Raw genomic sequence first — 101,547 nt, forward strand, 5'->3', positions numbered from 1 at the left:
CATATACTCATAAACACTCCCCTTCAAGTCGAAGTTTATAATTTCAGCTTGTAATGAAAAAGATTTTTGGTCTTCAATCTTCATTGGTTCACAAAAATTTTCATAGATGTTAAATCTTCTTCATATGTTCTCCCTCCTTTCTTAAATATTTTGGTCACATAAAAATTACAACAACATGTAGAACAAAATACCTATTTCTTGTACTTCTTTTTCTACTTCTCCCCCTTAAGCTGGGGATAAAAATACTTTCACCGGAAGGAGGTGACTAGGCAACACTCATACTTCCAAAGTGACCTTTTTTTTTAAACTAGGGAAAACAATAAAGGTATAACTTAATAAATTTGACCAAGTATAGCTTTTTTGGGATGACAACAATTTTTCAGAGTTGTCTATGTAGAAGATACACAACCAAGTAACCAAAACACAAAACTTGAAAGCAACATAGAAGCAAAATTTTGCATACCTTGAATGAGCACATCATGTAGTGATTAAATCCGACCCAAACTCTCTGATTAGAAGAGAAATTTAGCTAAAAAACTCGGATTTTAGGAGAAAAAGAAACTCAATTCACGTCAATACATGGAGAGATAATAGGAGAAAAATAGGAAAAAAGAGAGATTTTTTCCAGAACCAACCTTTGGTGCTTCGGATATTGATATCTCCAAAAATATAACTCATAGCTATAAATGGTTTATTGGTAAATAAACTAGACTCAAGGAACTTAAAATTGATGCCTAATTTCATATAAAAATCTTCGTTCTTGAATTTTTTATGACCTCTTGATTTTCTTCGTTCTATAACTTAAACATTACCAACTCCAATGTGAATATCTCCTTAAATACATATCAGATTGACATGAAATATTTTCTTTGTGAAACTTCTATACCATTCATGCAAGTATAAATTTTATCATAAAATATACTTCTTTTGAGAGAAATAATGTGATAGATTTTGGACTCTTTACTCTGGTAGAACTGAGTACTCTTTCATCTTTGGCTTGCATGACCATTGATTCTTCTGAGATCGATACCTCCTTCTAGAAAACTCAAATTGAGAATTGGTTGGGTAGGTAAAAAATAAAACTTACATATATTTTTTTAATTTATAATTCTCCATATAAATTCTCATTTTTAATGGTATAAAATGCCTCAAAAGTTGAAGTTTTCTCCTGTTACTCAAACCTCTCTCGCAATCTGACCTTTGCTGATCAAATATCAATTTCTCTTTGTAGAAAACTCTGATTTCACTTTTTTTATTGCGTTGGAAAGTAGACTCAAAGAGATTTCCGTCAATATATAATTTACAATATGAAAAGTTCAGTATGGAGGTTTGAATGCCAAGAAAACATTGGGTACTAGGGCAAAAAAGAAGGAAAAAATATATAATATGAACCTAAACTACTAGAGATGATAGGTAAGAAAAAGATCACATTATCTTTGTGGGTTGACCGAGTCAACTCTTAGAATCTGCTATGATATCATGTTAAATTTCTATAAAAGAGAAAAACTTCACTAACTTGATGTAGTTTGAGTACATAAGCCTCTATTTATAATAGAGGAAACAAGTAAAATCCAATAACTATTAAACTGCCCTTATCCCAGTTAAACACTAAAAGATAAATCCTAGAACAATTGAACAAATGAATATAAATAAAACACTAATATAACTAAAATACCTTAAATTGAGACACTTCTACAAGATTTTCTCCATGAGACTCTTCTTAGACACCACTATATTAATTCTTGCTCTATGAGACTTCTTACTATGAGAGTCATATAAGGCTCTTCCATATTTGCTCTTCAACACCAAGGAGCAATCCTCCATATACTTTGTTCTCTATTAGGAGTTTCTAATTCTTAAACCAGGAGTCCCTCTTGATAAAGACTCCTACTCTCACATAAGTCACTTTCTTCAACTAGGAGTTTCTATTTTGTTTCTTAAGCACAATAAATATTATAATGGCGTTATTGTGATTATAAAAATTATGTGCTAGCATATCAAAATCACAAACTTGTCGAACTTATTTGCCTTTCACTTAATCATGATGTTTTTTTTTGTCATTTTGAATCCTCTCCATGAGACTAGTTTAAGGAGAATGTAGATGGAATTATTGTTTGATATGAACCACGTCAACATGTGACGAAACCCAATACCAAATCTGGAAATCAATCCCAAGACCTTTCAAGTTTGATGGAAACCGCGACCCGTTGCTTAGCAAAGCAAAGACCTTGGTATGGTGAAGACACCACAAATGGATATAGAAACTCTGTTTGATAAGTCGGTTTGAACGCCACAAGGAACCCTTGATAAGCTAAAAAAAGTGAATAATTCACAATATGAATAAACATAAAAAACCTATTGTATAATCTCGAAGTCAGATTTAAATAGCCGAAATTACAATGGAATGTTTGAATTTTAAACTTCATAAAATTCCTAACAACACACCTAAAACTCCTAGGAAAGATTCCTAAAATTCCTATCAGATAAGATAACTCAAAGTAAGCTAGAAGTCTAACATAACTCAAACTCTAACTCCTTATTGTGAGAATGTGACCTTTAGGATAAGATGTCAACTCGTGGCTATCCTTGTGGGTCCCACTAGATATTCTAACCAGCTCGTGATTCTCTGTAGGAGTCCTTCTTGATCTTCCAAACAACTTGTGTGAGTCCCACTTAATCTTCCAACTTATGAGATAGGAAAGATAAATATCTTGACGTGATTCTCTACTGGACAACACACCCTCATCAGCTTGGAAACCCTCTTGCACGTGTATCCCGAAATGGACATGCAAGTTGGCCATGCAATGGCTCATTGGACGTGTATCACTGATTGGCTCTCTTCCGAATAAACTTTGATGAGTAAAACCAACCTTTGTTCACACTCAGTAGTGAATCTTTGAATCTTTTAGCTCGAGCCCTCCTCACCAAACCAACTAGAACTTGAATTGGTTTGTGAGTATTCCATGCAGCCTCAATGTCCTCATCATTTCCCCCTCTTGAGAAGGATTTGTCCTCTAATCCTCACCTGGTAAGTCATGTTTGTAGGCATTGTCCTTGATTTGTTCCAGCACTTGAAAAGAACCATCTCCTCGGGATAGCAACTTTGAACGTCTTTGTGCTGAAAATCTTTCTTTCCTCATCTGTAACCATACCCAATCATCGGCCTCAAAAACTAGCTTGTGTCATCCCTTGTTAGCTTGCTTGATGTATTGTTCGGTTCTCCTCTCTATGTTGAGTCATGCCTTCTCATGGAGTTGCTTCACAAAGTCTGCCTCCTTGTTCATGAGTACAATCATCAACCATTTTGAAATCAATGCTTGCTTAACCTCACTTGTTTTTACATAGAAATTTCTTTGTTTTCTCTATTTGATCGTGTGTCTCTCTTTCCCCTCACTCTCACTATGCACGACCTCACTTTTTTTTCACTCTCATTTTTTTGCTCTCTCAAGTTCTTTTGATCTCTCGATTTCTTTTGTTCACTCAATTGTTGCAATCTCACTTGATCCTCATAGTTGTTTTGGTGTCATCGAAACTAGAGTAATTGCCTGTTGATTGCGTGTGGATGAATACATGATGGTGAAACCATCATTCTACACACGTCGGTCAAATTTCCACGGTCTTCCCAAGAGGAGATGTCCAACTTGCATTGGTACCACATCGCATAATACCTCATCTTCATATTTACCGATTTGAAATGGTACAACAACCTACTTCGTAACCCATACTTCACCACTATTATTCAACCATTGCAGCTTGTATGGACGAGGATGCTTAAGTGTTGTGAGTTTAGCTTTTCAACCATGGAAGTACTAGCAACATTAGTGCAACTACCGCCATTGATAATAACACTACATACCTTGTCTTTCACGTGGCAGCGAGTAGGGGTGGCTTTGAACCGAGCCGGTTCACGAGTCGGCTCGGTATCGGCTTGGTTCGATTCATCATTTATCGAGCTCGAGCACCGAAATCGGCTCGTTTACCTTAACGAGCCGAGCTCGATCGAAGCTAGGTTCGATTCGTCGGCTCGCGAGCCGGCTCGAAACGAGTCGGATTGGTATGAATCGGCAAGATCGCGAGCGAGCGGGGGAGCGGGAGCGGGAGCGAAAGCGAGCGTGAGGGGGGGGGAAAATTTTCCTCCCCCCTCGTCACCGCCGACCCCTCCCATCGGTTTTTGTCGCCGCCTCTACCGCCGTCGTAGCTATTCGCCAGCGTCTATACCGCCGTCGCAGCTGCTTGCCGGCCGCCTCTGTGGCCGTCCGTTCGATTTCTTCCTCTCCTCGCCGTCGCCTCTGTTTCAATCGCCGCCGCTTCCGTCACCTCCCCGGTGCCGTAACCCCCTTCCCTCCGCATCGTCTCGACGGAAAACCAGAATAGGGGAGAAATAATCGCCCCCTTCCTCGCGAGAAGATGATCTCGCACGTGCGATTTCACACGTGCGAGATCATAAAATAAAATAAAAAAAACTTTTTCTTCTGGAAAAAATTAAAAATAAATTTTATAAAAATAATTTTCTATAAACTATTAGTGTCTCATATTTTTTTAAATATTTTTTAATTGATTTTTTTATTAAAAATCATATAATTTTCTAAGTAAGATTTTTCGTACCAAGATGGGGTAGAAAACTGTATAGAAAATTTTTGAATAAGTATTTAACAGTTGATGTTGTAATACTTTTAGCATGAAACAATTTTCATTGCAATTTTGTGTTTGAAATTTTATTTAATTAAAAATTTATCAATAAGTATAATAATATATTAGATTGATTATTAATTTTTATTTATTTCCCTAGAAGAGACAATAAAAGGTCCATTTAACTTTCCTAAGAAAATTTTAAAATATTTCCTATAATTTTTTAATAAGTCACTAATAGTAATAAGATTTTATTTAAAGGTTTTTTTGGGAATATGTATCATAGGAAAAATATTTTTAGTTTTTCCTAGAATATAAATTTTTATAATTACAAAACAAGCTGGACAACAATTGGAGTAAAAATATTAATATTGGTGCATTTTAATCCATTATTGAAATTCAATCCTGAACCTCCCCTATCATTATATTTTTTAAAAATGTATGCATAATTTTATATATAATTTATTCAAAGCCACCCCTACGTGCGAGATCATAAACAAGGAAAAAAAAAACTCTTTATCCCTTCCTCATGGCTCTTAAATAAATTGAAAAGATATTTCAGTAGAAATACGTTTCTAGAGACTATTAGTGGTTTTTTCAATAAATGTTGAAAAGACATTTTTAATAGAAATATAGGGACCATTAGTGCCTTGTGTTTTTTCAAAATATTTTTCTAATTATAAATTCTTTTTAAAAAATCATATAATTTTCTAAGTAAGATTTTCTTGCCAAGATGGGTTAAAAAACCATATAGAAAAATTTTGAATAAGTATTTGACAGTTGATGATATAATACTTTGAGCATGAGGCAATTTTCATAGCAATTTTGTGTCTGACATTTGATGTGATTAAAAATTTATCGATAAGTATAATAATATATTAGATTAATTATTAATTTTTATTTATTTCCTTAGAAAAGGCAATAAGAGGTCCATTTAACTTTCCTTAGAAAAATTTAAAATATTTCTTGTAATTTTCTAGTAAGTCTGTAAAAGTAATAGGATTTTATTTAAAGGATTTATAGTTTTTATTTGGGTGATTGTAAATTGATAGTGATATTTTATTTAATTTTGTTGTGTTTGATTATTGTATGGAGTTTATTTATAATGTTATGCAGTGTATGGAGTGTTTAGATTATTTTATGGAGTGTATAAACAATTTCATGAAGTGTTTATGGAATGTATAGACAATTTTATGGAGTGTTTATGCAGGTATTATGTATATTGATTATGCCCAATTTTAAGTAGAGGTCGTGCCGAATTTTATACAAGTATTATATATATAGATTATACTAAATTTTAAGTAGAGGTCGTGCCGAATTTTATACAAGTATTATATATAAAAATTATACTAAATTTTAAGTAGACATATTATATATATAAGTTATGCCCAATTTTATGTAGAGGTCATACCCAATTTTATGTAAAATGTATGCATAATTTTATATACATTTTATTCGAATATATTTTTTGAAAAGTTTTAAATGTATGTTGAGGCTCGAGCTCGACTCGAAGCTCGGCTCGAACTCGTTGGGCTCGAGCTCGATAACAATTTTAGGCTCGAGACGAGGCTTGGCTCGAAGCTCGGATCAAAATATTTAAATCAAGCTTGACTCGAACATAAGCAGGTTCGGGCTCGACTCGGCTCGATGCCACCCCTAGCAGCGAGTGTGAAAGATAGTCTCCCATTGTATTTCTTCTTCCTCTTCTTTAGCTTGCAATCTTAATACTCGTCGTGCGACTAGTCCATGAATCTCACCATGATCTGCACTGAACTCCTCATCTCCTATGGGGGCGTCCTCTAATGGTGGCATGTCATCTAGATCAACTTCGTCTTCGGAATCAATTTCACCATTTTATCAGGTCACCATAACTCGCTTGTTTGGACATTGGCTAGCTATGTGTCATCTCCCCTGACATTTTAAACATTTAATCTCACTAAAATGAGTCGAAATAGGGGCTGATTTACTTTGAGAAGTCGTGGTAGTGGTGTCTGTTTTGGGCTCGAACGATTTTCTTCTTTCTTTGGGTAGTTTGACCTCCAAGGTGCTGCACTTGAATTTTGTGGGATTGGTCTTGGCCATGTACCACCCCTCTTGAGTTGCCTCTCAACTTTGATGGCCGTGCACCCAATCCTCCAATTCCACGTAATGGCGTATCTCAATTGTGTTAGCAATCTCTCGGTTTAAACCATTCAAAAATTTGGCCATTGTCGCCTCCCGATCCTCCTCCACATTGGCTCTAATCATAGCCATCTCCATCTCCATCTCTTTATAATACTCATCAACGCTCTGGTTACCTTGAGGGGAGACCTTGCAACTTGAGGTATAAATCCCGATAGTAGTGACTTGGTACAGATCGTCGTCTCATCATTCTCTTCATCTCATCCCAATTTTCTATAGGATGTTCTCCTTTCAGCCTCCTATTGATGCACAATTGATCCCTCCACACAATAGCATAATCAGTAAATTTGATTGCTGCGAGTTTTACCTTCTTTAATTTGGAGTAGATGTGACAATTGAAAACCAACTCCATTCACTATTTCTAGGGATCATAAACATAGTGGACTCGAACACTAATATAAAAAAAGGATAGAAATCAATACTCAATCAAGAATGAAGAATTAAAATCAAGATTCAACCAAGAGTAACAAAAGGCAACAATCTGGCCAAAAAACTTTTTTTTTTGTTGGCTGAATTGAAAACCTAAACCTAAAACACACGACTTTGAAAATGAAGAAAAATAAACAGGAAAAGGATAGGAAAACCTGATGAACCAAAAATTTGATACCAACTGATACGGACCACGTCAACACGTGACGAAACCCGATACCAAATCTGGAAATCAACCACAAAACCTTTCAAGTTTGATGGAAACCGCGACCTATTGCTAAGCAAAACAAGAACCTTGGTATGGTGAAGATGCCACAAACGGGTATGGAAAATCCATTTGATAAGTTGGTTTGAACGCCACGAGGAGCTGATAAGTTCGGAAATGTGAATAGCTCACAATATGAATAAACATAAAAAAACCTATTGCATAATCTCGAAGTCAACCTTTAATAGCCAAAATTACAATGGAATGTTTGAATTTTAAACTTCCTAAAATTCCTAACAACACACTTAAAAATCCTAGGAAAGATTCCTAAAAATCCTATCATGATAAGATAACTCTACGTAAACTAGAAGTCTAACATAACTCAAACTCTAACTCCTTCTTATGAGGACGTGACCTTTAGGATAAGATGTTAGCTAGTGGCTATCCTTGTGGGTCCCACTAGATCTTCTAACCAACTCATGGTTCTCTTTAGGAGTCTTTCTTGATCCTCCAACCAACTTGTGTGAGTCCCACTTAATCTTCCAACTCATGAGATAAGAAAGATAAATATCTTGACGTGATTCTTTGCTGGACAACACGCCCTCATTAGCTTGGAAACCCTCTTGCACGTGTATCCCAGAATTTACATGCAAGTTGGCCATACAGTGACTCAATGGACGTGTATGGCTGATTGGCTCTCTTCCGGATCAACTTTGATGAGTAAAACCAGCCTTTGTTCACCCTCAGTAGTGAGTTTTTGAATCTTTTAGCTCAAGCCCTCGTCACTGGACCAACTGGAACTTGAATTGGTTCGTGAGTATTCCGTGCAACTTCGATGTCCTCATCATTCTTTTTATTAGTTGCATTGTTCCTTTCAGATCTTGTAAAATGTCTTTTTTGAGTTGAAAGGTGATCGAGTTATATATGGAGCAAAACAATAGGTTTGCTTCCAATGCCTCAACGGTGTGCAAAATTTGTAGTATAATCATATATGATCATAAGGGTTACTGCTTTGTGAGACTTGTTCTATGAAAGGCATGTTAGACTCTTTCATACTTATTCTTTAACACTCCCTCTCAAGGTGGAGTTTGTAATTTCAGTTTGTAAAAAAAAAAAAAAATTCTGGTCTTTTGCTGAAAAAATTCTTCATTGATGCAAAATTTTTGCATTTTGTTCTCCCCCTTTCTTAAATATTTTGGTCACATAAAATCACCACAACATGTGGAATAGAATACCTCTTTCTTGTACTTCTTCTACTTCTACTTCTCCCTCTCAAGCTGGGGACGAAAAAGATAGAGACCCAACTTGGAAAAAAACATAATAGGGAAAATAAAATCACTCCTAGTTGTACCACAAAGCTTTTCCATACACCAGTCAAAACGATCATAACCTAGAACACACTCCACTCAATTTCAAAAGCGAAAAAACAACCCAATTTTACGGCACAATAAAGAGACTACTTACTTTTTAAGGATAGCTCAAACTCAAATCACCTCTTGGGTGAAGAATAAAAGACTTGATCTAAGCTAGATGTTGGACGCACTCCTATACTTTTTAGGTAGTGAGTCTAAACAATGTTCTAAAGTGATAAAAAATGATAAATTAAAGAAGTACTAGAGGAAAGCAACTTTAACCAGAAGGAGGTAACTATGCAATACATACTTCAAAGAGAGTCTCTAAACAAAATAATAAGAACATGTTTATCAAATCAATAATGATTGTGACCATTTTTTGTAAAAAATAGGGGAGATAGAACTGTAACCATATCAAACAACTTGGACCAAGTATGACCTCAATAAAATTTCTGGGGGGAGAGCATAATTTTTGGAGATGATGATGCCAAAGACACATAACCAAGTAATAAAAGCAAAAAAAAAAAAAAAAATGAAAACAACATCCAAGTAGGATATCTCATATCTTGAACGAGCATGTTATGAGGCGATTAAGTGTGACCAAAACTCTCTGATTAGAAGAAATTTTTTCATAAAAAACTAGTACTTTGAGAAAAGAAAATGCATGGAGAGGTAACAGGAGAGAAAATAGGAAAATGCGACATTTTTTATATAACTAACTTTTAATACTCTCGATATAGATATCTCCCAAAATATAGCTTAAAATCACAAATAATTTATTGCTCAAGAAATTAGACTCGAAGAGCTTTAATTTGATACCCAATTTGATATAAAAAGCTTCGTTCTTGAATTTATTATGACTACTTGATTTGGTTTATTTGTAGTATGACCCTTGCCAACTCCAATAAAAATATCTCCTTACATATAGATCATATTCACATAAAAGTTACTCTTTTTGAAACTAGACTTTGATATATTTCATTCAAGTATAATAACTATTCATGAAATATACTTCTTTTGAGATAAAGAATCTGATAGATTTCAGACTTTATAATTTGGTCGAACTGGGTACTCTTTTTTTTTTTGGCTAACATAACTATTGACTCTTTTGATGTTGATATCTCCCTCTAAAAAACACAGATTAAGAATTGGTTTGATAGATTAAAAATAAACTTATAGATATTTCTTTTGACATATAATTCTCCATATAATGTCTTGTTCTTGATGGCATAAAATGCTTAAAAAATTGAAACTTTTTCCTATTGCTCGAACCTTTCATGCTGTTTGACTTTTGGTGTTTCAAATGTCAATTTCTCTTCGTAAAAAACTCTAATTGCCAAAATTCTTGGTGTTGAAAAGTAGACTAAAATATCTTTCAATGGAGGTGAAAAAACCAAGGAAACAACAGGTACTGGGATAGGAAAGAAAGACAATGGTAGAATATGAATCTAAACTACTAGAGATGATAAATCAGAAAAAGGCTGTATTATCTTTATGGGTTGACTGAGTCAACTCATAAAACCCACTTTGATATTATGTTGAATTTTTAGAAAATAAAAATCTACACTGACTTGTTGTAATTTGAGTACAATGAGTCTCTAATTATAATAGAGGAAACAAGTAGAATCTAATTACAAATAAACTACCCTTGTCCAGGTTACACTCAAAGTCTAACACTTAAAGATAAGTTCTAATATAATTAAATAACTAATCATAAAATAGTAGATCGAAATAACTAAAATATTTTTTAATCGAAACACTTTTGTGAGACATCTTCTCATGAGACTCTTGTAAGATTCTACCATATGAATTATGGCTCTTTAAGACTTCTTTTTGTGAGAGTTATGTAAGACTCTCCCAACATTAGGGAATACCTTATCTATATGTGGAGATCAAGGAGGAACTCTTGTTAAAGTCTATTAGGTTGATAAGCCTAATGACTCTATGCAAGCACATATTGAGAAAGTGAAACTGATCCTTTAAAAGATAACACTTCTCATGAGAGAGAGGTCATAAAAGAAGATTTGAGAATTTTAGTAAAAAATGTAAGTACCTTCAATTTTTTATGCAATTTGTGACTTAAAATTTATGAAAAGTTAGAATTACTTCCGAGACAACAACTTTTTATTTCTCTTCTTAGTGACGTTCAATTACATTACTATTTATCGTTAGATCCCTATTATTTCCTTTTTTTTCTTGTAAGATAATCAAGAATATTCTATTTTCTTGATTATCTATCAAAAAGAAAAAAAGGTAATAATAGGATCCAACGAAGGATAGAAATGTAATTGATAATTTTCGATTATGTCAAATATGCATATTTGTTTATGAAATATAAGATTGCTTTGCTATTTATCATGCTCAAATATGTATATTCTACACATTTACTGTTACACATAAATTTTATTTTTCTGTGTGCGTTATCTAATTATCCCTTCCTTTTCTATGTTCATGATCTTCGTTAATAGGCAACTGATAAACCCCATGGTCTATTCGTCTACCATTGAGGACCTCATTGGCCGAAGAGGCCCACCAACTGCGCCCTTCAGGGGTGACTGGTTTGGTTTTGGTAAGAACAAGAATGGGCCTTATGTGGACAAGTCCAGAGGTGTGAAGTAGATTGTTTGCTTTTCAACGTGAAACGTGGTGTACTTTTTTCAGCAAAAAAAAAAAAAAAAAAAAAAAAAAAAGCGCAGTAAGAAATAGATAATACTTGTGAGCAGTAGACAGGCTGCCCATGGTGGCCTGGTTCTTCTCTGACGGAATTCTCTACACTGTTTCTATGACCTTTTTGGCGCTCAGTAAATGCAGAGTGTCGTCACAGCTGAAGCGCACACAGAACCGAGTTTCGTTGAATTGAGAAAAAACCTGATCGTTTGTGTTTATCGAAAATTGTAGAAAATCCGTTTTCCGATTTTTATTAATGTCTTGTTGAGGCAGTTGAGTGAAAACATGGAGACATGTCGTGAAGGGGAGAGGGCGAGGCGAAGAAAGGTCGTAGGGTCAGAGACGGTGACAGAAGCGGAGGGAGTCCGAGGGGAGAAGCGGAGAGGTCGAAGCCAGAAGAATTCCCTGGGTCGTCGTCGTCACTTTCGAAAAACAAAACGTAATGAAAGGCACAAGCCATAAATGATTGAAACGTTGATGACGTTGTGGAGCGATGGGACGGTGGAAATCAATCTATTCTGATCTACTCTAGTCTACTGGAAGACGGACAGAGAGAGAGAGAGGAAGAAATCTTGACCATGCAGATTGAGAATTGCAGGGCCCTGCCTCTCCCCTGCATCAGCTATCTATCTCTGTGACTGCTCGAAAGGAGAGAGGTGACGTTATCACTGCGTGGCGCGTGCTTGGAAGCGTGTGATGGGGTTTGGAATTGAATGTCGACTTTTAACTCTTCCTCTGTTTTTAGTTTTTTTCTTTTTTAAAATTCTTATAGCTAAGCTCTGGACACTGGACTCGTCCGGATTCTGGAATCTGGGGAGGACGAGAGATTGAGGGAGAGAAAGATTTTTGGTTTATTTATGAATTTATTGACGCTCCCCTGGAGGCTGCTAAGCTCTCTAGTCTCTAGTACTCAGAAACTGGAATTTCTGCAGCTGTCAAAGCCAGTCTGATACGCGTACAATCATCTACGGGAGTCGCAGAGCTCCATCATTGTCTCAATAATCAGAAAGAGAGAGACGATCCGTGAAGCCAATTTCATGTCTTCTTCCGCCTATCCACCCCCCCCCCCCCCCCCCCCCGCCGTACTAACTCTTCTCTTCGTTCGATATTTCATCTCCTCGACGGAATCCTGCATTCCTCACCAGAACGACACATGGCACACCCGTTTCAGTTTCCATAAATCTAGTTTTTTATTCGTCTCTCTCGATCATCAGGAAAAAAATGAAAAAGGATCGAACAGTTCTACTTTCAACCGTAAAACATTGGAAATTAGTTCCTAGTGGATATAGATGGATATATCCGATCGATTCCTTCCTTACAAAGCACTAAACTCCACTCTTTTTCCCCACATACGACTGATCTTAACCGAGTTTACGCGCCTGGGACGGGAATTAGTGGGCATCAAGCTGCCCCTTCGCTTCATCCACTGGTCACTCGCACAACACAAACGAAAAAGCGTCGCCCGGGAAGCAAACAACAAAGCGACCAACTAGTTTCACGATTCTGTCAATCTCCAGATTTCCTCCACCCAATTATTAATCCAGGAACTGGTACGACTGGTTGCTGCGAGAAGGGAACACAGAGTCCCAAGAGCATCGCGTTGACAACGTTGTTGACTGCTAAATACATGCCATGCCTAATGCCTCCTCCAGTTCCACCCTCACCCCAGTAATGTCCGTCGTCTTCTTCCAAAACTCACCCTTTTGCCGACCAGACAGAGCGACGAATTCACTTTCTACAGAAATCCCAATTGCGACCGGTGATGTCATGAACAGTAACTTCAGCGTGGAACTGATCTTTCCTTCAGCTCAAAAGATTTGCTTCAATGGGCTTGGATAGGATTACTTGAAGACAACAGAAACAGTTACACGACACTGTTGCATTACCGAGTGGGAGGTAAAACGAGGGTTTTTAACCTCAGTTGTTGCCTCTCTGGGGCAGATCTATTTCCTTCATGAGCCCTTGCCTTTTTCAAGAATTGGTAGCCATTTAAGTGATGGAAGCTACTGAAATGGACGACACTGAGATGTCAATTGTTCGTGTAGTCAACCTCTCTCTCTCTCTCTCTCTCTCTCTCTCTCACATACACAGAGAGAGAGTAAAATTGATGGTTTCCCCTCTGTAACTAAGAGTAAATATTGAAGCTTATGGCTAACAAGAAACATATCTGGCCTTTCTATTGAAGATAAAAGCATCAATATGATTCCATGTTTGCACACACAAGAATTGTTTGAACTTAGAAATTGGTTGTGATCCATCAATTCACACTTTTTGAATCTCACTGTTTTTTCAACGAGAGTTCAACACAAAGCCAACTTGCATTTTCTATGGTGGTCTCTTTCAACACTTAAGCTCCTTGCTCATGATGCAAAGGAACTTTCACTAGGGCTTCCCTGTGGACATAATGAAAAGGAAGGGAAGCACCTTCCTCACAGAGCAGGTTTAGGTTTCTTAAAACTTGCCACCTTGCTGCAACCCCTAATGATGACTCCTTTCCACTAGCTAAAAGGAAGAGGAAGATGGATGAACTCCTTCCCTAACTCTAAACCACTCAATGGTCAAACCTAAGACTTAGTCTATGTCGATTTTATATTATTTATTAATCCTATAATCATTAGATTATTCTAATATTTTAATTAATTATATAATAGATGTGTTAAATAAGTATTATGGTCATTGACTTGTTCTTGCAAACAAGTTTCACTTTTAATCATCAAACTGTAAAATGCCCCTTTGGTAGACCCTATCCGATCTAGTTGAACTAGATTAAATTAGAGCCAAGCCCTCCACTAGGTCACAAAAGTATAAGATTAAAATTTAGATTAAAACCTAGTAAACCATGAAATAACTAAATCAACATGATTGATTATGTCACTTGTCACTTGGGGAGAAATTTCTCCCCATGTGACATAACAGGTGAGGGGGACCATCTCTTACTTTGAGCATCAATAGAGAAAGAACTTCTCTTCTCTTCACTACTGCAAACTTTTAGAAGAAAATTTGATTAACTTGTATGAGATAAAGCCTTACACATGTAATTTGAGTGGCTTTTATATGTATTTATTAGAGTATGGAGCCTTGAATGGCATGACTATAATACTTTTATTTTTTTTATGTCTCATTATTACATAGAATAAGCTACCACAACCTTTGTTTTTGGGTATGCAAGTCTTTCTCTTGGAAAACCTCTTTTCTATTCTACGCTTCCTCTTCTTCCTTCTTCATTTGTCAATTCTTCTTCTTCCAAGTTTCTTCTACCTTCATCCTCCATTCATATCTTCTTAGACTAAATCAAAGATGATCAAACCTCTCATGGTATCAGAGCAAGATTACAACCGAGGGAGAATCACATTGAGAGCAAGGAAATGTTTCTTTTTCTTATAATAAGGCATGTTTGTATTCTGGTTTCTCCTTCCTAATTGTTTTCATTTTTGGACTTTTTTGCTCGAGGTGGGCTAATGATTTAAAGTGAAGTGACTTTTAATGGGTTTGAGAGCTCCACAACTTCGTCTAAACTATTCATGGAGAATAGGTTGAGAAGGAAAAATAAATAAAAGAAAAAATTGAAGTTTTATGTGTTGAGTGTAGCTAGAAAGGAGTACTTTTTTTTTTTTTTTTTGCACGAGTGGGTATTATGTATGCATGAGTTATGTGTATGTATCTTCCGTACCTTGGTGTGTTTTATTTTTCATATTTTAGAAGTGTGACGAAATGTTGGTAATTTGGTTGTGGTGCTCCATTCATGGTTTATGGGAGTAGAAGATTAGATGCATGAGATCTAATCTAGTGCAAAAATCTGCCAGAGAGATTTTTCCTCGATCACTAGATTGCTTTCTATTCAAATCCTCATATTTGTGGTTGTCAATAAAGACTGAAAATTGCATCATATTGATGCTAAAAATTCCTTTATCTATAATGATTTTTCTGAGGAGGTATATAGAGCAACTTTTGGGGTTTGTTGCTAAGGGAGAGTAGTATGGTGTGTAGGTTGAATAAAGAAATTTATGACAAAATATCTTGTTCAAAATATCGGGTGGGAGGGGAAGTCTGACTCTTCTTCTCCTAGCTTCTCTTAGAACAGACAAAATATCTCTTATATAATTTCTTTACTTATTTTTAGCACGACATTTTGAATGATGCATTATTACAACTGAAGTATCTCATGTTTTAACATATTTGATATTTTCAGTGTAGATAAGTTTATGTCCATGTGTTGTGTACCTAGCCAATACTACCCAATAGACCGACCTGGTAGGTAGTGAAAAACGAAGTACTTAACCCAGGATCCCATAATCGTTTTTGGCCCACAACACCATGCCTCCATCTTTGCATACTCAAGAACTATTCCGATCTGATATATTGCATGGGGAAGTTCTAGAAATTGGTTTTATCCATCAAGTCACTCCTTTCTAATCTCCCACTTGTTTCAAAATGAGTAGAACACAAAACTTCTTATCTTCTTTTGACTTGCATTTTCCAACGTGCTTCTTGTTAGCCCATGTGTTTTAATGTTGACTTGAGTACAAAATCAACTTTCTTATTCTCTTTTGATGTCCTTTTAGTTTTGTTATTGACTTGTATTTTCCAATATGCTCTTCCCTATCAATGCTTAGGGACTTTCACTAAGGCTTCCTTTGTCACTAGAAGAAAGAAAGAAGGTGGGTGGGTGGCACCCCCTCTCTAACTCTCATTCATAAGAGGGGCTTTGCTCCACCCTCCCCTTTCCCCCTATAGTTAGTTATGCAGGTTGGTATGGAAGACAATGACACTTTCCCCAATAGTTGAAAGGAAGAGGAAGGGGAGCCCTACCTCCCCAACATTATTTTGAGTTAATCAATGAAATCGATTGAATCAAGTTTAATCAAATCCAATCACATTAAAGTATTAGTTTTTTATAACACACTACAAGAAAATTGGTTTACCCTAACAAAGAGTGAATTTTTATTCGTTGGAGGTATTCTATGAGGGAATTTTAAAATTTGTTGTTAGAAAAGAACTCTGCTAGGAAATTTAATTTACGGGCAAAGTGTTACCTCTTTTAGTAAAAATAATATTTCTCACATGAATTTTTCATCCCGCAAAGCTTCTTTTCTAGTCGAATTATGTTTTAAAATGATAAAAAAATTATAAAAAAAAATTGAAATTCGTTAGAAAAGACATTTTTCAATGAATTTGGTTTTTGTTGGATGGGATGTTAACATATTTTTAAGTTAATTTTAAATTTCGTTGGAAAAGGACTCAGTTGTAGTAAATTTCAAAATTCGTTGGTATAGTAAATCAGGGTTTCTTCTTTCATCTTCATCCTCTTTTTTTTGCCATCGTGCCACTACCTTCGTGTCACCGCTCCCACCACCGGTTTGCTATCATCGCGCTACTCTTCCTACACCTATGTGCTCATTTGTAGCCATCACATTGATGAAGAAGATGAAGAAATCCAACTAGACAATGATGATTTGAATAGTTTTCCATGGTTAATGATGTTTATGTGCTACCATGTATGTCTATCTATTTATTTGAAATTTAGTGGTGTTATTGTTTTTTATTGATAACATGGTTGATATCAAGAATGATTATGAAGGTCATTTTAATCTTACCTCATCTGAGGATAGTCTCTCAATCGTGCTAAGTCAACAAAAGTGTATTTCCTCAATTTAGAAACATTCCTAAGTAAATTTTAAAATGTTACAAAACAAAGGCTTCAACATATCATTCATGAGGAGATGGAATGTTTTAAACTTGATTTTCTTATTGAGTTATGATAACATTCATAAAATGTGTGTTGTTCCTCATTGAGTTCAAGATATAAATTAAACCTTTGCACAACCAACAAGACTTATACTAACAAACTAATGGGTTGGTAATGTCTTTCTACTAACTCCAAAATTATTTTTCCAAGTGTCTACATTAGCATAAATTGAACAGGACCAAATCCAATTGCTATAGTTTATGGTACACCAAACCTAAAAAAAATTCAATTCGGTAAAATTGAGATGAATCGATCGGACCCGTTTGTTTCTAACTCTTATCAGATGTCTAAGATAACAACATTTCGCATGTTTCGCACCAAATGGTTTTTTGAATCATCTATCTTATTTTAAAATCATAAAAAAACATACTAATGCTGAATAATATAAATAAAATAGAATTATAAAATATTATAAAATAATAAAATATCTTTATAATATTAAAAAAAGTATTTTTTTAGGTCGGATATGTATTATATAGAAGTATCCTTGATGGGTCGAGGGGAAGAGAGGATTTACATCACAATTTTGACAAAACGTCTTGATATTATTTACTCAAAATATCGTCCATGTTTTTGACTTTCTGAAGTTTCTCGTGTAGAGCGCCCAATTGATACAGTAAAGAAAAAAAAAGCTGACATGACATTTTTACGAGCATGCAATCTGCTCAGGATCATAATACCCTTTTTATTCTTTTTTATCCGCTTAACGAATTTGGAACCAAGACTTCAAAACGATGTTTCTCTGTATTTCAACTTGATAATGGAATTTTACAAAGCGAGCAGCGAGCATTACAATATTTCGGAAATTTCTTTTTTCTTTAGACCTCATGCAAAATTGGGTTATTTACATGGAAGCACAAGGTCTGTTCGATGATTTGATCTACAGCCGCTTGTTACACCAGGTCAAGGGTGATTAGAAAAAAAAAAAAAAAAAGGGAAAAGAAGGTCAAATGGTTTCTTCACGATCTCTGTTGCGTTCTTCCGACGAGGACGAAATGGGAGTTGTTGAAAATGTCGGTTTCCTTGGCCGTCTTCCATTGGTGGGCGATGTCTCCAGCTATTTTAATGGCGTCCGCGGACGCACCCAGCAGACCCCGCCTTGTGAACCCCACTGTGTACAGCCCGTTCTCCCCTTTCCACCCGTTGGGGAACGGCGTCTTTGGCATCCCTTCTTCCGTGAAGAAATCGCTTCCCTGAAAATACACACACTAGGGTTATGTTCTCGTGAACGTGGAGAAGAAGGACATGTGAAAATACCCGTTCTGAAGAATGATTTAGTTTCAGAGGGAGGGTAATAGTGTTACGTGAACAGAATCTTTAATGGGGAAGATTCATTGATGAATCTTTTTTCCTCTTTTTCTGAATGAAAGGTGACTTTCTCTTTCGGAAAATCCTGCATTAAAAACCCCGACTTTTTAATCGAATGAGAGCAGTGACGTCAAGTCTTGGAGAAAAAGAAAACAGATACGGTGGTGACTGTCGTCTTAAAAATCTACCCACAACTACTCCCCCCCTCCCCGACTCTTTCACTGGAAAAAAACCAGCAAATAAGGAAGGAGAAAAAGCCCAAGTTTTCCCAAAACAGAAACTTCCCCTTTGGAAACGCCCCAGTCAACTGTAAAAACGGGTTCGCCTTTTTCTTTTCTTTCCCGAACGATGTAGGAAAAGAAAAAAAAGTATCACTGTACGCGTCCTCGTGCATATCCCTGAGAATGACGATGAAGCAGCAGAAATAAAAAAAAAACACACACTAGGGAAGGTGACGCTTACCTTGAGCCAAGAAGGAACGTTGCTCTTATACCCCGTCGCCAAGATGATCGAATCGAACTCTTTCTCTTGTCCGTCTACGAATTTGGCTCCTTTCTTTGTGATTTCTCTCACGCCTTCCATCACCTGCAAAGGCGGTAAAACCCAATCAGCCAAACGAGTCCACCACCAGAACTCGTGACGCTCAGCCTACCCTTTTAGCTCCAAACCAGTAAAAGAAAGAAAGGAAAAGCCTTGCTTGTGAACATAAAACCAGACACGAACAAAACAAGTCCCCAACTTGGGTGCAGTTCCATGTGTGCACTAAAAGCCCACTAACCTTGATTTTTCCGGATTTTATTGCCGAAAGAGCTCCAACGTCGAGGACGGGTGTCTTGCCGGTGACGTTTTTGAGCTCGATCGGACCAGTTTTGGGCCGTCGGAGACCCAAACGGTCGGTGTTGCCTAGTGTGAAATTTGCAACCAGTAGAAGAGATTTATCTACCAGTCTCAGAGGCAGCCACTTGAGAAGCGCCATCGCTATTCCGAAGGTGGAGAAGCCAAACATCTCTCTTGGTAGAACGTGCACCTGTATCCATTACAAAGCTTGAGTTAAAAAGACAGCAGGAAAGGTGATATTTCCAAAACTAAAATAACACACGAAGAACCTCTGGTTAGAGTCACCCAGGAAAGAGAAAAGAGTTAGCAGCAGCAGCAGCAGCAGCAAATACTTAATACGGTAAGGGTAGCAAATTAAAGAAACGGAAGCGAAGACAAGTTGTATTCAGAAATAAAGAAAACAAAACAAATATTCCAAACTAGGCCAGAAATTTTTACTATCTGACATCACAAGCACCCAAAGAAAATCCAAAGAAATAATAGAAAAGAGCAGAAAGAAGAATAGGTTAAACAGTCCAGACAAGACTAGCTCCAGCTCCGGCTTCTCGTGTACACAATATTAAATCACAGACTCCAGAAAAAAGATTTTTAAAAACGGATTGAACAGACGGTAGTAACCGAGAGAAGTGTTGCTGCTCGACGATTATAATGTATCAGATAGATGAGAATTCTCGAAACTTACTGTGCTTCTAGCCACCATATAAGGGTTCGCATTGTGGCCGCAAAGGTCCAAACTGACTTCCATCCCCGAATTCCCACATCCAACAACCAGAACCTTCTGCTCTTCAAAATCGGCACCGCTCTTATACACGCTCGTATGGATGACCGGCCCGTGAAACTTCTCAATCCCTGAAATCTCAGGAATGACAGGTTCAGCGTTCTCGCCGGTAGCGACGATCAACCAGCGAGACATGTACTCCACGGCTTGGGTTCTGATCCTCCAGACACCCAGACCCTGATCGAACTCGGCGCTCGAGACCGACTGCCCGAACCTGGGTTTGATGGAAAAATTAGCAGCGTAGGACTCCATGTAAGAGATGAACTGCTGCTTGGACGGGTACTTTGGGAAATCTTCCGGGAAGCTCATCAGCGGCAACTCGCAAAACTGCTTGGGAAGGTGAAGCTTCAAGCGTTGGTAAGTCCGTTGCTGCCAGAGCGAGGCGATACAGTTGGTCTTCTCCAGGAGGAGGGAAGGGACCCCAGTCTGTGCAAGTAGAGCAGCGACGGCGAGGCCGGACGGGCCCGCACCGACGACGATGGGTCCGTGGGACCACTCACGTCTTAGGAGGTGCTCCTCTCTGCAACAACCCATGGACGTCGCGAAGAAGGAGAAGAAGAAAAGCCGGGTGAAGCTATGCAGTGATTCTGCGAAAGAAGAGGAAGCGAACTGGGTAGGGAAGGAGGAGGAGTAATTAGGATATTTATAAAGGGAATAAGGGAGGAGATGGTTGGGAGTAGTGAGGGGTTCGCAATCGTAGTTGGGAATGCGGGGAAGAGGGAAGGGAGGAGGAGGAGAGGGGGGTGGCGTGACTGTTAAGGAAAGGATTCGGTTCTGTTTCTCAAGGCTCTTCTTTCAGCTCCATCTGCAGAGTGAAGGATGTAGACATGGGGGACGGGGGGAGAAATAAATAGAGGCACCCACGGAGTTCAATGACCGCACAAAGTGACGGAAATTACGAGGTTACCCTCAGCGCCCCTGAACCGGATTCACAACACGTCATCATCCTTTGGTTGCATGGTCGGGAGTACAGGTGGCATTGAACCAAGTTGGTTTGCGAGTGACTCGAGCTTAACTCGGTTCCGGTTTGGTTCGATTTGATTTATTTGAGTCTCGTTTGAGTTAATGAGCCGAGCTCGACCGAACCATGATTCGGTTCAAAAATTCGCGAACCGACTCGTTAACTTAACGAGGGTTTGGGATTGAGAGGCAGGAGTCGCGAGCAGGACTTTGATTTTCCTTCGATTTTTTCCTCCCCTCATTTGCTATCACCGAGCCCTCTTGTCCGTTGTTGTGGCCTCTTCCGTTGCCGTCGACAACTACTTGTTGGCCGCTTTCGTAGCAAACTCCCCTACCCTCGCGTTGTCTCAGTAGCCGCTGCCTTCACTGCTCCCCAATGGAATTCCCCAACTAGGCGGTAACCTTCTTGAACGCAGCGGCGGGGATGATGGTGAAGACTTGTTTCATGATGCTATTGATGCGACATTTGACAACCAGGGTGAGTGCCTTGTCCAGAGCTTGCTCCGTCTCATCAATGATCCGGCGCAAGGGTTGCTCATAAAGGTTAGAGCTAGCGCTGACCGCCTGCCTGAGCAACGTCGCCAACTTCTCCGTCTTGGTTTTGCGCTCGACGCACTCCGCCTTAAAATTGGAGACGTCGTCTGCCCCTTTGGACACTTGGTCTGCCGACTAGATGGGCTTCACCAAGATTTGCTTCACGATTTCAGCCATGGCGAAAACCCAAACAAAACAAAAAATCTTGATGATTCCCCTATTCCCACACAAATCAACAAATCACACAAGCAACAATGATCCTCACGACCCTCATATCACAATAATCACATTTATCAAGAAAAGACGCTCAAAAAGAAAGAAATAATTGCAATAAAAAGCAAGCAAGAAGAAAAATAAAGGTATCGATCAAATTTTTTGAGTCCTCACACCCTCTTTTCTTTTCCTTTCTAGGCCGAGAAAGAAGATCTACAACTTCCAATTTTGGGTTTTCTCAACCCTACAACGATGGAAAGCGAATGTTCATTCGCTTGTCTGAGGGGGGGAGGGGGACGACTAGGGAGAAGGAGAGAGGCATAACTGGCAAAGAGGGTTCAATGAGGTGGTATAATTGTGACAATTGGCACTATAAGCACCAATTTTCATATTGATGTTTTTTATTTGTTTTTTCGTAAAGGAAAAGAATTACCCCTTGACTTACTTGCAGTATGGCTCAGTTCTTACTGATATTACATTGATCCCTAACCTTATTTTATCATGTCTATGAACAGTTCATGATTATTTTTAATAATATAAAGATATTGTATATAGTGTTTGCAGGGATGAAGGTAGTTGAAATAGGGTAAAAACTGACCTAAACTATTAAGGTCATAGTGAGTTCGGGTCAGACATGAAGGAGAGAAGTAAGTTTGTCCTTCTAAGCCATTAGAAAAGCGGAAGCATATATGGGTAAAATATATTGTTGAAGCCTCGAGGGCTGAAACCATAAAATCTATAAGATATGTTAGGTGGTTGTTTTAGTGTTTATTAGTTTAAATTGTACTCAATAAATAGTATACTGTACTAAATTATTAAGTTCGAGATCTGAATAGTCTCATTTGATCTGCAGTCACATATGACCTCCCACCGTGGCAAAGATTTGACTGTAGAGTGCGTATAGATAATTTTATATATTATTTATTTAATATATATTTTATACAAAATTTTAAATATAGGTGGAAATTCGAACCCGGCTCGAATAAAATTATTGAGCCGGAGTTCAATAACAATTTTAGGGTCCGACTCGGCTCGGTTCGGCTCCGTGCCACCCGTAGTCGGGAAATCCATACATTCCACAGAGAACTAATGATTTCCTTTTTGAACTTTATTGCTGCAACTCCAACAAACATCTGAGATCTTCGCAAAGATCGCAAAATAGCTGGCTTACGCCTCTCCCAATATTCGCATCATGTAACATGGGAGTACTCCTCCCCCTTCCCGGAGGTCCCTACATGTTGGGTCGTGGTTACCCTAATCGACCTCTCTTCTCTGATGCGCGCATCGTTCGGACGGAGCTTGTCGTTCTCAATCTGGGGATTAATTTTTGGCCGGCTTCAAAAGAGAAGATGCGGGAAATTTTTTCTGGTGTGGTTGCTCTGTGTCTTTCCTTATTTAGGTCGTGAACAGACTTAAGACATTGTGGTTTTTCTTGGGAAACAGATGAAATGATGCAGGGGAGACCAAAAAATGGAGTTTGGAGAAGGAGAGGACAGCTAAAATTAACGAGAGAAGCTATCTAGAGAGGATACTGCGCCTTCATTGTTTCCCATATGATCATTAGGCCCTACCACAAAACCCAAGTTGCGGTCCTTTTGTTCTTTTCTCGGGAGTTCTTTCCTTGTTTCATCATGTCTGCTGGGGTCGTCCAATGAGGCAGCAGCCATGGATGGGCATCTCCCAGTGGCAAGGAGGAAGGGGAGATCGATTCAAAATAAAACCAAACAACATGAGTTGGAATGGAGTACACCGTTTCCCCACCGGGGGAACCCCAATGGTTCCCAATCTGAGGATCATGATGATGGGATGTTTTGGTGGTGGAAGTCCTCAAAGTCTCCATCAAGGCAGACTAGGCAATGGTGCTCCTCTTCTGCTTAGACGGAGGCCCCCGCCCTTGTGATTTTCTGATAAAGCAATGTTCATAAGCATCTTCTCAACTGTTGAGACACTCCAGATTTGGAGGGTCCACCGACTCGATTTTCAGTTTGACTCTTTCTTCCGAGGAAGTGATCACTGATCACTTCCACCGCGTCCGCCCTCATGGGTGGGTTTCTCTCGTCTTCTCAGCCCCTCATTATTCCCTTTTTGTATTATCATCATTAAGCTTCTTCAGTCGAGTTATTTTTTGTCCTGGTTTTTGTGGTAAGAGGTGACAGCACTTCTTCGCTTTTTTAGAACCTACTATTCCGTCTCGATTTCGATATCAATTTCGATCTTTTCTGATTCTTGCTGCTTTTTTTCGTTCTTTCTTTTGATTTAGCAACTCGTTGCGTTATATGTACTATTTGTATTTGTACATATATAGGGAAGTCCGAAAGCAGATACGGCTCTGAAGAGTACTTGTGCTATATCGCTGCCATGTATTTGTCTTCGTCCCGCTCAGTGTCTCGTCGTTCCGAGCAGAGATGAGTTGAAGAAATCGCAAAAGGAATGTTAATATACGCAAAGCATGATGTAACAAGACGTAGAGGCTGGGGATGGGAGGTGAGAGAGAGAGCATGCTTGTGCATATAAGATCAAAGGGCTCTGAGCCGAGGGTCGCAGAGGGGGAGAGGAGGGGAGGAAGAAGGCGAAAGGAGACGTGGGAATGCAAATGCATGCAGATCGGGGTAGAGACAGTAAAAGTACGTAGCGTCGCGACTCGGGGTCGGGGTGGGATGATGCATACATAATAAGCTGGCAGGCTATGGAGGGAGTAAATGCCGATTTGCCGATCTCTGAGACCCTGGCGGAAGGAGGAGGAGATCTTCTCGGAAGTCGGGCCCCGATGGGTTTGTGACAATCGAATCGTTCACGAGATTTATAGAAGAAACCAAAACCCTACTCCTGGCTCAGGGAAAAACCGAAGCAACGAAGGTGGAGAAAAAAACAAGCCCGATAATGACCAGACTGTCCTGTGCCTTCCTTCCCTTTCTCTCCCACCCTTTGAAATGATGCAAGCATGCAACATGGAAGAAATTGCCTCGAAGCAGGCGAGCGTCAGGCATCCCTGCCGACGAAGAAACACTACACGGAGTACGGCCGCAGACGCCACTTCCTTCACCACCGTCTAAATAGTGGATCGACTTCCTAGTTGGGCCTCCCTCTCTTATCTTTCTCTCTCAATTAAGACTCCTGACGTGGGGGCTGAGGTCACGTGCACTGACGCCAACGGCATCTCTTCTCAATCGATCCACTGGCGGTGGCAGACTCAGACGGGCGGAGAGCTCCAAACCCGAACCCCACAAGTACGGATAGCTACTACTCGTCGTCGGAGAAGATGACGACGAATTTTTACAAAAACTCCACTCCCTCCCAAATTGCAAATTGCATGACGTCGGGTTCAGAGCTAAGTCACAGAAAAAGGCCAAAAAACAAGGGCCAATCGTGGAATTTCAATTGCCCCAAGACCACGTGTCTGCCAACCTCGATAAACTTTTGAGGAGAAGGAAGATTAGCTAATCAATCCGAATCCTCCTCTCACTGCTTATTCCTCTCTCTCGTTTTCTAATTTTGGTAATCTTTGGGACGTGGAATTTAAGCTTCAATTCACTCAGCTCTACCTCCTCCTCCTACCATACGTCCTACCTTTTGGGTTTCCATCTCCTCTGTTTTTTTCCTCCTCCAACCGAAACTGAGCTTTTGAGGTTCTAACCCTTTTGACTTCCAGTTTTCACCTTTTCCCCTTCCCATTTGCTTTTGGTTTAAACTAAGAAGATACATAAATGCACTTCTTCAGTCAGACGCCAACGTCATCAGATGCGATGAGAAACCCATGATTGACTGATAAGATACCTTCGGCCTTTTGCTATTTGCTCCCTCGTTTCTTGACCTTTTTTATCTTTCCCCACTGGGTTCTCCATTTCCAAATCTTTCAGTTATTCACTCCGCCGCGGGACGATAAACCAGAAAAAGGTTTTATCGTCTGATTTCGCCTCTGCTTGCCTACCCATAAAATAACAATCTTTCGAACTCCAAAGCGATAGCACAGACGACGCGAAGGGAAGCTTACGTTATTAGGATTTAGGACTGTAGGACGGCAAACGGTGGCAGGCCTACAGCGTTCGACGAGAAGACACCATGGATGGGACCTCGTTTGTCAACGCACCACCCTCTCTGCTTTTTCCTCAGTTGAGACTCTGAGATCTTCGATGGAAATATCTGCTTAATAAACCAACGGCCAAGAAATTGTGGATCTTCAAACGGGACCCACATAATAAGAAGGGTACGTGGGGGGCAAAAAATCTTGGTTAATAATTTCAAAGATGGAAAAGGAATCTTTTTCTTGGGAGGAATAGGGGCCCACCAGGATTCGCCTACCCAAGTAAAGCTTTGATGAGCATGAGACATGGGAGCGGTCGGGAAATCTTGCTCTCAGGCCGGCGGTGGCCACCAATACATCTTTGCCGACTTTGGGTTCAGAATCTAACATTAACAGAAAATTGCTAAGATTGTTGGGGAGACAGATCACAGGGTATCTTGTTTAAACTTAGTAGTAAATCTCCGAACAGGAGATCTATACCAGTATCTAATCGGAAGATTTGGTTGGTGGAATTTTATTGAAAAAGTGCCGCTTCTTCACAAGATCACCGAAGTATCTCTTAGACCGCTGGATTCGGAATATTTTTAACTCTGGAGATGAACCAACTGATGATCTCCACCAATGGAACCCGACAGAAATATCGCTCCCCAGAGTTGGTAATAGTAGGTCTCTCTTTCGTGCCTATCCATGGATTTGGAAAGCTTCACGGGTGCTCTTTGTCCACAGATGTAATCTTGAGAGCATTATTACAGAAACAAGGGGAAAGAGACTCATGTGAGCAAATTTCAGATCACATCAGAAATGTCAACTTCCACTACTGACTCTCCAATGTTGTGTCTGTTAACTCGTAAATTCTTTTTGTCACCTTCTTATCTTATCACATATACATACATTTCTATTTATGTACATAGTATGACAGTTACTCCTAATCCGTATATCGGATTATCTACGAGGCCGTAACTATAAAGGACTTCTTCCTCTGTTTTTACAGAACTGGAAGATTGTTCCAGAGGAAGAAGCCCTCCTCTGGAGGAACTCACACCAACAGTCTCCCTCAAGTTGGTGCGTATATATCTTTGATGCCCAACTTGCTAAATGAGTTGTAGAAGTTCTCACGGCATACTATTTTTGTAAGTATGTTTGCCAACTGGTCTTCAGATTTAACAAATGGAATTCGAATTATCTTTGCCTCAAGGTTTTGCTTGATGAAGTGCTGATCTACTTCCACATGTTTAGTCCGATCATGTTGAACCGGGTTATTGAAATATCAATAACCACCTTATTATCGCAGGATAAGTTCATCTCATAGTCTGGGCCAAAGCCAATTCGGTTAATAATCTCTGAAGCCAAAGAAGCTCACAAAAACCCTTAACTATCCCACAAAACTCAGCTTTAGCACTTGATAACGCTACTACCTTTTGTTTCTTACTTCTCCAAGTAACTAGATTTCCTCCAACAAACTTAAAATAGCCTAAGGTGGATCTTCTATCTAAAATATTTCCTGCCCAGTCAACATCTGTATAACATTCAACCCTCAAGTGATGGTTTCTTGAAAACATAAATCCTTTCCAAAGGGAGGACTTTATGTATCGAAGAATTTGATTCACTACATGCATATGATCTTCACTAGGACAATGCATGAATTAACTTACTACACTTACTGCATAGGTGATATAGGGTCACGTATGGGAGAGATAAATAAGTTTCCCAACCAACCTCTGGTATCTTCCTTTGTCTATTGGCACTTGGTCTAGGTATTCTCCAAGCTTGTGATTTGAAATTATTAGAATATCTGCAGGTTTACACTTCAGTAGTCCAACTTCTGATAATAGATCTAGGATATATTTTTGTTGGGAAAGGAATATGCCTTTCTTGGACCTAGCAACTTCGATACCTAGAAAATATATGAGTCCTCCCAAATTTTTGATATCAAATTTTCTTGCCAATTGCTCTTGAAGTTTTGCTATTTCTTCTAGATCATCTCCTGTAATGATCATATTGTCTACATACACTATCAAAACAGTTACTTTACCTCATCGATGCTTTAAGAATAACGTACGATCTGAGTTATTTTGTTTAAAACCATATTTCCGCATTGCCAAACTCAATCTCCGAAACCACACTCTAGGAGAATGCTTCAAGCCATATAGTGTTCGCTAGAGTTTGCACACCGTTTTTGCTTCAAAATTTGCTATATATCCTGGAGGAACATCCATGCAGATTTCTTCTTCAAGATCTCCATGGAGAAAAACATTTTTAACGCCAAATTGGTGCAGTGGCTAATCAAGATTAGTTGCAAGAGACAACAAAACTCTAACAATATTCAATTTGGCCATCAGTAAGAATGTCTCTTGATAATCCATGTCATATGTTTGTGTGTAGCCTTTTGCTACTAGCCTTGCCTTGTACCGTTCAACTACTCCATCAAATATGTATTTGATAGAGAATACCCATTTACACTCCACTGTTCTTTTACCTTCATGTAAAGGAACAAGACTCCAGGTCTCATTTTTCACTAATGCCTTCATTTCTTCTTTCATGGTTTGAACCCACCGAGGGTTTTTCAGAGCTTCATCAACACTTGTGGGGACATGTTGTGAGGAGAGTTCATTTACAAACTTTTTGAGGGATTCAAACAGTTCTTGTGTAGACACATAATTAGCGATAGGGTATTTTGATTTGTTTCCCTTCACTTCGGGGGAATATCTGTTTGGTGGTTTGTCCCGATTGCGCCTAACAGGAATTCATAGCCAACATGAATAGCCATATCGTTAGAATTTTGAGGTGTGATAAGATTACTTACCTCAATGATATTCTCAGGAGATGGGTCGTTGGATACTGAGGAGAAGAGGGGTACTGTTTCATCATCAATTTCTGAGGACATTTTCTCTGGATCTTGTTCCATTGGTCGCTATATCAGTGTCCTTGAACCAGTCAAATGTCATCCAATTTAGTTCTTCTTCTCGTGTCTCCCTCTGAAGAAAGGAATTGGATGTAGTGGACAAGTAGAAAGATTCAAATTCAAGAAACGTGATATCCATAGTTACATATGTGCACTGAGTAGTTGGATCGTATTAGCGATACCCTTTTTTATGGACTACATATCCCAAAAATAGATACCGAATGACACACGTATCAAGCTTCGAGCGCTGGTTTTTGTGGAGATTAACGAACACAACGCAACCAAAAATTCGAGGGGGGAGCACGAGCACCGAGGGTAATGAAACATAGTTTGATAGGACTTGTAGGGGAGTCTAAAACTCAAGAATTTTTGAAGGCATACGGTTAATGAGGTGGACGACAGTAGTAACAGCATCATGCCAATGATGACTAGGCACTTGGGCCCCAAGTAAAAGAGCCTCAGTTAGTTCAAGAATGTGGCAATTTTTCCTCTTTACAACACCATTCTGTTGAGGAATTTGGGGGCATGAGGTTTCATGAATCAATCCATGGCACGAAATTGATGATTCACATATCCTCCACCATTATCAGATCGAAGAATTCGAATGTTGGCGGACAACTGAGTTTGGATCATCTTATGAAAGGATTGAAAGGTTTGAAAGACGTCATCCTTGTGTTTTAAGAAGTAAAACCAAGTCATTCGTGTGGAATCGTCAACAAATATGACAAACCAACAGACACCAGACCTAACATCTTTTAGGGAAGGGCCCCACACATCAGAGTGAATTAAAGCGATCAGATCATCACTCTTATTCATACTTAACGGATAATTGACTCAATGACTTTTAGCTAGAACGCAAGTCTCACATTTAAAATCCAGAACTGACAAATTCAAAAATAGATCAGGAAACATATGTTTCAAATACCCAAACGAAGGATAACCTAACCGAAGATGCCACATCAAAATCTGTTCCACTTTGAGGTCGCTTGGGTGCCGCATATGATAAACACGGCCTATGCTGAAATCTTCCATGTAATAGAGCCGCCTCCTCTTAGTACCACGCCCAATGATCTCCTTGGTGAGAATATTCTGAATAAGACAAAATGTAGGGTAAATCAGAACAACACAATTCAGCTCGTGGGTAACTTTACTCAATGATAGTAATTTGTGAGAAAGAGAAGGCACAAGTAGTGTATTAGATAATGGTAGGGCTGGTGATAACATCACTGTTCCCGCCCCTGATATCAGAGAGATAATTCCATTAGCATTGGCAATGCTAGTCCGTTGGGGAGGAGAGGTCTGAGAAAAATCCTTCGTATCAAATGTCATATGGTTTGTTGCTCCAGAATCCAGTATCCAAGTACTGCCGTCAGCTTCTCTAATAGATCCAAAGAGAACATTACCTGGAGTAGAATTTGAATTGTTGATTGGAATAAGTGAAAGACGTGGCTCTAATGCAGCCATTGCAGCCTTCCCCGTGCCTTCAGTATTCCCACTTGAATCCCAGTGCTTTCTAGCCTGGAGTTCATGCGACCAATCAGGATACCCGTGTAGCTTGAAGTAGTTCTCACGGATATATTTCACATTTTCATAGTAAGAGCATCTGGTTCCATCGTGATTTGGAGGTAGAACCAGAATTGCTACTGTGCAGAGAGATAGACCGAGAGTGCGAACCATATTTGACGCTTTTAGATGCCAGAACTGCTCTTGAAGGATCATCGGAACAACAAGTTATCATCATGACTTGACAAATAGCCTCTCTGCGGACGTGAGCAAAAGCTTGATCCACTGTTGGAAAAGGTTGTATCTGGAGAACATCACTCTGGATATGATCTAGGCGATCATCGAGACCATCCAAGAATATATTTACCATCTAATCTTGAATCGAGGTATTATACCGTTGTATATCGACTGGGCACTCCATCGGATTTGGTCGACGGAAATCTATTTCACGCTAGAGGCCCTATAGATTACTGTAGAATATTTCAAGAGAACCACCAGACTGTTTGAGACGTGTCACATGTCTTCGGAGATCATACACCTGAGAAGTATCACTGCCATCAAAGTATGTTGTAGCAATGGCATCCCAAATCATCTTGGCTATTGAAAATCAAATGAAGTTGCTGATGAGGGAAGAATCCATGGAGTTAATGAACCATCCTTTGACAATGTCTGTGCGCCATTGTCGAAACATAGGATCCGTTTGAGGAGGTTGAGGGAAATCGCCATTCAAATACCCCAGTTTGTCTTTTCCTGAGTGATACATCTCAACAACCTGGGACCAGAGTGCATAGTTGGTGTCATCCAACTTGATTCCAATCAGTGCAGCAATATCGGTGGTTTGGGTCGGGGCTGAAGCTTTGCTCCAAGCTTCAGTCATTCTCTTGGTCAACTCGTCGAGGGCAGAACAAGACGAATATTCACTAGACTGGAATTCTGTATCGGCCATGGATGAAGACATAAGTCTAGTTTGAGTCGAGTCTTAGTCCGAGTCCAATCCGAGTCATCAGAGTTGACTCAGTTTGGGTTGGGTTCGATCGGATTGTGTCGGGTCGCTGGAAATTAATTTCACCCAAAGTTAGGTAGTAGAATTATTTGGAACCATCGCCGTCCCCGCGACGCTGGTTCCTGAACAGTGCAAGACAGGAGGTCTCAAAGATGGGATGAGGCTTCGGCGAGCCTATCGGATTGTGGTTTCTCGCCCGGCCCGTCGTTTGCCGGAGAAGATTTCAGCCCGTTCGCCTTCTACGGCTGTGGCGTAGGAAGACTTCTCGCCCGATCCATCATTCGCTGGAGAAGATTTTAGCCCACTCTCCTTCCACCAATGCGACGCAAGAAGACAAGGGGTTTGCTCGCCTCCTAGTTACCTGTGTCGTTGCCGAACGGGAATTTTCCTCCCGCAGTCGTCGAACTGGTTAATCTAGTTCTGATACCATGTTAACTCGTAAAATCTTTCTTCACCTTCTTATCTTAAGTCATACACTTACATTTTATTTATATACATATTATTATAGTTACTCCTAACTTGTCTCTCAGATCATCTCCGAGGCCGTAGCTACAGAGGACTTCTTCCTCTGTTTTTACGGATCTGAAAGACCGTACTAGAGGAAGAAGTCCTCTGGAGGAACTCACGCCAACCGTGTCCTCGTACACTTTGAGTTTTGAAAGCGGTGAGGATTGGCTCAAAGCACTCTTCAAGAAACCTGGGCTATTTAAAAAGCAGAATACAAAGTAAATGCATGATCACAGTGAGCAGGACCTAAAATATTTGAAGTGGATAAACGATTTTACTTGTTCTCCGGTTGGAATATAGGAAGTTTGCATGTGAAATAAAACTTTTTGAGTACAAAACTAGATTAAGAATCAAAGCATATCACCTAATAATAATTCCAAAAATAGGGTAAAGATACCGCAAAAGACTTGAAGATCATTAGTGTTTCTCACTCCTTGAAGTCATCCTTGTCATCAACTGGAATTGGACTGTTCCTCCAAAAAACAGCAAGAGCACTCCCACCCAGCTGAGGAAAAGAAAATAGGTGGTTAGGAAAACATCTAAAGGAAGATAAAGACTTTTAAGCAATTAAAGAATGGACTCTTACCGCCATGCATACAACACTGACAGCCGCAGGGACTGCAACCAAAGGATTGGTGAAATGCTTTTGAGCAAGCAAAAACCCGAGTGCGGAACTCTGGGGAAAGCAAATAAAATTGGTAACTGTTTAGTGGTTGATATCTGACTGAAGCTAATAACAACATTGTTTTCCTTATTTTAATGGGTAGCTATTGATAAAACTATTTTCCTTATTTTCATGTGCAGCTTTTGATAGAACTATTTAACCATTCTGTTCATAGCTTATTACATAAACGCTACATTATGTTATGTCAGCTACATGAGCCATTTTAGCTAACTCCTTGCCTAAGGCATCAGAACACTACCAAAGGAAGATCATGTACCTGCATCCCACATTCTATGGAAATGGTGCGGCAAGTGGATTCACCAAAAGTAGCAAACTTTGAAAACCAATAGCCCAGAGCAAATGCAGCAGCATGCAGTAGAGCCACAGGAACTACCAGTTGTGCCCCTTGGGTCTTTAAGACTTCTGAAACTTGCCCAATCTTGGAAACAATGATTAGATAACATCAAAATTTTTGAATGAAACAACTGGATCACCATTTCCTTGGACTAATACATCTAACAAGAATGACTGAAATGTCTAACAACAATGCACAGATACAACATTTCTGCCATACTTACAGGGCTAGCACAAAGAAGGGTTGTCAAGATAACACCAATCAATGGTGTGAGGGTGATAATACGTTCAGTAAATTTTGGAAAATACTCGTGTGACAACACTGCAACAGGAGAATTGAGCTTAGAATTAAATCTTACAACTTAAGGAGTTTTGTGGGAATTCACTGGTAATCTATTGAAATAAATTTACAAAACAACAATCAAATACCTCCAATAACTGTAGGAACCAGTACAACCTGAAAGGTACTGATGGCAAGTCCCTGGGAATAGAATATGCAATTAGTAATCTGGATGGTCAGAAATTGAGAATAACAGCTCTGAATAATGAATCTACAACTTGCTAAAATCAGAGTATTTTAGCATGACCACCGCAATATCCAGAAACACACCGACATAGGTGTTACTAACAATGACTAAAGAACCCTAGCTTTTTTGCTTAATCTTTTAACTCTCTTCCCCTCATTTTCCTTTTTATTTTAACATTCCACAAAATATAAGGTCATTACATTCAATACTAATAATCTTTGAGAAAAATCAAAAATAAAAGAGAGCCCTTGAATGTCTGTGTGTGATTCAAGAGAAACATAAGATCCAACTCCAATAATTGTCACAGAAAACACCCTACATTTCTAGATCTAGATCCACAAGAAGCTATTAGTTGGAGAACCCTCATATGGCGAACTTAACCCAGGAGGTTTGACAGCTTAAGAAGATGAGTGACATCCCTATTCACAATGAACATGCTCTGGCACAACACAGTTTTTCCAGTTCCACCAAGAAATCCACTTAGCTTCGAATAAGGTCAAGGGAGCATGCAACAAACAAAACTTGTCCAGCTATGCCCGTTACAAGGTGGGACCAAACCCACCATGACCACACGAGCTGGCATGATGAGTCATCACATGAGTTGGAAGATTTGGCAATCTCTCTAGCCTAAAGTCCCTTTCTCTCTTTTCTCCTCTCCTCTCTACCCGAGCTCTCTCTCTCTCTCTCTTTACTCTTTTTCTCTTCTCTCTCCCTTCTCTTCTCCCTGTCTCATCTTGCTCAAGGTTTCAAGCATGGGGTCCTAAATTCAATATGGTATCAAAACATCAAATTTAGGATCCCCACGTCAAAAGAATGCTCTAAGAAGTTATGATCAAATCTACTCATAGAAGGCTCTTTGTGAAGCAAAATTGAAGTTTGTGAGATAAGTTTTTCATTCTTGTTATTAAGACTTCATGCTCTTGGTTTTCTGACCTTAGAAGATGGTTCAAAGATGATTTTATTGCTGTCTTCATCTTATGAAATTATTGAGATTTATGCATCTCGGATTAGAAGAAGTTGACCAAGGCAGTTTTGTCGATTTGCAAGTTCTTGGCTGAAAATTGGTTTATGTTGAGATTTTCTACATAAAAAGTTATAATTTCGTGGGAACAAGATTTTCCTGATGAAGAAAAATGTTCTTGAGCTTATTATGAGTGGTTTTTTATCCATTGGATTTCAGAAATCTAATTACTTAGCTTCTATGCTAAGCTTCTCCATTAACGTAGTTGTTTGAAGAACTCTACTCGGTTTTGTGATTTTTTGGAGAATTTTTTTAGAGCCACGAGTTGGCTTATTGTTCTTGAAAAATCAAGAATAGAATATTATGTTTTACATAAAAGGAAGCAAACACAAAATAAGTAAGGAAGTGGTTCTTTTGGAAAGTCTAGTTGGTGCCAATCTATTTGAAGAAAGATTGCTGTTTTTTAGAGATCTCACATTCAATCAATATCTTCTTGATTAGGCCTAATTTGTTTCATTTTCAATCAATCATATCTTGCCTAATGTACGAGGAACTAAATCTAGACTGGTTTATTCCAAGATAATCTTGGAAAGATCAAATTCAGAATTGCCACCTCACCTTACTTGATCTCATTCTTATTGATTGATTTTTGCTATTCTCTACAAGGAAGACTAGAAAATTGATTATAGAAATTTTTGGCCAGCAAGTTTACTGGCCTAAGAGGGTTCCCTCCTTGCTTAAAGGCTTCAAAAGCTTGGGTTCTCCTCCCATCACCCGAGCTAGTCTTGGCTGCACTTGAATCTCCAAGCCACTTAGGCTACTTAAAATTTGAGTACATTATTACCCTTGAATTGCCTCTTATGGCTGAAGAATACATGGGTAGCAAGAATGGTATTCTCAAGATTACTACTATACCCTTGCGGGGGATATCAAATTTCTTGAGCTGGTCAACATTGGTTCGATGGTTTCTTATAACAAGGACCTACTTAGTCACCTCACCAAACTTGGGCTACCCATTGATGAAGAAGATGTGGCTTATGCTAAGTGGTTAAAAATGACACTTTGGTAATTAGTTGGCTCATCAACAACATGGAAGAACCTGTCTCCAACAATGTTGTTCATCTCGACACTGCCAAGCAAATTTGGGAGACATGAGCTAAGTTGTACTCCAGCTCCGACAACTTACACAGGCCATATGATATTCTCCAAAGAATGTTCAACACTAAACAAGGAGAAAATATCCATGAATATTTGGCTCGTTTTAGAGGTCTTCTTCAAGAATGGAAGCTAGCTCAGCCTACCTTCACTGATGTCTCTGTCCAAGACAAGCAGAAGGAAACTGAAAAATAGGTGATTTGGGGAGAAAATATAAGAGAAAATGGATTTCTGGAAGAGAGGCAGCTTTGCTGCCTTGGGATCCATTTTCTCTTATATTTTCTCCCCAAATCACCTATTTTTCATGGTATCAGAGCAATAACGCAAGTCTTGGGCAAGTTTCTTTGGATTTTGTGGATCTTCTCTCCATTTTTGGCAATCTCCTTGAAGATTTTCCCCACATTTCTGGACTGGTAGGGTAAAATTTTCATTTTTTCCCCTTTTCTGCCTATCTTAACCTATTGGCTAATGATTACTGCTTCTATTTGACTGAATGTTGGGATTTAGAAGTGTTTAATGATCCCAATTTGAGGAAATTTCTCAAATCTGCAAGCGTCGTCAACCTAATGCTTGCGGCATTATCCATATAGCCTACGCCATCTTGATTTCTTACAATTAGGTCATTCTTTCATTGATTTATGGTCTCAATTGCTGGAATTGATTACTATTGGTTCTAAATTGAATGAATTGGGTGCTGCATTGCCCTAATTGAATTCGGTGTGGGGCCCACTTGACTACACAAATATTGAAATTTGGGGAAAGTGCTTCCCTTTGGTTAATTGACGCTCCAGTGTATTGAATTGTTGTGTTTGGTGATATTTAATGACTGATTCCAGCACACGGGTTGCTGTCCAAAGGACTGTTGAGAGCTCAGATGTGAAATTCTCTCAGTCTATTCAGATAACTACGATCCGGTTGAATGGATCGAATTATGTAAACTGGTCTAGATCAGTTTTGATGTATTTGAGGGCTAGAAGAATGGTAAAATATATAAATGATGATCCCCCGGTACTTATTACTGAAGATTGGGTGGCAGAAGATAATTTATTAATGACTTGGTTGGTCAATAGTATGGAATCCAGATTTAGTGATCAGATTTTGAGTTGCAATACTGCTAAGGCAATGTGGACTACATTGGCTTCCATTTTGTCTCAAGAAAGTAATTTATCAAGGATCTATGAGTTATATGTGAAGTTCTTTAATATGAAGTGTGGAGGTAGATCAGTGACAAATTATTTCACTGAGATGAGGGGAGTACTACAGGAGATTAGTACATTCCATCCTTTTACTACGAATGTTGAAGACATCCATAAGAAAGAAAATCAGATTCAAGTAGCCCGGTTTTTGGATGGTTTGGGGCATGAGTATGATGCTATTAGAGCCCAATTGTTGGTTAATGAGGATTTGACCATTCTTAAGCAAGTTTTTAACAGAGTTGTTCGAGCTGAAGGTGCAGTTGTAAATAAGAATGAGTAAGGTGGAGCCCTCTCAGAAGCAACTGCTCTTAACCTTCAATCTTCTACTAGTAAGCCCAACGATCAATTTCATGGTGGTAATAATAGAGGTAGAGGTCACTCTTACACAACTCGTGGTCGTGGCCGAAATGATCGGGAGGATCGAAAATGTGTTTATTGTGGTAGGACTAATCATATTTCTGAGAAATGCTGGGACAAATTTGGTAAACCTACCTGGGCCAATTCTATAGTCACAGATAAGGACGCCTCCTCACACACTAGATCGTATGAGAAAATTCAGCAGTTATTACAACGACTAGGTGAACTGACTGCTTCATTTACTGCTTCTCAGACTACTGAGATTCCTCCTTCCTCAGCGAGTGCCACGATGGTTAGTACAGGTATGAATGCACTAAATGTGTCTCATTCCCCCTCTTGGATCATTGATTCAGAAACCTCTTTCCCAACTAATAAACTCAAGATCTTTGTACTCACTAATCCATGTGGGACTATTCCTCAACACTCCCCCTCACGTGTAGACACTCTTGGACCCATTTTAACAAGGTATCAGAGCAGATACTCATATGTGGGCCTACACCTAAAAACTATCTACTTGTAGAGCCACAAAAAAGGGCCTACACCTAAACTATCTACTTTTAGAGCCACAAAAGAGGGCTTACACCTAAACTGCCTAAATTATCTACTTGTAGAGCCACAAAAGAGGGTCTACACAAAAGAGGGCCTCTTCCCTTGACTTGTCTCTTAAAAATAAATTAAATCTTGAGCTGTCAAATATTTTACGGAATGAAACCATGTACTGGAAGCAGAGAGCTAGATTTCGTTGGCTGGTTAAGGGGGATGGAAACACTAAATTTTTCTATTCTATTGCCTCGGCCAGAAGAAGGGTTAACCGCATCACCTCCCTCTGTCAGGGGATCAAGTGGTCATGGATAACCATGGGATGGCTAACATTTTAATGAAGTTTTTCACAGATCTTTACACCGAGGAGCACTACAACCATCCTATTTTGTACCAGCTTGAGTATAACTTCATTTCCTCTTCGGATGTGGACTTCTTAGAGCGGCCATTCAGTACTCAGGATATCGAGGCTGCTACTCTTGGCCTCCCTAAAGATTAAGCCCTTGGTCTTGATGGCTTTAATGGTGAGTTCTATAAAAAATTCTGGGAGGTCATAAAAAATGATGTTTTTGCTTTTGTTCAAATTTTTCATCAAATGGGGATCACTCACAAGGCTGTGGGAGCTTCATTCATTGCCCTTATTCCAAAAAAAGCAAACTCTGCATTACCTCAAGATTTTCATCCAATTAGTCTCACCACGAGTTATTACAAAATCATTGGACGAATTTTGGCCAATCATTTGAGAGTCCTCCTTCCCACGATCATTAGCCCTTGTCAAAGTGCTTTTATACGAGGTCGAAATATCCTTGATTCTGCCATGGCTGCACATGAACTGTTGGATACCTTCAAAAATTCAAAAAAACCCAGGTTTGTCTTGAAACTCGATTTTGAAAAAGCATTTGATCGTGTAAATTGGAAACTTGTTGACCAGTTGTTTCATAAGATGGGATTTTGGAATTTTTGGATGAGGAGTTGCATTTCGAATGTTTCATATTCTGTGTTAGTCAATGGTAAACCTTGTGGATATTTTAATCCAACTAGAGGTATTCGACAAGGGGACCCATTATCTCCGGTCATCTTCACTCTCATTGCTGAACATCTTGCCTCAATGGTCCGTCTTGCCAAAAATTCTGGGTGGCAACAATCTATCTCTGATGACCCATCTCAAGACATTTCTTTGCTGCAATATGCTGATGATACTATTCTCTTTGGGGAAGGTACGTTAGCAGAAATTTCTCATATTAAAGCCCTGTTAAATTTATTTGAAATCTCTTCTGGTCAGAAAGTTAGTGGGTCAAAATCATCAATTGCTGGTTTTAATATTGATCCTTCTGTGTTAAATTCCATGGCCCAATATTTGGGATGTAAAATTGCTTCGCCTCCATGTACTTATATGGGATTGCCTTTATCTCCTTCATTACCCTCTAAAAGCTCTTGGCATCCTATTATTGAGCGTTTGGAAGGTCGTTTGACCACTTGGAGAGGAAGATTCTTATTTAAGGCTGGAAAACTTGTTCTCATTAAGTCTTGTATGCATGGAATACCTTCTTATTTCCTTTCACTTTATCGATGTCCTGCTTCTGTTTGCCAAAGAATTGAACAACACAAAAGAAATTTCCTTTGGGGTGGACCAAATGGTGAAAGGAAATACTCTCTGGTGAAATGGGTTGAGGTTTGTAAAGCAAAATCTCTTGGTGGGCTTGGGATCTGTGATACTGTCACTACAAATTCAGCATTGATACTTAAATGGATGTGGAAATTTAAATTATTTTCTGAATTAATTTGGAGAAAATTGGTGTCAGTAAAAGCAAATAAATTGTTGGGTTGGTGGACTGAGGGTGGGCGATGTAATAAGATGTCTCCAGTATGGAAAAAAATTGTAAAGTTATTACCTGTTTTCAAATCTGTTGTAAAATGTTAGTTGGGCACGGGTTCTGTGACAAGATTCTGGACCGATTGGTGGACTGGTACTCAGAACTTCAACAACAGCCACAACTTGATCTCAAATCTGGCAAGAAATACTGAAGCCTCTATTTCTGACCTACGAACTGATTCAGGAGGGTGGAACCTAAATCTCAGAAGATCACTATCAGACTCTGGGGCCTTAGTGGCTTCTGATCTCATCACGATGTTGTCTTCGGTAAGTCTAAAAAATTCAGCAGATACTCTCATCTGGATGCCCAACTTGAAAGGTAAATTTTTCTACTTCCACAGCTTATACCTTCCTATGCTCCTCCAACCACCCACAAATAAATCATCCATCTGCCATTGCATGGACTCTTCATGCTCCCCCTTGTGCAAATTTTTTTATATGGACTGCCTGCTGGAACAAAGTCCTTACGTCGGACACCTTAATTCGAAGAGGTGCCAATGTCCCTGATCCTCTTTGTCCCTTTTGCCAAACTTCTACAAAGACTATCTCCCACATCCTCCTACATTGCGAGTATGCCTTTTTTGTGTGGACTAGCCTTTTAAACAAAATCGGTTTCCAATTCTGTTCCTCTCATAATCTCCCTTCTACCATCCTTTCAATTACAAATACCAGCCTACCAAAACTCGGAAAAATATTAATATCTTGCTGTGTGGGCCATCTTATTTGAGCATTATGGAAATAAAGGAATAATCGAAAATTCAACCTGAAGTTTATTTCTAGAGAAATATTGGTTGAAAAAATTATTGCTCAAGTTACTTCGTGGATTTTATTGCAAAAGGAATTTCGTGATCATCGAGGGAGAAACTTCCGCGAAAACTAGCACATTGCAGCTAAAATGACCTATCCAGCAAGGCCCCCTGTTATGGTGAGTTGGTCCCCTCCCCCTATTGGCCATTTTAAGTTGAACTTTGATGGTAGCACGTATGGATGTCCGGGCCCTGCTGGTTTTGGTGGAGTTGTTCATGATGAAAATGGGATTTTTCTTTTTTCTTATGCCGGGCCAATTGAAAATTCGGATTCTACAACGGCGGAATTAACTGGATTATTACACGGACTTCGGATTTTCAAAAGTCGTGCAATTGGGCCCCTTTGCATTGAAGGTGACTCAAAAGTGGTTATCAATTGGTGCGCAAATAAAGATCGTCCTCCGTGGCGGCATTGAGATACGTATTACGATATATGTAATTTAATTTCTACTTTAAATTGTAAATGGAATTATATTCTTAGATTTGCTAATCATTTAGCGGATGCCCAGGCTAAACTAGGCGTCTCTCTCCAACACCTTGTTGTGGAAGGAGGCCCTGTTTAGCAAGGTATTGTAATCTCTCTTTTTCTTTTAATACAACTTACACATCTTATTTAAAATAAAAAATAGTCCCACATGGATTAGTAAGTACAAAGATTTTGAGTTTATTAGTTGGGAAAAAGGTTTCCTAAGTTGGCTAGTCATTTTGAGATAGGGCCTTGGACCCAATTTAACAGAAACCTTAGCCACTGCCATTTGCCTAGCAAATATTAAGCCATATCTCGAGGTTGCTAAAAGTCAACTCCTTAGCGCCTCTGCCATTCCCACCTTTGATGATGTATGTGCCACATTACTCCGCATTCCAGACACTTCTTTCCCTTCTCCTACTGAAGTGTCATCTGCTATGTACCCCGGGCATAGGGGAACATCAACCGACCGCGGCTGAGGCCGTGGAAGAAATTATAGAGGACAAGGAAGAGGTGGAAGGAATGGTTTCTTCAGAACAGAAGGCAGGGACCGCACCCATTATCGGAAATATGGCCACACCATAGATCAGTGTTGGAAAATCAATGGTACAACGGAGGACCAGTCTACCCCACCAACAGAACGGAGGACCAGTCTACCCCACCAACAGAAAAGAAAACCCTTACCGATGATGAGTATGACTTATTCTAGAAAATGAAAACTTTGATGGTCTCTCCTCCAAATTCCTCCTCAGCTGTTACTGCCACCACCGCTTTAGGTATGCTCTCTACTACTTCCACCTGTTCATCCTGGATAATTGACTCAGGGGCCTCCGAGCATCTCACAGGTAACAAAAATCTACTCCACTTCTCCTTGTCTCTCGAATAAATTTGTTACCATAGCTGATGGCTCCCAAACTAAAGTTCTCGGGAAAGAATCCACCTCTGTTACACCATCACTTCCACTCACAAATATTCTTTTTGTTCCTACCTTTCCCTTGAATCTTGTATTTGTTAGTCAGCTAACACAATATTTCAATTGCTCAATTACCTTCTCACTCACTTCCTGTGTGTTTTAGGATCTTACAACGAAGCAGGTGATTGGTAGAGGCCATGAACAAGGGGGGCTCTACCATCTGGACGTGCTTCAAATAAATGCCGTCTCAACCAAGGAAACTGAGACAAATCTATGACACAATCAGTTGGGACATCCATCCGCACAATCTCTTCATCTTCTTTTCTTACCTTTAAGGATAGGTCAAGTTTAAATTGTGAAGAGTGTCAACTGAGCAAATACCAGAGGACCACATACTCACCTTGTCCAGAACTTCAAAGTCTTGCTCTTTTTTCGTTGATTCACACAAATGTATGGGGACCCTTGAGCGTCTCAAACATTTCCCAAGTCAAGTACTTTATTACCTTTATTGATGATTTTACTCGTACCACATGGTTATTTCTCTTTAAAGAGCGATCTGAAATACCATCCCTTTTTAAATCCTTTCATGCTATGGTTGTCACTCAATTTAGTTAGAAAATCAAAGTACTTAGGTCTAATAATGCCAAAGAATATACTTCCAAAAATCTTGACTATTTTTGTTAAGAGAATGGCATTATCCATTAAACATCTTGTGCCTACACCCCCAACAAAATGGTGTAGCAGAACGGAAGAACCATCACCTTCTTGAGGTAGCTCGCAACTTATTGTATACAATAAAAGTACCATACTTTTATTGGCCGCATGCCATCCTTACTGCATGCTTTCTTATAAATAGGCTACCCTCTTCTGTTCTCGGTCATAAATCCCCATATTCCTTATTGTATCCACATGGTGATCCTTTTCGCTTACCTTGAAAGTCTTCGGTTGTACATGCTTTGTTCATATTACCTCCCGACAACATAGTAAACTTGATCCAAAATCTGTCAAGTGTATCTTCTTAGGATACTTTCGCATGCAAAAGGATTATATTTGCTACAATCCCACTCTCCAAAGGTTACTTGTGTCCAAGGATGTAATTTTTTTTTAAGACTCTTCATACTACTCTGACAATGCTCTTCTAGGTCTCTCTTTTGTACCAGCCTCTCCTCGACCGGTTGTGCCCCGTACTAAAGAAACTGTTCAACCCCCTAAAGCATTGGCTGACACCACACCTGTGGAGTTTGTGGATCCCATTGAGGTAAGTCCATCATCTCTTGTTCCTTTTGGACCACAATATGGTACTCGACTCATCACTTAAAGAAAAGAACCCAAAACTTGCACTAGGCCCTCCACTTCTCTCTCCATATCCAATTTAGTGTCTCACCATCGTTTATCCTCTTCATGTTGTCAATTTCTTGTGTCTATCTCCTCCATCTTTGTCTCACAGTCCTATCAAGAGGCTCTGAAACATCCAGGGTGGAAGGCAGCAATGGACGAAGAAATGCAGACACTCTATGAGAATCAGACATGGTCTCTAGTTCCTCTTCCATCAGGAAAAAAACCTGTCGACTGTAAGTGGGTCTATATAGTTAAACACATTCCGGATGGGTCAGTTGCTCACCTTAAGGCCCGCCTCGTTGCCAATAGCTATACGCAATGTTATGGGATCGATTATGAGGAAACATTCTCTCCGATGGCCAAAATGAACTCGGTACGCATTTTATTATCTCTTGTTGCTAATTCTTCCTGGCTGGTCTATCAACTTGATGTGAAAAATGTTTTCCTCAATGGGGATATAAAGGAATTAATTTATATGCAACAACCACCTGGATTTGTGGTTGAGGGGGAGTTGGTATGTCGATTGAAGAAATCCATTTATGGTCTGAAACAGTCTCCTCGTGCATGGTTTGATAAATTTAGCCAAGCACTAATACGAGTCGGATTTCACAGATGTTTCGTAGATTACTCCGTGTTTTTTAAAGACACACCTAGAGGGAAAGTGATTCTGGTCGTATATGTTGATGATATTGTCTTAACCGGCAGTGATCTTGAGGGCATTCAGGAACCAAGGAAAATATATATGAAGAATTCAAGACAAAAGATCTTGGACTACTTAAATACTTTCTGGGTATTGCAGTACTACAGTCCAAACATGGGATTATACTATCTCAAAGGAAGTATGTCCTTGATCTACTGAAGGAGACGGGAATGATGGGGTGTAGACCCGCATCATTCAGGAACCAAGGAAAATATATATGAAGAATTCAAGACAAAAGATCTTGGACTACTTAAATACTTTTTGGGTATTGAAGTACTACAGTCCAAACATGGGATTATACTATCTCAAAGGAAGTATGTCCTTGATCTACTGAAGGAGACGGGCATGATGGGGTGAAGAAACCCCTACGAATTCAAATACAAAATTATTCACAGGCACTGGAGAAGATGTAGATATCGGAAAATATTAAAAATTTGTAGGGAAACTCATTTATCTCTATGTAACAAGGTTGGATATATCATAAGTTGTAAGTGTGGTGAATCAATACATACACAAACCACAACTTACTCATTGGCAAACACTAGAAAGAATATTGCAATATTTGAAAGGAGCTCCAGGAAGAGGGTTTCTCTATAAGAACCATGGTCACTACAACATAGAAGGGTTCTCAGATGCAGACTGAGCCGGATCTCCGGATGACAGAAAATCTACTTCGGGATATTGTACATGGTTGGAGGAAACTTGGTTACATGGAGAAGCAAGAAGCAAAATGTAGTTGCAAGGTCCAATGCAAAAGCAGAATACAGGACCATGGCACACAGTTAGTGAGTTTCAATGGATCAGATTGCTTCTCACTGAACTGGGATTCTATAAAGAAGCTCATATGGATCTACATTAAGATAATCAGGCGGCGATACATATCACCTCAAATCCGGTCTTCCATGAGAGAACAAAGCAAAATGAGGTAGACTGCCATTTTATACGAGAGAAATTCCAAGTCGGTGTATTATCTCTCAAACATATATCCTCTCAAGGGCAAGCTGCAGACATTCTCACCAAACCAGTCACTCATAAAATCTTGTCCACCATCTATAGCAAGCTGGGCATTTACGATGTTTTCAGACCCCCAGCTTAAGGGGGAGTGTTACAAGGTGGGACCAAACCCACATGACCACACAAGCTGGAATCCTCATCACATGAGTTGGAAGATTTGGCAATCTTCATTGATTAATGTAATTGATTTATCTTCCCTTGATTGATGTAATTTAGTTAATCATGATTGATGTAATTAGGGATATTAGGGATCCTAATTGATTGAGGAGTTTCCCTAAATATGTAATGAAAATAGTATAAATAGGGGTTTTGGTTGAAGGATTCAATCAAGCTCTCCTCTTCTCAACTCGTGGAAGAATCTCTCTCTAGCCTAAAGTCCCTTTATCTCTTTTCTCTTCTCTCCTCTCTACCCGAGCTCTCTCTCCCTCTCTATTTGCTCTTTTTCTCTTCTCTCTCCCTTCTCTTCTCTCTCCCTCATCTTGCTCAAGGTTTCAAGCATGGGGTCCTAAATTCAACAATGCCCAATGTATTAGGAATTCCTTAACAAAAAGTACATGACAAAGTGTCAACTGTGAAGAACTCAGAGATTCTTACCGCTGCATCAACTGGAACAAGCTGACCCGCAAGCAACTTAGTGAGAAGAGGTGTCATAATAATAGCACCAATAGTTGAACAACTGCATTGAAACACATGCAATGGGGACATACCATTTATTCACAATATAAAAGACTGACAACTAAATCAATGAGCATGTTTATAGGCAACTACTAATAAAATTGGATGCACATAAAGTTGAGATCCTTCAATGAGTGGAAGCATAATTTTGGATAACAACACTTCCAGATGCTAGTGGAGAAGAAGCTAGGCCCTAAATTATAGATTCAAAATTTTTATTAAAGTCAACCTAATGACAGCAAAAATTAAGATTCAGTTACAGCATTTCTGCCTAATGTATGCATCGAATCATAATTGCCCAATTTATGATTAACTTTTATAATGCAGGTCCTTATATTAACAAGTTAATTCCTAATGTGTACCATTTGTTTAGAATAACCAACGGACACTTATTAAATGCTTAAAAAGGAAAACCACTATTATATTGATTAAATGAGAAGTACTTGAATCAAATAGATGCTAAATTTTCAAGTATAAACTCTCCCCCATTTAGTTTAAGTGACCTTCTCAAACTCAAATAAAAGTCAAGAAAAGTTGTGGTTATTAGTTAAGAAAAATGCCACCTTATTTCGGCTTAGTCATATTGAGATGAACTTGGACCCAACTTGACATGGTATTAATGCATGGTCGTTGTTTCTATTGGGCATAGTTCATATTTTGTTTAATTTGTACCCCATTCATGTTGTTACATCTCAGGCCCATTGACCTTTCGGCGTGGATGTGTAGCAAGTCAGGAAGGAGAGCCCGAGAGATTAAAAGAACAAGAAAAACAGAAGAAAGATGCTGCAAAGAAGCTAGCCAAATAGATCTTGCATGACCAAGCAGCCTCCATAAATAATCTCCATTATAGAGGTACCAGTAATGAAAACAAGTGCTATAACACTCATAAACAGGGACTGATTGGACTGAAGCTAATTAACTATGATTTCCTAAATACAGCTTTAACTTAGAAACAACTTGGAATAAAATATTATGATAACTGTATAAAAAATAATAATAGGAAAAAGAAAAGAGAGGGAAAAGAGAGATAGAGACAGCTTTAACTTAGAAACCAACTTGGAATAAAATTGTTGTGGACTCAATAGCAGGCCGAGTCATTCAAAGGCGTCGTGGCTGAGTCATTGAGTTATTTGCTTTTATTTCAATTTATATCTTAATTTATTATTAAGTGTAGCCAGAGTGGCATAACGTAATTTCTTCCTCACGCATTCTTGTATTCGTGAGCCCTACTTAAAGGGGAAAGGAAATGAGAAAAGGAAGTCTATTTTCACCAAAACACAGGATCTGTGTTCTCCTCAATGAACCTAGGGTTTCAAGTTCCCCGCAGAGCTTGATTTTCTTCTTCTTCTTTTCTTTTCTTTGAATCGCCGTGTGAGATCTGGGATCGTAACAACTTGGTATCGGAGCATGAACACAATGAGCGATTCTTCGATCGTAGATGAAATATGTGCCATAATCCAGGATCATTTTATAGCAATGCGCAAAGCAATACGTGATGAGATACGTCAGTATTCCATCGAAAGGTCTGTGCGGTGGGCCGAAATTGAGACTCGTCTTGATAAGGATTCAGAGGGGAAGGTCGCCGATCTGGAAGAAGATGGTGCAGCCTCTGTCTCGACGAATAATTTCAGCCATTCCAAAGTCGTTCAACCTCAAATCTCCGAGCTTGGAAATTCAGAGCCGAAGCCCAGAGTCTGGAAATCCGAAGTCGTAGAGATTAGAAATTTCCGAGCTGAGAAGTTCCATGCTAAATTTCGGCCAGATGCCTCCTTCGTCAACACAGTTGCTGCTGTTCGCCGTCGGAAAAAGGTTAGGTTCTACTTCGTTATGCGGCCTAAAAGTTTTCTACCCAACAACTTCACTTTTCCGCCGTTAGCGGTTTCTTGTGCAAAGAGCTGTTCTGTTCTTGATGGGGAGAAATGCCACGGGCAGGCAGTTACGAATGGCGTTAATGAAGTGATACAGATGAGGAACGCATTGCTCCATCTGTATGCGACTTGTGGCTTGGTCTATTGTGCTAATCTTATATTTGATGAAATGCCTACAAAAGATTTGGTGTCCTGGAATTTTATAATTAGAGGTACATTAAAAAGGGAGATTTGGTATTTGCCCGGAAACTCTTCGATGAAATGCTTGAGAAAAATGACATGTCCGGGAATGTGATGATTTCTGGATATTTAAACGGCAGACACCTAGGCCATGGGTTGAAGCTGTTTAGGGAGATGGGGAAGTTGGGTGCTTTAGATCTTGGAGAATGGGTTAATGGATACATGGAGGACAACGGGTTAAAGAGAAGCCGGCTTTTGACTACATCCTTTGTAGACAATTTTGCCAAATGCGGTTAGATCGATACTGCTAGGCAATTGTTTGATGCAAGGACTACCCGAGATGTTGTTGCATGGTCGGGTTATAACCAATCAAATAGCATTGAACCTAACGCCGTAGTCTAGAGTATTGTGTTAGTTGCATGCCAAATTCACAAAAACATTGAAATTGGGGAAGAATCATGGAGGCAGCTCTCTAGGTTGGACCTGGGGCATAGCAGTGATTATATACTTATGTCAACTATTTATGCATCTGTGGGCAGGTGGGAGGATGCACTGAAGATGAGAAAACAGATAAAGGAAAGAGGAATTAAGAAGACTCCAAGCTGTCGTATGATTGAGGTGGATGAGGTGATTCATGAGTTATTTGTTGAAGATAGTGACCATTCTCTGTCCAAAGACATTTATGATACAATTGAAGAAATGCTTCAGAGGATAAAGTTGGAAGGTTTTGTTCCTAATACATCAGAGGCAAGATTAGATACAGAGGATGAAGAGTACCTTGCAACGAATTTCAGTGTTGCCATGCCGGTGGCCGAGAGTCACTTGCTCAGTTGGAGCAACGAATTCTTCATCCAGGACTGGGACTTCGATTCTGTTTTCCAAAATAATCAGAAACTGTTGGACTCCACAACCATTGCTGCTGAGGTTGCTTGTCGATTTCACAAGGATATGCTGGTGGGTGCTGCTAAGGCCATTGTTCAATCTAAAACTTCAGGCGTGGAGGTTCCCTTCGTTGTTGCTGCTTTGCTCAACATACAATCAATTCTTGAAGAGGGTGAAATGGGGGGACCTGTATGGTGCACATATTTATCTGAGTACCTTGACAGCATGGGAGCACAACAACCAACACAGTTTTTCAACCCAAAAATTTTACTATGATCTTTGGTTCATTAATCGTGTATTGTGAAATCTCCTACTCAATCAGCCATGGAAACTTTAAATTCCAACTGCAAAAAGGATGGTAAGTCCCTTGTAGTGGCTGGATGTGTCTCAAGGAAGTAGAGACTTGAAGGAGCTTGAAGGGATTAGTATAATTGGAGTGCAACAAATAGACTGTGTTGTTGAAGTAATTGAGGAGACACTCAAGGGTCATGCAGTAAGACTCTTGACTAAGAAGACATTGCCAGCACTTGATTTTCCAAAGGTGAGAAAGAACAAATTTATTGAGATTCTTCTAATTAATGTTGGTTGTTTAGGTGGTTGCACTTATTGCAAGACACGGCATGCTCGTGGGCATCTAGGGAGCTACACAGTGGATGGTCTTGTGGACCGTGTGAAAACTGTCATACAGGAAGGTGTAAAGGAGATATGAATAAGCAGTGAGGACACTGGTGCCTATTAATGCGAACAAAGGTTGGTTTTACGCTGTTATATTGTGGGACCCACCATGGAGTCACAAGCTAGTGGGACCCACCATGAAGACATGGACAAGATTTACTCTACTACAATGTGGGACCGACCATGGAGGCACAAGTTGGTGGGACCCACAAGGATGGCCACGAGTTGGCAATCTATCCTAGAAGGGCAGGTAGAAGATCTTGTGGGATCCACAAAGATATCCATGAGTTGGCAACATATCTTGGAAGATTTCGTTTGCATTATATTAGGATTCTATTTACATCAAGTTACCGTAAGTAGTGTTCTTTAATTGAATGTAATTAGGGAAAGGGTTTATTCTATCTAGATTCTACCACGTCCTCCATTATAAATAGAGGACTTGTACATGGATTTGGAAACCTTTGATCATTATTGAAATTGAGAGTTATTCTTCTTGAGTTCTTGAAAGAACTTTTCGAACTTATCAAAGATTTCCTTGTGGTGTTCAATATCGACTTATCAAATGGATCGTCCATCCCCATTTGTGGCGTCTTCACTATACCAAGGTTCTAGCTTTGCTAAGCAACGGGTCGTGGTTTCCATCCAAACTTGAAAGGTCTTGGGGACGATTACCAGATTTGGTATCGGGTTTTGTCACAGGTTGACGTGGTTCGTATCACCTATGGCCGTGACAATGGAGTTCATCTTCCCATTTTGTTAAATGCAATTGTTGCGGAGCTTCCTCAAGATCAAAGTACCATGCTTTGCATTGGAATGACTAATCCTCCTTTTCTTCTTTTGCACTTGAAAGAGGTTACTAGTGTTTTACTACATCCATGTGCTTGTGCAGTCTGGGAGTGATTCAGTTCTGAGTGCAATGAACAGGGAGTACACTGTAAGCAAGTTCAGAACTGTGGTAGACACACTATATCAACTTGTACCTGGGATGCAGATTGCAACTGATATAATTTGTGGTTTTCCTGGTGAAGCAGACAGATTTTGCTCAAACTATCAATCTTATCAAGGAATACAAGTTTCCAGTAGTTCACATTTCACAGTTCTATCCTAGACCAGGAAAACCAGCTGCTAGGATGAAAAAGGTCCCTAGTCCAGAAGTACAGAAGCGGAGTCGTGAATTGACTTCTGTTTCTGAATCTTTCGCTCCTTATCAAGGAATGGAAGGTCAAATTGAGAGAATATGGATTACTGAAATCACTGCAGATGGAATTCATTTGGTGGGCCACACTAAGGGTTATGTTCAGGTTCTTCTAGTTGCTCTTGACAGCATGCTTGGGACTTAAATAGAAGCAAAGATAACATCTGTGGGAAGGTGGTCGGTCTTTGGTGGGGGGATTGGAAGTAACTTATCATCCCAAATAAAAAGTCATATTGACCATGTGAAGCCCCCTGTAAGTGATGGATCTTCTTGTTCAGACACAAACGGCAATGGAACATGCAGTATAGACATGGCGCCTTGCAATTGTGAAGCTTCAAGCTTCTGTGGAGGAGAAAATTCTAATTTTGTATCGCTTGACAAAGTCGATGATGTGTTTACAGAGATCAAACGCTTGAAAGATGGAAGACCTGGTGGAAAATGTTTTATGGAGTCAGTTGGCTCAATGCTATGGTTGAGGACAGGAACCCTGGGAAGACTGAGGAAACATAAAAGAGGATTTCCTCTGGGTGGAACAAATTTTGCTTTTCAGGTGGAACATACTGCCAACGGGGGGAACCAGAGGAGGGTTTTGGATACCGCAAACTCTCTGTCCGTGGTGCTACATTGGAGCGCTTACACCGCTTGTGTCGTCCAGTGGGCTGACACAGATGCCGCAGATGCTACTTGGGAAGATGTGGATACGTTTCGGCAAGCATACCCTACCTTCGAGCTTGAGGACAAACTCTTTCTCCATGGGGGGGAGTAATGTTGTGGACTCTATAGCAAGCCAAGTCATTCAGAGGTGTCGTGGCTGAGTCATTGAGTTATCGAGTTATTGAGTTATTTGATTTTATTTCAATTAATTAATTTATTATTAAGTGTAGCTGCAGTGGCATAACGGTAATTTCTTCCTCATGAACTCTTGTATTCGTGAGCCCTACTTAAAGGGGAAAGGAAATGAGAAAAGGAAGTCTATTTTCACCAAAACACAGGATAGGTGTTCTCTTCAATGAACCTAGGGTTTCAAGTTCCCCACAGAGTTTGATTTTACACAAGATCGGTGTTCTCCTCAACGAACCCAAGGGTGTGCGTTCTCCTCAATGAACCTAGGGTTTCAAGTTCCCCGCAGAGCTTGATTTTTTTCTTCTTCTCTTCTTTCCTTTGAATCATCGTGTGAGATCCGGGATTGTAACAAAAATATTATAATAACTGTATAGAAAATAATAATAGGAAAAAAGAAAAGAGAGGGAAAAGTGAGAAAGAAGAAAGGAGAGGAGCACGAGAGAGATAGAGAAGAGTGTGAGAGTGAAAGCACTCATTAGGGGTGAGAAATCAACCCCTTTCTCTATTATATATTCTCTTTAAAGAAAAAAGAACATCAAATTACAATATTTCCCCTCTACACATAAACTCTCTAAATAGAATTCAGAAGAAAACAAAAGTTGAACCGTAAAACTCAAACATAAAGATCACATTACTACTATCCTATGAGGGACATACAACTATGATAAGTGATCAAAATACCCTTATAGATGTATTTCAATGCTCCCCCTCAAGTTAAAGCATGTATACCAAGAAGCCCCATCTCGTTACAAAAATTCACACATTATCATTTGCCTAAAACTTCAATAAGAAAATCACCAAGCTGATCAGTAGACTTGACCAAGGGAGTAACCACAGCTCTATTCGTTACAACATCATGAACAAAATAGTAATCGACTTCTACATGTTTAGTTCCTAGGTTGCTGGCAGCCTGGTTATAGAGGGATGTCCAAGTCGTAGGTTCATTGAAAAGGTGAAACAACTGCCAAAAGTGTTGAAGGGGATTGTTGTAGAGAACCTTTCAAGGGGTAGAGCTCCTTTTTCTCACGCTAGGAACCAATCATTCACCTTGTCTGGAAGTCCTTAAAGACACATAAGCAGGAAACAAGGTTGTTGAGCATTGAAATGATTTTGTTAGCTGACTAACAAATAACAACTTAATAGGAAACCTAGGTACAAAGAGGATGAAGTCCAAAGACAAGGATGGAGTGGGATTAATTGTCCCCACTCCACTCGCCAAAGATAAGGAACCATCAACAAGTATGACATGCTTGAATGAGAAAGAGTGATTAAGAGACGAAAATAATGTAAACATACCTGACATGTGCGTAGAAGCACCAAAATCAATAACCCACAAAGAAACTGGAATCACATGGAATGCAAACATACCTGAACTTACCATAGTAGCTATGGCAGTGGATACAGTCTGGTTCATGGACAAGAAAGATGCTATTAATTGTGTTATTCGTTGAGCCAAATGTCGAAGCTCATCTAGAGCTCTAAGAACAATGCCCACCATAGTAGTAGAAGATGCTCCACCTTTAGGAACATTTGTGTTGGCCCAGGCACACTTACCAAATTTATCCCAACACTTTTCTAGAAAATTATTTCTACACCCACAAAATGTGTGCACTTTCTTTCATCACAACTATCACTGCAAACTCTTCCATGACCAATGTCTCCCAGCCTCATCCTCTTCCACCCCGACGATGCCCATGGGGTGTCTCTAAATGATTATTAGTTGGCTAAATATTAAGGGCAGCAGCCCTTATTGCCTTATTTTACTCATTGCCTAGTGGAACCAAAACTACTACTGCCCTCATTACTCTATCAAAAGCTTTAGTGAGTGATGGCACATCACCTACAACAAGTATCTGGGCTTAAACCATCAAGAAATTTAGCTATATAAACATGTCCTTTTTGCTTCCGATGTTCAATTCCCTTAGTAGTAAAGGGACGATAAATCTCAATTCTTGTAAAATATTTTGTAATTCATTGAAATAATCAATGACTAATCTATTCCCTCTTTTTAAGCCACAAAACCTAACATACAACTCATAAATCCTAGATAAATTGCTTTCTTGAATCAAACAAATATTCTAGGCATGTCCAAATTTGCTTAGAGGTCCCACAGTTCATAACTTGTTTTCTGAATTTTGACTCCATACTATTAACCATGTCATGACTTGATTATCCTCTGCTTCCCAATCATCAGTCATCTGGTCAAGAAGATTACCCCTCAATTATTTCATCTTCCTCCTATGCTTGAGAAAAATCCGAACAGTCCTTGACCAGCCCAAATAATCTGATCCCTTTGTAGTAATTACAATAGTATCACTTTCAATTACCAGACTCCTTGGCTGGTGTAATAATTTCATCGGAATCAGCCATTGTCTACTACCAAAAGAGACATGTATTCTCATACCAAGCATGCTGAAATACACTAACACACCAACTGACACCAAGAAATCACCATAATACACTGTAAATTTCTGTGCAAATGAAGTGTCCCCACACATGACGGGAAAATCAGGGCACCAGAAGCACAATTGAAGGCACTTACTGAAAATATTCTGTAATGAAAGAATACAAACTAAGGTGAAAGTCATTTCAGGTCAACATCAGCCCTCAAGATGATGATGCAAGCAATTTTGAAGGTCTGGAGGACCTGTGCAGGCACAGGTTCAGGAAAAAACTCCCAAGCAACCCTCTAGAATACAAAATTCATAAAGCTGTTCAATTGACAAGACACCCCATTTACCTTCAGATTATAGCATAAGAAAGAAAAGAAAAATCTGTCCTTTAACTGCAATCAGCAGAAAATCTTGAAATTTGCCTTTCTAGGAGAAGTCATAAAGTTAGAGTAGGGAAAGACGGCTTGGACCTCATAGAAACTGAATCAGAGCTCTAATACCATGTAGAAGATAATAATAGAAAAGAGAAATGAGAGAGAAAAGAAAAGAGAGGTGTACAAGAGAAATAGAGAAGTGTGTGAGAGTGAAAGCACTCATTAAGGGTGAAAAATTGACCTCTTTCTGTATTTTTAAGTGAAAAGAACATCAAATTACAATAATGCCCCTCTGCACATACACCCTTGGAACTCACTAAATACAACTCAGCATAAAATGAAAATTGAACCATGAAACTCCAACATTAAAACCAACTTACTATTATCCTATGAGGGACATACAACCATAGTAAATGACCAAACTACCCCTACACATGTATTTCAACAAGCTAATTTCTAACTCCTATCTTCAGAGAAAAAAGACCACTTCTTTTAAAATGATTAAGACTTTTAACTTGATTATAATTCTTGAACACTGCAATTCCGATATCTCTAACACTCTCACCTCAACCTGGGAATATATATCATAAAGACTGTTAAAATGAGAGACTAAGAAATAGAGAGAGAGAAGAGAGTTGAGAGAAGTGTGTGGTAGTATGCACACACTTCTATTAAGCGTGGAGGTCGGCCTCTCTCTATTAATACTCAAGTGAAAATAAAGTGAAAGATACAGAAGTAGCCCTCTACACTAAAATCCCCATATCTCCCTATAAACACAAGAATAGAATGAAAATTGAAATATAAAGCTCATTTAAACATCTGAGCTTCTGAGCTTACTACTACCCCATAGGGACAATCTGACATATGTAAAATTACCAATAAAAATACCCTTCTTCACATAATTCAACACTTCCCCTCAAGTTGAAGCTATATATCGTAAAGCCCCAAATTCTAACAAAATTTTTTAAACTCACAAGTTGCTCAATAGATCAAACATATGGAGTGACTATAGCTCCAATTGTTGCTGCATCTTTTGATAAAATGACAATCTACCTCAACATGCTTGGTCTTTTATGAAACATTGGATTCTTTGCGATGAATATAGCTGCCTAGTTATCACACCGAAATGGTCATAGGGTCCTTAATGGGAAACCCTAACTCCGACAAGAAAAACCTAATGCACAAAATATAAGAGCCATAACCCCATATTCTACTTTTGTACTTGAGCAAGCAACAATGTTTTGCTTCTTCTGGCTTTTCCAAATAATTAAATTAACTCCACCAAATACATAATACCTAGTACTAGACTTTCGTACATAGTCAACATTTGAAAACCCCTAAATTTGTTGTCGAATTTCTGAAAAAGAGAAATAATTCACTAACTTGTTGTAATCTGAGTATATGAGACTCTATTTATAATAGAGGAAACAAGTAGAATCCAATTACAATTAAACTACCCTTGTCCTAATTACACCCAAAGTTAAAAACTAAAAGATAAGTCCTAGAACAATTAAACAACTAAACACAAATAAAAGACTAACATAACAAAAACACCTTTAATTGAGACTCTTTTGTGAGACCTCATGTAAGACTCCACCATAATAATTCTGGCTTCGTAAGACTTCTTATTGAGAGAGTTATGTGAGATTCTTCCATACCTGCTCTTCAACAACCCCCCCCCCCCCCCCCCCCCCCCCCCCCCCCCCTCAAGGTGGATTTAAAACTTCAGTTTGCAATGAAAAGGATTCTTGGTGATATCAATATCTCCCAAAATATAGCTCAGAAACGGTTTGTTGCTCACGAAACTAGACTCAAAGAGCTTTAATTTGATACCTAAATTGATATAAAAATATTCGTTCTTGAATCTTTTATGACCTCTTGATTCTCTTCGTTCTGTAACTTGACCCTTGCCGACTAGAATGCAAATATCTCCTTAAATATAGATCGGATTGACATTAATTTTTATCCTTCTGAAACTGGACGTCAATACCTTTCATACAAGTATAATTTTTCTTCATAAAATATACTTCTTTTGAGAGAAAGAATTTGATATATTTCGGACTCTTTAATCTGGCCGAACTGAGTGCTCTTTCTTCTTTAGCCAGCATGACTATTGACTCTTTCGAGATCGATATCTCCCTCAAGAAAACTCAGATTGAAAATTGGTTGGATAGGTAAGAAAATAGATTTACATATGTTTTTTTTTATTTATAATTCTCCATATAAAGCCTTGTTCTTGATGGCATAAAACGGCTCAAAAGTTGAAGCTTTCTGCTGCTGCTTGAACCTCTGTTGTAGTCTGACCTTCGTTGCTTCAAATATCGATTCCTCTTTGTAGAAAACTCCGATTGCCAAACTTTTTTTTGCATTGGAAAGTAGGCTCAAAGATCTTTCTGTCAATATATAATTTTCAATATGAAAAGTTCAGTATGGAGGTGCGAACACCAAGAAAACAACGGGTACTGAGACAGGAAAGAAAGAAAAAGGATAGAATACAAACCTAAACTACTAGAGATGATAGATAAAAAAAAAGGATCACATTATCTTTGTGGGGTGATCGAGTTAACTCACAAAACCTGCTTTAATTCACTGACTTGTTGTAATTTGTGTACGTGAAACCTTTATTTATTTATTTATTTTTTTTATAAAGATGTATTGCATTAAAAAACAAAAATTTACAAAGGAAGAAGGAGCAGATCCCTAACAACAAGATGTTGAAGGGAAACTCCCTGCTTGGCAAGCACATCTACTGCCGAATTTGCAGATCTCAGAATGTGAGACCAAATACAAGAAAATAATGAGGTAATCTCTAGAATCTCCTGGAAGATTTCCCAATGCCTCCATGGCGGAAAAGAAGTGCCCTGGCACCAACCAATTACTACCTTGGAGTCCCCTTCAATGTGAATTGGGCCACTACATTTATCTTTGAACACCCGGAGCCCATTGAGAAGACCATATAGCTCTGCAGACGTTGAATCGGAGATATCAAATGGACCCGCATATGAAATACACTGATTGCCAGATGGATCCGAAATCACACCTCCGAAACCTGCGATCCCTGGATTACCAAAAAAAGAGCCATCAAAATTCAATTTTAAGTACCCAACCTCCGGGGGCGCCCACTCCTTCATAACTTGAACCTTGTTCCCCAAATGCATCCTTGCCAGGTTGCTCCAGTTTTCACGAATGGAGGTGCCCTTGAAAGAGCAAAAAGGCTTCTTCGTCAGGAGCCAATTGGAAATTTGACCCGTCACTTTTTCCGCTACCCTTGCCTCAGATTCAAATTTAGCCCTCCTATTACGTTTGTACCAAAGCCCCCATGGCACAAAACTGGCACATGCTGAGAGCATCATTTTACCGAGCTCAGGAAGGGGATAGCTAGAGATTGACTTGCTGAAACATATCAGATCGGCAGATACACATATTTGTAAACCCAACTTGCACAAGACAGAGGTCCACACCTTCCAAGAGAACTGGCACAATAGCAGGGTATGGCTGGTGGATTCTGCTTCAATGTTGCAAAAAGGACATAGTAGATCTATAGCAGGGTGACCCCTTCTTCGAAGCACATCCGCCGTAAGGATCTTATTTTGGCAAGCACTCCACATGAAGAATTTTACCTTTGAAGGGGCACAAAGACGCCAAACAAAGTAGATATCATGCTCGTTCTGCGTTGAGTCCCAACCAGTAATGTGTCGGTAAGCAGATGAAACTGAGAATTTACCACTTTTGTCAGGCCACCAATTAGCTTGTCTGCATTAGAAGGCCTCATCCTGACATGATTCAAAGAATCCAGTAAACAACTTGCTTCCATAGCCTCCGTATCAGAAAGACCCCTTCGGGGGTGGAGGCTCAAACCACCCCCCTCGAAAGCATCTACCACTGTTATCTCCCTTTGAGTGGAAAGAAGGAAGAAACTTCTTCAAGAGTTTCTCAAAGGTTCCTACCATGTCCACCAATCGTCCCAGAATTTAAGAGACCTACCGCTGCCCACAAAGAATCTACAAGCTGGGGAGAAATCCTGAAGAAGCAAATAAAGAGATCTCCATATTGAGGATAGCCCTCTCCGATTTCCCCTAGACATCCACCATGAAGAAGTCCAGCCCAACTTGGTATGAACCATATCCTTCCAAAAGTTTGAGGAATTTGTGTTGAACTTCCATATCCACTTAAGGAGCAAAGCTTTGTTCATTTCTTTTGATTTCCGAATCCCTAGTCCACCTAATCTCTTAGGCAAACATACTTCGTCCCATCTAACCAGGTGATATTTAAAGGAATCACCTCGAACCTCTCCAAAGGAATCTTCTTTTCAATTTATCCATGGTTTTGCAAACCGAAGAAAGGCAACGCATAGTTTGGGATGCCAGCAATACATGACTTGAAGAGGATCAATCTACCTGCTTTACTGCGGAGTCGACCCTTCCAAGTTGCTAACCGAGCTTCAATTTTTTCAACCACTGGATTCCATAAACTTGTGAAATATGCCCATGAAAGAGAGGGAGACCAAGATATTTTGCAAGAAGAGTAGTAGTAGAGCAACCAAATAAACTTGCCATCTCTACAAGATTCTCCTGGTCCACATTAAATCCTATGAGAGAGGTTTTCCCCCAATTAACTTTCTGCCCAGATACTATTTCAAAAAGCCCCAATATTGCCTTTATCCTCCTTGCACTGTGCATATCACCGACTCCAAAAATAATAGTATCGTTCGCGTACTGCAGAATTGGAATATTAAAAGCCTGGTGGGGGCTTGTTGGGGATAGCCATCCAAGATCGACCGCTGAATAGAATAGCGGACAGGAATTTTGCTACTATGTTAAATAGGAGCGGGGAAAGAGGGTCCCCTTATCGAATACCCCTGGTTCCTTGAAAGTATCCACATACCGAACCGTTGAATATGAGGGAATAGAATACTGAACCCACACAATTCCTGCTCCAAAATCGCCATTTTTCTCCAAATCCCATTTTTTCCATTGTCTCATCAAGCAAGATCCAATTGACTCTATCAAAAGCTTTTTCAAGATCAAGCTTTAGGGCGATTCTCGGGTCCTGGTTACGCCTGAAGTGGTCCATAAGCTCATGCGCAGCCATTGTGGAGTCTAAAATTTCTCTCCCCTTAAGGAAAGCGCCTTGACCTCTGTGGATGACGATGGGAAGCACTGCCTTTAAACGATGTGCTAAGATTCTCGCAATGATTTTATATGCACTCATAACAATACTGATGAGGCGAAAATCCTCAGGTTTCTCAACACTTGCTTTCTTTGGAACCAATGTGATAAATGACGCGCCAATACTGCGGTATGTGATGCCATTTTTTAAGAAGCCGTGGATCATAGCACTTATATCTTCAGGTTTATATGCACTCATAACAATACTGATGAGGCGAAAATCCTCAGGTTTCTCAACACTTGCTTTCTTTGGAACCAATGTGATAAATGACGCGCCAATACTGCGGTATGTGATGCCATTTTTTAAGAAGCCGTGGATCATAGCACTTATATCTTCCTTAAGACGAGCCCAAAACTTTTTCAAAAAGTCCCCATTAAAACCATCTAGGCCCGGTGCCCTATCACTTTCCATTCCCAAGACGGCCCGCTCAATTTCGGCCGAGGAAAAAGGAAATTCTATTAGTGCTGCAGCTGCTGAGGAGATGCGAGAAAAGCTAATGTGTGTAAGCTTCGGCCTGCTAGTACAAGTAGAATCCAATTACTCTTATCCCATTTACACCCAAAGGGGGGTTAGTCAACATTGAAGTTGAAGTTGAAGTTAGACTTCAAATTCAAGGCAATAATTTGATTCAACTTCAACTCTTCCTTGGATGTTAGTGTACACGAGTTCAAGTTCACTAGAAAACAGATTCCAGTGTTAGTACCCCAAAATGAAAAATATGATGTAAACAAGAGAATGAGTAGCTTTTTATAATATACTTAAATAGAACATATACCTAAATAGATAATTAACCAAAATGAACATGGTTACTACACTAATAAGTGATTTAATGTAGTATGAAAATATATTAATATACTAATTAATGAAATACTATATTATATTAATTAATGATTACAGTTTATTATAAAATAATATAATAATTACATGTGACTGTAATAAATTATAAAAAAGAAAGTTAAAAATAACAGAAGCGGATATAATAAATAAATAAATAAATTTATTAATAATATAAGATATATTTTAACATTAAAAATCACTAATTTAATACAATAATAAAAAAATATATATTATTTTTCAATAACACAATATATATTTTTACGTATTATTAATTAATAATATATTGCCACAAAATTTAAAACCATTGGTTTAATTAATTATAACAATGAGATAATTAAACCAAAATAATTGATCAAATGTTTACTTTAACAATATTTTAATTATGACTATTAAATCAAACACTTATTTTATTAATAACAAAAGATGGATTTTTTACGTACTATTAATTAATAATATATTTAAAAAAAATTAAAAATGATTAGTTTAATTAATTATAAAATGGGATAATTAAACCAAAATAATTGATCAAATGTTGCTTTAGCAATATTTTATTTACTATGATATATTATAAATAACATATAATAAATAAATAAAATATATTATTTTATTAATAAACTAGGATAGATTATTAATAACATATATATAATTAAAACTTTAAAAACATGCTTGAAAATGAACCGAGTTACTCGTAATAGTCCACAATTTACAGCATAAAAGCATACGTTTATACCCTAAGCCTAACCATAAACCCTAACGCTAAAACCCGAAATTAAACCCTAAACCCTAAATCCCTTAAACCATAAAAATTATATGATATACCCTAAATCCTCTAAACCCCAACCCTAAAACCCAAAATTATACTGAAATTGAACAATCAATACAAATAAACCACACATAAATTAAATAAAACAATATCAAACAGTAAATTAAACTAAAAAAAATTAGGGTTAGGTTTATTAAGTAAAATTTGGGGGAAATCGAAGCCAAATGGGGGAAATTGAAGAAAATCAAAGAAGAATGGGAGAAATCGAAGCCGAAAATGGGGGAAATAGGTAGAAGTAAGGGCAATCGAACCCTAAATGGGGGAAATTGAGGGAAATCGAAGAAGAATGGGAGAAATTGAAGCCGAAAATGGGGGAAATAGGTAGAAGTTAGGGCAATCAAACCCTAAATGGGGAAATTGGAAGAAGTTTGAGACAAGAGAAGCGAGAGAGGGGGAAACAGAGGGCGAGAGGCGTCTTGGCGAGAGGTGAGAGAGAGGGCCGAAAGCCAAGGGGCGTAGGACAGCAGAGAGAGCCGAGAGCCGAGAGATTGTTCCAAGACGTAGAGAGACCACCGGAGGTGAGAGGGAACCTCAAGATGCGGAGACGGGCGAGAGGGCCGAGAGACATAGAGAGGAAGAGAGGGAAGAGATACGAAGACGGCGAAGGGAGAAGCCCAAGGGAGTGTGAAGACGAGAGGAAGAAGAGCGGGAGAAAAAAAAATCGGGAGAGGAAGGCCGAGAGGGAGAAGAGAGCGCAAATGAGAAAAAAAAATTCGTCGGGGGAAAGAATGACGCGTCCCAAGCGACACTTCAAGTGGATGATTCGCAAAATTGGGCTAAATCACGATTCCACGATTTTAGCCTGAGACGATTACCTGCATTTTTTAGAAAATGTTGGTGCTCATTCACCACTAACGGCCTAATCAAATGAACTACATAATACGCGTGAACTTCATTTTTTACTAACCCGCCCAAAGTTAAACACTAAAAGATAATTCCTAGAACAATTAAACAACTGGACACAAATAGAAGACTAACATAACTAAAACACCTTTAACTGAGAATCTTTTGTGAGACTCCTGTAAGACTCCACCATAATAATTCTGGTTTTGTAAGACTTCTTGTTGTAAGAGTCATGTGAGACTCTGCCATACCTGCTTTTCAACATCTGTAAATGACCAAGTGGCTCATATAGTAAGCCTTTTTAGGTCGCTCCTTTTAAATATTTCAATATTATATATGCTGCCTCTAAATAAATTTTCCTTGGATGCTCCATATACTGATTAACAACATAGACAACAAACGACATATTAAGCCATGTAACTGTGGCATAAATGAGCTTGTCGACTAACCTCTTGTACATGGTCTTGTCCTTGAGCTCAATCGTGCTATCACCATGTAGATTGTAGTTCACTTCCGTATACATCTCCACAGGCTGTGCTCCTGACAATCCATACTCTTGTAACACATCAGTTACATATTTTCGTAGAATCAAAACTATGCCTGCTTTACTTCTTGCTATCTCAATTCTTAGAAAGTACCTAAAGGATCCCAAATCTTTAGTTTGAAAATGTTTGGTCAATGTCATCTACATATACAATTTGTAAAGTTGGGTCCAAGGGCCATCCCAAATTGACTAGCCAACTTAGGAAGCTTCTTTTCCAACTAATAAACTCAAGATATGACTCTACAAGTGGATAATTTAGGTGTAAGCCCTCTTTTTGTGGCTCGACAAGTGGATAATTTAGGTGTAGGCCCTCTTTTGCGGCTTTTTTTTTTTTTAATGAAGATGTATAAGCTATTAATTTTTTGTGGCTCTACAAGTGGATAATTTAGGTGTAGGCCTACATATGAGTACCTGCTTTGATACTATGTAAAGGGGTCCAAGGCCCATCCCAAAATGACTAGCCAACTTAGGAAAACATTTTTCCTAACTAATAAACTCAAGATGTGGCTCTATAAGTGGATAATTTAGGTGTAGGCCCTCTTTTGAGGCTCTACAAGTGGATAGTTATTTTGGGATGGGCCTTGGACCCAACTTCACACAATTAATACCACAACTCCACAATTTCTCCCCAAACAAATAACAAGTGGTCATAGTGACTTTTATGAAGTCCCAAGGACATAAGCACCCTACCAAACTTATCAAACCATGCTCTGAAGGTTTGTTTAAGGCCATAAATTGCCATGTTAAGTCTACATACTTTGCCAGTCTCCCCCTGAGCAACGTACCTAGGAGGTCGCTCCATGTACACCTCTTCTTCCAATTCCCCATACAAAAATGCATTCTTGCATCTAATAGAAACAAGGGTCACCCTTTTGTCACCACAATAGATATTAAATCAGAGCAGAAATCAATCTAGCTATAAGTGAGGAAGTCTCAAAAACGTCTATACCATATGTACCTCTTTGCCACAAGTCTCACCGTATACCTCTCAACAAACCCATTAGCATTACATTTTACCATATAGACCCAGTGACACCCTACAACAGTAATATCAAGAGGATCACACAAAGTCCAAGGGCCTCTAGTAATCAGTGCATCCCAATCCACAACCATTGTCTGTTTTCATTTAGGACATGAAAAGGCTTCCTGCATCAAAGAAGGAATAGTACAAGAAGACAGGGATAAAACAAAGATTTTGAAAAAACTAGACAACAAATTGAAGGACAAATATAAAAATGGGATGTTGAGTACACGTACGCACACCCTTACAAATAGTAATAGGAAGGTCCAAACCACTAACCTCAAGTACCACCGACGAAGAGAAAACCAGAAAGGGTAGAGATGAAGAGGCTTTGATTGACATCTTTGGAGTCTTTCTACATTGGTACACTTGCAGTGTCTACGGCTCTGTAGGAAAAGACACAACACTAGGAACGTCCACCAACAGAATAGAAGCAACAACATCAATATCAAGTAGCACAAGGGTGATAGATTCAGCAAATTCTGAAAAATAAGGAACATGTTAAAGAATATGACATCTACAGAGATGTCTTACGTGTGGAAGGACAATAGCTCTTGTACCCTTTTTGAGTATGGGAGTATCCAAGAAACACACATTTGACTTATATTGGTGACAATTTGACATTAGATGAACCAAATATATGGACATAGATAGACCCAAAAACTCAAGGACAAAGAGGGAATAACTCATAGTTAGGTTGAAAAATTTGTAGTGGGGCTTTCCCCCTAGAACTGATGAAGGCATCTGGTTCATGAGATAGCAGGCCGTAAGAAAAGTGTCACCACAATAAGACTTTGAAATTTGAACTTGGAAGAGTAAAGTTCGTGCAATCTCTAGTAGATGGCAATTCTTACGTTCGGCTACACCATTTTTTTAGGAGTATACATATACGAAAACTGGTAAATAATGCCAAGAGTTTGCTAAAAGCAGTTAAACTTATGATTCAAAAACTCAAGTCCATTGTCAAAATGAAAAATGTGAAGAGTTAAACTAATTTTTTATTTCATTATAAAAATTGAGGAATACATCAAATACTTTAGTTTTCTCTGTTAGAAGATATACCCATTAAGTCCTACTAAAATCACAATAAACGAGACAATATTGGAAACCAAAGATACTAGACACCCGACAGGAACCCCATACATCAGAATAGACTATCTCAAATAAATTGAAACTACGATAATGTTGATGCAAAGGAAAGGATGAGCAATGTTGCTTTCCAAGTTGACATGATTCACACTAAATAGATAAAGTGGATGGCAATTATGGAAATGTCTAACATAATATGGCTAGAGAGATATGTCCTACTACTCTCTTCCTTGTCCCTATTATTCCCTCATGTCCTTGGAGAGCCTTTGACTGACCCTATGTCAACTGTGTAGTAGGGCAGCAACATCTGCTCCCTTGTTATCATTGCTGCTTAGTGTAATCATTGTCGTCTTATCGTGAACCACTCTATTAAAGGCCTTCTTCAATGTAGGCACATTATCATGAGCCAATAATTGGGCCTGAAATGCATAATATTCGGGGCCTAATCGATCCAAAAACTTAGCCATAGGAATATGCCCTTTTTATTTCCAAAGTTTTTTCTTGCCTGTAGAAACAGATAGAAAATACTAATTTCATGCAATATATCTTGCAACTCACCAAAATACAATAACAATTTTGTCCTCTTTTTAGGTTGAAGGATCTTGCATAGACCTCATACACCCTGGAGAGATTGCTTTCCTGATAGACTCAAAAGAAGTTTCCTTCAGTATCTCATTATTCATCACTTGATTTCGGAACCTAGGCTTTGTGCTACTCTCCAACCTAATCATAACCTGATTGTCCTTTGCTTCTTAATCATCATTCACTGGAGTGGGTGGATCATCTCAGAGATATTTGGCTTTTTTTACTAGTGGTACATGCAAACAGATTTTGACGAAATCAAATAATTCTTCTCGTCCAAATTACCTAACTCCCTTGTTGGAGAAATGATTTCTCCTGAATCTACCATAGATAACCACAACTACTAGCCAAATGCACAAGAATAGAAGTTACCAAGTTCTCTCTGAAATTTGAACAAGCACCAATAGGAAGCTATGCTTATGCAAATAAGTAGGCCCCACTATAGACAATTGTGATTGTTGAACTTCAACTAACCATGTAAATCCTCAATCGAAAATAAAATACCAAAATCAAGAAGCCAATATGATGATGTCAACAATTCTAGAGATGACACAGGCATAGGGATAGGTTATGGACACAGACCAGAATATGGAATAATTCCAACATACAACCCCCTTAAGGATGCAAAAAATCCATACAACTGCTCAATAAGCAACACAAGTCATCATCATTTAGGTTATGGCGCAAAAAGAAGAGAAAAAAATCTAACCTTTAAGTCCAATTAGTAGAAAATTGCAAGAACCCCTTTCTCAAAGAGGAGAAATTCTGACTGAAACCTTCAACAATCGGATCTTAAAGCTCTGATACCATGTTATATTGAGAGATTAAGGAGTAGAGAGAAAAAAGAAGATAGAAAAGAGAAAAGAGCTGAGAGAAATGTGCAGCAGTACGCATGCACTTCAATGAGGCTTGGAGGTCAGCCTCTCTCTATCATTACTCACTTAAGTAAAAATAAAAATAAAGAAAGGCCCCAACTAAAATCCCCATATCTCCCTATATACTCTTCAGACTTAATGACAATTATAAAATAAAGCTCATATAAACATTTGAGCTTACTACCACCCAACAGGGACAATCTGACAGATGTAAAATTATCAACATACCCTTCTTCACATATCAACAAAGACCTAGCTTTGAATGGACAGAAATGAGTGAAATTCATCACAAAGCTTTAGTGAAGGAGCTACAAGTTGATGGTTGTAGAAAATTTGGGTAGAAATCTTAATCCTTCCCACTATATCTTCCAACTATTACCTGTTTACAGCACAAAAAGATTTGCAACTAAAATAAAAATCACTAATGCCATCTGATCGGTCCTTTCTCCATATATGGAAGTGTTTTAATTTAGAAGATTGCTTGTTTTGAGTAGAAAATCACAATATAATAATAATGTTAAAGAGTCTTTTTTCTTTCCAAACAAGGGTTCCACGTTTCAATAAGTTTTTTTTTTTTTTTTTTTTTGAAAGAAGACGTATAAGCTGTATTTAAAAAAGATGAAGATTACAATACCTTGCTATACAGGGCCTCCCTCCACAATAAGGTGTTGGAGAGAGACGCCTAATTTAGCCTGAGCATCAGCTAAATGATTAGCAGATCTAGGAATATAATTCCATTTACAATTTAAAATAGAAGTTAAATTACATATATCATAGAACATATTCCAATGCCACCAAGGAGGACGTTCAATCTTTGCGCACCAGTTGATGATAATTTTTGAATCACCTTCAATACAAAGGCGACTATTGAAGATCTGAAGTCCATTAAATAATCCGGATAATTCAGCAATAGTAGTCCTAAATTCCAATTGGCCCAGCATAGCAAAAAAGAAGAACACCATTTTCATCATGAACAACACCACCAAAATCTGTTGGGCCTGGACATCCAAACGATCTTCCATCGAAGTTCAATTTATAGTGGCCGATATGGGAAGGAGACCAAATCGCCATGCTCGGGGGTCGAGCTGGATAAGACATGCCAACAATTATTCGCCAGTTCTCACGAAAGTTTGATCCTTGAAGATTTCTGAATTCCTTAAGCAATAAAATCCACGTAGTAACTTGACCAATAATTTTTTCAGCCAATGTTTCTCTAGGAATAGATTTTAGATTGAATTTACGATTATTCCTTTTTTTCCATAATGCCCAAATGAGATGCCCCACACAACAAGATATTAATAATTTTTTGAGTTTTGGGAGGTTGGTATTTGTAATTGAGATGATGGTTAAAGAGAGATTTTGATAGGAACAGTACTGGAGACCGATTTTGTTAAGGAGGCTGGTCCACACAAAATGGGCATACTCGCAATGTAGAAGGATATGGGTGGTTGTTTCTAGAGAAGTTTGGCAAAAGGGGCAAAGAGGGTCTCGGACATGGGCACCTCTTCGAATTAGAGAATCCAATGTAAGGACTTAGTTCCAACATGCGGACCAAATAAAAAATTTAACATGTGGGGGAGCATGCAAAGTCCATGCGATGGCTGCATGATGTTTGATTTGTGGAGGGTTGGGACAACTCAGGAAGTAGTAAGCAGTGGAAGTTGAGAAATTACCTTTCATGCTCGGCATCAAAATAAGAGTATCTGGCAAATTTTTTATACTTACCGAAGAGAGAACGGTAATGAGGTCAGAAGCTACCAAGGCCTCAAAGTCAGAAAGTGATCTTCTGAGATTTAGGTTCCATCCTCCTGAATCAGTTCGCTGGTCCGAAATAGAAGCTTCAATATTTCTTGCCAGGTTTGAAATCAAGTTGTGGCTGACGTTGATGTTGTGTGCGCCGGTCCACCAATCGGTCCAAAATCTTGTCACAAAGCCCGTGCCAGAGTAACATTTTACAGTAGACTTGAAAGCAGGTAATAATATTACAATTTTTTATCATACAGAAGACAACCTATTACATCGCCCACCCTCAATCCACCAACCCAAAAGTTTATTTGCTTTTGCAGCAACCAATTTCCTCCAAATTAATTTAGGAAATAAGTTAAACTTTCAAATCCATTTAAGTAATAGTGCTGAATTTGTAATGACAGTATCACAGATCTCGAGCCCACCAAGAGTTTTTGATTTAGATACCTCAGCCCATTTCACCAGTGAATATTTCCTTTCGCCGTTCGGTCCTCCCCATAGGAATCTTCTTTTGAGCAATTCAATTCTTTGGACAATGAGGTAGGGCATCGATAAGGAAATACGAAGGAATGTCATGCATACAAGACTTAATAAGAACCAATTTACCAGCCTTAGATAAAAATCTTCCTCTCCAAGCAGCCAGACGTCCTTCCAAATGCTCAATAACAGGATGCCAAGAGCTTTTGGAGGACAACGAAGATGATAAAGGCAAACCCAGATATGTACAGGGAGGCGTTGCAATTTTACATCCCAAGTAATGAGCCATGGAATTTAACAAATTAGGATCAATATTAAAGCCAGTAAGTGAAGATTTTGACCAGCTAACTTTCTGACCAGAAGAGAGTTCAAATAAATGTAACAAGGCTTTAATATGAGAAATTTCCTCTAAAGTACCTTCCCCAAAGAGAATAGTATTGTCAACATATTGAAGCCGGGAAATATCTTGAGTGGGATTATCTGAGATGGATTTCAGCCACCCAGAATTTTTTGCAAGACGGACCATAGAAGCAAGATGTTCAGTAATGACAGTGAAGATGAACGGAGACAAAGGGTCCCCTTGCCGAATGCTTCTTGTGGCATTAAAATATCCGCAAGGTTTTCCATTAACTAAAACAGAATATGACTCATCCAAAATTTTCCAACATGTCCCAAATCCCATCTTATCAAAAAGTTGATCAACAAGTGTCCAGTTCACACAATCAAAAGCTTTTTTCAAAATCGAGTTTCAGATGGGGATGCTAATACAAAATTCTTCCATGCAGTTGCCTCTGCACGAAGAAGGGCCAACCGCATTGTCACACTCAACATCAACGGTGAGACCACCTCGGATCGAGCCATTATTTCTGACTCACTGGTGAATTTTTTTGCAGATTTATACTCTGATCACCAGCCATTTCAGCCCTTCTTCCAAAGGGTTAACCTTCAGGTTATTCCATCATCTGCAGCCAGTCTCATCGAGCTCCCCTTCTCTATGCGAGAAATTGAAATTGCAGCCCTTGGTCTTCCTTTGGATCGTGCTCCCGGCCCGGATGGATTCAATGGGGAATTTTATCGTCGTTGTTGGCCCTTCATCAGAGAAGACATTTCCAGCATGGCCCACTCCTTTCATCAACATGGCATAAGATATAGGAGTATCAGAGCCTCTTTCATCGCCCTCGTCCCTAAAAAAGATGGGGCAGAGCTCCCATCCGACTTCCGGCTAATCAGTCCCACCACCAGTGCATAAAAGGTGATTGCGCGCCTCCTTGCTAGTCGTCTCAGGGCAATCCTCCCTATTGCCATTCACCATGGCCAGAGTGTTTTTATTAAGGGAAGAAACATTCTTAATTCAGCCATGGCATATCATGAACTTAGTCATCATTTCAAGGTCCGAAAGCTCCCCAGATTCATCCTCAAGCTTGACTTTGAAAAGGCATTTGACAGAGTTAACTGGAAGTTTCTGGACACCCTCCTGGGGAAGATGGGATTCGGAGAAAAATGGCGTTTTTGGATCCAAAGCTGCATCTCCTCTGCAAGCTACTTCATCCTTCTCAATGGCACAATTTGTGGGTATTTTCAGGGAACCAGAGGAATCAGACAGGGAGAACCCCCCTCGCCCCCTGCTCTTCAATGTGGTGGCAGAATACCTATCCTCCTTGATCTACTCAGCCAAGAACATGGGATGGCTCCTACCCACGACTGATTTCACAGCCTTTGATATTCCAATTCTCCAATTTGCAAATGATACTATTTGCTTCGGGGTTGGTACTATGGATCAAATCAGAAAATTACGTGTCGTGCTGGGATTATTTGAATTGGCTTCTGGTCAGAGCATAAACTGGAGAAAAACCACTCTCCTTGGCTATCATATTGATCCAGCTGGACTTCGGAATATGGCGGACTATTTGGGATGCTTTGTGGAAAATATGCCAACTACGTATCTTGGGCTCCCACTTTTTGATTCTCGGCCTTCGGCGTCACTATGGTCCCCCTCATTGAGAAATTTGAAAAAAGGCTAGCCACTTGGAGGGGTAAACTCTTATCAATAGCGGGGCGTCTTACTCTCCTCAAGTCTTGTCTAGCAAGGCTTCCAAATTATCTGTTATCATTCATGCACTGTCCGGCCTCCGTTTGCTCCAAAATTGATGCCATCCATCGACGATTTCTGTGGAGGGGTTTAGAAGATACCTTTAGATACCATCTGGTCAGTTGGAAGGATATTTGCATGCCCCATAATAGGGGAGGATTGGGCATCCGGCCTATAGAAGAAATGAACAAAGCTCTTATGCTCAAATGGATTTGGAATTTCAACAACAAGCATAACAGTTTATGGAAGAATATGGTGAAATTCTACCTTCAGCTTTCGGGTGCATGGTGGAGAGAGGGTGGCACTACTCGCCTCCTTTCCCCGATATGTAAATCAGTTTTCAAGCTCCTTCCAGTATTCAAAGATGCTACCACATTTCACACGGGCAACGGAAGGACCCTTCTCTTCTGGTCAGATGAATGGTGTGGCCTCCGATCTCTCTCAGAGGACTTTCCGGGGCTGCATAGGGTGGCAAACAACCTCTCTTGCTCTGTGGCTGATTCATGGAGTGATCACTCGTGGAGTCTTCAATTTCGTCGAGGATTAAATGATGAGAAATCGTTGGCTTTTTGTTCTCTCCTTACTAAACTCAGCAGTACTATTATCCGGGAGCACTCAGTTGATAAGATGATTTGGAAGCCCAATAACAATGGCTGATTCACTATCACTTCGGCTTACTCTCATATCAGAAAGCAAGACTTTAGTCCTCATGAGCACAAGGCAAATCTGGCTTGGAAACTCTCAGTGCCAAGCAAAATCAAGTTCTTCGTCTGATCAGCCATCAGGGAACAGATTCTAACTTCAGACAACCTTCAGAGAAGAGGCTTCACTGCCCCCGATCTTTCTTGTCCCCTTTGCGGTGAGTGTGAAAAAACAGTCCAGCATGTCCTCTTACACTGTGGATTTTCGTGGCAAGTTTGGATGAAGATATTTCAGAAAATCAGGCTCCAACTGGGGCTACATCTGGACCTCTGTGGCACCTTTGAGATGGTTCGAGGGATTCTCCTTCCTCGGCTGGGCAAGTTAATTCTTTCAGCCTGTCTTGCACATATTCCTTGGTGCATTTGGCTCGAGCGGAACAACTGAAGATTCAACTCCAAAGCTAGTATCCCAGACAACACGGCTTCTCATGACGTCAGCCTCATCTCAAGCTGGCTTCATACAAAGAAGGATTTTGACACTCTTTCAGGATTATTGGAATTTGATCGCTCACATGTCTAGCCCTAGCAGAGCTTCTAGAATGGCTACTTGGGATCCTCCCCCTTGTGACTGCATAAAGCTGAATTTTGATGGTAGTGCTATTGGATGTCCTGGTCCAGCAGGAGTAGGTGGTATATTCAGAGGTCACAATGGAGACCCCATTCTTTCTTATACTGGTCCGGTGGGCATTGCTGATTCTAATACTGCTGAAGTTAATGCTCTACTGTTCGGCCTCCAAATCATCAGAGATCGTCTCCATGGCAAGTTAATCATTGAAGGCGACTCGAAGACGGTTATTAATTGGAATTCCAAAGACAACCTCCCCCCTTGGCGCCACTGGCCCATCACTGATAGTATTGCTGACATTGTATCTTCTTTGCATTGTAATTGGAATCTCATTCCTAGATCAGCCAACTCTTTGGTTGATAAATTGGCTAAATTCGGAACTTCCCAGCAATCTCTCATTGTATGGGAAGGATTCTCTCCTTTGGAATTTGCTCTTTTGAGCTTTTGTCTTAATAAAAATCAGCATCATTTAAAAAAAAAATTGAGTTTCAGGACAAATCTGGGCATTTTGGAATTTTTGAAAGAATCCAGAAGTTCATGTGCAGCCATGGCAGAATCAAGGATATTTCAAAGACGATTTTGTAAAAACTTGTGGTGAGACTAATGGGCCAAAAGTCTTGAGGCAAGGCAGAGTTAGCTTTTTTTGGAATAAGGGCTATGAAAAAAGCTAAGTGATGCCAACTTGATGAAAATTTCGAACAAAAGCAAAAACATCATTTTTTACAACCTCCCAGAATTTGTGATAGAACTCACCGTTGAAGCCATCTAGACCAGGAACTTTATCTGTCAGAAGGCCAAGACAAGCAAGTTCGATTTCCTCAGTACTTAATAGGTGTTCCAGGAAGTCCACATCCGAAGAGGAAATGCGCTTATAATCAAGCTAGTATAGTATAGAACGGTTGAAGCATTCCTCAGAGTAAAGATCTATGAAGAACTTCACAATAATGTTAGCCATAAAAGGGCTATCCGCGATCACCTGATCCCCCTGACGGAGAGAGGTGATACGATTAACTCACCTTTTGGCCAAGGCTATAGCATGGAAAAAATTTGTATTTCCATCCCCCTCGGTCAGCCAACGAAATCTGGCTCGCTGCTTCTTGTACATGGTATCATTTCAAAGAATATTTGACAGATCAAGATTTAAATTATTTCTAAGAGACAGATCAGGGGAAGAAAGAGACCTTTGCTCTTCGAGGAGATCCAACTCAGACAAACAACGACATATCAAATTTTTTTGAGAAACAGTAGCAGCGCATTGGATGAGAGACCATTGGCGGATCTTTGTCTTTAGAGCTTTGAGTTTCAAGGGGAGAGTCCCCCTGGGTTAGGGTGTTGAGAGAGATCTTGCCACCATCTAGCGAGTTTGGAGGTGAAGCAATCGAAGAGGATCCACGAATTCTCAAATCAAAACGGAGATCTGCCTCAAGCAGGGGGGATGTGTGTTGATTTGGATCGGCCAATGATCAGAATCAATCTTATTGAGAACTTGGCCAGTAGTGTTGGGAAAATTTTGAAGTCGCTCATTATTGGCAAGAAAACGATCTATTTTGGAGAGGACAGGGGGGTTCTGGCCATTTGACCACGTGAATTTTTTTCCAAAGAGAGGTATTTCAGAAAGTTCAAGACTGTTCACGAGGTCCGAGAAGGCTCGCATATTGGAGGTGGTTCTAATAGCAAAAGGGATTTTTTCGGAGCATTGGAGGATGGCGTTGAAGTCCCCAGTCAGGAGCTAGGATAGGTCCCAGAGTTGGATGAGGAGGATTTCTTCCCAAAAGGATGCACGATAGCAGTACCGGGTTGGCCCATAGATGCCAGCCAGAGCCCAAGAAGTCCCCAATGAACGGTCTCGAAAGTAAATTCCAATAGAAAAAAGACCAGGATGAGAGAGAATGGCTTCAACAGAGTTCGTGTTCCAGAGGGGGATGCTAGTACTAAATTCTTCCATGCAATCGCCTCTACACAGAGAAGAGTCAACCGCATCACCACGTTCAACGTCAATGGTGAGATTACCTCGGATCGATCCCTTATTTCAGACTCACTAGTAAACTTTTTTGCAGAATTATACTCTGATTGCCAACCAATTCACCCTTTCTTCGAAAGGGTTCATTTCCAGGCTATTCCTTCAGTCGTAGCTAGTCTCATCGAGCTCCCTTTCTCCAGTAAGGAAATTAAAAAAGCAGCACTGGGTCTTCCTTTGGATCGTGCTCCAGGCCCAGATGGTTTCAACGGGGAATTTTATCGCCGATGCTGGCCCTTCATCAGAGACGATATTGCCTGCATGGTCCACTCATTCTATCAGCATAGCATCAGATATAGGAGCATCGGAGCTTTGTTTATTGCCCTCATCCCTAAAAAAGAAGGGGTGGAACTTCCATCTGACTTCCGGCCGATCAGTCTCACCGCAAATGCCTACAAGCTGCTTGTGCGCCTCCTTGTCAATCGCCTCAGGGCAGTTCTCCCTATTGCCATTCATCATGGCCAGAGTGCTTTTATCAAGGGAAGAAATATATTAGATTTGGCTATGGCATGTCACGAGCTCATTCACCATTTTAAGGCTTTAGCTTCCCAAATTCATCCTAAAGCTTGATTTTGAGAAAGCCTTTGACAAAGTTAATTGATGCCATCCTCTGATCCTCTCCAGAGAAAACGCCGACGGATGGCGTCAATCTTGTTGCAAACAGAGGTCGGACAATGCATGAAGGAGCGTGAGTCGTCTGCAGTAGATAAAGGTTTGCCCCTCCAAGTAGCTAGTCTCTTCTCAAATTTCTCAATAAGGGGGGACCAACGTGTCGCCGAAGGCCGAGAGTCAAAGAGTGGGAATCCAAGATATGTAATTGGCAAATTTACCACTGAGCGCCCCCAAATAGTAAAGCACGGGTGAGTCGATATGATAGCCTAGGAGGGTGGTTTTCTTCCAGTTAATAATCTAACTAGAAGCCGATTCAAATAGTCCCAATACAGCACAGTTTTCGGATCTGATCCATAGTACCAACCCCAAAGAAAATGGTATCGTTTGCAAATTGAAGGATCAGCACATCAAAGGTTGCATAGTCTGTCGTGGGGAGGAGCCAACCCCAGTTCTTGGCCGAATAGATCCAAGAGGATTGATATTCCGCTAGCACATTGAAGAGCAAAGGGGAAAGAGGGTCTCCTTGCCTGATTCTCCTGAATCCCTTAAAATACCCGCAGGCCGTTCCGTTGAGAAGAACGGATTAGCTTGCAGAGGAGATGCAACTTTGAATCTAGAAGCGTCATTTTTCCCCGAATCCCATCTTCCCCATGAGAGTGTCCAGAAGCTTCCAATTAACTCTATCAAAGGCTTTCTCAAAATCAAGCCTTAGGACAAATCTGGGAAGCTTTAAAGCCTTAAAATGGTGAATGAGCTGGTGACATGCCATGACCGAATCTAATATATTTCTTCCCTTGATAAAAGCACTCTGGCCATGATGAATGGCAATAGGGAGAACTGCCGTGAGGTGATTGGCAAGGAGGCGCGCAAGCACCTTGTAGGCACTGGTGGTGAGACTGATTTGTCATGCTGATAGAACAAGCGGACCATGCAGGCAATATCGTCTCTGATGAAGGGCCAGTATCGGCGATAGAATTCCCTGTTGAAACCATTCGGGCCCGGAGAGCGATCCAAAGGAAGACCCAGTGTTGCTTTTTCAATTTCCTTACTGAAGAAAGGGAGCTCGATGAGACTAGCTGATGCCGAAGGAATAGCCTGGAAATGAACCCTTTCGAAGAAAGGGCGAATTGGCTGGCAATCAGAATATAATTCTGCAAAAAAGTTCACCAGTGAGTCTGAAATAAGGGATCAATTCGAGGTCATCTCACCATTGACGCTAAGCGTGGTGATGCGGTTGGCTCTTCTCCATGCAAAGGCGACTGCATGAAAGAAATTAGTATTGGCATCCCCTTCAACGAGCCACTAAAATCTTGCACGCTGCTTCCAATGCACGAGCTCACTATGAGCGAAGGATTGCATTTGCCCTTGGAGGGCATATCTCTGGGTTTCTTCCAAGGAAGAGAGGTTTCTAGATTCCTCCTTAGAGTCAAAAGTGGAAATTTGAGAAAGGACAGAAGCTCTCTCGGCTGAGGAAGAGGCCTTTTCTCGCAAAGGCCCAGGATCGCAACAATGGCTTCAGCATCTTGAGCTTGGCTGGGAAAGTCCACTCATTCGGGCCAGCCACGACCATCCTCTCCCAGAAGGACTGGATAGAGGGATCAAAAGAGGAGTCCGCCATCCAAGTATTGTTGAATCTGAAGAGGGTGAAGGGGGCACAGCCCGATGTGGGTATCTACCATAATCGACCAATGATCTGAAACAACCTTATTGAGAAATTTGCTTGTGGCATTGTTGTATAACTGGAGCCAATCGTTGTTGGCTAAGAAGCGGTCAAGCTTGGAGAGGACGGGGGGTTGTCTGCCATATGACCAAGTGAAGGTCTTCCCAGATAGGGTAACCTCATCAAGATCCTAGCTGCCAATAAAGTGTGCAAATAGCCTCATGGAGGTAGTGATTCTCCAAGACGGTGTAGATTTCTCATGGCAGAAGCGGGTAACATTGAAATCCCCCGCAAGCATCAGAGGAATGGGCCACCTCTGACAAGTCCTCAAAAGGTCATCCCAAAAGAGATGTCTCTCATGGTGTCAAGTAGGGCCATACACACCCACAAGGCACCAAATGTTCCCCGATCCTTTGTCTCTCAGATTGATTCCAAGGGAGTAAGTGCCACAACAACGATCGAGCACCTCAATGGTATTAGTGTCCCACACCAACAGAATGCCGCCAACCGATCCAATCGCATCCACAGAAATCCAACCAGGCTGCTTAAGAGGCCACAACACGTGGATATATCCAAAGGGTAGAGAACCCGCCTTGGTTTCTTGAAAAATAGCAACATTTGCCTTGGTAGAGGCAAGGAGGTCCCGAACTAAGGCACGACAACGCACGGATCCAATTCCACTAACATTCCAAGAGAGAATGATCATTGTTCACTGGTCTTCTTCTTGGACTTCTCAGACAGGTGGTTATCTCCCCGGAGGGGCTCCGTGTAGACAGTGCTCATCACCTTGGCAAGTTCCATTATCTGGGCCCAAGTTTCTAGGTCGAATTTTTGTTGTTCTATCTAAAGAGCAGCCACATAATTCTGAGCTCTTTCACCCGGCTTTGGAGAGATGAAGTCCCCTATCTCTGGATTGCAGAGGAATCTAGTAGTAACACTGGTACCACACTGGAGAAGCTGTCTCGGTTGACCTCTATTCCGGCGCTGGTAAATGGCAAGGGGAGGAGGAGAAGAAATTTTGGAGTGGGAATTTCTTGGAGGTGGAGGGGGAGAGTTCATTATCTGAGTGGTGGTTTGACGGGTGTGAGGATTGCGGGATAGATTTATAGGAAGGCCTGCGGGGCTTTTAATGGGGAGGGAGTGCGGTTATTTCTAGGGATAAAGTGGGAGGGTGAACGACAACTGTAGGTATCTGGGGGTTGGGATAGATTCTATCTGGGATAAAATCTATGGTGGGTTGAGATGGGCGGGTGGGTGGGTGGGTGGTATGGCAGTCTGGAGGGAGGGACTATCAAGGAAGCAGCTGGAATAGCATCAACGCCAGTTGTAAGACTGGCTGGTTTAGGACGCATCTTCTGGGGAGAAGAGACTGGGGTTGCTGCTCTCAATGTGCGGATAGGCTATGGAGAATCTCTGGATTTAGTTGCAGGACTCGAGGTCACACTTTTGAAGTCTTCCATATCTGCCAACTCAATGCGGATCCAGAATTGAGCATTATCCACCATAATGCAGCGGAAGTAGTGTCCTTCGCAAGGACGAATAGGATTGATGGGGATCCGGGCCTCATCAAGGCGATGCCAGTGTTCAGTAAGAGGGTCCAGAGCAATTATGGCACCAAACTCTGAGATGATGCTTGTGAAAACCTCATTGTACCATAGTTCTGCAGGGAGGCCGGTGACTGTAGCCCATTGCCCAAATTGACTAGAAGGAGTCAAGGGGAGTCATTTTGATATCCCAATGATGCCCAAGGGGGTGTGGGGTGTGAGAGCAAGGGCCACAGAAGACTCTTGCTGGGTTTCAAAATGAACAAGCCAGGATTGGGGGTTGAGGTAGGAAATTCTGGGTGTGTAGGGGAGGTGAAGCTCATCAATCAGCCATTGAAGGATGCTGGATTTGACGATACTGGGGGAGGTGTGGACTAGGATAGAGCGGGCCAGAGATTGTCGCCCTTTATGGAGCAAGTTGGGAGGGATTTGGATGATTTTGGATTTTTCTAAGTGAAGGTGTGTTGGGACATGGTGGTCTGAAAAGAGGTTCTAAATGGCTGGGTTAGAGGGTTTCGAAGGAAGGGGAGGGCTGATTGGAGGGAGAGGTGGGCTCAGGGGGGTGTTTTGTCTCTGGTGGGGCTCGAAAATAAGGGGGGAAGGCTCAGGTGTTGCCGTTGGAGCTGGGGGGTCCTCCGACAGGAGTCGGCGCCGGAGAGAGGCTCTAGATGGCTTCTGTGAACTCCTTCCGGCCAAACGCCGAGTTGGTGGCCTCAGGAATATAGATCTTGCCGAGCACAGATGAAGGACATCTTCGATCTGACGGTAGAGGAGATGTGAATCACCTATCCGGAGCTTCGGGCGACTATCTCCACTGTAACTCTGTTCTTTCCTTAACTGAAACGGAAAGGATGGTTCATCTTCTTTCGTTAGGAGATCGTCTTCCAGCTGGCGTCGAAACCTTCCGTAGGAGGTTCCGGTGGCTCGTCAGAGGGGAGCTCCGATGTTTCCGAGCGTCTGGAGTGACATTTTTCTTGGTCGGATCTCCTGTATCTTCTCGGTGAGATGACGTCTTTCCGTCGATCGGTGTCGGAGAAGGTGGCTGTGTCCTTGTCGGAAGCCTATCGTCGTGGGTTCCAATCACCGGCCGTGGAGATGATGACCAAAGAAGGGTCCTGGCTCATTTTCGAAAATCAGCACACGTTAGCGAACTCGAAGCTAACGGTGCACATTACGCGTTTCTCCGGCGCACGATACGCGTTGATCCAGCGCACGTTACACATAACGTTTCTCTCCTCTCGATTTTCATGGAAATCGCCTCTTATGTCGCTCTCGCTCTCTGTTCAAACTTTATCGTGAGAAATTTCCTCATATTTTTATGTGTTGGGTATCTCAACTCTTTTTATTTGAATTCCTTGAGTTGGTTTTTTTATTTTATATTGTTGAGTTTATTAAGTCCCTAGTTACTCATTTGCTAACCTAAGATATGCGTAAGCTTTTCTAACTTGAAAGGTGTTTAGGATACTTTTCATACTTGGATATGGCACCCTAGCATATTCAAGTTATTTTTTTCATTCGGAGTCCTAGTTTTGGCTTCGCTTTTATCTATCACCAATCTTTCTTTTTGCCCTTTTTTGGGTTCTACCCTACAGGTAGGGTTTTCTAAGAGTCTTCTCTTATTTTTTGTTATGTTTCTTTTTTGGTCATTTTGAAGTGGTTTTTTTTACGGATATGTATGTTTTTTTCTTCTTCAGTCCAAGCTAGGCCTTTGTGTGCTTTTGCCCCTATGTTTGAGGGGGAGAACTAGAGGAATATAGTGTTGTTGGCTGAAACATATTCTAAATCAAAGGTGTTATTTTTTTTTATTTTTTTTGAAAAAGAAATCAAAGGTGTTATTGTTGACCAAGAATATTAATACTCCAAGTGAGAGGGGAAAAAAAGATGAAGAATTGAAGTCAAAGTGCATGTAAGAAAGCAGGAGATCACAAAATCAAACAATTTTGTAAGTTGTTGAAGCCACGTGAAAACCAATTTTTAAAGACTAAATCTGTAATTTCTTTTTATGCTTATGGGAACAGTGAAACAAATTTTGTAACCAGTTTATTGCTTCCAGCTTGAGGGGGAGAGTTGGAAGGAATGGTTAAAATAATTTAATTTACATAATTTTCTAGGAAAGTAATTTTCAGTATAAAGTCGTATCCTAGGGTTAAAGGGCTGCAAGGACATGTGTATCATTTGTAATATTGTTTCAGTTATAAATAGGAGAGAGAGGTCTGTAAACCCTGTCTCTCCTATCTTTTTACTTCCTGCAAAATTCAACAGCACCAATGATTTCTTAGCTTATTTCTTGGTCAGAAATGGAGTTTGCTCACACTGTCCAGCTGCAGGGTAATCTCGCCCCATCTCTTAGTTATTATGTATTTCATCTTTACTCTGTTTACTTTTTGCATTTTATTTTCCTCTTTTGGAAGCTTTTCTAGCCCAAGAAGCAATTCCTTTTCTTTCTTAAATGCAACCATATTAGCACTAAAAATCCTTAACCAACCAAACAGAGATCAAGGTTTCCCAACTCTATGATATTCACATGAAATGGACCAGAAAACAAAAATGATAATAGGAGACAAGTCATGCATTTCATGAGGACAAATCAGTGTGTTTCAATTAATAAGAGAAAATCAAACACTAGAATGGCATGAAGACACTATTTTAGAGGTATTTTAAACTCACGTTGTCATGAGAACAGAAAGTGCCACATTTCCCTTCGATATGTAGGTTGCGACGTTAGAAGCCTGACCTCCAGGGCAGCATGAGACCAAAATCAGACCAGTAGCAAGAGGGGCTGACAATTTTAAACTCTGTAGAGGCAATACTCTAAAATTAACAACAAACTTCTTACCAAGGATACTGTAGCAAAACATAAAGAGAATAAAAGCTCTGTCCACAATACAAAAACAACTCGGATATGTCTTTAAAATTAGTTGAAGTCAGTGTGAACAAAAGATAGTTGAACAGTACATAGTGGATGTTACTAGTATCTCAATGGGAACAAAGCAAAACAGATGAAACCAAGAAATGAAGCCTATTCTGAAAATAGACTAAAACAAGCAACTGCTAAATCAGTACCATTGCAATAAGGAAGCCGAGCAAAGGTTTGATGACATACTGAGCCAGAAATCCAACTCCCACCTACAAAGAACTGACATTTAGCCATCACAAAGGGAAAGGAAGAACATAAACATTTCAGGTACAACAAGAGCCGATTTTTCCAGGCATATTGCTATGTGCCACATCTTACAGTCCAAGGGTTTCGCATACATCTTCTGAAATCTTCAAAGGTCAAGGTCAGCCCCATTGAAAGCATGAGGAAACCCAAGCCAACAGTGAAAAGATCTGTCTCCAACCAGGTGACCTGCATTTTAAACATGTCTTCACTAGGACATTAAAGGAAAACAAGCAATCAACAATCACATGACACTGAGAAATAAAGGACTCAGAGCCGAAATTTTCAACCAAAACAAAAAAAAAAAGAACTCACAGCTGATGGCTTGTATATACCAATAATAGTGCCTAATATCACCTGCCAAGATACATAAATGAAAATTTCAGAGAACTTAGGGTGACACGTCCTGCAGTAAAAGAGTGAAGGAACATGACTAAGACATACCCACACAGGAAAAAGTGTTGTCAGCAGCTCAACTATTCTCTCATACTGGGTCATTCCACTAGAAGCACTGCTAGGTACATCTCCAGAAATATTTGCTTCAGCTTGGCACTTAACTTGATGGGTCCTAAAGGAGTGACAGAACATAATATACATTATAATATTCAAGGATAACTTATTGTTCAACCAAAGAAAAAAAGAAAAAACACTGAACCCTTTCAGAAAATTGAAGTCATTACAAAAAACAAAGAAATATAATTAAGAGTCAGAGTTTTTTGTATCTGTGTGAGGACATGCTACTTAGAATAGAAATCAGCTCTAGCAATGAAATGTGCAAGATTTAAATCAGAAGTGTGCGTGACCAGGTAAGGACCTTGTTAATGACTCAAATCATCAAAATTCTCCTCCACAGTTAAGAGGAAGCACTGGGAAACAAGAATGACTTAAAAATCTCCAGAATGAATCTGGCAGCTATAAAGCTACAAAGAGACTAAATCACAGCCACAGGGGTAAATCTGCAAGGTTTAGATCAGGTTCCAGTGTTTCTACATATTGATGTATCACAGTCAAGCATAGAGCAGATGCATGACAAAATAACAGCCATGTAAGGCCCACTTGCCCTTCAATAGTTTCATGGTTTTACAAGATAACCCTGTCAAACATCCAGGTAAAGACAACTAAACTTGAAACTTTTGAATCAATCCATCAATGAATGCATACTTGTTACTGAAAAGTATAGGATGTGAAGCCATTTCATACTACAGAAAACTTGTTTATTCATTTGTTATGAAAATAAACATACATACATACAAGCCTATATATATAATAAATACACATAAACACGCTTAAAAAAACAAGGGTAGCTGAAACAAAAAATATACTTCTTGTTATCACCCATACTAGTTGTTTCACATGGAAGTTCCAAAGAGTTGATGCAGTATAAACAGCATGTTATCTGATAAATAGCATGCCCTCCTCTATTTTAAATGGTAAAATTCCTCTCCATATTCTCAAGCCTGATATCAACCTATTCATTTTATCTTCCATGTTTTTGGCTGTGTATGTTTCATACATTCTTTTGGCTTCTAGATAGATTGTCTCCTCGATCTGTCACGAGTGTTCTTGGATACTCATGTCATAAAAAAACATAAATGATCCTATACTCCCCCTTACTCGTAGATGCTTTAAAGGAAACTTCACAATGTAAAACAACACTAAAACAACATCAGTAAACAGCACTGAACCAGCACCAAAATCAATCACCAAAGCACCGCTACAGCACTAAACCCGCAGCAGTAAATCACAGATCCAACACACTCTAACCCAGCAGTGAAGCAGTAAAAATCAGAACTCATCCCATATCAGCACCACCAAACCATTAAACCAACATTCAAAATCCAATCCAATGCAGCACCAAATAGATCACTGAAGCACTAATCGTATCTGCACACAACTTGAAAAGGCACACAGAGATTCTTGGGCAGGCTTCACCAACACCATAGTCTTTTACCATGACTTTGTCAACACCAACACACTTATATTGCGTCTCCCCCTCAAGCTGGGAAGTGCATACTATGGAGCCCCAACTCAAACATAACGGAAAACTTCAAAAACTCAATATCCACCTTCTTCATTCTCCCCTTCAACAGCACATTGTCAATAGGGGACCAACTAGATAAAGCCTATGGCTAGTGGATGATACAAAACATAACCAAAAAAGAAGAACCAACAAAGAGGAATCTCACATCCCTGACTAGAAGATAAAACCCTAATAGGAGGGCACAACAAAGGAAAAAGGGAAGAAAAAAGTATGGGTCATATAAGTAAGAAAATTCAAAATTCACAAATATATATATATATATATATATATATGTGTGTGTGTGTGTGTGTGTGTGTGTGTGTGTGTGTGTGTGTGTGTGACTGATTCCAAACGCAAAATAACAATAATCACAAAATAGAAAAACTTGGATCACACTATGTGGGAACAATTTTGTCTCACTTATAGCTTGTCAAGCACAAAATCACCCCATGTAACCCACGATAACGAGACCAACCAAAGAAATTCACATCAAGGGATTGATATATTTACATCCCACAAAACAAAAGAAATCGATCACACCAGATAACAAATAGTCTTATTCACAATTTGAGATAGAGTGAGGTTGTTTGTGGCTGAGAGAGTTGTGGATCGTGTGTCGGGCCACATTTCTTCTTGGCTTCTTATTAAGAAGTTTTTTTCCTCTTTTGTGGGCTCCTCTATCCATGATAACTGGAGCTACTTCGCTTGGATGTGGATTAGCATCAAGGCCCCAATCATGAAGGCATGGACTAAGCCGAAACCCGGATTTCTCAAGTTAAATTTTGATGGTTCTTCTCTCGGTAATCCTGGGATTGCTGGCTTCGAAGGTGTTATCTCTAATTCCACTGGTAATCAGTGTCTCTCCTATGCCGGCCAGTTGGGAATTTCTAACTCAACGTCAGCTGAGCTACACGGCCTCCTCAATGGGCTCCGTATTTTTAGGGACAATTATGGGGGTCCTCTTCACATTGAAGGAGATTCCAAGGTGGTTATTGGATGGTGTGATTGTACATCCCCCCCGGTGGCACCACTGAAAAGCCATCCTGGAGATTCTGGATATTGCCTCTCACTCTAGCTTCTTCTCATTGTCTCTTAACCTCCTTTTCATCTGCCAAAAAAGATGATATCTCAAATTTCCTGCCATATACAGTCCTTCTCATAAATGAAGTCAGTGATGGACTTATCACCTTGCTGCATGGTAAAAATGTCTACGGTCCTTCACAAAAACTAAGTCAGTGATGGACTTATCGCTGTGCTGCATAGTAAAAAAGTCAAGTACTATTCATAAATTTGAGATAGATCCCATCCTAAGAAAACATTTTTTAGATTTTCCCAGGCTTAATTGATGGGGTAATAACATCTCCTTGGTCAACTATAATTCAGTCAACAATAGCATCCTTGGCTCCCAAAAACTTATATTGGGATGCAGTAATTCATCACTGGCAAGTAGATTATGTCAAAACAGCCATATAGATGCAATCACAACTACAATTACTGTGCACAGATCACTATACTCCAGGAAAGAAAAATCTTAAATGAATTTTTAAGTAGAATTATCACCAAATACGATAAAAATGCATCAAACAGCACTCAGATATCCTGAAGCAGGATAAAAGGCACAAAAAAGACCTGTGTAGGACAGATAGGGAGTAGTATAGGGCACAGAGGTAATCAACCCAGCAAATGGGCATGATTAACTCACAGCACACTGAAACACTTAAACCATCAACCCTAGAAGATAAGGAAAGGAAGTGATTAAGAGAACACATGCCAACTAAGGCTGAAACTTTACTTAAGATGGCTTGATACCTGGGAAGAGGAGAAAGGAGAAAATTTTATTAGATCTTACCAGGAATGATTATTCTCCACTCTGACACCATGTAAGAATAATTCAGAAATGAAAGCGAGAAGAACTATCCAGCAAAGTCTCTTTTTCATGACTAAAATACCCTCAACTTCAAGCTCAATCCCTAAAAATAAAGAACAATTACAAGAATATCCTGGAATTGTAAAGCCACCTCACCACAAAACTTTAAGCCATGTTAAAATAAAGCACAAAAAGCCTGTGCTAAAATAACAGTGCCACCATGTTTGCTGAAAATTGCTGAATTTAACCCAGTTTCATCCTAAAATGACTAGTGACTAAGTAAGCCTATTGCTCAACCTTATAACCAACAACTTTTTTAACACTTTTCTACATAGGGCTATTCTCAGCAACATTCCCCCTCTCATCCAAGCTTATATATACGGATAACAGGCATAAGACATGGACAAGATAGACAAGGTAAAAATTCAACGAGTAAAATGGGTCCTACAAGTAGACATTATACTCTAATATAAAATTAAGATTGAACTTGCTCCATCCCAAAATGACTAGCCACTTAGGAGACCTATTGCTCAACCTTATAAACCAATAACACTCCTTAACACTTACCAATGTGGGACCATTTCCAATCAATACAAAACAAGTTCATATTGATGAAAATTGTTAAGAAATAGTCTCACATTGATTAGTGAGTACAAAAATCTTGAGTTTATTAGTTGGGAAAGAGGTTTCCTAAGTTGACTAGTCATTTTGGGATAAGGCCTTGGACCCAATTTAACAAGGTATCAGAGCATGTACTCATATGTGGGTCTGCATAAAAAAACTATCTACTTGTAGAGCCACAAAAGAGGGCCTACACCTAAACTGCCTACTCCTAAATTATCCACTTGTAGAGCCACAAAAGATGGTCTACACGTGAGGGGGAGTGTTATTGATTAGTGAGTACAAAGATCTTGAGTTTATTAGCTGGGAAAGAGGTTTCCTAAGTTGACTAGTCATTTTGGGATAAGGCCTTGGACCCAATTTAACAAAAATCAATTAGAGAAACAAAATGACAAATATCTATATGGCATGATACGCTTTTTTCACAAATATCTATATGGCAAGATACGCTTTTTTCAAAAATTATGTCATAATGGACAAGCAGTATATCCAAAAAGATAAAAAATAAAGAAAAGTTAATCTAAATTTTGTAGATTCATAAAAAAAAAAATGGAAAGTGTAGTCTTTGCTACACTGCACATTTGCTGCTGAAAAATGTGAAATTCTTACTGCTGAAGATTTGGACTCTCACTTTCTCTACTTGAAAGTTTGGGAAGTTGGCTAATTGAAACCTTTGAATATCCACTTCCTAGATTGGCAAAACAATGTAGAGGTTAGTGGATGCTATTGCGCCTCAGAGTCTTTGACTAGAACAAAATCGATGAGTTTTCAATGATTAAAGTAATTCTTTGGGTATTGAGGAATTCATTCATCTTGTTCTATAATGGCCCAAGATAATAGAGAATTTAAAGGACTATAGGGAAGCAGCTCTCCAAGAAAACTGGAGGAACTTGGCAGTTTGTGGAAAAAATAAAAAATTTCATACTGAAATTTGGACTCCTCAACTTTTACTGGGAGGGGGGGTTCGCATGATAATTCAGGTCAGGAAAGTATTGGTGGAACTGTAAAAAACCAAGAGGCCCACTTCTTTCTTATTCTGGTCCAATAGGGGAAGAACATTGTATTCTGACTGAGATCAATGCTATTTTACAAGGAATTTTCCTTTACAGGGATCATTTCTCAGAACTATTAATTATTGAAGGAGAATCCTCGGTTTTAATAGCATCAGGAAAGGGCTCATCGGGTCCTCAATGGAGATATGACCAAGAGTTGTTCTGAATAAATGACCTCATAACGAGACTACATGTAGCTTAGCAGCATATCCACTGTTCAGCAAATCCCACAATTAATACCCTAGGCAAGGAGCAGATATCACCACACTTCATTGAGGGCTTCAGGCCTTACCATTGTTTTTTGTTGTCCTTTTGTCATTTGTATTATTCGATTTTGAACATTAAAAAAAATTACCTCTTTTCCCCTCTAGTTTTTAATTCAATTCCCATCTTAATTGTCGCTTATCATATTTTCCTCTTCTATCTAATATTTTATGATTTTGCTCCCTTTGGATACTAAATAGAAATGGATAACGAAAGAAGGCAAAAAAATGTTTTTTGTTCTCCAATGCATAATCTGGTGGCTGTAGTGGCAAGCACCCATGAATGTCTCCTACCAGGACACATCCAGAACCATCTCATTTATTTGAAAATTTTTAAATGAACCTTAGATACAAAGGGAAAATGAACAAGAAACAACCAAGATGGAGAGTTCAAGTTTACTTACTAAAACAAATCTGATCATAATTTTCTTTCCATTACTTAGAAGTCCGGTTTTATTTATTTAACTGATAAGAATTTCACTGAAAGAAAAGGAGATACAAAATTACAAAGAAGCAACTAGCTTATAAGGAAAAAGGTAGCTAAAAGAAACCAAAGCACAAAAAATAGATAATTGAAAATGCCCACAAACTACAACTTCAAGCAGCTCCTAATGAACCACCCAGCCAACCTAAAGATATTGGGCTATGGAAGAGTCAGAAGGGTTTAAAATTGGTGCCTGCCCAAGCTACATGATAAGCTTGATCCTCAAACTAGTTTATTGGATTACTGGACTGCATCCTCTACTCAGGTCCAACCCAGCTAAGTACTGAGATCTAGGCATTTGTTTTGAAGTCTAAACAAATGAAAGAAAATTGAATGATGCGTTTAAAATCAAATGTGTGAAACAGATCCTTTCTAATTCAGCAGCTTTAAGAAACGACGAATTCAACCGTCCAAAATTATTGTTTAGTTATTTAATATTTTGGGGGCCACAAAGATAGGTCTATTCTTCAGAACAACATGGTCAAAGCAAGATTTAATCATCTTGACACCAATTATGAGAACGTTTCCTTCAGAGAGAAAGAATTATAGGAATAAACCTTTCAAGCAACCAGAAGCACAAGAATGATACATTCAACCAGATTCCATGGCATGGAGAGAGCTACTCAAGCATTGGGCTCCTAATAGTCATATTGGAAAGAGACTCTTTCCACGCTGAAATCCTAAACCCCTCTCTTTGATGGGTATAATCTGAATTCACTACTCCATCATGTGTGAAACCCAAGATAACGAGGTTGTGACTAAAAGCAGAAAGCTCTCTACCTGGGTGAAAAGGAGCACATTATTTAAATGTTCAGCTCTTGTTGAATCGATATCAAATGGAAATTCTGAGATACAGTCGAAACTGATCCACCTTTACATGTGCACCTCTTTCTGCACTGCAGTCTCTGAGCATTTAAATTCCCAATACATCCCTTCCCAAGGCCTAAGATCAACACCAAACACAAAAGTATCTACAGAACATTGAGGCATACACATGTCAGAAGAGAAGTTATTTAAGTAGCTAGTGCGTCGTTAGTTACAAATAATAATTTCCCTGATTTCCTTCCTCTTTCCGTCACAGAACTAAAATTAGTTAAAGATTCCCGAAAGTTTGGCTCATTCGTTCTTAAGCCCAATGATATTGAACAATATTCTGCAAAAAGGTCTTGGTTAAGAGATCCAAATTACACACGTACCGGGAAGCTCTGCCAATAGGCAAAGGCAATGGGCTCAGCATTATGGAATTCAACGAAGCCTCAAACTTTCTTCTTTCATATGTGATTCCTTCTACACTCCTTATACCTATTTAATATGGGTAGAAACAGATCAAATGCAAGAAGAAAGAGACAATCCACAACTGGCCATAACAGTCTGAGAAGAAAACGACCAATAAAACCAAGTAAAAGGAAACAAAGAGAGGTGAAGTACCCAGTTGAATCTGAAATTTCCTTGCGGAAAAAAGAGAACTCTCCCCACTTAAACGCTGCCTCGGAAGCAGCTTGGTATCTCTATGGACCAATCTAGAAAGAGACGCCGTGGAAGCCATGAGAAGTACAAGTGAAGGAAGAGTGAAGAAGAGAGAGATGATCAAGTGGAAAATGCTGTTCTCAGACACGAATGGATTTGGCTACTTAAGTCGAATGTTAATACTACAGCTCCCCGTCGAATGTTAATACTACAGCTCTGCGAATAGGTATTTGGATACTTCATCAGAAGTGGAAACCGATAGGCCACACATGCTGCTGTTATCTAAAGTTGTCACATCAACAACATAAAAGTGAACTACTTCTGTCCTCCTCCGGCCGAGGCAAAAAGCTGCTTCGGGCGTGTGCCTATCTTGGATGTAACGAGACACACGATCCTTCAAAAATAGAATCCTAAGTAGTAACGAGAAAAAATATTATGGAGCTTCCTAAATTTCCTCTATTTTATCTACGTTATTTATTTTTAACTATAAATTAGATGTAAATAATATTGTTATAAATATAATAAAATAAATTAAATTCTTATTAATGGACAAACTTTTTTAAGAGGAAATAGTTGGAATAACCCATATATAGGTTCGATTACATAGACTTCTTACCTTTCATAGTCGATTTAAAACGTTCTCTCAAATTTGTCTTCTTACATCCTGAAATTCTTCAGTTTGTTGTTGAAAATTTTAGGGTGTGAGTATGAAAAAAAACTTGGTAAACATAAGAAGAAAAAATTATCCTAATTTTTTTGTCATACAAACCTAAAATGGATAAATATAAATTTCCGATTGCTTAAGTAAGGAGACATGAAAAAAAAACTAAAAAATTAAGATGATCTTTCACTGTTCACTCCTCTTACATCCATCTTATTTTTTTATTCTTAAATATAGACACAAACACAATCAATAGTTTCCTATAATCCTTTATTGATGAAGACGTGAGAAATCAATAATTTTTTCCAATAAAAATGTTTTCGATGCAAAATCTAGGCAATGAGAAAATATTTTCACATCATTTTGTTACAATAGCAGCATAAATAGACCCAAAATTACATGAAGTTTCTGATCTGAGGCTTATTAGGAGAATCCACTGTTTATTAATAAGTTGTCTAAAAAGTCTTATAGAAACTATAATAATGGTCTTTTGAGAAAGTTAGAGAATGCTCAGTGTTATATGTACGTATGAGTCATTTATAGTTGTGTACAACATTGAATGAATAAATAAAAAATAAACAGAGGACATGATAGAGATTGACATATCTATTATCCTTTATCTCCTTCTCTTAATCGAATTCCTCTTCTTAGCTCCTTCTTCCTCCATATATTCTACCCTAATAACTAGATCACTAAACCTTGAAAACTAATTAATTTATCACTCAATCTCATGGTATCAGAACAATGACAAGTTTCTGGGTGATTGGAAATTGGAATCCAAGTTTGAGTTTTTTGGGTCATGCATAAGCTCGTGAGAATTATGGTTCATGTGATGATCTCCCCTTCAAGTTTTGGTACGTTTTGATTGTTCTTGGTTTTAAATCATTTGAAGCTTATCATTGGTCTATTCTCTATCTTCATTTTCAGTTTTTACTTTTGTATTTGAGCATGAAGCAATTGAAGTAGACCAGGGTCCATCGATCAACTTTTATTTTTCTAATATATGCAGTAACTAGTTTCAAGAATTGACTTTCTCCCATTCAAAGAGTGCCTATTTGTGTTATCTAATTGAAGAACATGTATGAAAGAATCTTACATGACTTGCACGGTAAGAATCTCACATAAATAAAATTAATATGGTGGAGTCTAAGATGACTCTCATGATAAGGAAGTCTCCTAGAAGAGTCTCAATTAAAGGTGTTTTAGTTATGTTAGTCTTCTCGTTATATTCATTTTCAGTTGTTCTGTTGTTCTGTTGTTGTAGGAATTGTCTTTTTGTGTTAGACTTTGGGTGTAACTGGGATATGGGTGGTTTAATTGTAATATCATTTACTTATTTCCTTTATTATAAATAAAAATTCATTGTACTCGGTTAAAATCAAATCAACATATTATTTTTTTCAAGAAATTCAACACGGTATCTATAGGATATGTTAATTGACACTGTCTATAATTGATGATGTATTTCTCTCTCCGAATCAAGTTTTAGCATAGTTTATCTTTTCATTGTCCTTATTTCCTTGCTATATTGTATATCCCTATCAATCTTTTGTAGTCCCGTTTAAGATTATTAGAGACCTCTTACTGTGTTTTTTTTCTTTCATTATTTTTCTAGCTCATACAATGTCTCCTCTTAATTGTTCTTTCCCTCTCCTCACACTCTTTGGCCACGGTGAGCTCCTTATCAATTGCAACAAGTAGCTACTTTCTTTGTCTTAGATTAACCAAATAGTTAGAACATTTCTTCTCATGAAGCAGATGCAAGATATTTTCCCTGCTTTGGGTGATGTCTGTCACAAATCACAAAGATAGAGATCAATAAATACTCCACCTTATCGGTGTCGTCAGCGAACAGTTCTTCTCACCTATTCCTGGCAGCTATGGATTACCACTTTCGGGTCTCACCCATGGCGGCTATGGATTGCCACTTTCGGGTCCTCCACAACATGGCCATATCATGTTATAAAGCATAATCAATCATCCTATTTGGATTGATCAATCATACTATCCAGGCAAGAAAAATTTACATGGAATGATCGATCATCCCACTCGATTGATCGATCAGATAGAATCTTGCCAGTCAGGGACATAAAGTATGATCGATCATAGGAAGTTCATTGATCGATCATACTTGTATTGCACAACTAGAGGGAATCCTGATTGATCGATTATCCCTTGGTAATGATCAATCAACTTAACTTTTTTGAACCAACGGTAACTTGTTGATTGGTTAGTCCATTGATTAATAAATCACATCCTGACAGAAAATAGCCATTATGAGCAATTGATCGATCAATCAATATTTTGGTTTTTGCAAATGGGCAAAAAATTGCTAGTTTGTCTTTTGGAAGTTATAAATACCTCACCAAACCACACATAGAGAAGTTAATAAGCAACTATTAGCAAATCATTAAGCCTTTATTCTCAAAGACTTGAAATTCTTCTCTAAAAGTGTTTTTGAGTGAAAGGGGGCTACAAACCTGCATTATCCTTACTCGTTCCTCCATATATCCTTGAATTTCACATTAGTCATGCTCCCAAATACTACAAAATGTGCTGAAAAGAAACAAATTTTTGGATCTCTCAATGAGAAGGCACTCTCCAAGTGCTTGGGGTGTAAGTTTTCCTTGCTTTTATTTTTATTGAAAAAGGTTCATCTAGAACCTATTTTATCTAGATAGAAAGACTTAGCTAGAGCTAGAATCTAGTCAATCTCATTGGAGAGATTGAGTTTGTACAAAACGTGTATTGAGCTAAATGTGGCTTAAAGAGATTTGAAATCTCTTTATGTAATTCAGCTATTAGAGTTTTTTAAAATAGTGTAATTTCCCAAGCAAGTGTTCTTAGGTGATGAATACCAATAGGGGAACATCTATAAAAAAAATTCTCTTGTTTCCTATAGTGTGTGCATGATTATTTTACTTTGAAATAGCCTTATCACATAATTTTTTATTATGCACACTGCTTAGTTTTAACTAGAAATTCTGAATTTACGCCCCTCTTGAGAAGCCACTTAGGCATTATACAAATTATCTCCCTTGTGGTTAATTTGAAATGGGTATTATACTAATTGGATGCCAAAAATACTTTTTTACATGGTGACCTATCAGAAGAGGTATATATGAATCAACCATATGGTTATGTGGTTGATGGTCGCAAGGTTCTTAGATGAGGATGTAAGTATTACAAAGGCAAATTGAAGTGTGGTTTAGTGGCGAGTTTAATGTTGGCAAGCCTTAGCATCTCTTAAATGGGCAAAGTTCCAACTTGTCTTAGTAAGTATTTGGCTAAGATTCTTATATCTTCTTTTCAAGTTCAACTTCTATTGCAAAGCATTAGGTATTTTATGCCACTTTCACAGGTAGCAGATTATGGTTTTTTGTTTGCAATTTGATATGTATCTTTGTGTAAAAGTAAGCATTTCCATAATTTTCAATCTATTTTCAATATATCTTTGATTTAAGGATCCCATGATGATTAATGAAGAACAAAATAGTCTAAGAGAAGAAGAAACCGAAGAGGACGAAGAAGTGGAAAGAGAGGAGAGAAGACAGATAGAAAGAGAAGGAAAGAGGGATGTCTGTTGAGAGGAGTGTGTGAGAGTGTGGGAAAGAGGATTAGGGTTGTGAAAGTATGCCATAATCCTCCTCCTTAACATCTATTTATAAGAGTAAAAGTACATCAATACTCTTTACCCTAAGAAGGGTGGATAACGACAAGAAAGAAAGAGCTTTTCCATCAATGCCACTATAACTAAATTACATCTTCTAACACTCTTCCTCAATTTGGGGGAGTGAAACTATCATAGATACCCAGCTAGGCACATATAGTGGCCTGAATCTTGGATGTGACCGATTTTGTAAGGATATCTACAACCTGCCCTTGAGATGAAGCATGTCTGAGAGATATAATGCCTGCTTGTAATTTTTCTAGTATGAAATGACAAGTTACCTCAATATATTTTGTTCTCATAGAAGATTGGATTGGATACAATCTAGATGGTTGCTTGGTTGTTACAATGAAATTCCATAGATGCCTCTTTGTGGAACCCCAATTTTGTCAGGAGAGATTTGATCCATAGAAATTCACTCACTGCATGGGTCATAGCTCCATATTTTGCCTTGGCATTGGACCTTGCAACAAAATTTTATTTTTTAAACTTCCATTTGACCAAGTTCCCTCCAACTAGAGTACAATAACTAGAAGTGGATATTCTGTTGTTAGATGATCCAACCCAATCTACATATGCAAAGCCTTCAATGTTGAAATGGCCATGATATTAATATAACAGTCCCTTACCTAGAGCTCTTTATAAGTATCTGAGAATCCTCTCCAAAGCTTGCTAGTGAGTAAGTTGTGGTTTATGTATGAACTGACTAACCACACTTACTGGATGTGAAATGTCTGGTCAAGTCATGGTGAGACAAATAAGCTTTTCTCACGGCCTCTTATATTTTCCTACATCAACTTTTTCACCAGAGGAGGCACATAACTTTGTATTAGCATCCATAGGGGTATCTGCTAGTCGACATCCCATCATTTTTGTATCCTCTAATAGAACAAAAACATATCTCCTCTAGGATAAGATAATACCAAGCTTGGACTGGAAGATCCTAATTTTTTCAGGAGAGATTTGATCCATAGAAATTCACTTACCGCATGGGCCAAAGCTCTGTATTTTGCTTCGACATTGAAGTTTGCAACAATATTCTGTTTTTTACTCTTCCATGTGACCAAGTTCCCTCCAACTAAAGTACAATAACTAGATGTGGATTTCCTATGATCAGGTGATCCAACCCAATCTACGTCTGCAAAACCTTCAATGTTGAAATAGCCATGATATTAATATAATAGTCCCTTGCCTAGAGCTCTTTATAAGCAATTGAGAATCCTCTCCAAAGCTTGCAAGTGAGTAAGTTGTGGTTTATGTATGAACTGACTAGTCACACTTATTGAATGTGAAATGCCTGGTCTAGTCACGGTGAGATAAATAAGTTTTTTCACCACCTCTTATATTTTCCTACATCAACATCTTCACCGGAGCCTGCACATAACTTTGTATTAACATCCATAGGGGTATCGGCTGGTCAACATCCCATCATTCTTGTATCCTCCAGTAGATCAAGAACATATTTCCTTTGGGATAGGATAATATCATGCTTGGACTGGAAGACTTCAATACCAAGAAAATATTTGAGAAGCCCAAGATCTTTTGTTTTGAATTCGCTACATATATTCTGTTTGACTTCCTTTATGTTGTTTGTATCACTACCAATCAAAACAATATCGTCCACATAAACTGCCAGTAATACGATTCCCTTTGAGATATTCTTCACAAATACTGAATGATCTAAGGTACACCATTAAACCTAAATTGAAGCATTGCTTGGCTAAACTTGTCAAACCAAGCACGGAGAGATTATTTTAAACCATTCAAGGATTTTTGCAATCTACATACCAATTTTCTCTCAACCACAAATCCAAATGGTTGATGCATATAAATCTCCTCCTTAATGTCACCATTATGGAAACATTCTTCACATCAAGTTGATATACTGACCAGGAAGAATTTGCAATAAGTGATAACAAAATACATTCCAAATTTAACTTGGCCACATGGGAGAAATTTTCTCATAATCAACCTTTTCGTGACTCAGTTTTCTCTTGATTATTATCACCATTATTGACCAAGGCTTGATTGGCTAGCACCCAATCTTATTTTCCATGAAGTTTCCAAAATGAGTCGACCAAATGATTTATTCCCCTATAGTTATTGCACACACAGTTATTAGCCCTTGAAGAGCTTGAAGCAGATCTACCACCTCTAAAATTTCTATTGTGACCTCTGTTGGTTGAATTTGTACCCCTATTACCGGAGTATATGGTTGACGAATATCTCAACATGAGGTGTGGAAGAGGAATCTAGAATATGAAGCAAAGTGGCCCTTATATCATCAAATGAAGGAAGAATTGTAGAACTGAGTTTTTGTGATTTTATCACCTCTAGATACAATTTAATATTTGACAAACAAATAGAAGTTGCTAAAGCTTCTCGGTGCTTCTCTTGAACTGATCTATCATTAGAGTAACGCTAAGCAAGTTTCCATTCCTGAATAATCCCTTTAAACCGAGCCAAATATTCATGCAAATTCTCCTCCTATTTTGTATAAATATAGTCTGAAAAACATCATATAATTTTTGAAAATTATCGACACTAGAGTATAGTTTCGCACAAGTATCCCATATTTTCTTAGCCATTTCAAGGTGGATAATATTATTTGCAACTTGCTCTCCCATACTATTTATCAACCAACTAATGACAATGGTGTCAACCATTTACTATAAGAGATATCATTCTCATTTTCAGGTGGAGATGGTTTGGTCAAGTGTCTTAAGAGATCTTGAATGGTAAGAAACCTCTTAACTGATTGGGACCAACTCAAATAATTTGATAATCCTCTTAAGGGATGGTAGTCATCTTAACCAAGTTAGTATTCCCAGTCATATGCACATAATCCGCAACTATAAATTGTATCAATTAATCAATCAAATTTGCATACAAGATATCAAACTGAGAGAGAAAGGAAGTCAAATTGAAACATAAACCAGAAACTTAACTCATGCATGCACTTAAACCAAAATATAAACACTCCACATGCTGCCCATGCAATCTAGAAAGAATCTCATTACATTCCTAATCAAGAAAGAATCTCCAAATCCAAAAGAATATTAGATCAAATCACCGAATCTTGCTTAAAATCAAGATATATCCAAAGAAGGAAACTTTCCTTCTTAAACAAACGCTCCATATGTATCAAGAATCTCAATATTTGACTTTCTTTTTGCTCTTGGTTATTTAAAGAATGAAATTTGTTGGAAGATATGATATAATGAGGGTGTCATTAATGTAATTAATTTATGTTTTCTATGTCTTCTTCACTCTTACTAGGGTGAAGGGTATAATTATAATATTGTACTTTTATTCATATATCAATAGAACTTAAGGGGGAGGGTTTGGACACAAGTCGATAATCTCATTCTTTCTCCCTTTTTCTCCCCAATGTGTGTTCTTCTTCTTTTTCAATGAGGTAATTCATGGAGTCTTGAAAATTAATATGGTATAAGTGCATTGATTTGTAGAACTCGTAGCTATGGTTTTTTTATAATTCCAGTATTTCTATTTGCTCGGATTAATATTGTTGCCCATTTCGAGTCATTTACTATTGTCGTTTGCCATGGCTCTCCATTCTTGCACAACAGCCTTCTTCTATGGATTGGTAACATCCGTTACGCATAGAGCTATCTCTTTACTTGATCACTGTAGAATTTAGGACTCCTTCATAACGATCTCGTGCCAAAGAGGGAGAGGAGAAGAAGAAGATAAGAAGAGAGAACGGAGAGAGAGTTTAGAGATCAACTTCCAAAAGAAGGGAGAGGAGAGTTTGAACGAATTTGAGAAGAGAGGAGAGAACTTAATGCTCTACCTCTTAGCCAATGGCCTCTAGTTATATTTTTTTTACAATGCCCTTAGAGCTACAACATTACAAGAGAAGAGACATAAATAGATAAGTAATTATTGGAAGATAAGCTCAAGCCCACACGACCAAGGAAGGCCCACATATGTAAGATTATTATAAGATGGGCCACAAGACCAAGGAAGGCCCACAGATGGGCCCTGGCATCCTTAGTACATCAGTTGGAAGATCAAGAAGGACACACAAAAGTATCTTATCTTATGGTCACGTCAAAGAATAGTTTTAGTTTGAGTTATGTTTGTCTTTTATCTATATTGAGTTATTTAATTATGTTAGGACTTATCTTTAAGTGTTAGAGTTTGGGTGTAATTGGGACAAGGGTAGTTTTATTGTAATTGGATTCTACTACCTTCCTCTACTATAAATAGAGGTTCATTTACTTTGATTACAACAAGTTATTGATGTCAATGAAGTATTTCACTTTTCCATAAATTCAACATCGTATAATGTGATCCTTTTCTCTAAACCCTAAACCCTAAGTCTAGGTTCGTAGTTATTTTTTTCAGTCCCTATACCCGTAGTTTTCTTTGCATTTTTTACCTCCATATGTAGTTTTTCATATTGAAAATTTTATATTGACGAAAAGATATTTGAGTCTAATTTCCAAAGAAAAATGATTTGTTCCAATTGGAGTTATCTACAGAGATATGTTGATATTTGAATGAGCGAAGGTCAGATTGCAAAAAGGTTTGAGCGGCAGCAACAATCTTCAGATTCTGAGGTAATTTTTGCTATCAAGAACTAGAATTTATATGGAGAAATATATATAAAAAGAAATACCTGTAAGTATATTCTTTTACCTAATCAATCAATTTTTTATCTGAGTTATCTACAAAGAGAAATTGATATTTGAAACAACAAAGGTCAGATTGAAAAAGAGGTTCGAGCAGCAGCAGAAATCCTCAACTTTCGAGGTATTTTATGCTATCAAGAAAGAGAGTTTATATGGAAAATTATATAAACAAAAGAAAGATACGTAAGTCTATTTTACCCCCTATTCAAATAATTTTTGGTATGATTTTTATAAGGAGATATTGATCTTGGAAGAGTCAATGGTCATTCTAGAAAAAAAGAAGAAATTGTATGTAGTTCGGCCAGATGACAGAGACTGAAATCTATCAGATTATTTATCTTCTGATAATTAAATTTTTTGAATTTAAGTTATATTTGGATGAAAGATATTTAATTCTACTTCCATAAGGAAAAAAAATCAGTTCAACCTGATCTATATTGAAAGATATATTCGAATTGGAAGAATCAAAGGTCATGCTGGTATTCTGTTGTATTGAAAAATTCGAATTTATGCCAATTGTTTTGTATCACTTTTTGAGTTGATATATCAGGAAAATATCTCACTTCTCCCTGGTTTGAGGGCTAACTTATAAATCTCTGTTATTTGGGTTTATGACTACATCTATGATATTTGGTTCAAGCTGGGATCACTACCATTACCTCCCAGCTTGAGGGAGAAGTACAAAAAGTACAAGAAAGAGGTATTTTATTTCATATGTAGTGAATAAGTTTATGTGACCAAAATATTCAAGAAAGAGGGAGCACAAAAGATGAAGCTTGTGCATCAAAGAAGAAATTTTTTATATCGAATTATTTCATGGATTCTTTTACAAAGTTTATTATTTGGTTTGTGTTATATGTGTTGGAAGATGGTCGTGTTATATATAGTTGTTGCTATTATGTCTCTTTAGGGACATTATTGTTGAAGAAGAGGTGCCCTCATATCATCATTTATTTTACCCCGTCAAAAAATATCACGGTTGGGAAACCATGACGAAGGTTACCCTATCTAGGCCCTGTCAAAAAATATCACTGCTATTATGTCTCTTTGGGGACATTATTATTGAATAAGAGGTGCCCTCATATCATCATTTATTTTACCCTGTAAAAAAATATCACGGTCGGGAAACCATGATGAAGGATACCCTATCTAGGCCCTTTAAAAAAATATCACAGTTGGGAAACCATGACGGAGGAACTTATTATTACATCTATGTTATCCTCCTTCCCCCACCCCCCGTAATGGCTTTTATGACTCCTACCACGTGAGAGTCGTTGTCCTGTGGAGGGACACAGTGGTGGACACTTCAAATCAATGTCGATAGACACACTACTGATAGAAGACGGAGTGTGCCCTACATCTAGCATTATGAATGGAGTATAAAGAAATGACTTACCGATTATGAGTGATTTTTACTCTCACTTATATTATGCTGCAAGACCTCATGGAAGGATGCAACAACGTGAGGGGGAATGTTGGAAGATGAAGGCATATTGGAAGAAGTGCCATTTTATACAAAAATATTCCATACATCATTTGCAGCAAGCTGGGAGTTCATGTTATTCTCTCACCCCTAGCTTGAGGGGGAGTGTTGGAAGATAATCTCAAGCCCAAATGACCAAGGAAGGCCCACATATGTAAGATTATTATAAGATGGGCCACACGACCAAGGAAGGCCCAAAATATGGGCCCAAGCCCATAAGAAGTAGGACCCACAATGATTACCATAAGCTGACATCCTTATCACATCAGTTGGAAGATCAAGAAGGACACACAAAAGTATCTTATCTTATGGTCACATCAAAGACGAGTTTTAGTTTGAGTTATGTTTGTCTTTTATCTATATTGAGTTATTTAATTATGTTAGGATTTATCTTTAAGTGTTAGAGTTTGGGTGTAATTGGGACCATCGTAGTTTTATTTTAATTGAACTCTACTACCCTCATCTACTATAAATAGAAGTTCATTTACTTTGATTACAACAAGTTATTAATGTCAATGAAGTATTTCACTTTTCCATAAATTCAACAATAATTATATCTTCATGTCATTTTTATGAGAAGTCTTATGATTTACCAATATGCCACCTCTTGGATGTGTGGGCTTTCTTCCTTGGACGTGTGGGCTTGAGCCCACCTTCTAACACTCCTCGTCAAGCTGGAGGAGAAAAGACATCATAAATACCCAGCTTGCCACTTATAAAATATAGGATCTTAGACATAACCGGTTTAGTAAGAATCCGCTACTTGCTCTTGTAATGAAACATGTTTGAGGGAGATTATACCCTCTTAAAATTTCTCCCATATAAAGTGGCAGTCCACCTCAATGTGTTAGGTCCTTTCATGGAAGACTGGATTCGAAGTGATACGAATAGCTGCTTGGTTATCACAATATAGACCCATAGAACCTCCTTTATAAAATCCTAATTCGGTAAGAAGGGACCTGATCCATAGGAGTTCACTGACTTTGTGAGCCCAAGCCCTGTATTCTGCTTCTGCGCTAGATTCGCAACCATATTTTGCTTCTTGCTTCACCATGTAACCAGGTTTCCTCCAACAAGAGTGAAATATCCAGAAGTGGACTTTCAGTTATCAGGTGATCTAGCCCAATCTGCATAGGGGAAACATTTTATATTGAAGTGGCTATTTTTCTTATAAAGCAATCCTCTTCCTGGGGATCCTTTTAAGTACCGTAATATCCTTTCCAAGGTTTGCCAATGGGTAAGTTGTGGTTTATGCACGTACTGACTCACTAAACTTACAACATATAATATGTTTGGTCTTGTCACCGTGAGGTAGATAAGTTTGCCCACAAGTCTTTGATATTTGCCAATATCAATATCTTGTCTAGAACTTACACATAATTTAATATTTGCATCTGTAGGTGTGTCAGCTGGGTTGCACCCCATCATTCTTGTATCTTCGAGGAGGTCCAAGACATACTTCCTTTGAGATAATATTATCCCATACTTGGATTGAAGAACTTCTATGCCCAAAAAATATTTTAGAAGTCCAAGATCTTTAGTTTTAAATTCATGACATAACATGTTTTTTACTTCTTGTATGTTATTCACATTATTTCTGATTAAGATAATATCATCAACATACACAACCAATAATATCTTTCCTTTTGAGGTATCTTTAAAAAATACTAAATGATCTACTGAGCACCAACAAAATCCAAACCGCAGTAGTGTTTGGCTATATTTATCAAACTAGGCCTGAGGGGACTGTTTAAGCCCATATAAGGACTTCTTTAAGTGGCATACAGACTCCCCCTCAACCACATAACCAGGTGGTTGAATCATATAAATTTCCTTGCATATATCACCATTTTAGAAAGCATTTTTGACATCGAGTTGATAGACAAGCCAGGAAGAGTTAGCGGCAAGCGATAATAGGATACGTACCAAATTTAACTTGGCAACAGGAGATAAGGTATCCCTATAATCCACTCCATAACATTGAGTGTGCCCTTTAGCAATGAGGTGGGCTTAAAGGCAAGCAATGGACCCATCCGTATTATATTTGAAGGTGAAATCCCATTTACAACCCACCGATTTCTTACCTGTCAGAAGTGATGCTAAGTTCCATGTTTGATGTTCATATAAGGCTTGCATTTCCTCATCCATAGTTTTCTTCCAGCCTAGAAGTTTCAGGGCCTCCTGATAGGACTAATGAATATAGATGGAAGAAGGAGATGCAAGGAACTGATAACATGCGAAAGACAAATAATGGTGAGACATCATGATGGATATAGGATGAGAAGTAGTACAAGTACGAGGTCCTTTACTTTGAGAAATAGGCCGTGTATCAAACTATGGACTAAATGGAATAGGGGAAGGACTTACCTCGGTAGGATTCGAAAATTTCACAGGTGTGGTGTCGGTCGATGCTTCGGGGGACGGAGTGACATCGGTATTAAAGGGCACAAATGGATGAGGAGTGGTAGGAGGGAATGATAAACCCGAAGGAGCATCATTCGAGGAATAGAATGAGGTGTCCTATAAAAAGTCACATCCCTAGACACAAGTAATCATCGAAGGGTAGGATTGTGACAGACATAACCTTTTTGGGTGCGAGAGTAACCAAAAAAAATGCATTTCATAGAATGAGGAGCAAGTTTACTTTTCTGAGGAGATGTGATATGGACAAAACAAGCACAACCAAAGACCTTTATGGGAAGAGAAAATGGGTCTTCACTAGGAAATTGTTATAATGTGGGACCCATCATAGTTGCATGATCTGGTGGGACCCACCATGAGGATGTGAGAAGCCAAGATGAGTCAACACACAAGGTGGCATGAGTTGGATGAAGCTGGAATAAGTTGACAGAATTGAATATTTAGTGGACCCACAAAGATACCACGAGTTGGAAGATCTAACGGGACCCACAAGAATATAAAAAGAACTGGCATCCTCAGCCAAGCCAGCTCATGAAGAAGGAATTGGGAAAGTCAGTTTTTGGGTAAGTTAGAATTTGGGTAAGTTAGAAATTAAGTTCTAAATTGAGTTAAATTATAGTTGGAAAGTGTACATAAATTATATCCCTCCTCTGCTATAAAAAGAGGAGCTTGTATTCAAGAAAAATCAATCAAAAGCAAGGAGTTCTCTCTCTCTCTCTCTCTCTCTCTCTCTCTCTCATGTAGAAGTTCCTCTTCTTTCTCCTTCTTTTTTCTTCTTCTCCCCTCTCTAATCGAAATTCCT

General features: G+C 39.0%; 2 protein-coding genes across 2 annotated transcripts; both read right to left on the reverse strand.

Annotated features, from left to right (window-relative positions):
• Positions 1-17,946: 17,946 nt before the first annotated feature.
• On the reverse strand, positions 17,947-20,925 carry LOC137949702 (probable indole-3-pyruvate monooxygenase YUCCA4). Its single transcript, XM_068795850.1, has 4 exons — positions 20,037-20,925; positions 19,296-19,544; positions 18,980-19,102; positions 17,947-18,402 (listed from the first exon to the last, which is right to left on the reverse strand). The coding sequence occupies exons 1-4, from the start codon at positions 20,664-20,666 to the stop codon at positions 18,169-18,171; spliced, it is 1,236 nt and encodes a 411-aa protein (XP_068651951.1). The 5' UTR covers positions 20,667-20,925; the 3' UTR covers positions 17,947-18,168.
• Positions 20,926-32,016: 11,091 nt separating this feature from the next.
• On the reverse strand, positions 32,017-88,080 carry LOC137950898 (sodium/pyruvate cotransporter BASS2, chloroplastic-like). The gene is made up of 13 exons (XM_068797560.1): positions 87,814-88,080; positions 87,582-87,687; positions 80,523-80,646; positions 80,394-80,435; positions 80,154-80,267; positions 79,982-80,044; positions 79,586-79,713; positions 45,234-45,315; positions 33,223-33,274; positions 33,018-33,115; positions 32,717-32,878; positions 32,362-32,451; positions 32,017-32,280 (listed from the first exon to the last, which is right to left on the reverse strand). Exons 1-13 carry the CDS (start codon positions 87,929-87,931, stop codon positions 32,203-32,205), a joined length of 1,257 nt encoding a protein of 418 aa, XP_068653661.1. The 5' UTR covers positions 87,932-88,080; the 3' UTR covers positions 32,017-32,202.
• Between the last annotated feature and the right edge of the window lie 13,467 nt (positions 88,081-101,547).

This window comes from Aristolochia californica, unplaced genomic scaffold, assembly GCF_029961685.1.
Source record: "Aristolochia californica isolate CCGP_79_NKW_82.1479 unplaced genomic scaffold, dmAriCali1.0.hap1 SCAF_14, whole genome shotgun sequence".
NCBI lineage: Eukaryota > Viridiplantae > Streptophyta > Magnoliopsida > Piperales > Aristolochiaceae > Aristolochia > Aristolochia californica.

What these genes read in the sequence shown, in the direction of transcription:
- LOC137950898 (XM_068797560.1), bottom strand. Translation starts at nt 87,931, where the DNA reads ATGGCTTCCACGGCGTCTCTTTCTAGATTGGTCCATAGAGATACCAAG. An exon ending in GGTTCCTACAGTTATTGGAG is followed by an intron (nt 33,116 to 33,222) that starts GTATTTGATTGT and finishes CTCCTGTTGCAG; the next exon opens with TGTTGTCACACGAGTATTTT. An exon ending in CCATAGAATGTGGGATGCAG is followed by an intron (nt 32,452 to 32,716) that starts GTACATGATCTT and finishes TGCTTTCCCCAG; the next exon opens with AGTTCCGCACTCGGGTTTTT.
- LOC137949702 (XM_068795850.1), bottom strand. Translation starts at nt 20,666, where the DNA reads ATGGGTTGTTGCAGAGAGGAGCACCTCCTAAGACGTGAGTGGTCCCAC. An exon ending in ATATGGTGGCTAGAAGCACA is followed by an intron (nt 19,545 to 20,036) that starts GTAAGTTTCGAG and finishes TAATGGATACAG; the next exon opens with GTGCACGTTCTACCAAGAGA. An exon ending in ACGTTCCTTCTTGGCTCAAG is followed by an intron (nt 18,403 to 18,979) that starts GTAAGCGTCACC and finishes GTGTATTTTCAG; the next exon opens with GGAAGCGATTTCTTCACGGA.